General features: G+C 48.2%; 1 pseudogene; it reads right to left on the bottom strand.

Annotated features, from left to right (window-relative positions):
• Positions 1 to 40,866: 40,866 nt before the first annotated feature.
• Positions 40,867 to 128,433, bottom strand: LOC138498072 (zinc finger protein 850-like; annotated as a pseudogene).
• Positions 128,434 to 144,179: the final 15,746 nt, after the last annotated feature.

Below are 144,179 nucleotides of genomic sequence, written 5' to 3'. Positions count from 1 at the left end.
CGCTGTTTGGCTGTTTGCGGCTTGCACGCAGCCGCCGTGTCTACTCTTATAATTTTCTTATTTTGCTGCCCAAGTGTAAGTCACTTGCTTGCGCCTCGATTTTCCTTGTGTAGACTTAGTCTGTGCTCCCATTTGTAATTACTAATTGATCTATTGCTTTTACTATCCAATTGTATAATTATATCATCTGCTCACTGTCATTTTATTCTGTGATAACTTTGTTGAGGGTGTTATGTATACACTAAAAAGTGCAATGCCTAATGGGCTGACACCGTGTCGTGCCCATGGAGAATCTAATAAGCGGAAACAAATGCGTAGCATGCCACGGAGACGCAACTCTGCTCGTATTGCGAACAGCGCCTTTTGCTCTGATGATATAAAACGCTTTTTTTTAATGAATTTAAACCACTATGCTGTGATTTCACCGGTAAAACAGCAGTCCCCTGTTTTAAATTCAACACGGTTGTACCAGATCCCGTGGAAAAAACTTTTGGGGAGTTTCAGATAACACTCTTATCAAAGAAGGTGAAATTCCTCCTTCCAAAGATTTTCAGCCAATGCCTGCAGTTTGTGAAGCTGTGTGCTCTCCAAGGCCTAGTTTGAATCTAAATGCTAACTTGGAATCTCAACCACCTGGCTGGGATTTTGCTGTGCCAGTGGATGCCGGGGGGGGCCCCATTACCCCAAGCTTCTCATGCTCCCCACGATGCTCCCTCTGAGGCCTCCCCGCATGAGGATTGCCATGACCCCCCCGATCCACGCACCGCTGTAATTGAGAGGAAGGGGAGGAGAAACAGGACTCATTGGAATTACCCAAAGTCTCCTTTATTTACTCTGATGCAGCAAACAGTATGGTTTCGTCGTTCGCTGACCCTACTCCCCGTCGTGCCCCCGTGGTGTCCACATCGCCCCGCTGTGGCAATTCGGTAAGCCCCTCTCATGATCCAATTCCATCTTTAGCCGTTGCTCCTACAATCTTGATAGAGACTACGTTACATGTCATGAATTTGGCCATCTCCTCCCTTTTCAAGTTATTTGAAACATTGGACCGAAAACTACAGGCACATGATAAAAAGATTGAGAAATTATTACAATGGCAAACTTCTCTCTCACATAGTATGGAAATGAATAGGCAAAAAAAGCAAAAACAAAGGCCTGTTAGCCCGCTAATCTCTGACACTATATCTCTTTGCCCAGCTATACATGCACAATCCACAAAATTTAAACTAATACCTGACTTTCCGAATGTAATCTATGATGGGTTTTCGTTTCCCCAAAAGATGGAAAAACCCAACGAAAAGGCCCCGACTGATCCTGTAGCCTGTTGTGCATCTAAGGAAAACCTTAGTGACCCAATTCAAGCATTTAATATCTTCTCGTTTAATGGTCCTAAGCAACTAGAAATGGCAATCAAATCAAAAAAGCCTCAGCCGCAGAAAAAAACGAAAAACTGTAAGGCCCCTGCCAAGATGGCAAAATCAGCGACCAAGGCCTTTATTAAAGCTCTTTCATTGCCCAAGAAGAATATTACCTTGGCTGCAGAAGCAGTACAAAAAAAATATAGTGATTTGGCCATTGCGAAGAAAGTTACCAACTCCCTTTGCACACCTTAAATCGCTGCTTATGCGCCATTAGATGCCCTGATGAAGGAGGCTGAACAGAATAATGAGTAGAATTTCCAACCCACGCCCCCCTCTTTACCCAAGGACTCGGATAATGCGCTAATTCAGTCTAAGGTGGGAGACACTCGCTCAGTGTTGACTCCCTTCTCTGTTGATGTGGTCTTAGACAAGAACATTGAAGCCAGACGTAATGAAATTAGAAAAGAGATTGATCACTATATGTCTATGCATAGAACTACGAAAGCCCCTGCTGTGATTCCTTCTGGTGCTAACTTACAGGATAAAAGCCAACTAATAACACAAATGGACACGGATCGAGAGGTACAGATACCACCTATGCCCAAGGTCCCTGAGTTGCCCTCTGTGAAAGAAATTACTGAACCTGTAAAGACTGGCTACATCTCTCATAACATACCTGTCACCCAGCAACATATTTTCAATACAATTGATTCCCCCCAATGGAACAATCAATAAAAATTGTGGTGGAACAATATATGGCTACCCTGAATAAAAATGCATTATTACATAATAAGCCTGAGGCTGAGGCGCCTGTTATTCAACTACAAACAGATGATCAGCAGAGTTATCCTCTGGGACCCGTACTAAGGGGTAACACGCAAACACAATACCAAAACAATTCGCTGGGAATAACTTTGCAGCGCCCTAATATGTCGCTGCCAGTAAAAGGCTTGAAAATGACATCCAAACAATCCCTTTATTCGCTAATAATTAGATGTAGAGACAGACCATTTCTGAAGTGTGATGTAAATCGTACTAGCATTCTTGCAATTCCTTCGTTAGATGACCTCCAATCTTCGGATATAGATTTGGTTGCATTAATTCTGGATAGAGACCTATCCATTGCACGGGTTTGGATATCTTCTCGAGTTGCCAAAAGAGAAATACACAAATTAGGCTCTGAGTTACTTATTGATGAGTCATGCCAAGTAACAGCCCCTGCCCCTCAAAGCCATCCAACATGAACATATGTTTCATATCAGAGGCAGCTTCATTTTGATCAGCCAATCACGCAAAATTACAACTCCATGTCCCGAGGTCCTCTACAGCAGCCGTAACTAACCCCTCCACACCTATTACCTTCTATGTTGCTGATAAGATGGAACACTCGTGGCCACGCCCATTTGTTGAGGAATTACACTAATGAGTTGACTCAGCATGATGTCATCTTATTTCAAGAGACTTGGCTTACGGAGCGTCCGGTGTGGGATAACTTTGATATTGTTTTCAATCCTGCAATACAATCTGTGAAAGGTTGCCCTATGTCAGGGCTATTGATGGCCATAAAAAAGAGTTCAGAAATTGTTATAGAACATCAGTCTTCTCCTAATCAATGTATCCAATTGATTATAATTAAAATAGGACAACACGGATATGCGATAATAAATATATATTGGAATCCAGTTGCAATGTCCACGAACGCATTTCTTAAGGATTTGGAAGATACATGGACAGAGATAATTAAACTCCCCATGTAACCTCACGTTATACTGGCGGGAGATATACATTTGCACTGCTTGGACTCTCTTTCTAAATGTATTGATAGCAGACTGACCTCTTGGAACTCTTTCATTGACTCAAAAAATGTGATTATGTTAAATGGCTCTTGTCCAGGTGATATACCACCGCAGAACACTTGGAAAAGAGGTCGCCTTGGTGCCATTATTGATTTCATCTATGTGAATCGGGAACTATTCTTGGATGTTAAACTGTTCTGTGTGATCCCTTCCAAGGATAGCGACCACAACATTTTGAATTTGAAACGGCAAATCATGGCCCAATCGAAAAAAATGGAGACATACAATACTTTTCAGCCCTTGTCTTTAAACAATGGAATGAATAGATTACATTGGACTGAAGATAATCTAGTGAAATTCGCCAGAGTATTTGAAAGGTCAACTGTGTATGAGTTGAATTTAGGCAACAATAATATACTAGAATATAGTGAACTATTACATACATTTGGTACTACAAACAAGGTGAAGGCAATCCACTCTCCATTACATACTTTTGATCCTGAAGTACAGAGACAAAAGTCCTGGTCCAGACGTGAAAAGAAAGTTGTCTTGGCTCTTCCTAGTCAAGAGAAATGGCAAGCTCTTAAGTCACTGAAAACAAGACATAAAAATTGGATGAAGGCCCACCGAGCTAGTCTCTACCAAAGGGACGGTGAATGTATGCTCCAAAAAATGGGAACCAAAAATTCGGCTCAAATATGGGCCCTAATCAATAAGACTAATGCTAAATCTCAGATTTCTTTACAAATTAACGATGTATCAGAGGCCCAATGGATCGAGCATTACACAAAATTATATGCTTGCTCAGAGGATTCAAGTCCCCTGTATAGCCAGTCTTATCAAGGAGTTTTTAGTTTACAGCTTACAGTAACAGACATTTTATATTATATTAACAAATCTAGTCGTTTGTGTGCCCCTGGCCATGACGGGATCTCCAATCACATGATGAAGCAAGCCCTGGAAGTATGGGCAAAGATTTTATATCAACTTTACACCCTAATTATACATACACAGAAACTACCCACATCCTGGTCTCTCTCTATTATTATCCCGGTGTTCAAGAAGGGTAATAGACAAAACCCTTCAAATTATAGACCAATTGCCCTTCTTGATACACTGGGCAAGATTTTTGCTTGTCTATTCCTGCGAGACTTGCGAGCCTGGATTGAAACTTCTGGTAATGCCGATGTTTTTCAAACTGGCTTTGTTGCAGGCAAAGGAACGGCTATAAACATTACTGCAATCAATTCCATAAAAGCCTTGTGTGAATATCAAAACCAACCCCTGTTTTTAGCATTCGTTGATTTTAGAGAGGCTTTTGACTCAATTGATAGACAACTTTTAATTAACAAACTGATTAAAATGGACTGCCCTAGCTCACTACTTAGATTGATTTCACTTTTACATTCAGACACTGCAATCCAGATCAGAATCTCTTTAGCTGGGCAATTAACCTCGAAAATATTGACAGCACGGGGTCTCAAACAAGGCTGTATTCTGGCGGCCACTATTTTTAACTTGTTTATCTTAGATATGGGCACAAACTTTATCGACATCAACTCAGATGCTCCGAAACTAGTGCCACATCAAATTGCATGGATTTTATATGCGGATGATCTCATTTTAATTTCCGAAACCCAGTCTGGTCTACAACGGTTAATAAAAGGACTTTTGTATTACGCTCAAGAAAATCACATGTCAATTAACCTAACCAAAACTCAGATTATGCAATGTGGTAATAGAAAATATCGCCCGCTGAAATCGTCCATCTGGACCTTTCTGGAAGAGCTCATTTGTATCACCCCACAATATAAATACTTAGGAGTGATTATTAACAATTTGAGGCTTGACCTTCCCTATGTTCTGGACATAAAACAAAAATTGCATACGCTAACTTGCCAAGCTAAAGTCCTCTTATACAAATATGGCAAATTCACATGCTCCCCGGTCTTCTTATATTATGCACAAAAAGTTTTACCAATTCTCACGTATGGTTCTGAAACAAAACATCCAAGGGAACGTGTGTTTTGGGATCGATTAGAGGGCAAATTATGGCGTGAAGTGTTCAAGCTGCCAAATTCAACTCCTGGGCCCTTGATACGCTACGAGTTAGGAGCACTTTCTATGTTTGTGTTTTATGCTTGGAAATTATGTTCGCTAATGAGGACATTTTTGTTGTTTATATATTGTATTGATTTATCTCACATATTGGCCATTTATATGTTGAAATCTACCCATCCTTTTCCAACTAAGTGGAGAAGTTTTGTTACTAATCTGTTAGTAGATGCTGATATAACAATCGACTTGCTAATAACAAATCCTAATCGTGCTCAGAAGAAATTATATCACCACAATTGGATTTTTACCTTCGATCAATGCTCAATTTGCAAAGACTATAGCAGCCAACTTTTTGGATTGCAAAAAATGAGAACTACAGCATCTTACTTACTTACATTTCCATCATCTCACTTTAGAAATCATTACCTCAGGTTTAGACTCAACCTATGGCCCACTAAAGAAATCTTATGTAGAAGAGGACAACTAAAGAAACAGCAGAATATTTGCCGGTTTTGTCAACTGCCAGATTGTGAGGAAAATCTAAAACATTTAATAGTTATTTGCTCCTCATTGAAGGAGCTACGCTGTAAATACTTTAAAATAGTATATGAGAATTATAACCTGCTAACTATAGATGTACTCTGGTATAGAATATTTTCTTCTCCTCTGCAAGCTGTCCATATAGCTATTGTGCAACTTCTCTTAGAATTAAATCTAGAGACAACTGAACCCACATACTAACGTGGTCTAAATCGATCCAATAATTTGTTCAATGATAAAAATTCTGAGCTAACTTGTTCTCCAGCATACGTTCCAAATTGTGGGTTTTGCGAGTGCGGAAACTCTGTAAGAATTTAGAGACAGAAATTGCATAGGACCTGTATATATATATATACGAATTTTTATGACTTCTATGACGTTTGAGACTCTAAAATGTAAAAATGTAAAAGTTGCTTTCATTTGTGTAATTTGATGTATTGAAACAATGAAATGTCTGATGTAATATTTATAACATGTTTTTTTCTATTTGTTGTTGATTATGTGTGATATTGAAAGGTTGATTTATCAACCAAACAATTAATAATAAAAAATAAAAACATAAGATAGTTTCTTGTTAAGTTCAAGTTGCCCGAGATGTTTTTACTCAAGCAGTGGGTTTTCAAAAAGGATCTTTTTTGTACTGGGGGGTCCCACTCCACTGCCCATATGCTCCTTTTTATTAGCATTGGATTTGTAGCCAAAATGTATTTGGATGAGCCGTAATCGGTGAACACGGTTTCACATGCCATCGTCCAGCTTACTGGCTGAGGAACCCATGAAAGTCTCAGCCAGTGTTTATTTAGAACAACAGAATTTAGATGTGTATAACTCTATTCCAGACAATACTAAAGAGTATTACAAATACAGTGTTCTTGTGAATGGTCAGGAGACCCCTGCCATCAGAGACAATGGGGCCAGTATAACTGTAGTTGATGAAATATTTTTCAAGGAAGAGGATGTTGCTAAGGCACCCACATTCCTAACTAAGCTTGCTGGAGGCCCTGTCCAAATGCTTCCACAGTTACCAGCTCTCATCCAGTGTAATGATATGACTATCAAAATACCTGTAAGTGTGCAGAGTGAAGTACTTGGGAGAGTCCTGTTGGGGAATGACTTAAAAACTCTTGGAGTTTTATCAAGCGCCCCCAGGCCTCCCAGCAAAAGGAAACAGGAGCAGACTAGGAAGGCCAGAGAGAGTACCTTAAGGGGCTCTCCAGAGGAGATTACAGAGGAAACTATAACTCCCAGTCCACAGGACTTACTGACTGCAATTTCAAAGAAGGAGGAAAGGGGGCAACCTAAAACCTCCAGGAAGAAAACAGCCAGCACTCCTGTGCTACCAACAAGGACATCCCGAGAGGACCGTCCAAGATCACACCTGTGATCCCTCCACCAGCTAAGGCTGAGAGTTTGGAAAACCTTGTGTGGTTGATTCAGCTGCTGAGGAATCAGAACTGGAATAGGACCTTGATCCTGTTGGAGATCTGGATCCTAAAGACCACCCTGAGCTGCAGTCTTTACTGGTAGAAGGTGAACCCTGTAGGCCAGACTACAGCAGAGGTCAAAGAGAGTGTCCTACTCTTGAAGGTCTTCGCCAACAGGCAGCTTCCCAGCTGAATGGGCAAGAGCCTGGGAAGCATAGGTTGTTCTGGGAAGATGGCCTCTTGTACAGTGAACCGACTGAGTCTATTCCAGGGGACTACAGAAGATGTGCAGTGCCTCTTGAAAGTAGACTCCATTTCCTGCAGTTAGCCCATGAGATACCTTTGGCTGGTCACTTGAGTTTCAAAAAGACCAAGGAAAGGCTCTCCTTATACTTCTACTGGCCTATGTTAGGGGCTGATATAGATAAGTACTGTAGGAGCTGTCACACTTGCCAAACCTCTGGCAAGAGTGGAGCCAAGAATGTGGCACCCTTGGTGCCTCTCCCAGTGGTGGGAGTCCCCTTTGAGAGCGTAGGAATCGACATTGTTGGTCCCTTAGACCCTCCAACATCTTCAGGAAAGAGGTTTATCCTGGTTGTTGTAGACCATGCTACTAGGTATCCGAAATCAATACCTATGAGAACTGTTACAGCTCAGGCTGTGGTTAAGGCCCTACTTGGTATTTTTTACCAGGGTAGGTTTTCCTAAGGAGGTTATCTCTGACAAGGGATCCAATTTTATGTCCCACTACATGCAGGGCATGTGGAAAAACTGTGGAGTAACATACGAGTTCTCAACTGCCTACCATCCTCAGACAAATGGATTGGTAGAGAGGTTTAACCGTACAATGAAGAGCATGATAGGTGCTTTAGAAGAACCCCTTAGAAGAAAGTGGGACCTTCTACTGCCATGCCATCTCATATAGAGAAGTCCTTCAGGAAGGAGTAGGATTTAGTCCCTTTGAACTTCTTTATGGCCATCCAGTTAGAGGCGCCCTTGGCCCTAATTAAGGAGGGGTTGGAGAGTGCTCCTTCCCCGAAGCCAGTGAGACTCCCATTGACTTTGGCCCAGGCCTATTGAGAAGAATTTCTGGTTGTATTTAATTAAAACTCTTTGTCCTGCCTATGAATGTATTTGGGCTGTCTATTCTTATAACCTTCTCTATTCCCTCCTTTATTAAGTATCTGAAGTTCCATTTTGCTCCCACTTCATCTTGGAGCTAAACTTGCTCATTTACTTACCGGTTGGATTTTTGTGGTGCATTAGTGTGTGATATTGAGATGCTAGTGTAACATTTTCTAACTGACTGAGTAAATAAATGTATATTTTTTTACCAAGAAACCTTGAGTAAGTGTTTGCTTGAATAAATGTATTAGTGGTCCTTTGTGTAACTTGTTCTACTGCTCACTTAAACTCTTGAGATAAGTCTGGCTGCTCAGCCATCACTACCACTTTACTGTGTAGTACAGGCTTGTACCAAAGGTGATATTGTGCTTACACTTGTAGTCCTAATTGCCTGTAGTGTTCCCTAAGGGTACAGCAGGTGATTCTGCCTAACAGTGTGCTCTTGAAAAGAATTCCACAAATTCTACTGTCCGACAATACTTGGGGTTAGCCGGATTTGCTGATTTTCCCTTGGCGCCTGGGTAGCTGCACCCACACATATGAGGTACCGTTTTCATCAGGACACCTGTGGGAACGCGATAAGGTAGGCCATGTGTTGTTGGCAGCGTGTTTCGGTGGGTGAGCTGAGTGAAATGAGCGGAAATTGTTTTTTTTTCCGCCACATTTCGGATTTTGCCAGGGTTAATGTGTAATACATTCTGGGCCGATTTGCGCAAGTCAACCTCTGCAGATTCCCACGGGTGTCCTCTTTTCGGAAATGTATGAGGTTCCCTGTTTTCCTTGGTGGCTTGCACACCCTACGACCCATATCTGTATGGTGTGCGTTTGCACAGAATTCCACAAATTCTGCTGTCTGAAAAGACTTGGGGTTAGCCGTGTTTTATGCTTTTCCCTTGGCACCCAGGTAGCTGTACCCACACATGCGAGGTACCATTTATGTCGGGACACCTGTGGGAATGCGGGAAGGTAGGCCGTGTGTTGTTGGCGGCGTGTTTCGGTGGGTGAGCCGAGCGAAATGTGCGGAAATTGGCTTTTTGTCGCAATATTTCGGACTTTGCCGGGGTTCCTGGGTAATAAATTCTTTGCTGATTTGTGCAAGTCAAGCCTTTTCAGATTCCCACGGGTGTCTTCTTTTTGGAGATGCATGGAGTTTCCTGTTTTCCTTGGTGGCTTAGACACCCTAGGCCCATATCTTTATGGTGTGCGCTTAAACAGAATTCGACAAATTCTGCTGTCCGAAAAGATTTGGGGTTAGCTGCATTTTCGGCTTTCCCCTTGGCGGCCAGGTAGCTGGATCCACACACATGTGAGGTACTGTTTTCATCGGGACACCTGTGGGAACGCAGGAAGGTAGGCCATGTGTTGTGAGCCAAGTGAAATGTGTAGAAATTGTGTTTATTTTGCCACATTTCGGACTTTGGCAGCGTTTCTGGGTAATACATTCTGGGCTGATTTGCACAAGTTTTGACCTCTGCGGATTCCCACAGGTGTCAGAAATGCATGGGGTCCCTGTTTTCCTCGGCGGCTTGGACACCCTAGGACCATATCTGTATAGTGTGCGGTTGTACAGAATTCCTCAAATTCTGCTGTCCGAATAGACTTAAGGTTAGCCGCGTTTTCGGCTTTACCCTTGGCGCCCAGGTAGCTGCACCCACACATGTGCATTTTTGTCGGGACACCTGTGGGAATGCGGGAAGGTAGACCGTGTGTTGCTGGCGACGTGTTTCGGTGGGTGAGCTGAGTGAAATGTGCGGAAATTGTTTTTTTTCGCCACATTTCAGACTTTGCCAGGATTTCAGGGTAATACATTCTGGGCCAATTTGTGCAAGTCAGACCTCTGCCGATTCCCATGGGGGTCCTCTTTTCAGAAATGCATGGGGTTCCCTGGTTTCCTTGGTGGCTTGGACACCCTAGGCACATATCTGTATGGTGTGCGCTTGAACAGAATTCCATAAATTCTGCTGTCCGAAAAGACTTGGGGTTAGCCGCGTTTTCAGCTTTCAAATTGGCGCCCAGGTAGCTGCACCCACGCATGTGAGGTACCGTTTTTGTTGGGACACCTGTGGGAACGTGGGAAGGTATGACATTTGTTGTTTTTGCATGGTTTTCATAACGTTTCAACCCATTTGCTGGTGTCCTTTGTCACACAACTCTTTAATTTCCCAAATGTGCCCTACATTTAGTCGCTGCTTTAGGCACCATACACTTTTGTAACCTGCACAAGTCACCTACCCTTGAAAAGGTCTGCCTGTGCTCTTTCGAAAAATGTATGCTTGCTGTTCCTCACCACATTGGTTTTCCTGATTAACACATGCTAAGTACGTCTGTTCAGGCCGTAAGCATAACATTCCTGTGTACCATGGCTCTGTTTTTGGCTTGTGGCATTGCTTGTTTTGTGAAACACTACAAAAAATGTGTGATTTCCTAACTGCAAGAGTCGGGGAAATGTAGCAGATCATTGTTTTTCTCAAAATTCATTGAAACTATTGCCGTACCAGGCCAACCATGTCAACCACATACCTTTTTTTGAGTCATTTTCCTGCTTTTCCCCCAAACTATGGAATTTTCCCCTACCTAGTTGTTGTCTGACCTGCATAAATCACCCCTTCCTAAACTTGGAATTTTGTCTACTTTTCAGAAATAGTTGCCTTTCTGTCCTTCAATTCGGCTTTCCTACCCTTTACTTCCATTTTGTCCACGCATGTCCAATTGGCAAAAATTGCCAAAATTGCCTACCTCTCACAAAACAGTTGATAACCACATCAAAATAATTTATTTTCGTTTCCACTCAACCTGTTCTTGAAAGCCAGGAAATTTGGGAATTCAGCACAGCAAAGCATTTGTTCCTAGCTCTTACAAGGAAAAAACCACAGGCTTCTTTGTACATCATTTTATTGGCATTTATTGAAAAAACCCAAAATGTCGCCCTTTTTGCTTATTTTCTCTCACCCCACTACAGCAACCTAGGATTCCTGGGTGGCGTTATGACCGCCAACATGTGGGAAAAAAAGGGGCCTCATTTGGCCGAGATATCTCATGTAAAAAAAAAGTTACAAGGCATTGAATGGCGACATACCAAAATCACCAAAAAAGGACTTGGCACTGGGGGGGGAACCCATTGCAGTTAAAAGGTTAAGGGCCTTACTCATTTGTTCATGTTGCTGCATCTGTAATGTTTTTGTCTTGATAAGGAATCATTCATTTGTACAGAAGGAAGTGTTTGTGGAGAAGCGAAGCATCATTACAGATAATAACTTCTGGAATTTCGGTTGACTGGAACACACCTCTCAAGGTCGACTAATATCTCGTCTCCACATTCTTTTTTATGAATTAATTTCTTCTTTCGTCTAGGGGCCATGTGCTACCACGTCTTTGAACTAGGAGGTAAGCATGAATATCTTCATTCATAGCCACAGATATTTGAGCTTTGCCCCCTCCCTTATTAGACCCATGTCTTACATTGTCAACACTTGTGTCGGGGTTGAGTACAACACTGGACTCCCTACAATTACTCATTTGGGATTTCCCATAGCCCACCTTTCCCTTGATGTTACCAGTGCATTCAGTAAGACAATCTACAGTGTCGACATTATCGCCCTCGTCTTCAGAAAAGGAAATGTTGGTCAATATCTCACTTCTTGATTGTACGGCCACTGCCTTCCCTGTTGTACGGGGTGTGTCTATCAGGGTACTGGGCTCATCATGCAATAAGACCCTTTCCATTGAAGTTACTGTGCTTCCATGGGAATGATCCACTTGATTACGTTCATTTGCCTTAGTATTAGTAGACATGATAAGCTGACTAGTTACCTTTGCTTTTTTCCCATCAATTTGCAATTGTTTGAATTCTTCGCATTTACCGTCCACTAGGTGCTGTGTCCACAGCATTAGTTAGGGTACCAATAATAGGGGTCACCTCTTCCTACTTTTCCAGTAGAGTGGGCAAGGCATTTGGTATCTATAGATTCACAATGCCGTCCTATCCTCTTAAGCATTATCCAGAGCTAGAGTGTCAGTGGTGGAATGAGCATACTTTTCCAGTAGAGTGGGCAAGGCATTTAGTATCTATAGATTCACAATGCCGCCCTATTCCCTTAAGCATTAACCAGAGTTAGATTGTCAGTGGTGGAATGAGAATACTTTTCCAGTAGAGTGGGCAAGGCATTTAGTATCTATAGACTCATAATTCCGTCCTATCCCCTTAAGCATTATCCAGAGCTAGAGTGTGAGTGGTGGAATGTGCATACTTTTCCAGTAGAGTGGGCAAGGCATTTAGAATCTATAGCTTCACAATGGAGTCCTATCCCCTTAAGCATTATCCAGAGCTAGAGTGTGAGTGGTAGAATGAGCATACTTTTCCAGTAGAGTGGGCAAGGCATTTAGTATCTATAGCTTCACAATGGAGTCCTATCCCCTTAAGCATTAACCAGAGCTAGAGTGTGAGTGGTGGAATGAGAATACTTTTCCAGTAGAGTGGGCAAGGCATTTAGTATCTATAGCTTCACAATGGAGTCCTATCCCTTTAAGCATTAACCAGGGCAGTTTTGTGCGCTTTATAAATGCAAATAAATAAACCAGAGCTAGAGTGTCAGTGGTGGAATGAGAATACTTTTCCAGTAGAGTGGGCAAGGCATTTAGTATCTATAGACTCACAATTCTGTCCTATTCCCTTAAGCATTAACCAGAGCTAGAGTGTGAGTGGTGGAATGAGAATACTTTTCCAGTAGAGTGGGCAAGGCATTTAGTATCTATAGCTTCACAATGGAGTCCTATCCCCCTAAGCATTAACCAGAGCTAGAGTGTGAGTGGTGGAATGAGAATACTTTTCCAGTAGAGTGGGCAAGGCATTTAGTATCTATAGCTTCACAATGGAGTCCTATTCCCTTAAGCATTAACCAGAGCTAGATTGTCAGTGGTGGAATGAGCATACTTTTCCAGTAGAGTGGACAAGGCATTCAGTATCTATAGACTCACAATGCCGTCCTATTCCCTTAAGCATTATCCAGAGCTGGAGTGCCAGTGGTGGAAAGAGCATACTTTTCCAGTAGAGTGGGCAAGGCATTCAGTATCTATAGACTCACAATTCCGTCCTATCCCCTTAAGCATTAACCAGAGCTAGAGTTTCAGTGGTGGAATGAGCATACTTTTCCAGTACAGTGGGCAAGGCATTCAGTATCTATAGATTCATAATGGCGTCCTAATCCCTTAAGTATTAACCAGAGCTTGAGTGTCAGTGGTGGAATGAGCATACTTTTCCAGTAGAGTGGACAAGACATTCACGGGCCGATTCATGGAATTAATGTGCGCCGAAAGAATCGGCGCAAGCGGCCAAAAACGTGCGATTCGCAGTGGAAGAGCGAAAATCGCAGTGTAAGTGCGAAATTCGCACGAAAAGCAGCGCACGTCGATTCATGGAAGGCTGTGCGCGAGAAAACCATCGGATGTGCGCCAAAAAAGTGCGCGGTGCACGTTGGCGCACAGGCCATCTAACGGCGTGCGCAAGGTCACAGCGAAAATCGCACAGGCCACAGTGAAAATCGCACATAGCCTGGCGCACACAACAAAAGTAGGCGGAACACGGGGCGTAACACTCGGAATGGGGAACAACTTGACAAAATGTAGGCGTCACGGGGGAAGTACAGGGTGCAAGAGCGCGGAACGCCCACACGCTCGCCCACAACACGTATTCAAGGAATCGAATAGGGCAAAACAGCGCACGGTCAAACCAGTGCACAGGTACAAACACGACCGCAAAAAGAAAGCAGGCGGTAGCGTCCCTGCGCCTGTAATAAATGTGCGCCAAAAGGTGCGGCAACAAATAGCACCTATATACAGCTATGTTGAATGTCCTATACTGTGGACCTCCAGGATAAATGACGTGCAAAGGGGTACCCACAAACACGGACACCCGCTGACTGAAAAATAACGTGTGCGTGTATTTCGGGGGGCATGGGATGTTCCACATGTGATTTGGCTGGGTACGTGGATTTCAGGGGACACGCGATTTGGCTGTGCACGTGGATTCCAGGGGTGCGCGGGAAGTTCCACACGCGATTTGGCTGGGTACTTGGATTTCAGGGGTGCGCGAAGTCCCACACGCGATTTGGCCGGGTACGTGGATTTCAGGGGTGCGCGGGAAGTCCCACATGCGATTTGGCCGGGTACGTGGATTTCAAGGGTGCGCGGGAAGTTCCACACGCGATTTGGCTGGGTATGTGGATTTCAGGAGTGCGCAGGAAGTTCCACATGGGATTTGGCTGGGTACGTGGATTTCAGGGGTGCGCGAAGTCCCACACGCGATTTGGCCGGGTACGTGGATTTCAGGGGTGCGCAGGAAGTTCCACACGCGATTTGGCCGTGTACGTGCGCGCAAATTTCCACACGCGATTTGGCTGGGTACGTGGATTTCTGGGGTGCGTGGGAATTTCCACACGCAATTTGGCTGGGTGCTCCCAGGTATTCCCTGTACACCCTCCATGGACCCTGCAGGCAGCCGACACCACAGGGGACTACCCTGCACACCTGCTCATGTCACCCACAACCCCCACCCCCCAGCACTGTGGGGCACCCTCCACCAGGCCCCCACTGATGTCTCCCACCCACCCCCACCCCCCAGCACTGAGGGGCACCCTCCACCAGGCCCCCACTCATGTCTCCCACCCCCCAGCACTGTGGGGCACCCTCCACCAGGCCCCCACTCATGTCTCCCACCCACCCCCACCCCACAGCACTGAGGGGCACCCTCCACCAGGCCCCCACTCATGTCTCCCACCCACCCCCACCCCCCAGCACTGAGGGGCACCCTCCACCACGCCCCCACTCATGTCTCCCACCCCCCAGCACTGAGGGGCACCCTGCACCAGGCCCCCACTCATGTCTCCCAGCACTGAGAGGCACCCTCCACCAGGCCCCCACTCATGTCTCCCACTGCCCAGCGCTGAGGGGGACCCTACACCAGGCCCCCACTCATGTCCCCCAGCACTGAGGGGCACCCTCCACCAGGCCCCCACTCATGTCCCCCAGCACTGAGGGGCACCCTCCACCAGGCCCCCACTCATGTCTCCCACCCCCCAGCACTGAGGGGCACCCTCCACCAGGCCCCCACTCATGTCTCCCACCCACCCCCACCCCACAGCACTGAAGGGCACCCTCCACCAGGCCCCCACTCATGTCTCCCACCCACCCCCACCCCCCAGCACTGAGGGGCACCCTCCACCAGGCCCCCACTCATGTCCCCCAGCACTGAGAGGCACCCTCCACCAGGCCCCCACTCATGTCTCCCACCCACCCCCACCCCCCACTCATGTCCCCCAGCACTGAGGGGCACCCTCCACCAGGCCCCCACTCATGTCTCCCAGCATTGAGGGGCACACTCCACCAGGCCCCCACTCATGTCTCCCACCCACCCCCACCCCCCAGCACTGAGGGGCACCCTCCACCAGGCCCCCACTCATGTCTCCCAGCACTGAGGGGCACCCTCCACCAGGCCCCCACTCATGTCTCCCACCCACCCCCACCCCCCAGCACTGAGGGGCACCCTCCACCAGGCCCCACTCATGTCTCCCACCCCCCAGCACTGAGGGGCACCCTCTACCAGGCCCCCACTCATGTCTCCCACCTCCCAGCACTGAGGGGCACCCTCCACCAGGCCCCCACTCATTTCCCCCAGCACTGAGGGGCACCCTCCACCAGGCCCCCACTCATGTCTCCCACCCCCCAGCACTGAGGGGCACCCTCCACCAGGCCCCCATTCATGTCCCCCAGCACTAAGGGGCACCCTCCACCAGGCCCCCACTCATGTCTCCCACCCCCCAGCACTGAGGGGCACCCTCCACCAGGCCCCCACTCATGTATCCCACCCACCCCCACCCCACAGCACTGAAGGGCACCCTCCACCAGGCCCCCACTCATGTCTCCCACCCACCCCCACCCCCCAGCACTGAGGGGCACCCTCCACCAGGCCCCCACTCATGTCCCCCAGCACTGAGAGGCACCCTCCACCAGGCCCCCACTCATGTCTCCCACCCACCCCCACCCCCCACTCATGTCCCCCAGCACTGAGGGGCACCCTCCACCAGGCCCCCACTCATGTCTCCCAGCACTGAGGGGCACACTCCACCAGGCCCCCACTCATGTCTCCCACCCACCCCCACCCCCCAGCACTGAGGGGCACCCTCCACCAGGCCCCCACTCATGTCTCCCAGCACTGAGGGGCACCCTCCACCAGGCCCCCACTCATGTCTCCCACCCACCCCCACCCCCCAGCACTGAGGGGCACCCTCCACCAGGCCCCACTCATGTCTCCCACCCCCCAGCACTGAGGGGCACCCTCTACCAGGCCCCCACTCATGTCTCCCACCCCCCAGCACTGAGGGGCACCCTCCACCAGGCCCCCACTCATTTCCCCCAGCACTGAGGGGCACCCTCCACCAGGCCCCCACTCATGTCTCCCACCCCCCAGCACTGAGGGGCACCCTCTACCAGGCCCCCACTCATGTCTCCCACCCCCCAGCACTGAGGGGCACCCTCCACCAGTCCCCCACTCATGTCTCTCACCCACCGTCACCCCCAGCACTGAGGGGCACCCTCCACCAAGCCCCCACTCATGTCCCCCAGCATCCAGGTCCTCACAATCACCAATCATGTGTGTTATGGTCAGCCTCCACAGCCAAAAGGCCCTACCAAGTAACCCATTCACCCACATGGAAAAGGAAATTACATGTTACACCCCCAATATCCATAAAGCAAATGAACCCATGCCCGTCACACACAATGGTTGCAATGGAATGGGAAAACACCAAACATGACATGCATGAAAACAATGAGATGATACCACACAGTGAAGTATGAAAACAAAAGTGTATTAAAAAAAGATTGAATGCAAATGAAATGAAACAAACTACAATGTCAATAAAAAAAAGATAAGCTGCATGTCCAAAAAAATATTAAATAAAAATACAAATCACAAATCCAAAAAATGTTGTCCAATGTCACATTCAAAATAAAATCAATCCAGGAGAGGGGAAAATAAATGCAAAAACCATTGCTTCATGGTGAATAGATAAAAAAAAAAAAGAAAAAACAATCCAATGAAGAACTATGTACAAATCATCCAAGGGTCCATGAGCCCAACTGAACAAAGGAAACCTACAAAAAAAAACGAACTAAAATGCAACTATATACAAAAAGTGGAGCAGTGTCCGTCGACTCCAAATCATAAGAAAAAACAAAGGAAACCTGAAACTAAATAACTATATACAAAGGCGGCGGGCAAGTCCAGCGGCTCACTCTGTGGTGTTCCGGGCCAGGGCATCATCGAACTCCTCTTCGATGTCCCGGAGGCGGTCCTGTTCTATGGCCCCGAGGGTCCGCAGGGACGACGCCATCTCCTCCTCCAACCCCCTGCGGATTGCCTCGAGGCACTCGGCCTGCCTCAGGGCCCTCCGCATGGAGTTCTCCGCCCTGACCATCGTGAGCCGCGCCTCTTCGGCCCGCCGCCGCTCCGCACCTATCTGCTGGCCCAACCGCAGCCACACGGAAGACACTTCCCGTCCTGGGTCCTCATGCCCTCCGGCCGATGCCTGCCCCTCCGATGTTGATGGCCCCGAGCCATGATGCCTCCCACGTTGACTCTGCTGCTGCCTCAGGCGCAACCGCCTCTGCCAGCACGACGGCATCCAGGCTGATGGAATCCACCGATGCCGTCGTGCACGTGCCCTGCCTGATGATGCCGGCACATCCTCCATCTGCAGGGGTACAGTTGTTGTGGTGTCCACCCCTGCTGGACCTCCGACTCCCGACTGTGGCAGGGATGGGATCCCCACCGAGCTGGCTGCATTGGTCAGGGCAGGTCCACAGGGGGCTCTGGTGGCATCTGGGCCGGAAGACGGCAAGGAGAACTACCGGCGTATAGCCTCCACAGAGGAGGAGAGGGCCGCCAGATTGGCCGACACATGCAGGAAACCCCCGAGAATGGAAGATCCCAATTGGGCCACGTGGGCACGGTGCTCTTCGTGATGACGTGCGTGCTCCTCCCGGGAAGCACGCACGTCATCACGAATCGCACCCGCGCGCATCGCACCCCAATCAGGACCTTCTCCATGCGGCCACGGGTCCCCTCGTCCGCAGGTGGAGGGGAGTCAGGTGACATGGACATCCCCTCTACCTGCGGACGGGCCTGGGACGGGGCATCCCTGCTGGTGCATGGTGGTGCACTCACAGGGTCAGGGACAGCGACATGCACAGGCCCCTCCACGGTGACCTGTGCTGCCTCCTGCCCCTGGCCCTGGACTGCACCACTTGCACCAGCAGGGATGCCCCCACCAGGCCCCATGTGCGCCTCAGTGGCGGCCTCCTCCTCCTCTGTGGAAACCACCAACATGGATGGCTCCTCACCGTCTTCCGCCGTAGCAGGCCCCTGTGGGGGCTCACCCACCCCTTCCGCTACAGCCGTGGGGGTATCCCCGCCGCCTTGCTCCACAGCGCCGTCTCTGCCCTCTTCTTCACTAGCCGCTGCGTAGAGGGAGACATAGAACACAAGCATCAGGGTACTGCACAATGGTCCCCTAGACAGGAAGCAATAGCAGATGAGTACCAGTATCAAAGTACACTTCCATCATGTCCCTCCACAACACATGGGTCAGTCCAGGCAAAACACACACAGTAACAGGCATGGTGCATGCCATGGACATTTCCATACATGTCAAATGGACTCTTGAAACATACAATGATATGGAACTCACATTTATCATGGGTCATGCCTATTACATGCACACACTTCACCTCAGTCACATGCATCTGGCCTCATACACCCCAAACACAGCGGATACAAGGGTAAGTTGGGTGCGTCACTGAATCTGTGCATTGTCACACACATGTGTCATGCATCAATGGCATTCACAAGTCACAGACACGCAGGTCAGGCAGACAGACATGGCTACCATATATGTACCTGGCATCAGCACCCATCCCTCACCCCCACCCATGTCCAGGGACAGAGACTGGCATGCTCTCATGTGTACAATCTGCATAGGGCACCCCATGTCGCATTTAAACACATACAACAACCATGTGGTTCACACATCATTGGTCGCACATGCATTACCATGATGTCCCTGCACACATACATGCAAACATGGCCTATGTCACACATACAGGAAAGTATCAGACAACCAGCACACCGCAACATGCCCTGTCTCACAAAGCAATGCTTGGCCACTTACCGCTCAACTTCAGACGGGTCTCCCTCTCAAGGATCTGGGCATGGAGCGCTGGACGTACGCGTTCCAGGACCCTCAGCTGGATGGAACTCATGCGGCCCCGGCCCCCCTCCACGAGGCGCCGGCCCTTCACGAGGGTCCTGGACCTCAAGTCCTCCCAGCGCTTCTTGATCTTCTGGACGTTGCGGGTTGCCACCCCCTCCGCATTGATGGCAACCACACAGTGGGCCCAGATCCTCTCCCGTCCTTCCTTGCTGGCGCGGGACGATCCGAAGAGGGCATCATACTGCCCCAGGACATGCTCCACCAGGACACCAACTTCGGTGGTAGTGAAGCTGGTGCCCCTCTGCCCCTCTGGCCTGGGGTTGCCACTGGTGCCAGATGTCGAAGTGCCCGACATGGCAACCCCAGAGGCAGGAGTGGGTGGGCAACTGGGTCCTGGGGCTGGGCTGTGGAGCGATGTTATCCCAGTCGGGAGTCTTCTGTTCCAGCAGCGGTGGACACAGCAACTGGACCCCTGCAGATGGCTGATGTGCAGGCACCAAATGGCAGGGCACGGTGGCAGCAGGCAGGCAGGCAGGCAGCAGCAGATGGCACGTGGGAGGCTGCTCGGGGCACTGGGGGGCAGTAATTCGGCCTTCTGTGCAGGAGCGTGGTCTTCCGTGTGTTTTCAGGTGGCCAGCTTGATACAGAGTGATTTGGCACGTGAAAATCCTGCACGTCAGCGTGAAATTCGAGGAAAAGCCCTTAGAGCGTCAGCACGCATACGCGATTCCATTGGACCAAAGGCTCACAGCGCGTAAGCGTGTCTGTGACGTGACCCGCACGGGTGTTTCCCTCATAGCACGTGATGACGGAGCGCACGTGGAAAGACTGGACGTCAGAGTGTCATCGTGTGTAATTGGACAAAAGTGCGCGTACACGCGATTGGCCTATGTACATGTATTTCAGGGGTGCGCGGGCACTGACAAACGCGAGTACATCAGCGCACGTGTATTCCGGTGTGCGCGGGAATTTCAACATGCTATTGGCCTGGGTACGTGGATTTCAGGGGTGCTCGCGAAGTTTCACACGCTCGCCTACAACACGCGCAAAAAATGACGTCCTAATCCGGAAACACGTACGCAAGAAGGAAGCAGGCATACGTCGACCCGCGACGCATGGAATTGCGCGCAAAAAACTAACGAGCTCAGACGCCATGATGAATATACCGTTTCTAGCAGCAGTGGCCGTGGGCTACCAAAGGAGGAGGAGGAGGATAGTCAGGGCCAGAATTTTCACACCCAGAACCAGCCTTTTTGGGATGCCTGATGACCAGGTGTATGGGAGGTACAGGTTTCCACCACACATAATACTGGACCTCGTGAGTGAGTGGGAGGATGACCTCACATCACCCACCCTGTGCTCCCAAGCACTCAGCCCCCTGGAGAAGGTCCTCAATGTACTGCACTTCTTAGCCACTGGATCATTTCAGCGGACAAGTGCCATAGTGGGTGGGGTGTCACAGGCCACGCAGTCACGCTGCCTACACCAGGTCTTGAACATCATCACTGCACGCCCATCAGTCCGCAGGCACATATACCTGCCCAGAACACCTGCAGAAAGGCAGGCTGGCGCCCAGGATTTTTACGGTGTGGCACGATTCCCCAAAGTGCTAGGTGCCATCGACTGCACACATGTGGCTCTACATCCCCCAGGGCATCTGAGCACATCTATAGGAACCGCAAGCACTGGCATTCCATCAACGTGCAGATAGTATGTAATGCCAAGGGAATTATCACCTCAGTATATGCCAACTATCCCGGGTCCACCCACAACAGCTTCATTTACCTAATGTCCACCCTAAGCCGGAACCTCGAAGCTGGTCGGCATGGCGATACATGGCTGCTTGGTGAGTATGAATGCCACTGCACATGCATGCATGTCAGATACTGAGCAAGGTCACAACCCCACTAATGATACTCATCACCACCACCACAGGGGACAGTGCCTACCCTCTCAGCCCCCACATGATGACGCCAATTCGGAACCCCACCACGCCACCCGAGGTAAGATATAACACAGCCCACATAGCAACCCGGGGCATAGTGGAGCACACATTCAGAGTGCTTAAGTCACGCTTTCGCTCCCTTGACCGTTCTGGCGGGCAGCTGTTATACGCTCCCCCAGTAGTGTGCAGGATCATAGTGTCAGCATGTGTCCTGCACAACGTTGCAACACGCCGGGGCCTGGCCGTGGACATGGTGGTGCCCCCACATCCCCAACCACATGCACGCCCGCTGCACATGAGAGGGGAAAGGGCACGGGGGGAGGCAGCCCGTACACACCTAGTGGCTAATTACTTCACATAGAAATCACACCCCTGTGGAGTGCACAATGCCCTGGCACATACCATCTGACAATCAATGATGACTCAACCTGACAATGATCCTTAATGTCTGGAGATTCAACCGTCAGAACCATATCAGCCTGAGATTGTTCACCTGGAAGTGTTACAATGTGTGCATCCCTACCTACACAGACACCACCAATGCAGTTTCGTGAAAAGACACATTCATGCAGCTAAAATGAATATCCACTTGCAAAATGCTACATGAGGACAGTGCCATGTCACCCAACCCATCCCCAGCACCGCCCAGCACCGCCACATGACACACCATGCCATGTCATGCTATGTGAGGGCAAACAAGGTAATCCCCACAACATGACACAAGTGTCACAAAGTCCAGTGTCCCTAATTGAAACTCGCAATACCTGAAATGCCCACAGTAATGCAGGATCAAAAACAAACTTGAGCAGGTATTTAGCAATAACACTTATCAGCTGCTGACCCTCAAAACTACCATTAACATGACATTACGCATTTAAGAAATTAGTAGTCTCACCACCTGGAAATGCCTGCACTCCCACCACTTCCAACTGTACAGTGTTGCCGCCATGTAGAGTTGTAGGTGCACTGCTGCCAACATGACTCCATCTCCAAAGTACAGGGCCTTAGGTAGACATGAGGAAAGGACCTGCAAATTAGGAGGTACACATCTATGCAACATGCAGTGTACAACACAACAGCAATATGCACTAGGAATGCATACACAGTATTGACTAGACTACCCACACATGTAGTGGGAGTCCAACGTCACCATGTAAGTCAATGTCACTTGGGGACACCCTTTGCAAGCCCATTGAAACGGGAAGCAGGAGGGGTGTGTGTCTCACAAACCCAAGCTTCTAACCCAAAATCAGGACAAGCCTGCATGTGCCCAGCCACAATACAGCGGATGCCCACAGGAGCCACACAAGGCAACACACTGTAAAAAAAAAAATGGAAAGAAAATTAAAAAGGAAAAAAAAATAAAAATCAAAAATGGCCATGAATGGGCCAGGTGGGGTGGGGGAGGCCACCCAGGAGGTCCGAGGTCAGGATGCACACCAGAACCCACCTGTGTGGATTCTGGGAAAAAAAACACCTCCATGGGCTCGTGGCCGACACGGCTACCCTATTGTGAGAGAATCACTGTGGTCGCTCTCCTCAGACTCTGCAGCTGCATCAGGAGGCGGTGGCACTATGGGAGGCAGCCCACGCAAAGCCCTAGTCTGCTCCTCCATGGCAGCAAGCATGCGAGTGTGGAAGGTCTGGTTCTGGAGGATAATTGTGCGGAGGTCCCCATGCAACAACTCACGGGATGACCGGACCTCCGCCCGAGTTGCCTGCATCTCAGCTGAGAGCGTACATGTGAGACGCTCCAGCTGCTCTTCTGTCCTTCTGTGTGTTGAAGCCTCAAGCTCAACAAGGGTCGTCCTGATCTGACTGAGTTCCACCCTCAGGGCTTCCCTGTGGCCCTGGGACTCTATGGAAATGGCATCCTGCAGAGTCGCCAGTGCCGCCCGCCTGTCCCTGTTGGACGCCAACATGTCCTCCCTGTGTGACTGGCAGATGGAGTCTGTTGCCTGCTGCAGTCGCTCCATCAGCCTTTCTGGGGGGACAATGGAAGTGGCCACCCTATCCATGGCCTGAGCCATCATCTCTGATGATGCTGCCTGTTGGGTTGCCATACCGTATATGGATTGCTCCCATGCGGTATTGCCAGGTGGCGTACGGCCACCACGTCGGCGGACACCACACCTGTCTGGGGCAAGGCGAACTGCACCTTGCTGTGCCGGCACAGCCTGAGGCTGCAGGACTGCATTCCCCCTCTGATCTGCTGGCCCAGGAACAGGATCAGATGTTGCGGAGTGTGACCCTGCATCCCTAACCACCAAAGGCAGACCTGCCAACACTGACATCCCCATTGAGGGTACTACCCCTGGTGCAGGTGGGTCGGACAGAAGAGAATCCCTCCCAGGAACACTCACCTGCGACGCCACATAGGTCTCATCATCCGAATCGACACCAGAATACAGCTCGGGGGAGGTGCACCCAGAGACACCCCTTGAAAGCACAACCTGCAGCAGATGTGGGTTTTCACCCACCATCACACCACGTCCCTCACTGGTGGTCGGTCGGGCCTGGGACCCCTCCTGGGTCTGCACCATCTCCACAACCCCAGCTGTATCAAGTGTGTCATCCCCTGCAAAGACATGAAAGAAAAGAAATGGAAACAGCCATTAGCACTATGGCACACAATTAGGGCTGAGAAGCAACAGAACCAGCAATTGATTGACACATGTCCCACATGACTTAAACCCTCCCATGCAGGCACCCTCACTGCGTATGAAGGGGAGGCAAATGGCACACATTGATGACACCAAGATGGAAGATCAACACATTTGCTGCATGCTGCCTAGCAGTGGCATCAGACATTGGCCTGTGATTGCCAGGTGAAATACACATGCCATCACACCAATGGCATGTACCATTGCTATTGAGTGAAGATGGAGAGGGGGGCAGCACTTATTCATTCAGTCCAGTTCCCTCATGTAATAGCTTTTCTTATTCAAACAGGACTGATTTTTCGCCTGGAGCTGGCAGTCCAAAATGGTCATATTGCACAGGGACATGTCTGAACAAATGATATCCAGGGAACAAAGTCACTCCACTTTACCATAGCCATGTCAGACATGTGACTATAGGACAGAGAAATGCCTAGTAATAGTGGTGGAATGCAAACTATCAGCCTGAATGAACAGAGAAAAATAAGCAACAATGTTGTGGCAAGGTGACACTTCAAGGGCAACTGGCGTGTTGTTGGGCTAGATGTCTACTGTTGGCAGAAGGGATACTGCTGTGGCCAAATGCTGCTGCGCTGAATGTATTGGATGAATCACATGGGTGACCCAAACAACTCAGGCACACACACCCTCACCTGGCACACAAACTGAAGCCCTCACACACACACCATGCACATGGATGACACACACATGCATGTGCACTCACCGGACAATGCCTCATAATCTGGCAGATCTCCCACGCCTTGGATCTGTTCCTCCGTGACATAGGTCCCAGCGACTGACTTATGTGGAGTGAGTTCCATGTCTTCTACTGGAGACCCACCTCCAGTCACTAGAGTTGTGGCATGACTTGAGGCCAGCTTCTTCTTTGCCCTGCGCTTTAGGTCATTCCAGCGCTTATAGCAATCATTGGCTGTGCGCCTCACGATTCCAAGGGCACTTACGATGTCCGCAACGGTCTGCCAGTGTGCCTGGCGTTGTGCAAGTGTGGTCTTGGATCCTGCTACAATGACCATTTCGTTATCATGTGCGGGCACATACTCGACAAGTGCATTCAGTTCGGCATCCGTGAAGCTGGGCTTCCTCGACGGGCCTGACTGTGTAGCCGTGTCTGGGGCATCAGCCTGTGCCGGACGAGCACTCTTCCTCTTCCGCTTGGAAGGTGGTGGGAATCCTGAGTGTCCTACGCCGCTCTGGACACTAGGGGCAGGAGCCCTGGTGGACTCTGTATCAGGAGTGTGGGATTGCACACTCAGCATGGGAGTTGGTGTAGGCATTGGCTCAAGTGTAATGGTGTCAGGGGGAATGTCAGCAGGATGGACTAGGACCGACACTGTCCTGGCTGGGTGTGTGAGAGCTGGGGTGGATGGAGCCGCAGCTGCCCCTGCAGCCTCTCCACCCTGCCTACTTGGGGCAGCTGATGACCTTGCTGCCCCTGATCCACGTGGCCTGATGACATCAACGTGCACCAGCGCACATGTCATAGGCCTGCTGACCTGGAAGTCAGCCATGGAGTCAGCCAGGTCTGGTGCCACAATGGGCTGGTCCAACAAGGGCTGAGCATGGATGGTGTCAGCCACATCACCCTCAACCAGGGGGGACGGGGGGGGTGATTATGGATGCCCTTGACTGGTCCTCCACACATGGGGGGACAGGGTCACCCTGGAAGTAACGACCACGTCCCCTACCGGATCCACCATGGCCACCACTTGTGGCTCGTCCACCTTTGCCACCCTTACGGATTCCTCGCCTCCCAACCATGCCACTGATGTTAATGTGCGTATGGGAGTGGCTGTAGACTATTTTCCTGGGCAATTTCGGGGTAAAAGGGGTTGGGTACCAGATGGTAATCGTACCCTAGTGCTCTGGCAAGGCTGGATTTGACCCCTGGGGAAGGATGACGGGTCACGCAACGCACAGGAAGCCCAAAAAAGGGAGATAACGTGTACGCAACCCCTCCTAGACCACGTGTGTGGAAAAATGAACCTGCACTATGCTGTGGCATCCAGTAACACAAGAATGAACGTATGCGTGTCACACGCAGCCTAGACTGACCTCTGAAGGGGTAGGCTACACACGGGCCAAGCACAGATGTTAGATACGTGCATGACTCACCGTCTGCCAGGAAAAAGAGCGTGAAAAAGAAGCGCGTGTGCGCATTGGCAACACCCCCGCCAAAAGAAGAAATGTACGCTGTCTGAGGAGACAGGACAACAGTAGAAGGGAACGCTGTTTGAGGGAACAGGCCCAGGAAAACCAGAAAAAGAGAAAAAAGAGAAAAAGCTGTCAGAGGTAACAGTGAGTACGAACTTGAAATGCTGTGAAGTAAATCGCGTGTGAAACGACAAGAAGTGCAGATTTCACCCACTCGCTCTCCACGAAAAGCACGTACAAGGAAATGGTGTTCTACACGTACATTTTATGCAGGCCCACACGTCCAGTGTCACTTCCACGTGTACGCGCTAGGGCCATTTCCACCAATTAGACGCTTTGTCACTTCCGCGTGTTCGCGCTAGGGCCATTTCCACCAATTACACGCTTTGTCACTTCCGCGTGTATGCGCTAGGGCCATTTCCACATATTACACGCTTTGTCACTTCCACGTGTTTGCGCTAGGGCCATTTCCACCAATTACACACTTTGTCACTACCGCGTGTACGCGCTAGGGCCATTTCCACATATTACACGCTTTGACACTCGGACGTGTCTCATTTTTTTAACACGCAACATTTCAAACGTGCGCCATATTCAACGTGCACATGACTTCATAGACGCGCATACGCTGGTGGCCTTTGGGCCAATGAATGTACAGACGTGTGCTGACGCGCTCACGCGCTAAGGGCCTTTCCTCGAATTACACGCAGACGTGCAGGATTTTCACGTGCCAAATCACTCCGTATCAAGCTGGCCACGCGTTCAAACACGGAAGACCACACTCCTGCCCAGAAGGCCGAATTACTGCCCCCCAGAGCCCTGAGCACGCTCCCACCTGCCATCTGCTGCTGCCTGACTGCCTGCTGCCCACGTGATCTGCCATTTGCTGCCTGCATATCAGCCAGGGGTGCTGTTGCTGTGACCACCCCTGCTGGAACAGAAGACTCCCGACTGCTTTTCCGTTGCTCCACAGCCCAGCCCCAGGACCCAGTTGCCCACCCACTCCTGCCTCTGGGGTTGCCATGTCGGGCACTGCAACATCTGGCACCAGTGGCAACCCCCGGCCAAGGAGGCAGAGGGGCACCAGCTTCACTGCCACCGAAGTTGGTGTCCTGGTGGAGCATGTCCTGGGGCAGTATGATGCCCTCTTTGGAAGGTTGCGCGCCGACAAGGAAGGACGGACTCGGATCTGGATGGACATCGTGACTGCCAGCAACGCGGAGGAGGTGGCAGTCCGCGACTACGAACGTGTCAGGAAGCGCTGGGAGGATTTCAGGTCCAGGACCCTCAACAAGGCCCGGCGCCTCCTGAAGGCAGCGGATGCTAAGGGGCACTGGGGCCACTTGTCGGAAGATCAGATGAGGGTCCTGGAACGCATATCCCCAGCGCTCCACGTCCAGGTCCTTGAGATGCAGACCCGTCTGGAGTCGAGCGGTAAGTGTACATGCATACTGATTGTAAGCTGTGCGTGTGGTGGTGTGCCAGGAGTGTGCAGGTTGAACATGTATTTTTATGTGGCCAAGTAGGGGGGGGGTGTACAGGGCTGTGAGGGTGACTCATGCGAGGGGTCTCATGTGTGACACATGGATGGTGCTTGTGTGTGTGGGCTTGCATGGCACATGATGTGGAGGACTGATTGTCAGCTGTGACATGGATGGCGATCTGAACACTGCTACAGTTGGCGGAGGTGTACACATGCATGCAAGTTTGGTGGTGTGTGTGCATGTGTAGTGCACTCCCTGTGTTGCATGTGATGTGTGGATGACCTTTGGCTGCTCATGCTGTTGTATGTGAATGGATGGTGCTGGCTGTTGCAATATGGCTGTGGTATGGCTCATGTGTGCAAGTTGAAATGACATGTGTGTTGGGGATTGTGATGCCATGTGTGAGGTTTACCAATGCCACTCATGTATAACTGTCATGTGTGTATGAGTCCATTGTACAGTGCCCTGATGCCTGTGTTTTCTTTCTCCCTGTCTGTAGCGTCAACTGATGAAGAGGGCGGAGAAGGTGCTGTGGAGCACAGCAGCAGGGGTCGCACCACCAGCCAGAGACGCAAGGCCCGGCTCCCCTCCCTGGTTCTGATCTCATTGGGGAGTGAGGAGTCCGGTGCCGTATCCCAGGCCGCAGCTGCCGAGGGGAGGTCCAAGAGGCGGAGGTTGGAGTTGGACTCCTCGGCAGCAGAAGGGGCAGCTGGGACCCCACAGGGCCCAACAGAGGAAGATGGCACGGAGTCATCCAGGTTGGTGGGGGGTTTGGTGGAGGAGGAGGCCATGCAAGCGACAGAGGCGGGGTCTGGAGGTGGGGGATTCCACTGGTGCTAGTGGTGCAGTGCAGGATCAGGGACAGGAGGCAGCACAGGCCGCCGCGGAGGTGCCTGTGTGCAATCCTGTCCCTGCTCCTGTCACTGCATCATCTTGCACCAACGGGGATGCCTACCTCCAGACCCGTTCTCAGGGAGGGGATTGGCTTACAACACCTGGCCTTCCTCTCCCTGCGGATGTGGCTATCCTGCACCAGGTTGAGCCTGTCCAGGGTGGGGTGGCGTTGCATCAACGGGCCATGCGAGCTGACCTGCAGTCTTTTCATGATGAGTCTGCACGTCTTCTCGCATGGCTCGCTGACCGCGTTGACCCACTGGGACAGCTCACCAGGGCTGGATTCCTCCGTTTCCTGGACATTGTTCCGACCCCCTCCTACACAGAACCCCCTATGCCCCAATCGTCCTCCATGCCATCTTCCCACCCATGTGTCACCTGGGTGCCCTGTGGAGCTGCCTCTGACCGTGCGGCCAGGCTGGTGGACAACAGATCCCTGCCACAGTCGGGAGTCGGAGGTCCAACAGGGGTGGCCACATCAACAACTGCACCCCAGCTGGAGGAGGATGTGCAGGCACCATCGGACAGGGCACAAGGACAGCATCAGCTGCAGCAGCAGGAGGCTGTAGGTGGGAGCCGCGGTAGCTCGGGGCCTTCAACATCGGAGGGGCAGGCATTGGCCGGAGGGCAGGAGGACCCTGGATGGGAAGTGTCTTCCGTGTGGCAGCGGTTGGGCCACGCCATAGATGCGGAGTGGCGGCAGGCGGAAGAGGCGCGGCTCACGATGGTCAGGGCGGAGAACTCCATGCGGAGGGCCCTGAGCCGGGCCGAGTGCCTCGAGGCAATCCGCAGGGAGTTGGAGGTGAACATGTCGGCGTCCCTGTGGACGCTCGGGGCCATAGAACAGGACCGCCTCCGGGACATAGACGAGGAGTTCGATGATGCCCTGGCCCGGAACACCACTGAGTGAGCCGCTGGACTGGCCCGCCGCCATTGTATATAGTTATTTAGTGATAGGTTTCCTTTATTGTTTGTTTTTATTTGGAGTCGACGGACACTGCTCCACCTTTTGTATATAGTTCCATTTTTTTTTTTAGGTTTCATTTCTTCTGTTGGGATGATGGACCCTGAATACTTTGTACATAGTTGGACTTTGATTTTGGATTGTTTTCTTACTATGAATATTTTTTGCCATGGAGCAATGGTTTTCAAATTTTTTTTTACCTTCATTTTCTTTTTATGGACTGGAACTTGGGAAGACATTTTTTTGTATTATCATTTATTGATTTTAAGTAGAAAAGGGACAGCCAGCTTTATTATCTTTTATTTTTACGTGTGTTTTTGGTTTAATTTTTATTGCCATGAATGTTGTTTTTAATAAATTATTTTGTTATTTTAATTCTTCATTGTGTGATTTCATCTCATTGTTTTCATGCATGTCATGATATGGGTTTTCAGGTTCACTTGCAACCATTGTGTGTGTGTGAGACACATGTGTCCATTTACATTGTTTCAATTGGAGTAGTATCATGGGCACATGTAAAACTTGGTTGTGTCTTTGAGGATTGTCAGGGACTGTGGGCAGGGGTACATGTGTGTGGGCCTGGTGGAGGGTGCCCCTCAGTGCTGGGGGGTGGGAGACATGAGTGGGGGCCTGGTAGAGGGTGTCCCTCAGTGCTGGGGGACATGAGTGGGGGCCTGGTGGAGGGTGCCCCTCAGTGCTGGGGGTGGGGGTGGGTGGGAGACATGAGTGGGGGCCTGGTGGAGGGTGCCCCTCAGTGCTGGGGGACATGAGTGGGGGCCTGGTGGAGGGTGCCCCTCAGTGCTGGGGGGTGGGGGGGTGGGAGACATGAGTGGAGGCCTGGTGGAGGGTGCCCCTCAGTGCTGGGGGACATGAGTGGGGGCCTGGTGGAGGGTGCCCCTCAGTGCTGGGGGGTGGGAGACATGCGTGGGGGCCTGGTGGAGGGTGCCCCTCAGTGCTGGGGGACATGAGTGGGGGCCTGGTGGAGGGTGGCCCTCACTGCTGGGGGACATGTGTGGGGGCCTGGTGGAGTGTGCCCCTCAGTGCTGGGGGGTGGGACACATGAGTGGGGGCCTGGTGGAGGGTGCCCCTCAGTGCTGGGGGACATGAGTGGGGGCCTGGTGGAGGGTGCCCCTCAGTGCTGGGGGACATGAGTGGGGGCCTGGTGGAGGGTGCCCCTCAGTGCTGGGGGTGGGGGTGGGTGGGAGACATGAGTGGGGGCCTGGTGGAGGGTGCCCCTCAGTGCTGTGGGACATGAGTTGGGGCCTGGTGGAGGGTGCCCCTCAGTGCTGGGGGTGGGTGGGAGACATGAGTGGGGGCCTGGTGGAGGGTGCCCCTTAGTGCTGGGGGGACATGAGTGGGGCCTGGTGGAGGGTGCCCCTCAGTGCTGGGGGACATGAGTGGGGGCCTGGTGGAGGGTGCCCCTCAGTGCTGGGGGGTGGGAGACATGAGTGGGGGCCTGGTGGAGGGTGCCCCTCAGTGCTGGGGGACATGAGTGGGTTCTGGTTGAGGGTGCCCCTCAGTGCTGGGGGACATGAGTGGGGGCCTGGTGGAGGGTGCCCCTCAGTGCTGGGGGGTGGGGGGAGACATGAGTGGGGGCCTGGTGGAGGGTGCCCCTCAGTGCTGGGGGGTGGGAGACATGAGTGGGGGCCTGGTGGAGGGTGCCCCTCAGTGCTGGGAAACATGAGTGGGGGCCTGGTGCAGGGTGCCCCTCAGTGCTGGGGGACATGAGTGGGGGCCTGGTGGAGGGTGCCCCTCAGTGCTGTGGGGTGTGGGTGGGTGGGAGACATGAGTGGGGGCCTGGTGGAGGGTGCCCCTCAGTTCTGGGGGGTGGGGTGAGTGGGAGACATGAGTGGGGGCCTGGTGGAGGGTGCCCCTCAGTGCTGGGGGGTGGGGGGGTGGGAGACATGAGTGGGGGCCTGGTGGAGGGTGCCCCTCAGTGCTGGGAGACATGAGTGGGAGCCTGGTGGAGGGTGCCCCTCAGTGCTGGGGGACATGAGTGGGGGCCTGGTGGAGGGTGCCCCTCAGTGCTGGGGGGTGGGAGACATGAGTGGGGGCCTGGTGGAGGGTGCCCCTCGGTGCTGGGGGTCATAAGTGGGGGCCTGGTGGAGGGTGCTCCTCAGTGCAGGGGGACATGAGTGGGGGCCTGGTGGAGGGTGCCCCTCAGTGCTGGGGGGTGGGGGTGGCTGGGACACATGAGTGGGGGCCTGGTGGAGGGTGCCCCTCGGTGCTGGGGGACATAAGTGGGGGCCTGGTGGAGGGTGCCCCTCAGTGCTGGGGGACATGAGTGGGGGCCTGGTGGAGGGTGCTCCTCAGTGCTGGGGGACATGAGTGGGGGCCTGGTGGAGGGTGCCCCTCAGTGCTGGGGGGTGGGAGACATGAGTGGGGGCCTGGTGGAGGGTGCCCCTCAGTGCTGGGGGACATGAGTGGGGGCCTGGTGGAGGGTGCCCCTCAGTGCTGGGGGGTGGGAGACATGAGTGGGGGCCTGGTGGAGGGTGCCCCTCAGTGCTGGGAGACATGAGTGGGGGCCTGGTGGAGGGTGCCCCTCAGTGCTGGGGGACATGAGTGGGGGCCTGGTGGAGGGTGCCCCTCAGTGCTGGGGGACATGAGTGGGGGCCTGGTGGAGGGTGCCCCTCAGTGCTGGGGGGTGGGAGACATGAGTGGGGGCCTGGTGGAGGGTGCCCCTCAGTGCTGGGGGGCATGAGTGGGGGCCTGGTGGAGGGTGTCCCTGCACTGCTGGGGGACATGTGTGGGGGCCTGGTGGAGGGTGCCGATGACTGCTGGGGGGTGGGGGTGCTGGGGGACATGAGCAGGTGTGCAGGGTAAACCCCTGTTTTGTGGGCTGCCTGCAGGGGCCGTGGAGGGTGTACAGGGAACACCTGTGAGGACCCACCCAGCCTAATTGCGTGTGATAATTCCCGCGCACCCCTGTAATACACGTACCCAGACAAATCGCGTGTGATAATTCCCAAGTACCCCTGTAATACACGTACCCGTATAAAACTTCACGCGTACCCCTGTAATACACGTACCCTGGCTAATCGCGTGTGAAACTTCACGCGTACCCCTGTAATACACGTACCCTGGCTAATCGCGTGTAAAACTTCCCGCGTACCACTGTAATACATGTACCCTGGCTAATTGCGTGTAAAACTTCCCGCGTACCCCTGATATGAACGTTACACGCTTTGCGTTCCTTGTTTGGCAGCCCTGTTAACTGGTCCAGGGTTAGCGCAGCCCTTTGCGATGATTTTGCGATTTTGAAGTCTTTTCCTTGCGCGAGGGCGTTCTTGGGGGCGTTACTGGCGCTGCTGCAGGGTCGCTGTGATACTCTGCGCCACGGCTGGTTTGGGAGCCTGAAATCCATGAATACGCTGTGCGCGAATATCGATTTTAGCGCACGCGGCTGGCGCAGACATTCGCACGCGCACACTGTGCGCCAGCCGCGTGCGCCACTTTTGTGTGAAATTCTATGAATTACCCTGTCAGTATCCATAGATTCACAATGCCGTCGTATCCCCTTAAGCATTAACCAGAGCTAGAGTGTCAGTAGTGCCAGAAGAGTGGGTCAGTGCATTAATGTTCTCCAGGTAGATAGCCATATCATCTAGACTCAGACTAATCCAGCTAAAAATATTACACAGGATATATTACACAAGGGTGGCACTATTCAAATGGGGCAAGAGTACTGACCCAAAAGGTCTGCGCTGTAAAACGGAGGAGGGATCCTTCTTCCATATCCTGTGGGTCTGCACTCACATCCAGCAGTACTGGCAGGGGTGCTGCAATGAGTTGTCAAAGGTCATGAATAGGACGATCCTTAGAGACCCGAAACTACTATTGTTGGGGATAGAAGAGGAGGGTGATCTATCATGTTATGAGAAACTGTTTCTATCCACCACTGTTGCTCTGAACAAAAGGAACATAGCGCAACTATGGGGCTCCCCCGCAACACCAGATTACGAACAATGGACAACTGATGTAGATATCTGCGTTGCAATGGAGCGCAGAGTGTACAAGGCAAGGGGGTGTCCGGAGAAGGCGAATAAGATCTGGCAAAAATGGGAAGACGCCCACTGATGCGTGCCTGTGGTGTGGGTAGAGTTTAACTGACAATGTCATTTTACGAGTCTGTGAGCCATCTGAGACTGCTATGCAAATTGTAACCAATTAAGACCAAAAGACCCAGCTACCTTATCTAAGGTGCCTTTCTTTGTTTTTTGTTTGTATGTTATGTTTTGACCAAAACCAATTAAATGTTTTATCAACAAAAATAAATAGAGTGTCAGTAGTGGAATGACCATACTTTTCCAATAGGGTCGACAAGGCATTTAGTATCTATAGATTCACAATGCCGCCCTATCCCCTTAAGCATTATCCAGAGCTAGCGTGTCAGTGGTGGAATGAGCATACTTTTCCAGTAGCATGGACAAGGCATTTAGTATCTATAGACTCACAATTCTGTCCTATCCCCTTAAGGATTAACCAGAGCTAGAGTGTCAGTGGTGGAATGAGCATACTTTTCCAGTAGAGTGGACAAGGCATTTAGTATCTATAGATTCACAATGCCGTCCTTATCCCCTTAAGAATGATTTAGAGCTAGAGTGTCAGTGGTGGAATAAGCATACTTTTCCAGTAGAGTGGGCAAGGCATTCAGTATCTATAGACTCACAATGCCATCCTATCCCCTTAAGCATTAACCAGAGCTAGAGTGACAGTGGTGGAAAGAGCATACTTTTCCAGTAGAGTGGGCAAGGCATTTAGTATCTATAGACTCACAATGCCGTCCTATTCCCTTAAGCATTAACCAGAGCTAGAGTGCCAGTGGTGGAATGAGCATACTTTTCCAGTAGCGTGGACAAGGCATTTAGTATCTATAGACTCACAATTCTGTCATATCCCCTTAAGGATTAACCAGAGTTAGAGTGTCAGTTGTGGAATGAGCATACTTTTCCAGTAGCGTGGACAAGGCATTTAGTATCTATAGACTCACAATTCTGTCCTATCCCCTTAAGGATTAACCAGAGCTAGCGTGTCAGTTGTGGAATGAGCATACTTTTCCAGTAGAGTGGGCAAGGCATTTAGTATCTATAGATTCACAATGCCACTCTATCCCCTTAAGCATTAACCAGAGCTAGAGTGTCAGTTGTGGAATGAGCATATTTTTCCAGTAGAGTGGGCAAGGCATTCAGTATCTATAGACTCACAATGCCGTCCTATCCCCTTAAGCATTAACCAGAGCTAGAGTGCCAGTGGTGGAAAGAGCATACTTTTCCAGTAGAGTGCACAAGGCATTTAGTATCTATAGATTCATAATGCCGCCCTATACCCTTAAACATTATCCAGAGCTAGAGTGTCAGTGGTGGAATGAGCATACTTTTCCAGCAGTGTGGGCAAGGCATTCAGTATCTATAGATTCACAATGCCGCCCTATCCCCTTAAGCATTATTTAGAGCTAGAGTGTCAGTGGTGGAATGAGCAGACTTTTCCAGTAGAGTGGACAAGGCATTCAGTATCTATAGACTCACAATGCCATCCTATCCCTTTAAACATTAACCAGAGCTAGAGTGTAAGTGGTGGAATGAGCAGAATTTCCAGTAGAGTGGGCAAGGCATTCAGTATCTATAGACTCACAATTCCGTCCTATCCCCTTAAGGATTAACCAGAGCTAGAGTGTCAGTGGTGCAATGAGCATACTTTTTCAGTAGAGTGGACAAGGCATTTAGTATCTATAGATTCACAATGCCGTCATATCCACTTAAGCATTAACCAGAGCTAGAGTGCCAGTGGTCGAAAGAGCATACTTTTCCAATAGAGTGGGCAAGGCATTTAGTATTTAAAGATTCACAATGTGGTCCTATCCCCTTAAGCATTAACCAGAGCTAGAGTGTCAGTGGTGGAAAGAGCATACTTTTCCAATAGAGTGGGCAAGGCATTTAGTATTTAAAGATTCACAATGCGGTCCTATCCCCTTAAGCATTAACCAGAGCTAGAGTGACAGGGGTGGAAAGAGCATACTTTTCCAGTAGAGTGGGCAAGGCATTTAGTATCTATAGACTCACAATGCCGTCCTATTCCCTTAAGCATTAACCAGAGCTAGAGTGCCAGTGGTGGAATGAGCATACTTTTCCAGTAGCGTGGACAAGGCATTTAGTATCTATACACTCACAATTCTGTCATATCCCCTTAAGGATTAACCAGAGTTAGAGTGTCAGTTGTGGAATGAGCATACTTTTCCAGTAGCGTGGACAAGGCATTTAGTATCTATAGACTCACAATTCTGTCCTATCCCCTTAAGGATTAACCAGAGCTAGCGTGTCAGTTGTGGAATGAGCATACTTTTCCAGTAGAGTTGGCAAGGCATTTAGTATCTATAGATTCACAATGCCGTCCTATCCCCTTAAGGATTAACCAGAGCTAGAGTGTCAGTTGTGGAATGAGCATACTTTTCCAGTAGAGTGGGCAAGGCATTTAGTATCTATAGATTCCCAATGCCACTCTATCCCCTTAAGCATTATCCAGAGCTAGAGTGTAAGTGGTGGAATGAGCATACTTTTCCAGTAGAGTGGGCAAGGCATTCAGTATCTATAGACTCACAATGCCGTCCTATCCCCTTAAGCATTAACCAGAGCTAGAGTGCCAGTGGTGGAAAGAGCATACTTTTCCAGTAGAGTGGACAAGGCATTTAGTATCTATAGACTCACAATTCTGTCATATCCCCTTAAGGATTAACCAGAGCTAGAGTGCCAGTGCTGGAATGAGCATACTTTTCCAGTAGTGTGGGCAAGGCATTCAGTATCTATAGATTCACAATGCCGCCCTATCCCCTTAAGCATTATTTAGAGCTAGAGTGTCAGTGGTGGAATGAGCAGACTTTCCCAGTAGAGTGGACAAGGCATTCAGTATCTATAGACTCACAATGCCGTCCTATCCCTTTAAACATTAACCAGAGCTAGAGTGTAAGTGGTGGAATGAGCATCATTTCCAGTAGAGTGGGCAAGGCATTCAGTATCTATAGACTCACAATTCCGTCCTATCCCCTTAAGGATTAACCAGAGCTAGAGTGTCAGTGGTGCAATGAGCATACTTTTTCAGTAGAGTGGACAATGCATTTAGTATCTATAGATTCACAATGCCGTCATATCCACTTAAGCATTAACCAGAGCTAGAGTGCCAGTGGTGGAAAGAGCATACTTTTCCAATAGAGTGGGCAAGGAATTTAGTATTTAAAGATTCACAATGCGGTCCTATCCCCTTAAGCATTAACCAGAGCTAGAGTGTCAGTGGTGGAAAGAGCATACTTTTCCAATAGAGTGGGCAAGGCATTTAGTATTTAAAGATTCACAATGCCGCCCTATTCCCTTAAGCTTTTCTTCTTGCAAGGCTAGTTTCTCTGTCAGGTAATCACTTTTTGTCACCAGTGGTCTGTACATTTTCAAACACACCAAACATGTCTGCAGAAGTCCAACTTCCATGAATTGTTAGGATAGAGTGGCTAATATCAAATAAACCCCCTTCCTCCTCCTCCTCCTGCACCGCAACATGTCCCGCAGACTCATCGTCATTGCTAGTAGGTTCTGTACTGCTGTCGATGACATCAGGTGATGAGGATAGGGGTAATAGTAAGTGAGGGGAGTCATATAGATCAATAGAAGGCACAACAATCCTTTTGGGTGTCCCACAATGGGGACGACTCAGTGTGAGATTGTTAGGGAGAATTCTCTCTGTAGGCTGAATTTCCTAACCTAGTGAGTCCCCCAGCAGCTTTGCTGGATTTCTGGAGTTTGTTTTTTTCTCCTGCCAAGAGTGAGACTCTTTTTCTCCCACTCTTGGACATGATGTATGGTGTTCCTTTGACTTTTTATGTGTTTTATGGGCTATGGCGTCCTTTACTCCATAGGGTCTCATGTGTTTTTACTATGTGTGTTACACAGCACCCTCCGTGCAGTAACACAGGGGTGTCATAGAGACACCCCACCATAGACTCCATACCCTGGGACTGACTACTGTCTCCCAGGGCATGTAAAGTCACCATTGGCTTTACTAGTCCCAAATTATTAACAGAAACCAGTACAAATCATCATATTGTGGACGTACTGGTCGAGGCAACTCGATTGCCCCGGGGTCTGTTAGTCTCCGTCCCCCCTGATCGAGTTTTGGCTGGTGGCAGTGGATACTACTTTTTATATACAACCGCGAATATATTCCTATGGGATTTTCCCATTGTTCGAGGCTACCAACTTTAATTATTTAATTCTCATAGCCTCGAACATACCGCCGGTTTATTTAATTAATATTAATTCGCCGGTTGGTATTTTTTGCCAGGACTCAATTCTAAAATGGCGTTTGTGTTCTCTTTTGTGACTCCAACCCAAGTCGAGTCCTTTGTTCCACTTTTTGGCGGGCTTCTCCACGGAAGCCTCCAAAAGTGGTGCCACTCTGTCTGGGTACCACAGGGGGTGTGGGAGGGGGTTTAGGCACGAATGATTAGAGTGCCATCTGCGTTAAGCGCTCACCGCTGTCTGAAAATAAGTGGGGCTTTACTTAAGACTTGTCTCATATTCTTTTAAGGGAGTGTATATCTTTTAGTGACCGTGTTTTTGAATTGCTTACTATTAGTGCCTGTGTGTTTTTCTAGATGTGGTTTTAAATAAATAATGATATCTCTTTTACACCAAGCCCATGTCAGTGTTTACTTGTTCTATTGTGTTCTCTTGACCTATTGTGAAAACTCTGTATACTGCCTAACTCTTCTTGAGGGAAGTCTGACTGCTCAGCCACAGCTACCAAGTGAATCTGTGTGGTACAGACTGCTACCAAGTGGGTTTACTGCCAAACACCTGTAGTCCTAAATCTTTTGCAGTGGTCCCAGAGGGAAATGCACAGGTTTCTGCCTAACAGAGATACACCATGGTACTGTCAGCTAATGCATAGGAGGTGGATTGAATCAGAATAACCAAAAGCTGAGTCCAATACAAGACATTCTTCAATATTCATCGATATTGATATTTTATTTCTATCGCGCTCGTACACAAGTGTTTCAGATCGTGACAAGGCAAGGGTGGGGAACAGGGGAGAACAAAACAGCGATCTTACTAGGCCCAGTGACATTGAGAACGCGCAAGTGCATGGAGGAGGGGGAGGGGAATAGTGCAGGGAAGGGAGGAGAAGTGGAATGTGCGAAGCAGAGGAGAAACAGATAAATAACAATAAATAAATAATAAAGGCAACAAACAGTTTTAGTGCAGCCAGCAATTTGCAAGTGCTAGGTTTAAGGCAGCAGACAGGGTAGGTCTGATAAGTGCAGGAAGAAAAAAGAGGGGGCTGTATGGGTACAGATACAGACATCACTGCAAGGGGTGGCCCGGAGGCAGTGCGGTAGGGTGGCAGGGTGAGCAGGTACCTGGGTCCAGAGGACAGAGGGTGGTCAGGTGCACGGTGCCGAGAGAGAACAGATCAGCTGGGGAGAGGGGGAGCGAATGCAGAAGAAAAGAGGAAGGTCTTGAAGTGCTTCTGGAACCGGAGATGGTTCTCCTCAAGTTTTAGAGTGGCAGGGAGGCTGTTTCAGAGGGAGGCCCCAGCCAAAGACAGATATCTATCCCCAGCTCGTTTCTTTGAAGAACGACTGGCCTTTAGATGTTTCTCCTCAATCCGAGCCACCACAATGTCCGCAGCCCCAACGGGACTGGGCATTACTGCCCGTAGAGGATGTAGTTTCGGATGTTGCCCGGTGGAGCAGTAGAATGGACTCAGGCCGGTGGTTGAATGTATGGCATCATTGGATGCGACTTCTGCCATATCCATTACAAGTACCAATTGTCTTGGGTGGTGTTTGCATAGCATCGCAGATACTGCTCCAGGGTCTGGTTGGTGCGCTCAGTCTACCCGTTGGTTTGGGGATGATAGCCAGAGCTTAATGCCCACTGCATACCTAGTTGTTTGCACAATTGAATCCAGAAGTTGGAAAGAAACTGAGAGCTACGGCCAGACAGTATCTTCTTGTGCATGCAGACAATAGACTTTGTGTAAAAACACCTGTGCTGTCTGGGTTGCAGTAGGAACAGACACCAGCGGTATGAAGTGTGTGGTCTTTGTAAAGCAGTTTACCACCACCATGATAGTGTGGCCGTCGGATGCAGGAAGTTCAATGATGTAATTCATGGCAAAAGTGTGCCAGGGAAACAGTGGAATTTTGTTGGGTTATAGTTATCAAAATGGACGTTTCGGCTGGTCTTATTCTGCTCATAAACCGGACAAGTACTCACATAGGCGTGTACTTGGCCTGCCCATCCTGGCCCGCAACACTGTTGTGCTATTAATTCTTGTGTGGCCTTCACCCCACAGTGTCCACTCATCTTGGCATCATAGAAACTGTGTTATACCAGAGAACGAAGAGCCGTCATCGGTATGTAAAGCCGACCCCGAAAGAACAGCAATCCATTCCTTTCGGTAACATCAGACATTTGTAGAAGATCAGGCTTCCATGGGTCTGTTGCTGTTTCTTGTAGGAAGGTCTGCAGGTATGGTTGTACCTGACACATGAAGTGTTTTGGGGAGAGAACCAACGTTTCGTTCTCTTGTATCACTAGTACGGACTCCAAAGAATGTGACAGGGCATCAGCTTTCTGATTCCATTTACAAGGGATGTAAATCACTTTGAGGTCAAATTGGGAAAAAGAAGAAAGCCCAACAGGCTTGTCTGGACTTTCGGCAATGCAATAACCGTAAATGCTGCAGGATCTTATTGTCGGGCATTTTACATGTGGACACAACCAAAAAAGGGCTCCACAGGTACACTGGCAGACGGAGGAGGCAGGCTAGTAATGAAACGATGGTTCTCTGTTGGAACTGTTGCGGAAAACCCACCATTGCAGATACAAGCACCAGGATGGGACCCTGCGAGCCCCCAGTCAACACACGGGACCACTGGTAAGTGGCATGACTCTCTCTTTATCTCTTAAAGATAAGAAGTACTTTTAGAATAGGATAATTAATGTTGCTTTTTAGAGGATTTACAATTATACAGGCATGAAATCGAGATGTGGGACTTTATGTTATCCTAAACCCTTTAAACAAACAACAAATAATGATGAGATTTTTAAAGTTGGCCTTTCTGTACTGGAGAAAGGTATTTCACACTTAACATTGAGATTTCTATGCAGAATGAGGCTGGGCTATCAGCTGTAATTTGCAACTCAATTTAATGACATGAGCAAAGATTCTTCATGACACGATGAAGCAATATATGAATGCTTTACCTGTACACATAAATATATGGTTTAACACATACACTGCAGCAACCAAGATCCATGTCAGGGGCGTGCTGCTCATCCAGTCCAGGTTTCTATTGTATTACAATCTTTCAGGCTATCTGTACATGTTCTCCTCAATGCTTTCCCCATGATCCACCTGGGACCTCTGTCTTTAACAAGTCAGGTATTGATCACCCCTGAATGGATCTTCTGATGACGGCCCATATCCCACCTCATAGCTCAGAGTTTCTCACTTGAATGGATCATCTGACAGTGCACAAAGCAGACTTCTGAGCAAAGCTTTTCTTGTGCACTGGTTCAGTTTCCCGCCATCATAGACCATTTGAGGTCTGTGCATGTCAGAGCCCAGAGTGAATCTTTGCATGCATTTTGTGCACGATTACAGTTCCTGCCCAGTTTGCTGCATCTGACGACTGGAGAGAGAACTAGTACTGAAGCTTTTCCCACACTACGTACACTGGCATGGTTTCTCTTCTGTATGCAACATCTGATGTCTGTACAGATGTGAGATCTGATTGAAGCTCTTCTCGCACTCCGTGCACTGGTGTGGCTTCACTCCAGTATGGATCCTCTGATGTGATGCCAGATGACAGCTCTGAGTGAAGCTTTCCTCGCACTCTGTGCACTGGTATGGTCCCGTCCCCCCAGTATGCAGCATCTCATGTGATAACAGACGAGAGCTCTGAGGGAAGATTTTCAAACACTCTGGTCTGTCCACTGGTATGGTTTCTTCCCAGTTTGTATCCTCTGATATGATAACAAACTCCCCCCTCTGTATGAATCTTTCCTCAGACTCTGTGCACTGGTATGGCTTCTCTCGTTTATGCCACAACTGATGCCTGTACAGATGAGAGCTCTGATTGAAGCTTTTCTCACACTCCATGCACTGGTATGGTTTCTCTACTGTATGCAACATCTGATGCCTGGAAAGAGAAGAGCTATGACTGAAGCTTTTCATGCACTCCGTGCACTGGTATGGCTTCCCTCTAGTATGGATCTTCTGATGTGATAACAGATGAGAGCTCTGATTGAAGCTCTTCTTGCATGCCGTGCACTGGTACGGTTTCTCGCCTGTATGCAGCCTCTGATGGATGGAAAGAGAAAAGTTATGCATGAAGCTTTTCTTGCACTCCGTGCACTGGTACGGTTTCTCTCCTGTATGCAGCCTCTGGTGCCTGGCCAGATTACAGCTATGCCTGAAGCTTTTCTTACACTCCGTGCACTGGTATGGTTTCTCTCCGGTATGCAACATCTGATGCCTGGACAGATGAGAGCTCTGATTGAAGCTCTTCTCGCACTCCGTGCACTGGTATGGCTTCACTCCTGTATGTATCCTCTGATGTGATAACAGCTGAGAGCTCCGATGGAAGCTCTTCTCGCACTCCGTGCACTGGTATGGCTTCACTCCAATATGGATCCTCTGATGTGATAACAGATTAGAACTCAGAGTGAAGCTTTTCTCACACTCTGTGCACTGGTACGGTTTCTCTCCTGTATGCAGCATCTGATGCCTTGTCAGATGAGAGCTCTGATTGAAGCTCTTCTTGCACTCTGTGCACTGGTACGGTTTCTCTCCTGTATGCAACATCTGATGGATAGAAAGAGAAAAGCAATGCCCAAAGCTTTCCTTGCACTCTGTGCACTGGTACGGTTTCTCTCCTGTATGCAGCCTCTGGTGCCTGGACAGATTACAGCTATGCCTGAAGCTTTTCTTGCACTCTGTGCACTGGTATGGTTTCACTCCTGTATGCAACATCTGATGCCTGGACAGATGACAGCTATGCCTGAAGCTTTTCTTGCACTCCGTGCACTGGTATGGTTTCACCCCAGTATGCAACATCTGATGACTGGACAGATGAGAGCTCTGATTGAAGGTTTTTTGGCACACCGTGCACTGATATGGTTTCTCTCCAGTATGGATCCTCTGATGTGATAATAGTTGAGAGCTCCGATTGAAGCTCTTATCGCACTCCGTGCACTGGTACGGTTTCTCTCCTGTATGCAGCCTCTGATGTGATAACAGATTAGAACTCAGACTGAAGCTTTTCTCACACTCTGTGCACTGGTATGGTTTCTCTCCTGTATGCAGCCTCTGATGCCTGGAAAGAGAAGAGCAATGCCTGAAGGTTTTCTTGCACTCCGTGCACTGGTATGTTTTGCCCCCAGTATGAATCCTCTGATGTGATAACAGATTAGAACTCAGAGTGAAGCTTTTCCCACACTCCGTGCACTGGTATGGCTTTACTCCAGTATGGATCCTCTGATGTGATAACAGATGAGAGCTCCGAATGAAGCTTTTATTGCACTCCGTGCACTGTTATGGTTTCTCTCCTGTATGTAACCTCTGATGCCTGGAAAGGGAAGAGCAATGCCTGAAGCTTGTATTGCACTCCGTGCACTGGTACGGTTTCCTCCCAGTATGGATTCCCTGATGTGCTAACAGATGAGAGCTTAGAGTGAAGCTTTTTTCACACTCACTACCCTGGTGTGGTTTCTTCCCCATCTGCAACATCTGCTTCCTGGACAGATGGGAGCCATGACTGAAGCTTTTCTCACGCCCAATACACTGTGCCATTTTGCCAGCAGGATGCTGTGATATCTGTACAAGTGTGAGCTTTGGGTGATGCCTTCTTGAACTCAGCACACTTGTATTAGTCTGTTCTCAGTACAGCTCATCTGATGTGAGCAGGGATGCAGGTGCAGAGCAAAGATGCAGTGCAGAATGGGTGCTCCGATGCATCGAGCTTAGCTTGATGTCTGATCACTCTCCCTCTGGCGACTCGTAGTGCTGTACTTCTTCTGCAAGGGCTGTTGCAGTTATCACTGCTGCGCACCTGTAAACGAGAAATAATGGCCTGTGAGTGCAAGAGTTAAGAAGGGGGAGGGGGGCTTTCAGACTGTTAGCCAAATCTTACAGTAGGTGAAATATAATAGCTAACATTGCTATCACATTATATATAGCGCTTCATTCCGGGTTCCAAACGCTGTAATAACAGATGCTATTTCCCAATGTAAAGGTACTCCATGGAAAGAAACCGGGAAGGGTTAAATGCTGAGTCAGCACCAATGGGATTTGAACCTGGGTCACGCAAGGTGAATACAGTTGCCGGGGGCGAGCAACTACCTTGCTGACTTATAGGGTGAGGGGTACCCCTAAAGAGGAGGTCAAGGCATGTGGTGCTATTGGCTAGAATGCAGGGGAAGTATTTTTCTTGTTTGGCAAATTCTGTTTGGGGCTAAGTGACTGAATACACCATGTTGATTGCACTCAATGTCAGTCGTCCAATGTGTTCCTCAGGTTGTTTCAGATATTGGGGGCACTGCCTGCCTATTACTCACCACCCTTTGGGGTGCAAGAGGAAAGTGTGGAGTGCATCATTGCATGCAGAGTTATACTGTTTCTCTGGTTCATCTGGTGCTAATGCAGAGATCACAAGTGCTGGTGTGGGGTATAAACAGTGCAGTAGTGTGCATCAGAGGGCAGGTCACACTGCTTGCTCTGGTTCATCTGGTGCTAATGCAGAGATCACAAGTGCTGGGGTGTCCCTGCATCAGCCCCCTGTGGGGTATAAACAGTGCAGTAGTGTGCATCAGAGGGCAGGTCACACTGCTTGCTCTGGTCCATCTGGTGCTAATGCAGAGATCACAAGTGCTGGGGTGTCCCTGCTTCAGCCCCTGTGGGGTATAAACAGTGCAGTAGTGTGCATCAGAGGGCAGGTCACACTGCTTTCTCTGGTTCATCTGGTGCTAATGCAGAGATCACAAGTGCTGGGGTGTCCCTGCATCAGCCCCCTGTGGGGTATAAACAGTGCAGTAGTGTGCATCAGAGGGCAGGTCACACTGCCTGCTCTGGTTCATCCGGTGCTCCTGCAGAGATCAGAAGTGCTGGGGTGTCCCTGCATCAGCCCCCTGTGGGGTATAAACAGTGCAGCAGTGTGCATCAGAGAGCAGGTCACACTGCTTGCTCTGGTTCATCTGGTGCTAATTCAGAGATCACAAGTGTTGGGGTGTCCCTGCATCAGGCCCTGTGGGGTATAAACAGTGCAGCAGTGTGCATCAGAGGGCAGGTCACACTGCTTGCTCTGGTTCCTCTGGTGCTAATGCAGAGATCACAAGTGCTGGGGTGTCCTTGCATCAGCCCCCTGTGGGGTATAAACAGTGCAGCAGTGTGCATCTGAGGGCAGGTCACACTGCTTGCTCTGGTTCATCTGGTGCTAATGCAGAGATCACAAGTGCTGGGGTGTCCCTGCATCAGCCCCCTGTGGGTATAAACAGTGCAGCAGTGTGCATCAGAGGGCAGGTCACAGCAGTGAGGTGCTGCTGACCTGCTCTTGTGCACAGCCATCAAAAGCTAAGTTAGACAGCTCCCCAGCTCATCTACTGGATGAGTGCTTCTGCTGGTGTGCTCATCATTACTTTTGGCACAGACGTATATAGGGTGAAGTGCCTAATGGGCAGGAAAGATGTGGATGGCCCCTGGAGGACGAGGCTCACCTGCTGCTGGAGGTGGTTCTGCAGAGTTCACCGGTGCTGCTGCTGTTCTGCTCATCATCTCTTTTAGCACAGGAGCCTCAAAGGGAAAGTGGCTAGAGGCAGGAATGAGGTGATGGCCCTTGGATGGCCCCTGAAGGGCCCCTGGATGGCCCCTGGGGGAAGAAGCTCACCTGCTGCTCCTGCTGGTATGTTCATCATCTCTTTTAGCATAGGGGTATGTAAGGCAGGATATCGTTTGATGGTTCTTGGGGAGGGAGGGGATAGTTAATAGCCTTCCCTTAAGTTACCATTCGGCTTATTTGTTAAATAATAGTGGGGCTGTTACCAGGTGATAAGGCTTCTGTCCTGCTCCACACTCCTGAGCCTCAGTGTCCCAGATCCTTCCCTACAATACCTACAACATTAGGGAGATCTGTCACCACTACCCTTATTGGCCAGGTGCCATTCCTTACTTCATTAGGGTGGCATAAGGTGGTGATAGAGTGCACCAAACGCACACTACATTTTTTTAAAAGAGCTTTAAACTGGAGGCCCTGCTGAGGTAGAGACACTTGCATTTGAAGCATGGGAATGGACCATAACAGCTGAATGGATGGTTAGTGAAAGGACACTCATCTCTGTCCCGCTACACTGACATCACCCAGTCCGGCTGGTACGCCATCCTGGCCTCTGAACGAATAACTAGTGGACCCGTACAAGATAGCAGCTGCATAGCAACGTTTCGTTGAGAAGGGCTGGACTCTGCTGGTGCGCCATCCTAGCCTCTGAACCATTGGATAGTGGACTTGCAAAAGAAGCAGCTGATGGGCTGCTCAATGTTGAGAAGAGCTGGAACCCTGCTGGTAAGCCACCGTAGCCTCTGAATGAATGGCTAGTCGGATTGTCCCAGATAGCAGATGCATGGCAGTGTATTAGTGAGATTAGCTTGAACCCAGCTGGTATGCCATCCTAGCCTCTGAATGAATAGCTAGTCGGATTGTCCCAGATAGCAGATGCATGGCAGTGTATTAGTGAGATTAGCTGGAACCCAGCTGATGCCATCCTAGCCTCGAAACGAATGGCTCGTGGACTTGTGGATGATAGCTGCTGCATGGTTGCTCAATATTGCGAAGGACTGGAATCTGTCATGTTTGCCAGAGGTGCCAGTCAAGGCTGTGACTGCACAGGACATTCACATCAAGCACCTGAGCTGGGCTGATACTGAAGGTCTGACCCTGAACCTTGCAATGGAGGCATTACCACAGCAAGAGTCACATCAGTCTGTTTTCAGACTCACTCTAAAGATCCTCGACAAGACCACCAGCTCTCTAGACACGTCTACAAAAGACTCTGGAATAGATTAATCTGGCAAACCTTGCGAGAGCCAAACGTATGCCCGGCTGAGAAGAACAGCTTGAGATGTAGATTGATAGGACCGTTCCTGTGGAAAAGGAAGGGACCTGCAAGTCTAGGGCAAAAAGGGGGAGAATCATTGAGGTCTTACAAGGAGAAGCAGCTGAGACCAGCCACTTTGAGCGCCCCAGGGCCAGATGTATCTGTGTGGAAAGTGCTCACTACGCGGCAGCATTAGAACATTCAGAATCTGGGACTGAGGTTCCCCTATGGTATTTGAACAGCAGAGGTGAGAAACTCCCAGTCTATGTGACTCACATGGAGTCACGTTTATAACCGGCTCATGTCACACAGATGCTGCCACACATAAAAACTGGATGTCGCCCTTGTGGAGCAAGTACCCACTGGGACCAGAGAAGAGCAGATAATGCAACGCAGAAGGAATATTCACCAACCTTTATGGTCATCTATCCAGAAGGCAACACATATCAAGACCACAAATCAAAGTGGAATGTCATGACTCATGCCGTGAAGCAGTCAACCACCACAGGATGTGACCACAAAGAAATGCAGAAGGGAGAGGAAGACCTGCAGCAGACGATGGATGCTCCTGCAGTGGGAGTACCTCTGGCCAAGCATCTCAGAGCAGAGAAAAGGGGCTATGGATATGAACTGAATAGAGGGGTACCCAAGTGACCATGTGTCAAGAGTATCCTGACATGGAAGCCCCCTGAATAGAGGGGTACCCAACTCACCATGAGTCAAGAGTATCCTGACATGGAAGCCCCCTGAATAGAGGGGTACCCAACTGACCATGAGTCAAGAGTATCCTGACATGGAAGCCCCCTGAATAGAGGGGTACCCAACTGACCATGAGTCAAGAGTATCCTGACATGGAAGCCCCTGAAGAGGGGTACTCAAGTGACCATGAGTCAAGAGTATCCTGACATGGAAGTCCCCTGAATAGAGGGGTACCCAAGGGACCAAGCTTCAAGAGTTCCTGACATGGAAGCCCCCTGAATAGAGGGGTACCCACGTGACCAAGCTTCAAGAGTATCCTGACATGGAAACCCCCGGAATAGAGTGGTAACCAAGGGACCATGAGTCAAGAGTATCCTGACATGGATGCCCACTGAATAGAGTGGTACCCAAGTGACCATGAGTCAAGAGTATCCTGACATGGAGGCCCTCTGAATAGAGGGGTAACCAAGTGACCAAGCTTCAAGAGTATCCTGACATGTAAACCCCTGAAGAGGGGTACACAAGTGACCAAGCTTCAAGAGTATCCCGACATGGAAGCCTCCGGAATAGAGTGGTACCCAAGTGACCAAGCTTCAAGAGTATCCTGAAATGGAAGCCCCGGGAATAGAGGTGTACCCAAGTGACCAAGCTTCAAGAGTATCCTGACACGGAAGCCCCCTGAATAGAGGGGTACCCAAGTGACCATGAGTCAAGAGTATCCTGACATGGAAGCCCTCTGAATAGAGGGGTACCCAAGTGACCAAGCTTCAAGAGTATCCTGACATGGAAGCCCTGGGAATAGAGGGTACCCAAGTGACCAAGCTTCAAGAGTACCCTGACATGTAAGCCCCCTGAATAGATACCCAAGTGACAATGAGTCAAGAGTATCCTGACAGGGATGCCCTCTGAATAGAGGGGTACACAAGTGACCAAGCTTCAAAAGTATCCCGACATGGATGCCCCCTGAATAGAGGAGAACCCAAATGACCATGAGTCAAGAGTATCCTGAGATGGAATCCTCCTGAATAGAGGGGTACCCATGTAACCAAGCTTCAAAAGTATCCTGACATGGAAGCCCCCTGAATAGAGGGGTACCCAAGTGACCAAACTTCAAGAGTATCCGGACATGAAAGCCCCCTGAATAGAGTGGTACCCAAGTGACCAAACTTCAAGAGTATCCTGACATGCAAGCCCCCTGAATAGAGGGGTACCCAAGTTACCAAGCTTCAAAAGTATGCTGACATGGATGCCCCCTGAATAGATAACCAAGCGACCATGAGTCAAGAGTATCCTGACACAGAAGCCCCCTGAATAGAGGGGTACCCAAGTGACCAATCTTCAAGAGTATCCTGACATGCAAGCCCCCTAAATAGAGGGCTACCCAAGTGACCAAGTTTCAAGAGTATCCTGACATGGAAGCCCTCTGAATAGAGGGGTACCCAAGTGACCAAGCTTCAAGAGTATCCTGACATGGAAGCCCCCTGAATAGATACCCAAGTGACCATGAGTCAAGAGTATCCTGACATGGCTGCCCCCTGAATAGAGGGGTACGCAAGTGACCAAGCTTCAAAAGTATCCCGCATGGATGCCCCTAAATAGAGGGCTATCCAAGTGACCAAGTTTCAAGAGTATCCTGACATGGAAGCCCTGGGAATAGAGGGTACCCAAGTGACCAAGCTTCAAGAGTATCCTGACATGGAAGCCCCCTGAATAGATACCCAAGTGATAATGAGTCAAGAGTATCCTGACAGGGATGCCCTCTGAATAGAGGGGTACCCAAGTGACCAAGCTTCAAAAGTATACCAACATGGATGCCCCCTGAATAGAGGAGAACCCAAGTGACCATGAGTCAAGAGTATCCTGAGATGGAATCCCCCTGAATAGAGGGGTACCCATGTGACCAAGCTTCAAAAGTATCCTGACATGGAAGCCCCCTGAATAGAGGGATACCCAAGTGACCAAACTTCAAAAGTATCCTGACATGAAAGCCCCCTGAATAGAGTGGTACCCAAGTGATCAAACTTCAAGAGTATCCTGACATGCAAGCCCCCTGGATAGAGGGGTACCCAAGTTACCAAGCTTCAAAAGTATGTTGACATGGATGCCCCCTGAATAGATACCCTAGCGACCATGAGTCAAGAGTATCCTGACACAGAAGCCCCCTGAATAGAGGGGTACCCAAGTGACCAAACTTCAAGAGTATCCTGACATGCAAGCCCCCTAAATAGAGGGCAGGCAACCCAGTGACCAAGTTTCAAGAGTATCCTGACATGGAAGCCCTCTGAATAGAGGGGTACCCAAGTGACCAAGCTCCAAGAGTATCCTGACATGGAAGCCCCCTGAATAGAGGGGTACCCAAGTGACCAAGCTTCAAAAGTATCCCGACATGGATGCCCCTAAATAAAGGGGTACCCAAGTGACCATGAGTCAAGAGTATCCTGACACGGAAGCCCCCTGAATAGAGGGGTACCCAAGTGACCAAGCTTCAAGAGTATCCTGACATGGATGCCCCCTGAATAGATACCCAAGTGACCATGAGTCAAAAGTATCCTGACATGGATGCCCCCTGAATAGAGGGGTACCCAAGTGACCAAGCTTCAAAAGTATCCCGACATGGATGCCCCTAAATAAAGGGGTACCCAAGTGACCAAACTTCAAGAGTATCCTGACATGCAAACCCCCTGAATAGAGGGCTACCCAAGTGACCAAGCTTCAAGAGTATCTTGACATGGAAGCCCCCTGAATAGAGTGGTACACAAGTGACCAAACTTCAAGAGTATCCCAACATGGATGCCCCCTGAATAGAGTGGTACCCAAGTGACCATGAGTCAAGAGTATCCTGACATGGAAGCCCTCTGAATAGAGGGGTACCCAAGTGACCAAGCTTCAAGAGTATCCTGACATGGAAACCCCTGAAGAGGGGTACCCAAGTGACCAAGCTTCAAGAGTATCCATGCATGGAAGCCCCCAGAATAGAGGGGTACCCAAGTAACCATGAGTCAAGAGTATCCCGACATGGAAGCCCCCTGACTAGAGGGGTACCCAAGTGACCACGAGTCAAGAGTATCCGGACATGGAAGCCCTCTGAACAGAGGGGTACCCAAGTGACCAAGCTTCAAGAGTATCCCAACATGGAAGCCCCCTGAATAGAGGGTTACCCAAGTGACCAAGCTTCAAGAGTATCACGGCATGGAAGCCCCACTGACTTTCTTCTACAGGTGTGGCAGGGGTGGTCATTTGGGGCCAGATGTAGATATCTTGTGACTCCCTGGTAAATGGGAGAGTGATTGTAGATTTACTGTACCTCTGGACTTCAGGGAAATGACCAAATCAGGAGAGGAGTGATGTGAGCTAGGAAATCCAACCTCTGCAACCAGCTTAGGTGCTGAAGAACGCTGATGAGGGAAGACGTCCCAAAGCCCCAGTGGCAGCAACAAAATCCTTTGAGTTCTGGCTAAACCCATGGACCTTGTCCTCTTAGTGAAGCAATGAACTGCTCGCCATCCTCATCCCTGAAAATGGCTGAAGAGAAAATTGCCTGCCTCAATCAAAATTCACCTTTGTGGTTTGGCAAGCTTGCAGACCCATGCAGGGAGCCTGTTGACCAGATTATATCAGCAACATTCTCTTGCAGGCCCCGCCAGTTGCCCACCTGCACTGCCTCCCTAGCAACCCCTGCACCTGGGGACTGTTTTCTGTATCCCTACAGTCCCCCTACCAGCACTTATGTCTGCACTTACCTTTCACTTGCCACCAGTGGCCGTTTTTATTTATCTTATTTATTCTACTATCCCATGTACTGCACTTTCCGCTGTCCTTTCCCCTTGCACTTTTCCCTTTCCCCCTCCCCTTGCACTTGCACGATCTGAGTGACACCTGGCGTAGTAGGATCGTTTGTTCTGTCTTCCCTCTGTTCCCCCTCCCTTGCCTCGTCGCGCCTTGAAACACTTGTGTATAGGCGTGTTATAAATGCCATTTCATATCATATCACTCGCTGCCATTCTGGTGGTCCTGGTGGAGGCCCCCAGCATGGACACACTAGCACGAGGCATCCTATGGAAAGTACTGCTGATGAGAGTGGGGGACATGACTGAAGCCACCATTCCCAAAGGACAGTCTGTCACCAGCCCCGAGGGAAGCGGCTTGATGATGGAAGGAGCTGCCACTCGCTGCCTCTCTGGTGGTCCTGGTGGAGGCCCCCAGCATGGACATATTAGCAGGAGGCATCCTACGGAAGGTACAGATGGTGACAATGGGGCACATGACTGAAGCCACCATTCCCAAAGGACAGTCTGTCACCACCCCTGCAGGAAGCAGCTACATGGTGGAAGGAGCTGCCACTCTGGTGGCCCTGGTGGAGGCCCCAGGTATGGACACACTAGTACGAGGCATCCTATGGAAGGCACTGCTGATGAGAGTGGGGGACATGACTCTAGCTACCATTTCCAAAGGACACACTGTCACCATCCCTGCAGGAAGCAGCTTCATGGTGGAAGGAGCTGCCACTCTGGTGGTCCTGTTGGAGGCCCCCAGCATGGACACTCTAGCAGGAGGCATCCTACGGAAGGTACTGCTGAGTGGGGGACATGAATTAAGCCACCATTCCCAAAGGACAGTCTGTCACCATCCCTGCGGGAAGTGACTTCATGGTGGAAGGAGCTGCCACTCGCTGCCACTCTGGTGGTCCTGGTAGAAGCCCCAGCATGGACACACTAGCACGAGCCATCCTACGGAAGGTAATGCTGATGAGAGTGGGGGACATGACTGAAGCCACCATTCCCAAAGGACAGTCTGTCACCATCCCTGCGGGAAGTGACTTCATGGTGGAAGGAGCTGCCACTCGCTGCCACTCTGGTGGTCCTGGTAGAAGCCCCAGCATGGACACACTAGCACGAGCCATCCTACGGAAGGTAATGCTGATGAGAGTGGGGGACATGACTGAAGTCACCATTCCCAAAGGACAGTCTGTCACCATCCCTGCGGGAAGTGGCTTCATGGTGGAAGGAGCTGCTACTCTGGTGGTCCTGCTGGAGGCCCCCAGCATGGACACACTAGCAGGAGGCATCCTATGGAAGGAACAGATGATGACAATGGGAGACATGACGGAAGCCACCATTCCCAAAGGACAGTCTGTCACCACCCCTGCGGTAAGCTGCTTCATGGTGGAAGCGGTTGCAACTCTGGTGGTCCTGGTGGAGGCACCCAGCATGGACACCCTAGCAGGAGGCATCTTAGGGAAGGTACTGCTGATGAGAGTGGGGGACATGACTGAAGCCACCATTCCCAAAGGACCGTCTGTCACCACCCCTGCATGAAGCAGCTTCATGGTGGAAGGAGCTGCCACTCTATTGGTCCTGGTGGAGGGCGCTAGCATGGACACACTAGCAGGAGGCATCCTACGGAAGGTACTGCTGATGAGAGTGGGGGACATGACTGTAGCTACCATTCCCAAATGACAGTATGTCACCATCCCTACGGGAAGCGGCTTCATGGTGGAAGGAGCTGCCAATCACTGCCACTCTGGTGGTACTGGTGGAGGCCCCCAGCATGGACACACTAGCACACGGCATCCTACGGAAAGTACTGCTGCTGAGAGTGGGAGACATGACTGAAGCCACCATTCCCAAAAGACAGTGCCACCATCCCTGCGGGAAGAGGCTTCATGGTGGAAGGAGTTGCTACTCTGGTGGTCCTGGTGGAGGCACACAGCATGGACACACTAGCACGAGGCATCTATGGAAGGTACTGCTGATGAGAGTGGGGGACAAGACTAAATGTACCATTCCCAAAGGACAGTCTGTCACCACCCAGCGGGAAGCGGCTTGATTCTGAAAGTAGATACCACTCTTGTGGTCCTGGTGGAAGCCCCATCATGGACACACTAGCATGAGGCATCCTACGGAAGGTACTGCTGAGTGGGGGACATGACTGAATCCACCATTCCCAAAGGACAGTCTGTCACCATCCCTGCAGGAAGCAGCTTCATGGTGGAAGGAGCTGCCACTCTGGTGGTCCTGGTGGAGGCCCCCAACATGGACACTCTAGCAGGAGGCATCCTACGGAAGGTACTGCTGAGTGGGGGACATGAATGAAGCCGCCATTCCCAAAGGACAGTCCGCACCATCCCTGCGGGAAGTGACTTCATGATGGAAGGAGCTGCCACTCTGGTGGTCCTGGTGGAGGCCCCCAGCATGGACACACTAGCACTAGGCATCCTACAGAAGGTACTGCTGATGACAATGGGAGACATGACTGAAGCCACCATTCCCAAAGGACAGTGTCACCACCCCTGCGGTAAGCGGATTCATGGTGGAAGCGGTTGCAACTCTGGTGGTCCTGGTGAAGGCACCCCGCATGGACACACTAGCAGGAGGCATCCTACAGAAGGTACTGCTGATGAGAGTGGGGGACATGACTGAAGTCACCATTCCCAAAGGACAGTCTGTCACCATCCCTGCGGGATGCGGCTTCATGATGGAAGGAGCTGCCACTCTGGTGGTCCCAGTGGAGACCCCCAGCATGGACACACTAGCAGGAGGCATCCTACGGAAGGTACTGCTGATGACAGTGGGGGACATGACTCAAGCCACCAACCCAAAGGACAGTCTGTCACCATCCCTGCGGGAAGTGGCTTCATGGTAAAAGGAGCTGCCACTCGCTGCCATTCTGGTGGTCCTGGTTGAAGCCCCCAGCAGGAACACACTAGCAGGAGGCATCCTAGAGAAGACACTGCTGATGAGTGAGGGTCATGACTAAAGCCACTATTCCCAAAGGACAGTCTGTCACCACCTCTGCGGGAAGCGGCTTCATGGTGGAAAAAGCAGACACTCGCAACCACTCTGGTGGTCATGGTGGAGGCCCAAAGCATGGACACACTAGCAGGAGGCATCCTACGGTAGGTACAGATGACAATGGGGGACATGACTGAAGCCACCATTCCCAAAGGACATTCTGTCACCACCCCTGCAGGAAGCGGCTTCATGGTGGAAAGAGCTGCCACTCTGGTGGCCCTGGTGGAGGCCCCAGGTATGGACACACTAGTTCGAGGCATCCTACGGAAGGCACTGCTGATGAGAGTGGGGGACCTGACGGAAGCTACCATTCCCAAAGGACAGTCTGTCACCATCCCTGCAGGAAGCAGCTTCATGGTGGACGGAGCTGCCACTCTGGTGGTCCTGGTGGAGGCCCCCAGCATGGACACTCTAGCAGGAGGCATCCTACGGAAGGTACTGCTGAGTGGGGGACATGAATGAAGCCACCATTCCCAAAGGACAGTTTGTCACCATCCCTGCGGGAAGTGGCTTCATGGTGGAAGGAGCTGCCACTCGCTGCCACTCTGGTGGTCCTGGTAGAAGCCCCAGCATGGACACACTAGCACGAGCCATCCTACGGAAGGTACTGCTGATGAGAGTGGGGGACATGACTGAAGCCACCATTCCCAAAGGACAGTCTGTCACCACCCCTGCGGTAAGCGGCTTCATGGTGGAAGCGGTTGCAACTCTGGTGGTCCTGGTGGAGGCACCCAGCATGGACACACTAGCAGGAGGCATCTTAGGGAAGGTACTGCTGATGAGAGTGGGGGACATGACTAAAGCCACCATTCCCAAAGGACAGTCTGTCACCATCCCTGCGGGTTGCGGCTTCATGGTGGAAGGAGCTGCCACTCTGGTGGTCCCAGTGGAGGCCCTCAGCATGGACACACTAGCAGGAGGCATCCTATGGAAGGAACAGATGATGACAATGGGAGACATGATGGAAGCCACCATTCCCAAAGGACAGTCTGTCACCACCCCTGCGGTAAGCGGCTTCATGGTGGAAGCGGTTGCAACTCTGGTGGTCCTGGTGGAGGCACCCAGCATGGACACACTAGCAGGAGGCATCTTAGGGAAAGTACTGCTGATGAGAGTGGGGGACATGACTAAAGCCACCATTCCCAAAGGGCAGTCTGTCACCATCCCTGCGGGTTGCGGCTTCATGGTGGAAGGAGCTGCCACTCTGGTGGTCCCAGTGGAGGCCCTCAGCATGGACACACTAGCAGGAGGCATCCTACGGAAGGTACTGCTGATGACAGTGGGGGACATGACTCAAGCCACCAATCCCAAAGGACAGTCTGTCACCATCCCTGCGGGAAGTGGCTTCAGGTAAAAGGAGCTGCCATTCGCTGCCATTCTGGTGGTCCTGGTGGAGGCCCCCAGCATGGACACACTAGCAGGAGGCATCCTAGAGAAGATACTGCTGATGAGGGAGGGACATGACTAAAGGCACTATTCCCAAAGGACAGTCTGTCACCACCCCTGCGGGTAGCGGCTTCATGGTGAAAGGAGCTGCCACTCGCTGCCATTCTGGTGGTCCTGGTGGAGGCCCCCAGCATGGACACATTAGGAAGGCACAGATGATGACAATGGGGGACATGACTGAAGCCACCATTCCCAAAGGACCGTCTGTCACCACCCCTGCACGAAGCAGCTTCATGGTGGAAGGAGCTGCCACTCTGTTGGTCCTGGTGGAGGGCGCTAGCATGGACACACTAGCAGGAGGCATCCGACGGAAGGTACTGCTGATGAGAGTGGGGGACATGACTAAATCCATCATTCCCAAAGGACAGTCTGTCACCACCCCTGCCGGAAGCGGCTTCATGATGGAAGGAGCTGCCAGTCTGGTGGTCCTGGTGGAGGCCCCCAGCATGGACACACTAGCACACGGCATCCTACGGAAAGTACTGCTGCTGAGAGTGGGAGACATGACTGAAGCCACCATTCCCAAAAGACAGTGTCACCATCCCTGCGGGAAGAGGCTTCATGGTGGAAGGAGTTGCTACTCTGGTGGTCCTGGTGGAGGCACACAGCATGGACACACTAGCACGAGGCATCTATGGAAGGTACTGCTGATGAGAGTGGGGGACAAGACTAAATGTACCATTCCCAAAGGACAGTCTGTCACCACCCAGCGGGAAGCGGCTTGATTCTGAAAGTAGATACCACTCTTGTGGTCCTGGTGGAGGCCCCATCATGGACACACTAGCATGAGGCATCCTACGGAAGGTACTGCTGAGTGGGGGACATGACTGAATCCACCATTCCCAAAGGACAGTCTGTCACCATCCCTGCAGGAAGCAGCTTCATGGTGGAAGGAGCTGCCACTCTGGTGGTCCTGGTGGAGGCCCCCAACATGGACACTCTAGCAGGAGGCATCCTACGGAAGGTACTGCTGAGTGGGGGACATGAATGAAGCCGCCATTCCCAAAGGACAGTCCGCACCATCCCTGCGGGAAGTGACTTCATGATGGAAGGAGCTGCCACTCTGGTGGTCCTGGTGGAGGCCCCCAGCATGGACACACTAGCACTAGGCATCCTACGGAAGGTACTGCTGATGACAATGGGAGACATGACTGAAGCCACCATTCCCAAAGGACAGTGTCACCACCCCTGCGGTAAGCGGATTCATGGTGGAAGCCGTTGCAACTCTGGTGGTCCTGGTGAAGGCACCCCGCATGGACACACTAGCAGGAGGCATCCTACAGAAGGTACTGCTGATGAGAGTGGGGGACATGACTGAAGTCACCATTCCCAAAGGACAGTCTGTCACCATCCCTGCGGGATGCGGCTTCATGATGGAAGGAGCTGCCACTCTGGTGGTCCCAGTGGAGGCCCCCAGCATGGACACACTAGCAGGAGGCATCCTACGGAAGGTACTGCTGATGACAGTGGGGGACATGACTCAAGCCACCAACCCAAAGGACAGTCTGTCACCATCCCTGCGGGAAGTGGCTTCATGGTAAAAGGAGCTGCCACTCGCTGCCATTCTGGTGGTCCTGGTTGAAGCCCCCAGCAGGAACACACTAGCAGGAGGCATCCTAGAGAAGACACTGCTGATGAGTGAGGGTCATGACTGAATCCACCATTCCCAAAGGACAGTCTGTCACCATCCCTGCAGGAAGCAGCTTCATGGTGGAAGGAGCTGCCACTCTGGTGGTCCTGGTGGAGGCCCCCAACATGGACACTCTACCAGGAGGCATCCTACGGAAGGTACTGCTGAGTGGGGGACATGACTAAATCCATAATTCCCAAAGGACAGTCTGTCACCACCCCTGCCGGAAGCGGCTTCATGATGGAAGGAGCTGCCAGTCTGGTGGTCCTGGTGGAGGCCACCAGCATGGACACACTAGCAGAATGCATCCTAGAGAAGATACTGCTGATGAGTAAGGGATATAACTAAAGCCACTATTCCCAAAGGACAGTCTGTCACCACCCCTGTGGGTAGCAGCTTCGTGGTGGAAGGAGCTGCCACTCGCTGCCATTCTGGTGGTCCTGGTGGAGGCCGCCATCATGGACACACTAGCAGGAGGCATCTTACGGAATGTACTGCTGATGACAGTGGGGGTCATGACTGAAGCCACCATTCCCAAAGGACAGTCTGTCACCATCCCTGCGAGAAGTGTCTTCATGGTGGAAGGAGCTGCCATTCTGGTGGTCCTGGTGGAGGCCCCCAGCATGGACACACTAGCAGGGGGCATCCTACGGAAGGTACTGCTGATGACAATGGGGGACATGACTGAAGCCACCATTCCCAAAGGACAGTCTGTCACCATCCCTGCGGGAAGCAGCTCGATGGTGGAAGGAGCTGCCACTCTGGTGGTCCTGGTGGAGGCCCGCAGAATGGACACACTAGCAGGAGGCATCCTTTGGAAGGTAAACATCACCAAGCACTACATGGCACCTGCCCAGTGAGACGTGACTGTGTGTAACCAACTCTGCAAGTCCCTGTATTCCCACACGGGACAGGGAGACTTGTAGAAACCACATAGAATAGCTGTATGGCTGGAAGGGAGGATTCTAGTGAGCAATGATTATCATGAGGTTGCAAAGAACTGCTACTACCTACCCTTGCTGGCCTATATGGGCCCTGCCTGGACAATGCATGAGTTTCCCCGAGGAGAAAAGGACTAAGATGGATTTGCGTCACTTTATTCTCATCAAAGTGCAATGTGCAATCATCAATCACCTGGTGAATGCCAGACATAGTCAAGAGTAATCAGACACATACTCACCCCTGGAACTGTGCCGTTATGACCAACATTCATGACAATAAGGAGACACACATCACACTAACAATACATGACAAATTCAGAGCTTACATTTCCACAATCACAAAAGCACATGTGTGCTCGGACACTGTAATGGCCCCTGTGGGGCGAATGTTACCCATTGTGTGAACCTGCATTGCTCGTGATTTTATAGCTTATTGCACGGTCCTAAGAGTACTAGGACGTTGGTTCTGTACAATGTACAGCTGCAGGTGCTAGGCCTGGTGCGGACCATTCCTGGGGCCCTTGAGTAAAGTGCTGGGGGCCTGTGGGAAAGTGCAAAGTGCCTACGAGTTAAACCTGTGGACACTTGGCTATCTACACTCAGATCAAATGACAATTTCAATAGTGGCCGCTGGCTAGTATCGACAAAAGGTTGTCTTCTTCAGGGCTGGTCTTCCTCTGTGCTGCAATTAAAAGAACATACATTACCGTTATATATATATATATAAGCTCATAGCTGTATACTCCATGTCGACACATGCTGCTATGCGGCTCTACTAATGCTGCAAGAAAGTACCTGGTGTTTTGGGGTTACCCTTGTGGGTCTGGGTGGAGACATTTAATCACGAACTGTAGAGATCCTGTAGAAAGTCACTACACATTGATACAAAATCCAAACCGGGTATCCAAAAAATATGTCTTGAAGCAGACTGGATAAACACTCTGGAAGTTGCAAATAACTACTCGTTCACAGCCAACTTACCCAATACGCCGATAAAACTAGACGAGGTGCGTGGATACCTCCGCAAGTTTCCAGACAAACGGCTAAGAAGTACCTTTTTAAGGTTCAGACTGAATCAATTAAAAACACATGAAATTCTGTTAATTAGAAATCAATCCACCTGAAATAATTGTCACTTTTGTGGAGTACTGGACACGGTAGAAACTACCAAACATTTGATCCTTGAATGCTCCGGCCTAACAGCAAATAGACACCGTTTCTTGGCTGACCCATTGAAGAACTATTGCACCCTAGACCTAGAAAGTCTATGGGTTCTATTGGCCATCAGAGTTTCTGTTTTCTTGAAGAGGCTGAACCTGTACAAGTAGCCCTCCAGTTGAAAAAAAATCTTCCAGTCTTAACCTAGAAAGAACAAATGAACTATCATTTTGGTCGGATTTATTTATTTTGTAAACATTGTAATGCAATTAAATCAAATAAAACATTTTTAAAAAAGAAAGTAACTGTCTTTCCTGCGGTCTACAAGCTGATGATTGGACCGACGGTCAACCCTGTAAAGAGAACAATCTTATTGGTAATGTAAGTGAACCCTGATGGCAGTGCGTTAAGTGGGCCAGGGCTAGCCGGGGCCGAGCCCCAGCAGGCTCAGAAACCTCATAAATGGGCCGATGGGGTAAATGCATTGTATATTTCAATGAATGTACCGATTATGCATTGTCTTTGCTGCTTATGCTGGGCCTGTGATAGTCTTTACCTGTTCATGCCCCCCTGCAGATCCTACCTGGGTGCTGTCAGAGTGATGGGGGGTCCTGTGCGCTGTCACTGAGAGCTGGAAGCTGCATCTGGCGAGAAGGAGCACACTTTAAATCTTAAAAGCGTGTGCTCTTGAATGTCCCCTGTGCTTAGGGACCCCCTGCTCGCCTGAGTAGTGCCCTTCGCGATTCACTCTGCCGTGCTGGCGCTGCCCCACGAGTCTATTATACTGCAGACTCGTGGGTGGTCTAGTCGGCTCTCTCTGGCCACCTATAACATGCTCTCCACTGCTTTCTGCCCCGGGGCTAATGCAATAGTGCGTGGAAATAACAGCCCTGCTGGTCATGGGGCCACATGCGTGTTTGCCAAGTATTGAATGCTCCATTTACAATAGTGAACAGTGCCTGGAGCCTGCCATTGTGCGCCTCAAGGCGCATTAGTCATGTTCCCCGAGTGAAAGGGAGGGTCCTGCGGCAGTGGAAGCTTATCGAGCCTCTTACATTACGGATGCCCCTTACTCATTCTCCTCAAGGATTCTTCCTCATGCTCCTCGAGGCACTCCGGAAAGGACCTCAAAGAGTGTATCCAAAAGGGCCCGCTTTTGGCCAGCGCTGCGGCAATGGCTGTGTTGGAATTAGAACACACCCTGGCAGACTGTCTGCTGAATGGCATTTTTCTGTAAAATGCTGTACCAACGTAAGCTGGCATTGCGCCTTTCCCAAGTTCCTGAGGGTGTTCATTCATTCCGGAGGATGTTCATTAATTGTGTAGTGTTCGCTGGCATTGCGCCTTCCCCAAGTTCCATGAGGGCGTTCAATCATTCTGTAGTGTACGCTGGCATTGCGCCTTCAAGAGTTCCTGAGGATGTTCATTTGTTCTGTAGTGTACGCTGGCATTGCGCCTTCCCGAGTTCCTGAGGGTGTTCATTCATTCTGTAGTATATGCTGGCATTACGCCTTTCCGAGTTCCTGAGGGTGTTCATTCATTCTGTAGTGTACGCTGGCATTACGCCTTCCCGAGTTCCTGAGGGTGTTCATTCATTCTGTAGTGTGTGCTGGCATTACGCCTTCTCGAGTTCCTGAGGGTGTTCATTCGTTCGGTAGTGTCCTGGGCGCTGGCACTGCCCCTTTCCGAGTTCCTGAGGTTGTTCATTCATTCTGTAGTGTACGCTGGCATTACGCCTTCCTTAGTTCCTGAGGGTGTTCATTCATTCTGTAGTGTACGCTGGCATTACGCCTTCCTGAGTTCCTGAGGGTGCTCATTTGTTCTGTAGTGTACGCTGGCAATGCGCCTTCCCGAGTTCCAGAAGGTGTTCATTCACTCTGTAGTGTATGCTGGCCTTTGGCCTTTCCCAGTTCCTGAGGGTGTTCATTCATTCTGTAGTGTCCTGGGCACTGGCACTGCGCCTTTCCGAGTTCCTGAGGGTGTTCATTCATTCTGTAGTGTACGCTGGCATTGTGCCTTCCCGAGTACCTAAGGGTGTTACTTCATTCTGTAGTATATGCTGGCATCGCACCTTTCCGAGTTCCTGAGGGTGTTCATTCATTCTGTAGTGTATGCTGGCATCGTGCCTTTCCGAGTTCCTGAGGGTGTTCATTCTGTAGTGTAAGCTGGCATTGAGCCATTCATAGTTCCTGAGGGTGTTCATTCATTCTGTAGTGTACGCTGGCATTGCACCTTTCTGAGTTCCTGAGGGTGTTCATTCATTTTTTAGTGCACGCTGGCATTGCTCCTTTCCCAGTTCGTAAGGGTGTTCATTCATTCTGTAGTGTACGCTGGCATTGTGCCTTCCTGCGTTCTTGAGGGTGTTCATTCGTTCTGTAGTGTACGCTGGCTTTGCGCCTTTCTTAGTTCCTGAGGGTGTTCATTCATTCTGTAGTGTATGCTGGCATTGTGCCTTCCTGAGTTCTTGAGGGTGTTAATTCGTTCTGTAGTGTACGCTGGCATTGCGCCATTCATAGTTCCTGAGGGTGTTCATTCATTCTGTAGTGTACGCTGGCATTGTGCCTTTCTGAGTTCCTGAGGGTGTTCATTCATTCTGTAGTGTACGCTGGCATTGTGCCTTCCTGAGTTCTTTAGGGTGTTCATTCGTTCTGTAGTGTATGCTGGCATTATGCCATTCATAGTTCCTGAGGGTGTTCATTCATTCATTCTGTAGTGTACACTGGAATCATGCCTTCCCGAGTTCCTGAGGGTGTTCATTCGTTCTGTAGTGCACCCTGGCATTGCACCTTCCCGAGTTCCCGAGGGTGTTCATTTATTCTGTAGTGTACTCTGGCATTACACCTTCCCACGTTCCTGAGGGTGTTCATTAATTCTGTAGTGTACACTGGCATTACGCATTTCCAAGTTCCTGAGGGTGTTCATTCGTTCTGTAGTGTACCCTGGCATTGCGCCTTCCCGAGTTCCTGAGGGTGTTAATTAGTTCTGAAGCGTACACTGGAATCACGCCTTCCCGAGTTCCTGAGGGTGTTCATTCGTTCTGTAGTGTACCCTGACATTGCGCCTTCCCGGGTTCCCGAGGGTGTTCATTAATTCTGTAGTGTATGCTGGAATCGCGCCTTCCCGAGTTCCTGAGGGTGTTCATTTATTCTGTAGTGTACTCTGGCATTACACCTTCCCACGTTCCTGAGGGTGTTCATTAATTCTGTAGTGTACACTGGCATTACGCCTTTTCCAAGTTCCTGAGGGTGTTCATTCGTTCTGTAGTGTACCCTGGCATTGCGCCTTCCCAAGTTCCCAAGGGTGTTCATTCATTCTGTAGTGTACGCTGGCATTGCGCCTTCCCGAGTTCCCGAGGGTGTTCATTTATTCTGTAGTGTACTCTGGCATTACACCTTCCCACGTTCCTGAGGGTGTTCATTAATTCTGTAGTGTACACTGGCATTACGCCTTTCCAAGTTCCTGAGGGTGTTCATTCGTTCTGTAGTGTACCATGGCATTGCGCCATTCATAGTTCCTGAGGGTGTTCATTCATTCTGTAGTGTACGCTGGCATTGTGCCTTTCTGAGTTTCTGAGGGTGTTCATTCGTTCTGTAGTGCACCCTGGCATTGCACCTTCCCGAGTTCCCGAGGGTGTTCATTTATTCTGTAGTGTACTCTGGCATTACACCTTCCCACGTTCCTGAGGGTGTTCATTAATTCTGTAGTGTACACTGGCATTACGCCTTTCCAAGTTACTGAGGGTGTTCATTCGTTCTGTAGTGTACCATGGCATTGCGCCTTCTCGAGTTCCTGAGGGTGTTCAATTGTTCTGTAGTGTACCCAGGCATTGCGCCTTCCCGAGTTCCTGAGGGTGTTAATTAGTTCTGTAGCGTACACTGGAATTGCGCCTTCCCGAGTTCCTGAGGGTGTTCATTCGTTCTGTAGTGTACCCTGGCATTGCGCCATTCATAGTTCCTGAGGGTGTTCATTCATTCTGTAGTGTACGCTGGCATTGCGCCTTACCGAGTTCCTGAGGGTGTTCATTCGTTCTGTAGTGTACCCTGGCATTACGCCTTTCCAAGTTCCTGAGGGTGTTCATTCGTTCTGTAGTGTACCATGGCATTGCGCCTTCTCGAGTTCCTGAGGGTGTTCAATTGTTCTGTAGTGTACCCAGGCATTGCGCCTTCCCGAGTTCCTGAGGGTGTTAATTAGTTCTGTAGCGTACACTGGAATTGCGCCTTCCCGAGTTCCTGAGGGTGTTCATTCGTTCTGTAGTGTACCCTGGCATTGCGCCATTCATAGTTCCTGAGGGTGTTCATTCATTCTGTAGTGTACACTGGCATTGTGCCTTTCTGAGTTCCTGAGGGTGTTCATTCGTTCTGTAGTGTACCCTGGCATTGCGCCTTCTCAAGTTCCCAAGGGTGTTCATTCATTCTGTAGTGTACGCTGGCATTGCACCTTCCCGAGTTGTGTACTGGGCGCTGGGTGTTGCCACAGGCATTGTATAATGTACCCCACGTTGCCATGTGTGCACTTGGTATGTGCTTGAAGCGTCCCTTCTTGCTGGCATTCTTAATCTTCATGCGGCTGCCACATGGGTGAGTGGCTCCGCAGGTCTCCGGGTTTGCTTTCTCCTTCTCCGACTGCGGGTACTAGGGATGGCCTCAAGTGTTCGCCTTTTTTTAAATTTGAATATGGGTTTTACTAACTGCGGGTCATATAGGTGCACAGTCTTCCAATTGTTAAGTGTCAAGTTTCGCTTTTTGGGCCTAAAAGTAATAGCACAGGTGACAGGGTCATTCTATTAATGACTGTTTTGCCCTGTTGTAAAATCGAGCCCTTTTGAGAGAGAGTTTCAGTAGCTGTCTCGAGTACCCGTCAGGGGTCAGATATGCGAGGCGGGAAACTGCTGCTTCATTTTTCAAACGTTGCCATTATATTAAAGAAAGATTTTTGCCGGATGCCTAACTCTCCCTAATGAAACGTGGATCTCCTGCCTACACAAGCGATTCAAAAAGCCCTTTAAGCGAAGATATCTCTGGCCTCCACACTTAAGCAACAGAACACAAATAAATATATGACAATCAACAGTTATAGTCAAAAATACATCTCTGGCAAATTTTGAAGTCTTTCTTCGTACCCTGGATGAACTCCCCTTCCAAAGGTTTTAAGCCAGGTAAGTCTTTCTTCGTAACCTGAATGAACTCCCCTTACCCAGGTTTTTACGTCAGGTAAGTCTTTCTTCATTCCATGGATGAACTCCCCTTCCCCAGGTTTTAAGTCAGGTAAGTCTTTCTTCGTAACCTGGATGAACATCCCTTCCCCAGGTATTAAGCCAGGTAAGTCTTTCTTCGTAACCTGAATGAACTCCCCTTACCCAGGTTTTAAGTCAGGTAAGTCTTTCTTCATTCCATGGATGAACTCCCCTTCCCCAGGTTTTAAGTCAGGTAAGTCTTTCTTCATTCCATGGATGAACTCCCCTTCCCCAGGTTTTAAGTCAGGTAAGTCTTTCTTCGTAACCTGAATGAACTCCCCTTACCCAGGTTTTAAGTCAGGTAAGTCTTTCTTCATTCCATGGATGAACTCCCCTTCCCCAGGTTTTAAGTCAGGTAAGTCTTTCTTCGTAACCTGGATGAACATCCCTTCCCCAGGTATTAAGCCAGGTAAGTCTTTCTTCGTACCCTGGATGAACATCCCTTCCCCAGGTATTAAGCCAGGTAAGTCTTTCTTCGTAACCTGAATGAACTCCCCTTACCCAGGTTTTTACGTCAGGTAAGTCTTTCTTCATTCCATGGATGAACTCCCCTTCCCCAGGTTTTAAGTCAGGTAAGTCTTTCTTCGTAACCTGGATGAACATCCCTTCCCCAGGTATTAAGCCAGGTAAGTCTTTCTTCGTACCCTGGATGAACATCCCTTCCCCAGGTATTAAGCCAGGTAAGTCTTTATTCGTACCCTGGATGAACATCCCTTCCCCAGGTATTAAGCCAGGTAAATCTTTCTTCGTAATCTGGATGAACATCCCTCATCCAGGTAAATCTTATCCCTCATCCAGGTAAATCTTTCTTTGTAACCTGGATGAACTCCCCTTCCCCAGATTTTAAGCCAGGTAAGTCTCTTTTTGTAACTTGGATGAACTCTCCTTTGCCAGGTATTAAGCCAGGTATGTTTTTCTTCGTAATCTGGATGAACTCCCAATCGCCAGGTTTTAAGACAGTTAAATCTTTCTTCATGCCATGGACGAACTCCCCTTCGCCAGGTATTAAGCCAGGTAAGTCTTTCTTCGTAACCAGGATGAACTCACCTTCCCCAGGTTTTAAGCCAGGTAAGTCTTTCTTCATACCCTGGATGAACTGCCCAGGTTTTAAGACAGGTAAATCTTTCTTCATACCCTAGGATGAACTCCCCTTGCCCAGGTTCTAAGCCAGCTAAATCTTTCTTCGTAGCCTGGATGAACTCCCCTTCGCCAGCTATTAAGCCAGGTAAGTCTTTCTTCGGAACCTGGATGAACCCCCTTCCAAAGGTTTTAAGCCAGGTAAGTCTTTCTTCGTACCCTGGATGAACCTTCTTCCAAAGGTTTTAAGCCAGGTAAGTCTTTCTTCGTAACCTAGATTAACTCCCCTTCCCCAGGTTTTAAGCCAGGTAAGTCTTTCTTTGTACCCTGGATGAATTCCCCTTCTCCATGTTTTATACCATGTAAGTCTTTCTTCGTACCCGGGATTAACTCCCTTTCCCGAGTTTTTAAGCCAGGTAAGTCTTTCTTCGTACCTTGGATGACTCCTTATCCCCAGGTTTTAAACCAGGTAAGTATTTCTTCGTACCCTGGATGAACTCACTTTCCCCAGGTTTTAAGCCAGGTAAGTCTTTCTTCATAACCTGGATGAATTCCCCTTCCACAGGTTTTAAGCCAGGTTTTAGTCCAATGTCCAACAGAAAAAAACAAGGAAATTCAATTCCCAAAACAAAGTCAGTTTGTAGATCTTTGCAAGCGTCACAATATAGTTCACTTTCCACAGTTTGGTGTAAAGTTCAATGTCCTCAACTTTACACAAAATACAATACTGTGGCTTCTCAATGAGGTTCTTTAACATAGATTTTCAATCGGTCAGGATGACTTCATAACATTACTACTTCTGCTGCAACCACTCCACTTCTACTCCAAGAAACCACAAAGACATTCTTCTTGCTCTTGTAACACTTCACTCCACTTATTCAATGTTTGAAGTCTTGCATCTACTAACAACCAGATTTACTACTACAGCATCAATACTTTGTAAGTTAAAATAGGTTATGGCTCTGACAAGATTCACTTCAAGGTATGTCAACACCTTGGAGTAGGTAAGGCATTCTTCCTCTGAATATCTTTCTTCAAAAGGGGGGCAGCCTCAATGCCCTTCTTGTCTATCTGCCACAATACCAATCTAGATTTACCTTTGTGACTCTCTTCTCTCCCAGTCTTTGGCAATATAGGTTGTGTCAGCTTCAACAATCTTTAAGAGCAGCAAATTCCTCTTTCCCAACTTTGCCTTCACTTTCTCAGCCACACAATTATGCAAAAGCCTCAGTGGCACGCTCTTAACTCAGATAATACTTGAACTTTGATATCTTTAGCAAGGCTGAACTTTCCTTGGCCTCATAAGATTCATAACAAGGCGTTCTGACTCTGAAAAAGCTGGATTCAACATAAATATGGAAAGACTCTTGGCTTGGGCAATGCTTGCTCTCTTTGATCGTGTATGTAAAGATACACTGTTAAACACTTGACTTCTCACAAGAGTTGTAATTACTCTTGGGAATAAAGAATAAGAATATTACTTCAGAAATCAAAATTAGGCACACGCGACCACTTTGGAATGACATTTATGGATTTAAGTTTAACAATGGTCTTAGTAAGGTTGGCTCTTCACGCGAGTGAAATGTTGGTTACTTAGTTCCCACGCAAGTGCTACTTTCCATTGTCCCTTTGTTAAAAGAATTCAATGAGTCGACGGAGAAGATGGCCACCGGTACGAGAGCACTGTAACTAGTGCACTTGTTCCTCCCGAAACCAAAATATAAATGATGAAACTATAATTAAGCATATACCCCCCCCATCCTGACAGAGTCTTAAGGCAGAGAAGGCCCAATGGAGAGGGGAAAGAGAGAACCACAGTGGTGGGGTGCCAGCCTAGGGTTACGCTTGAGCAGCGGAGAAATGGCGGAGAAGAACCCGTGTGTGGTCGTCATGCTGAGTCTGCCGGAGGAGGCATGGGGAGCGGAGCGAGATACCCGTCCCAGTGGACTGAAGCAGGCCGACCCAGAGACAGATGGAACCCCAGTCGGACATTGGAGGGAGGGCGGCTGATCCCAGGAGACAGAGAAGAAACAGCCCGAGTGGCTGATCCCGGGGCGGATGTCATCCGGACCCGGAGTGAGGAGCAACTGGTGGCAGATCTCCCGCCCTTCCTTTCCTTCGCTTTGCAGCTAACGTAGTGTAGTGAGCACTATCGGGGAGAAAGCGAGCAGGAACATCACCTGTGGAGCTGCATCGGCCCACCACAGAGAGGGATAACAGCCCTGAATGGCTCCAGAGGTCAGACAGCAAATTGCAGCAATGTGAAGCGGGCGTGCGGCTGTGGTGTGAAGTCCCGGCTGCTCGGCCCTCGGTGCCCTGGACCACGAAGGGCACAACCACGGTGCACAGCAGCTGCCTAACAATCAAGCCATACAGAACCTCTTGGCAGAGAGGGGTCATATAGCCACAGGATAGTTGAAGAGGAGTGCACACTGTACAGCTCAGCGGGGGATGCACCAAACTGACAGCTGAAGTGTCCGGCAGGAAACAATGATAACTACGGGGTAAGTTATAACGTGGTTTAATTTATACAACAAGTATAAGTGAACATTAGGGAGGAGGGAGATTGCACGTCTTTCAGTACGGCTGGCATCAGTTTATCTTCAACTCGTCCTCTTCATTCTATCTCCTTCCGTCATCTCGATGACACGCTCCCAGCTTGTGCTGCTGCTTCTCGTGCTCCTCATTCTTATCGTGCTAACTATACCGTAGTAAGAATATTACACATCTCCCTTCCTTTATATACAAAATATAAAACACCAAGAGTGTTGACACTAGCTTATATATATCTTATATACAACTTCACACAAAGTCCTCCATCCTTCTGGGCTTCCGAATTGTTCTCCCACTTCTGGATTTGCATGACATCTCACTGATTCGACTGGGCAAGGAAATTACTTCATTTTTGTTTGATCTCACCACTCGCACATTCTTCATCCCACATACAACATTCTGATTTTTTTCATTTCTTACTTCTCTTTGATCCACTTTCTTTCTCTCCTTTTGCTTCATCATTATACTACCACTACCACCATCAGAACATTTGTTGTCACCACATATCCATACTCTTTCCACGTTCCAGATCCTGCCATCCTCAGTTCTGACAGAATGTTTGCCTGCTTCAAGCACTCTGATGGGCTTGGACCACTTACAGGGACCCTCTCTGAGTACAGGGGGTAAATTAATTCTTACCATTTTCCCTACCACGGTATTTTTTTCATACTTGCCCGTAGGTCTTTTCTCATCATAAACTCTTTTGTTTCTCAATTGTGTATTTCTTATATTTTCACACACCAACCCAAAATCCTTGTTAACTCTATTGTTCTCATTGCTTAACCATATAGGTGCTAATTTTGTGTGCGCCTTTCTACCCCTACTTAACTCAAACGGGGAAAGACCTGTAGTCGAATGAGGAGTGAATCGATGTGCAACAATTCTCTCCTTAACTGCTTTTTCCCAATCCATGCCATTAGACCATGCCAATCTAATGGTCTGTTTCAACACTTTGTTAAAGCGCTCCACAGTGCCATTTGTCTGAGGATGATAAATGGCACTTTTTTTATGTAGTATAGAATATTTTTCGCAAAATTCTTTCATCTCTTTAGACCTAAATTGAGTACCATTATCTGTTAAAATGCTATTCGGGTAACCTTCCCTTTCGCATATTTCAGATAAAAATTTGATCACTGTATTACTTGTGATTTTTGGTGCAATAAGTACTTCAACCCACCTAGTGAGAAGATCAATTAGCACTAGACAATACTTTTGTACACCAGCACTGCATACTGGGCCTAACACATCCATTCCCACATCCTTCCATGCCTTATCTGGTATTTCAGTCACCACCATAGTTTGTTTTATTCCCACACAACCTTTATCATTATTGTTGCAAAGGATACAATCCCTAATGTGTCTCTCAATTTGCAAGTCACATCCTGGCCACCAGTAGTCATTTCTTATTCGTTGTTTGGTTTTCACAATTCCTTGGTGTCCTTCATGACCTAATTCCATTACTCTTCTTCTCAGGCTGGTAGGCGGGATTATCTTGTCTCCTCTCATGACTATGTCTCTGTGCGTATGTAATTCCTCAGCAATTGGCCAATATTCTGACAGATTGGCTTTCTCAAACAACGCTTTGTTCCATGGAGTTTGACTGCATATCAAACCTTTAAGATTGTTCATATCACTGTCACCATTTATGGCATCGCTCCATTCCATCCTTGAAATAGAAGTGGACTCAATATTAAGAACATTTTCAGTATCGTCATCCTCATCTGTGGTTTCTGATGTATTAGTCAAACGTGACAAGCAATCAGCTGTAATGTTTTTCGTACCTGGTATATATCTCACAATACCATTATATTCCTGAAGTAATATCACCCATCTTCTAATCCTGTTGGATACTTTGTCCAATCCTTTGGACATAATAACATGAACCAACGGTTTGTGGTCAGTCCGAAATTCCACTTCACGTCCCCAAATAAAGCTTCTGAACTTTTCTGCCGACCACTTAATTGCCAAAGCTTCCTTTTCTATTGCTGCATACGATTTTTCAGCACCCCTCAGAATTCTTGAAGCAAATGCAATTACCATCTCACGTCCTTCATGTTCCTGAGTAACAACAGCTCCTAATCCAACATTGCTGGCATCTGTGGTGATTATGACTTTCTTATCGCTACTGAAATTTTTTAACACTGGAGCCTTATCAATTGCATTTTTGATAAATTCAAATTCTTCCTCACATTCATTATTCCAATCAAAATTCTTCTTCTTATTGACTTCACGTAAAGGAACAGTATGTACAGCAAAATCACGAACAAACTTAGAGTAGTATTCCGCCATACCTAAAAATGTACGTACTCCATCTTTGTTACTTGGTCTGGGCATTTTCTTGATTGCATTGACCAGTTGTTCTTTCGGAGATATTCCTTCTGCTGATATCTTATGCCCTAAATATTCAATCTCAGCACGGTCAATTCTGCATTTTTCTTTACTTAATGTCATTCCTGCTGCACTCAATTTACCATACACAAAATTCAACCTTTCATCATGAAGTTCTTTATTATTAGCATAAATTAAAATATCATCTTGGAAACATACTACTCCTGGCACTCTTTCAAATAGCTTATGCATAATCTTCTGAAAGACAGATGCTGCTGACACAAGACCGAACGGCATCCTCCTAAATTGATATAATCCATCTGGTGTTATAAATGCTGTAAGATGCTTCGACTTCTCATGTAACTTGACTTGATGATAAGCTGACGTAAGATCAAGAGTGGAGAAATGACTTGCAGGTCCAATGGTAGATATAAGCTCTTGAATATTAGGCAGGGGATGCCTATCTGGTATGATACATTTATTGAGCTCTCTCAGATCAATACAGATTCGTAATTTTCCCGATTTCTTCCTGAGAACTACTAATGGTGACACCCATTCACTAGCGTTTATGCTTTCAATTATGCCTTGACTTTCCATGAGCTTAATCTCTTTCCTGACTTCATCTCTCATGGAAATAGGAATGTTCCTTAACTTCTGTACGACAGGCGTATAATTGGATTTAATTTTTATCTCATGCACATATCCCTGAAGACATCCTATCCCTTCACGAAACACTTTTGTCATGACGTCTTGTGAATTATACTTATTCATTACAGTACTATTTGTCCGCTTGTTCAATTCATCATGAACAACAAATACAGATTCTTCAGCAATAGAATCAATTTTCACCTTTAATTTGCTTTGATGTGTCCAGCTTAATAAGGGAGTTTGACCTGCGTCAGTGATGTATATCTTCCCATTGGCTCTTCTTCCTTTAAATTTCAAATTTCCCCAAAACCATCCTATGGTATCAATTTTTACACCTCCATATGCCCTGGGTTTAATATCTGTTTCATGTAGATATTCATGTTTCTTTTTATCCCATAGTTGTTTTGGTACTAATGTATACTTCGCTCCTGTATCAATCATCATGTAAATTTCAACACCATCAATATTAACCTTGGCCTTAGGACTGTCTAATACTTTTTCATCTTCATCGTCCATGACCACCAAGACTCATTCTTCCCCTTCATCTTGATCACTGCGGTCACTATTTGAATTACCACCAATCCAGTTGGTAGACACGTTGCGAAATCTGCAACACTTGGAATAATGTCCCTTTCCTTTACAACTACTGCATATGATCTTCAATGCTGGGCATTCAGGATCATCTGCCCAATGATTTGCACTGTCGCATCTGTAACATCTGCCATAACTCTTTTTTTTTGAGTTAATATTGAAATTTTCTTTCCCGCTGTAGTTGCTTGGATTCTTTTTCTGATTACATTTGTACTTCCCTTTGTCCAATGATGATTGATGCGACTTATTGTGCTCTCTCTTTTTCATCCTGGAGTTGGTCACCATAGCTATGGATTCCTTTTCATCAACATTCTCATATGTTATTTTAGCATGTTTCAGACCAATTGCTTCTAATTTGACGGATTTCATTTTGTTCTCAAGTTCTTTCACACATTCCTCAGTGTGTTCTACTTCTTTTGCTACCCTAATCACAATATCTAATGAAGGATCATTTTCCGACCATAGCTTCTCTCTTACTTTAGTACTTCTGCATTCCAACATGAATTGGTCTCTTAGCCTTTCATCTAATTGTTCATTGAAGTTACATGTTTTGGCAAGTTTACGTAAAGCAGTCACATATTTTTCAACACTTTCTCCCTCCTCCTGTGTTCTTTTACCAAACTTGTACCTCTCTAGAATAATACTCACTTTTTTTTCATAGTGTTTATTTATTTTCTTTACTGTGCGTTCATACTCATTAATATTTACCTCTTCCTCAGCAGTAAGTTCTGGCAAAGATTCATATTTTTCCTGGCCAGCAGGTCCTAAACAATGCAATAATAGTGACTTTCTCTTATCAGCACTGCAATTTGGTCCACACACTACACCTGCATAGTGTTCAAAAGATCGTATCCATCTTTTCCACGGAATAATAGGTTCATCTGTATCAGGCATAAACAATGCTGGAGGAGGCACACTGCTAAATGCCATAACTATACTGTTTATGGCGATTAATCCACTTACAATTGATGTGGTTGATATATATATGTTCAACTGAGAACTCCTCAGTACATATGACTAGTACTTGCTTTGAAACGTGTTTTGTTTCCTTACATTACATATCCACTGAGTAAGATGATTACTTCACTAATGACAAGTCCAACGACCTGCAGCAATTTCCCCTTTTTTTTTTTGTTTGGTTTATGCAGGCAAAATTGATGTGTATGTCCCTTTAAGGCTAACTCATTCACACGCATGCGTGTGGACATCCAGGAAGTAATTGGGCATAACCGAGCTGTAATTCACAGAGAGGAAACGAAGCAACGGCAGCCCACAAACATGAATGTACTCCGTGTAAATACCATCAATCACGTTACCGTTTGACAATTCGGGCCGCTGCAACACTCGGGCATAAGCGGAGCGGCCTATGATGTCAGATGATTAGTGATCCTCGTCGCCATCTGAAGTGTCCGGCAGGAAACAATGATAACTACGGGGTAAGTTATAACGTGGTTTAATTTATACAACAAGTATAAGTGAACATTAGGGAGGAGGGAGATTGCACGTCTTTCAGTACGGCTGGCATCAGTTTATCTTCAACTCGTCCTCTTCATTCTATCTCCTTCCGTCATCTCGATGACACGCTCCCAGCTTGTGCTGCTGCTTCTCGTGCTCCTCATTCTTATCGTGCTAACTATACCGTAGTAAGAATATTACAACAGCGAGTCACCCTTCTAGAGGCACATACACCATACAACACACGGCCCACTGCTGGATACAGTCCTCCAGGAGAGGAGAGTGGAGAGGCATCAGAGTCAGGATCTGCAGGGCAGAAGAGCCAGCACAGGAAGGTGGGGTCACTCAGAACACACAGTTTTTCACACAAAGAGAAGGGAGCAAGTAGCAGGGCCGGGGATCCTTGACTGGTGAGACTTGGCCAGGGGCTCGTGGGAGTCTACCACGGTGGGGCACTACTGGACGGACGGCTACAGCAATGGATATGTAGGGAGGAAAGAGGCGGCGAGTGAAGCGGCTCTAACAGAGCAACTAACTGGGGAATGGGAGGAGTCCTCTCCCCTCCCTCTGATATACCCCAATGTCAAGAAACTAATTAAAGGAAATGCAACCCACCACTAAAGCCTGGAAAATGGGTCCCGGAGGCCACCTACAGAACCTGTTGAGGAAGGAGAATGTGCTCCAAGAATTGACCGAGGACAATAGGAAGAAGGACATCCTGGTCGAAAAGCTTGCGAGAGTAACACAAAACTTGGACTTGCAAAACGAAGACTTTGAGAAACGTTTGCGATGGACCAACGTAAGAATAAAAGGCCTATGAGAAGGGGTGTTGGACAAGAACCTGCAAGAGGCTACCTAGCAGATCTTCATAGATCTGCTGGAATCGGACATTTGGGCTGACATTTAGCTGGATCGTGTGCACATAGTAGGCCCCCCGGAGCGGAGAACCGGGTGCCAGGGCACGCGACATGGTGGCCGTGCAGCAATATGGGCAAAAGGAGCGTAAACTACTAGCCGCCAGGAGGGCAACCTGATCAAGATGAATGGATCGGAGATCCAATTATATTAAGACTTGGCACAATCAACCTTGGTGAAGAAGAGGTTGATGGGCCCGGTAGTAAGGGCCCAGGTGAAAGCCCAGGTAAAATATAAATGGACCTTCCCCTTTGGCCTGCTGTTTTCATGGGAAGGGAGACAACATTGGGTTACCACCTGTGTGGAAGGCATGAAGATCCCGAAAATAGAGGAGGGGTTGACTCAACATCAGGAAAGGAGGTCGGAGAGGGAACCCGCCAAAAAGAAACTGTGGCAGTGGACGCTGGTACAGGAGAAGGGGGAAAGAATAAGAGGGCTCTGAGTTGTCAGCAAAAGTTATCTGGCAAAAGAGGCACACCTGAAGTGGCAGCTGCATAGGGAGTGGGGCCTCCCCATGAGGTCGGAGCCCGGGAAGCAATAAGCTCCAACCTGGAGGCTAGTTGGGGTCGGGGGGGTTGAGGGGCAGTCAGGAGAGATGCAGAGGAGAGATCGAACATCTTGAAGTTGTTTTCATGGGTCTTATTGTACCTGCACTGTTTACCTCGGGAGGGTTCCTCAGGCTCAATACCCATGGCCGAGTGTCTGGGGTATGTCTAGGATGGTTGAGCCTCCCCTGGGACTGTTGGGGGAGGGTATTGGGAGAGGAGGTGATGGGCAGGAGAGACGGCTGATCATGTCTTGTGCCCCAAATGGGGAGAGGAGCAACAGTACGCTAAAATTCAAGGAAGTAGCTCTTAACATCTGGGGACTTAATTTCCCAGTCAAAAGAAGGAAGGTAGAGCACTTCCTGGGAAGGGAGAGGCCAGACTGGGCATCAGTGCAGGAGACACACATCCAAAAGGCGGACAGACATAAGCTTAAAATCAAAAGGTTACCCCCAGATAGTTCAGGTCAATGGTAAAGGTAAAAAAGGCAGGGTGCTGTTGGCTTTCCGTGCACAACCGGGTTTGCTTGTCACAGACACATTAGGGGACCCAGAGGGTAGGTACATAATGGCAAATATTAGATGGGAAGGCGAGGTACACACAGTGGTGTCAGTTTATGTGCCCAACACAGGGCAGGACGGGTTCCTGAGTTCCGTCCTGGTAGAACAATTTGTTCAGGGGATTATCATTCTAAGAGGGGATTTTCATCTAGCATGGACACCGACATCGAAAGGAGCAGAAGGATCTACCATAATCAGGTGGTCTCTTCCAAAAGAACAAAGGAGTGCATGACATAATTAGCCCTAATGGACGCCTGCAGGGAAACACACTATACATTCTACTCCCGTGTCCACAGGGATTTTTCGAGGATTGATTATTTTGGGGTATCGCAAACTCTCCTGGGATAAGGGAGGGAGGTCAACCTGGGGGCGATAACAGTGTCAGACCATGCACCCATCAGTCTTACAGTGTACCGAAAGGGGGGACTCCAGGGCTATGGAAATGGAGGTTCCCAGAACACCTCCTAAAAGATCAGGTGATCTGCAAAAAGCTGAGGGATAGAACTAGGGAGTTCTTTGCAATTAGCAGTACACAAGAGGTGGGGGCGCATAATGTATGGGGCGCATTTCAGGCTACCATGAAAAAAGCGCAGAGATAAGCAGCCTAATCAATTGCAAGTGCAGCTCAAGGATCAGCTCAAACAGGTAATGGCCAAAATGTAAAGGGACATGGGCAGTGCAGTCAGGAGGAAATACAGGCTGGTCAAAGGTCAACTAGCGGCACTCCAAACCAAGAGGGCCGAGCATTCCCTCCTATAGCTGCAACATAAATATTATATTAAGGTAAACAAGGCAGATGGATAGGGGAGACTTCCTTAAATGGGGTAATTATTGGCACCTTTACAGAATTTTACTCAGACCTACACAAATCCGACTCACCTGAGGAGATGGCCCAGGGGGAATATCTGGCAAAATGCCCCTACAAAAAGATTACTTTGGGGGAAAAGGAAGACTTGGAGAGGGATATCACCCCTGAGGTGATGAGGGCAGCAATCATGGCACTCCTGAGTGGTAAGGCCCCAGGCCCAAGGCGTACGTTGGGAATTTCTAGAAGGTGTTCAGGGAGTTGTTGATCCCAGTGTTGGTACGGCTTTTCAACTCCTTTGGGAGGACTGGATGCATCGCTCCATCAATGGAGGAGGCTAAAGTGGTGCTGCTTCCTAAACCCAACAAGGACGTCACGTTGTGTGGGTCATATCGCCCCATCGCTCTAATTAACATAGACAACAAAATATACACTAAGATTCAGGCATCTCGCCTGGGCAAGTTACTCTCTGGGCTGATTGGACCGGATCAGTCTGGGTTTATCAGGCATAGGCAGATGTTTGGCAATACACATAGGGTATGCCAACAGATTGAGAAAGTCAATTTTACCAATACTCCAACAGCGATCCTGGCTTTGGACACAGAGAAAGGCACCGTGTTGAATGGTCCTTCCTATTCCGGACCCTGGAGATCATGAGAGCTAACTATCAGGCCCCAAGCTTCCACTTGATGATCAATGACGGGTTCTCACAGTGGATCAAGGTCTCTCGGGCTACAAAACAGGGGCACCCTTTCTCTCCACTTCTGAGCACGATCCACGTAGAACCACTACTTGCTAGAGTAAGAGACTCCCCTGATGTTAACGGGATTAGCTTTGGGGGAGAGGAGCATAACGTGTTCGCTTCTGCAGACAACATTTTGCTAGCGATCACAACTCCAGAGACAACACTGCCAGCAATTGCTTGGGAGCTGGAGGAGTTGGGCACGGTGGCGGGCCTAAAGATCAATGATCACAAAACGGAATTGCTCAACCTGACCTTACCGGGAGAGCGAGTTGAGGGCTTGAGGGAGGTATAGGTATGTCCTTATGATTGGGTGGAAGGAAGTATTAGGTGCTTGGGAATACAGTTTACGGGGTCCCTAGGGGCACTGTATGGGGCCAATTCCAATCTCCTGGATAGAGTGAGGCGGCCGCTTCTAGATTGGGGGCCCATGTCAACATCGTGGCTGGGGAGGAGAAACACCCTGAAGATGATGATCCTCCCAAAGATCCTCTGCTATTTTCAGGCTCTCCCGGTGCTTTAAGGCTCTTCAAAAACAAATGGGTAACTTTATTTGGAGCAACCAAAAAACATAGACCTCCATGAAGCTGCTAATGGCACCCACCCGCAGGGGAAGTCTGGGGTTACTGAACTTTCATCTCTATTATTTGGCAGCCCAGATCTGGGTGGTTTTTGAGTGGTTTAAATATGATCAGGGCAAGATATGGAGGCAGATGGATAGAGCAGTGGTGGGGAAGTCCCTAGACAAGTGCTTTGGTGCCTTAGGGCAGACAGGCCTAAGAATATGTATAGGAGTAGGATCACAGCGCTGGTGGGGGAGGTGTGGGATTCCCTGGTTTAGCTGATAGCCCTGGTGGAGGGTTAAGATATCAAGAATTACCTACAGTGCAAACAAAACTTTGAATTGGGGGAGGGGGAGAGATTTAGGTACACTCAATCACGGGATTGGCTTATTAATCCGGTGGTCATGAAGGCTGCGACCAGAGATCTCATCCCCTTTGAGAAATATGTAACGACTAACAGTGGTAGCAGCACTCTATAAGATATTCTCCAATCCACTAGTGGTGGCGAAGTGGCCGTATATGCAACAGTGGGAAGCCACCCTGGGACACGCATTAGAAGGGGACCAATGGGATCGATTGTGGGGGAATATACTGAAGTTGACTAGGGCGGTGCTGATCAGGGAAATGTGGATTAAGTTCATGGTGTAGTGGCACTTCACCCCCGAAAGACTGCACAAATGCTATCCGGTGATCCATTATGGGTGCTGGAGAGGGTGTGATGAGCTTGGATCCTGGGATCATATATTGTGGTCATGTGGGAAATTACAGCCCATCTGGGATCCTTTAAAGAGTGCAATATCAGGGATTTATGGGATGCAGGCTCACAGGGATCTGGGGAGACCATGCTGGGGATGGGGGGGAGCCATGGAGAGAATGCTGACTAAGGCTCAGAGGAAGGCTTACATTATCCTCAGTATAGCGGCATTGCTGCCAGTGGTACAGAAATGAAAAAACAAGGCTATACCCACGGAACAAGAGGGAAAAGATAAAATTTGGAAAATTGTTGCCGTGGAACGAGGGACATACTCTGTGCAGGGGAATTCGCAAATGTTTGGCCAGGACTCGGATGTAGTCTTATCCTTTCTTCGCAAAGACTCTCGAAAGGCACTTTGCCCACAAAGACTGTGGATGCAGGAACTGGCTTGAAGACGCATGGGGGGAACTTTTGGTGAGGGGTCAGCTGTCCATTTGTTCAAGAGGAGGGTTGTTGTGGCAGGGGAATGAAAGGGGGATGTTCCATATTTATTGAAAATGCAAAAAAAAACATTAAAGAAAAAGATTTGAACTCACGCCTAAGCTCGCTTTACCTTATGCACGAGTGAATGTTTGAACCGGATACTGTTGCAGGCAGTGCTGGCGCAGGAGATCAGAACGCCCGGTTTGACTAACCGGCTTCTGATATGAACTTCTGCTAATTGCCTCAATTCTACAACTTCGGGCACAACTTCCACTACTTCTATCTCTTCCAGGACCCACACCCTTCCACACTGAAGGCTGCCTCGGTCCAGCCACTTAGTTTTGGAGCCCCTCTCACTCCTCAGACATGCGACTCAAACACAGCAATCATGGGAATCAGGCTCACATGGGGAATGACAACCTCCCAGCACGTCTTTTGGGAGAACAAGACCCTCTCAGGACAGGCAGTTGAAATCTGCTTGTTTCAAGTCCCGGCATCTCTTTGGTTTTCCCGGATTTCCCACTTCTGCTTAAATTGCCAGCACCCTGCCTTCTGCTTTCTGCACGAACACCAGCCACAGTTCCAGTTCTGTCTACTATTCCGACCACCACCACAGTTACAGTTCCTTCGTCCAAGCTGCACCTGCTGGGAGCTTTTAAGTCTCTCAGCCTTCCTGAGGTGTGGGGCATTCAGCCCGAATGACTAACCTTGGTTTCAACACTGCTCTGCAGCACTCTTCTTCGTCCCAGTACTTTTGGTATTATGGGATTCGTAGTTCCAAACAATAAAGTTAGGCTTTCCTACTCTGTCTACATGGCAGTACCCCATCAATAATGTGGGATTACAGGGAACATTGAACAAGGGGGTTTCCCATTTGGCCTGACATGTTTCCCTCCCCATGTGATCCTCCTGTAGAATACCACCCCCAGGGTCGGGATCAGAACGCGTCTGCCCTTCCCTGCCCTTTCCTGGCCCCAGGCCAGGTTTCTGGAAGGAATCATTATCGATTAATCACATAGCCCCTTCCTTGCATGCGCTGTGTGATAATCTCTGCTTCTTTGTGAAAATTGGAGAGACTGCTGCAATTATGTCTCACTCTGAGAAACTGACTAAATGGGATTTTAGTTTTCAAACTTTGAGGATGTTGGCTGTGGTGATGTAGGATGGTGTTCCTATCAGTGGGCTTGCAGTATAAATTGACCGCTAGTTGTCCCCGGTCTGCTTTAATGAGCAGGTCTAGGTAAGAAATGGAGAATTGACTCTTAGTTTGTGTAAACCTTAAGTTAGTGTCCAGGGTGTTCATACACCGGCCAAATTCTGCAAGTTGGATCTGGTTACCCGTCCAGATAAGGACATCAGCGATGTATCTTTAATACAGTTTGATATGTACCAGATATTGGGTTATTAGGAGACCAAATGTGCCTAGCCTCAAAGACACTGACAAACAAATTGGCCACGCTTGGGGCAAATATCGCCAACATAGATGTTTCTTTGGTTTGCTGCAAAAACTTGTTTCTGAAGATGAAGTAATTACGTTTGAGGCCAACTTCTGCTAGATTGAAGAGGACATCAGTTGGCACCTGCTGTGGTCTGGCTCTAGTGTCTAGATACTTCCTTAGTACATAGAGTAGAGTCCTTGGTCTTGGGGAAAGTTAGTATATACCGACTCTATGTCTGATGTAACTTACCAGTCTGTGTCCAAACCAAAAGTAAATCCCTCTATGAGTTGAATATCTTCTTTTGTATCTTTGAGATATAAAGCACCCTCTGCTGACAAAGGTTTGGCAAAGAAATCTATATATTTTGACACTTGTTTCAGTACTGTCCTGCAAGCAGAGACAATAGGTCTTCCTGGTGGTGACTCCAAGGAGTTATGGATTTTGAGCACCAGATAAAAAGCTGGTACTTTTGGATTATATTCATTTAGGTATGTAAATACTTCGGAACTAAGATGACCTTCAACATATGCTGGCTCGGTTAATTTAAGAGTGGTTTTCTGAAGCTTTTTGGTAAGCTTCCTTATGTACTGTTCTACATCCTATATCACAATCCCTCCTCCCTTGTCGGCTGGCTTTATAATGACTGACTTCTATTGTTCTAAAGATCGGAGTGCCAAGTACTGGTCATTTGTGAGATTGAATTTGGCATGTTTTTTGTCTGCCAAGATGTCATCCAACCCTTTGAGGCTAATGGATTCAAAGGTGAGTACTTCTTTGGGCATTACTTTAGTAGCTGGTAAAAAGGATGAATTACTCTGCAGTCCTGTGACTGAAAGGTGACCTGTTTTTTCTGTGTCGTTGTCAAAGAACGCGTGTAATCTAATCTTTCTCATGAATTGTCAAATCTCTTTTTCAATCATAAACTTGGGGGGAAACAGTGTGAGGACAAAAGAGAGTCATTTATTAAGAACTTGGACATATGCTTCAGATAACTGCAATCTTGACACTGGGGCATGACTGGCAAAACTCTGTGTTCCAGCAATAGTAGCTTAAACCACATCTACTGCTGTATTTCCTAAAAAGTGTTCTGAGTTATGAAATGAGAAGAACGGGTCGTGCTTCGAAAAATGTTAATACCATGCAAATTTGCTCTGAACACCGCCTGCTATTTTCTGCTGGTTTTTCTCCTGCGGCAGCCGGATGGTTCGAGTCATTTCTATGTGACCTCTCGGCTAGGGCTTTCTTGGGGGACTTTGGGCCCACGATTTCTTGGTGACTCCTGCTTGTCACCTACATTTTTTAATATCTTCACTCTGCCACACTTTCTTGATCTGCTTGATTCTAATGAGGTACTTTATACTAATTTTATTTTTTTATTTTTTTATTATTTGCCTTTATCAAATCAATGATTTTGCAAAGTTCTTTGATGTCGTGTTTCGTTTCTTGTTTCTTATGTCTTGTTGCCTTGTTCCGTTGAGATTTACTTTTTTCACAGTTTCTAGATGACCGGGCCCAGGCCGAGTTAATCAATAGTTTGTTTGGTACATTCGTCAAGAGCAGCCCTTAAAATGTTTGCAGTTGCTAGGGGCCAGGATGTCTTTGTACCACTCAAAAGTCAACTCCATCATACTTCTTCTTCATAAAGGATGCTGGATTCAATTAGGGGTCCAAGATAAGCTCTTCTCCATTTGATGGTCGATGGACAGCTCATCAGGAGGTGTTTCACCGATTCGGTTTCAGATTCGTTTTTGCATAGGCAGCAATGATTTGTTGTCGATAGGCCCCTTACAGTCTGAATTTCGTTTGTAGGGAGTACGTTTAGACGTGACTTTAGAAAAGTGAGTCTCAGAGCTTTATTCGGGAACCTTTTAAGGATTTGGGCAGTGAAGTGCAATTTTTGAGTCTGAAAAGGTAAATGGGTCAATAGCTTGTTTTTCTCAGCTAAGGCTTGTGTTTCGATCCAATCTACCTGGTCCATTTTACATTTTACTTTTGTTGCATTCTGAATCCGAACCTCTTCAGAGCATGCAATGTCGGTCAAAAGACTTCTCTGTTTGGTGGCCCATGTTGTTAACGCCTTGCAGCTTCCGACCTTCATTTCCATTTTTATCATGTTGTACAGTGGGGGAGATTCAGACATTATCACTTTTCTGAACAAAGCCATTTCTCCAGCTTCGTTTGCTGCTTTCAGAGAGAGTAAACCAAATTCTCTTTGAATTGCCGAGATGGACGTTGAATTGGGAAATTGAAGGAACTTGCGCCAAAAATAACCCTCCAGTTTTCGCCATATTGTCGAGGGGATCGTTGGCATTGCTTCACTGCCATACACCAGACTCGGCACAACTTTCCCCTTGTAGAACTTTAGTACTGGTAACAGCGAAAAACGGCCATATTTCCTGTCTATTATACAGGCCTGCGTGGTAAGTTTTTGTGTCTTTTCCCACAGGTGTTTTTGCATCGTTATCTCACCTTTTGAGCTGTCCACTATCACGCCCAAGTATTTAAAGTCTTTAACTACTTCGATGTTCAAGTTTTCGATGTGCCAGCCTAGGTTCTTTGCCTTCTTTTTCGATGGTTTGTCTAGAATCAAGATTTTCGTTTTCTCTTTGTTTATCTCCAAGTTGTTTTTTTATATATATTTGGCCAAGTTGTCCAGTTGTCTTTGGAGGCCAATTGCAGTCTGATCAAGAAGAATAATGTCGTCTACGTACAGTAGGCGGGCCACTGCTGTCGGACCAATTTTGGGCGGGAAGGATCTTATGACGCTGTCGCCCTCTTTGTAGTTGCCCAAAAATGAAATAAACAGGGCCGGGGCAAGCGGGCAGCCCTGCTTTACCCCTCTGTGCATTGGAATTTCCTCAGATAACAGACCTTCTTGATTTAGCTTGACTCATGGTGGTTACGGTTTGCAAGGCCTTGATTGGCTCAAGTTTTTCTCTCGGACAGCTCCAGTGGTCCAGTTTAGACCATAGCATCTCTCAGTCTATTTGGTCAAATGCCTGAGGGAGATCTATGAACGCCAAGAACACCTTTCCTGTCCCTGTCATGAGTTTGTTTTTTATGATACTGAGAATCATTATGTTGACTGTCGTTCCGGAGTTTTTCATAAATCCCGCTTGGAAAGGGTCATTGCATGGAGTGGTTTTTGCCCATTTTTGGAAACTCCTTAAGAGAAATGAGCCATAGATCTTTCCGATCGTGTCCAGCAGCGCAATGGGGCGGTAGTTGCCAGGCACCGCCCTATCTCCTTTTTTGTAAATTGGAGCGACCACGGAGGAGGTCCAGGACCTTGGAATCGATCTTGAAAGGCAGCAGTTTTTAAAGAATTGGCTGATGAACGTGGCCCATTCTGCCGGATGATTTTTCAGATCTATATTGGTGATTACGTCAGGGCCTGGAGCTCTGGAGGATTTTAATCTCCTTATGGCCATCTCAATGTCGTCTGTATTTGAGAAATCTTCCCAATTGATTACTTCAGGATCCTCTTGAGTGGTGATCAACTTTGGCAGGAGGGGCTGAAATATGCTGATGAAATGGGATTTCCAGCTTTCCTCCGAGACACTGTTTAACACTGTGAGAGTCGGTGCACTGCCAATCTTTTTGATCAATTGCCAAAATGCTCCGGAGTTTTTGTCTGCTAGCTTTCTCAACATTTCCTTGGAGTCTTGCTGATATAGAGAACATCGATGGAATCTTAACCAGGATTTATACCTTTTTGTTAATCTAAATAAGCTTTCTTTAGACAATCAGAATTGGTGTTTGCAGCCTGTCTCTTCAATTTCCTCAGGTTTCGCCGTTTCATCACCAGCTCCTTATCGTACTCGTGAAGGGGTTGTTGATTTCCCCTTGGTTTTTTCTGTGAATTTGAATAGTACGTTATTAATAGAGGTTGGTAGTCAGTTGGGGATGTAAATCCTCTCTCCTTCCTGGAGAGTTAAGTGGCGTAGTTTTTTTAAAGTTCTTTCCGCTGTTAATCTAAGGAGATTTCCTTGCGCGGTTGTTTCAATTTCTTCGGGCATATGGAGTCTCAGACTGCTCTCAGTGTGCCACCCAATTTTAAGGATGTTGTGGTCGCTGGCCTCGGTCCGTATGACCTTGAAGGATGTGATCAGGCTGAGCATTGATTCTGATGTGAAAATATAATCAATTCTCCCTTTTTGGGAGCATCTTTCCCATGTCTGAATATGGCACGAGCGATTGTCCATGAGCGATTGCCATAATTGTACGTGAGATTCTACCTGGAGTTTATGGCGTGGTGGATCGGTGCTTGAAACTCCCCTCTGACATTTAGCGTTCAAGTCTCCACTTATTATTATTAGAGGTTCGTCCAGGTCTGCAATAATTCTGTCAATCTCTGTTTCAATGATGTTTAAGAATTTCTTGTCCGAAATGGCCTGAGGATTCCAATAGGTTGTTATTATAGCGAGCCAGGAGATCTTCGTGGTTTGGGTGCGAGCGACAGGTCTCTCCCCCTTCACTAGTACTGCTAAATGGCTCTGATTGGACTGCCACTAAGAGTCCAGCCGAAGGGCGGCCCAGTTGTCCTTTAATTGCTGGAGAGACCACTACAGAAAAGCCATCTATTACTGGGGTGTGTTAGGCAGAAACCTGTGCAGTTCCCCTAGGGACCACTGCAAAAGGCTTAGGACTACAGGTGGTTGGCAGTAAACCCAATTGGTAGCAGTCTGTACCACTCAGATTTACCTGGTAGCTGCGGCTGAGCAGTCAGACTTCTCTCAAGAAGAGTTAGGCAGTATACAGAGCATACATAATAGGTACAGAGATACAGTAACACAAGCAAACACTGACCAGAGCTTTGGTATAAAAGTATATAATTATTTATTTAAAGACACACTTGTAAAATACTCTAGCACTAATATGGCAAGCAAGTTCAAAACACAGTCACTATTAATATATATACACCCTGATTACTTATAGGACAAGTCTTAGCTAAAACACCACTTATTTGCAGACAGAGGTGAGCGCTTAACCAAAGATGGCTCTCCAATAAGTTATTAAAAAAAGGGAGGGAAAAGCAGAATTAAGAGAGCACACAAGATCAACACTTTTTAAAAGATCCACAGTAAGGCAGGAAGGCAGAGTCTGCTGAGGAGCAAGGAAGTTCATAGGCCAGGCCAACTCTGGGAGAGAGCCAGGCGAAATGTGCCCAAGATCACACAGTGGAGTTATGCTTAAGAGTCTTTGCAAATGGTTCAAAAAGAGTTGGATCAGTTCTTAGAAAGTTAGTTAACAGGCACCAGGCCAACCCAGGTTAGAGAGTCGAGGATTTACCGGTCACCCCGAACAGTCTGTTGCAAGGGAGACCAGGCGGGACACAGTACCTGAAATGGTGAGAACGCTCCAGCGGGGACAGTTGTTCCTGACAGCGGGTGCAAGTCAGTGTTTCGTCCAGAGGAAGAGGAGGTCTCGACATGGAGGAAAGTTGATGGTCGTTGCACTGCCAGGGAAGAAACCAGCCGCGGAGTTCTCCGGTTAAAGGTACTACCCTTTGATTCGCGGTAGTGGTCAAACGTGGCTATCCGGCCGCCGGGGTGGTTGGCACAAGCGATTTGACCACGGGATGATGCAGGAAGGCGAAAAGAGGGCAAACTGGTTATCCCCACCAGTCAAAGGAAGAAGACTCTCCGGAATGAAGATCTTCTCTGTCGTCGGGAAGTGGTGAGGCGATTCAGCAGGACTCCACCGGTGGTGTCGTCGTGGCAGGTCGGCTCAGCTTCTCTCTCTTCGGATTCTTTAGGTCCTGTGGCGACTTCTGAAGTTCCAGTCCCCAAAGCCCTGCTTTTATGCAGAAAACCCCCATTCATCAGTCCTAGCTGTCACTCAAACATGCTAAGTGGTGAGCTGGGCGGCTCACCACTGGGCCAATCACACAAGAGTGTGACTTGAGTTGCCGAGGCAACTCAGTCCAGGGTGCCTAATCCCCCTCCCACACCCCCTGTGGTACCCAGACAGAGTGGCACCACTTTGGAGGGCTTCTGTGTAGAAGCCTGCCAAAAGTGGAACAAAGGGCTCAACTTTGGGTTGGAGTCACAGGAGCGAACACAAACGCCATTTTAGAACCGAGTTCTGGCAAAAAATACCAACCAGTGAATTAATATTAAATAAATAAACCGGCGGTATGTTTGAGGCTATGTTAAAAAGTATTAGTCTCGAACAATGGGAAAAAACCATAGGAATATATTTGTGGTTGAATATAAGAAGTAGTTTCCTCTGCCAAACTCGATCAGGGGGGACTGGACAGTGCCCCCTCGAACAACAGACCCAGGGGCAATCGAATTGCCCCTACCAGTAGGTCCACAATATGATGGTTTGTACTGGTTCTGTTCCCAATTTGGGACTAGTAAAGCCAATGGTGACTTTACATGCCCTGGGAGACAGTAGTCAGTCCCAGGGTATGGAGTCTATGTTGGGGAGTCTCTAGGACACCCCTGTGTTACTGCACGGAAGGTGCTGTGTAACACACTTATCAAAAACACATGAAGCCCTATGGGGTAAAAGACCCCATAGTCCATTAAACACATACCAAGTCAAAGGAACACCTCAAACCATGTCTAAGAGTGGGAGTAAAAGAGTCTCACTCTTAGCAGGAGAAAAAAATAAACCCCAAAAATCCAGCAAAGCTGCTGGGGGACTCACTAGGTTTGGGAAATTAGCCTTTACAGAGAATTCTCCCTGACAGGGTGTCGAGGAGCCATGTTTCTTGTGGTGGTATAATTTCGAAGTCTCCCAGGTTGACATCTCCTGCTCTTGTTAGGTGAGTGTGTCCTCTGGTATTCAAGGACATCATTTTGAGATCCACAGTTTGAATCTAATCCATGTAAAATCCATTTAGTTTTGTAGGGTCTGCGATTTTCCTCGTAGTTTTACTAGGTGATGTTAGTTGCTATTTGCTCTTTAGATTCGCCGGGGCTTTCGGAAGCCACGCCAAAAGTTGTTTGATTGGTGCAAATGTTGACGAGTTATTGCGAGAAGATACGGGTTCCAAATGCGCGGGAGCTTGATGGTCCTTATCAGTAGGACTCTGGCCTCTCGTTGCGGCGGCCCGGTACAAACTGGGACTGGCGTTGTTCTTTTGAACGTCTTTGCTTACTCTTGGCAAACTCAAAGGATTATGGGTGGCTTTCCTGTTTGCGAACTCGGTCTGGCATTGATTATCAGTGGTAGCCTGTGTTTGGTGAATGCCTGGTTTGTGGGCGTGAGATAAATTCCACTTGTTGGCCTCTGTTTTTGACCTGTAATGGGGCTTCTGGGCCGAAGGATGTCTGTCCCGAATTCGGGTTGTTTGCTCACCTGTTGTTCTTGTCATCTCTGTGACATAGTAGCCCCTTCTGAGGAGGTCTGCCTCGCTTTCTTTGGTCCTCCTGCCTAGGACGTTCGCTCTGACATGTAAGTAGGCCTTCGCCTTTTGGTCTTTGTGGTATGGCTCGACTAAGATTAGGTCGTCCGTCATCAGGTCTTTAAAATCTCTGGCCTGTTTCAGGACTTTTAGGACTGTTCCCCTATTCAGAGTTATTGCCTCACAATTTTGCGGGATCTGTTCTAACTTGAAAATGTTTGTCAGTGTTAGGCGACGCTGACATGATTTTTTGTGTGGTAGCCTTTGCCCTGTGGGGGCTACTCTGCTTCTGTGGCTGAGTTTCTCTCGTCCGCCTGTCCGGAGTGAGTCTTTCTCTGCGCTCTTCTTTGTCTCTGTTGGATAGATCCGTGCCTTTGTAATGCCTTTTTGGCGTTGAAGGGCAGGTTCTAAGAGATTCTGGGCCTCTCGGATAGCTAGAATTATTTTCACGAATCTCGACTTGTCTGTTATCCCTGTGCCTCCTGCGCTTTTTAGAGACTGTAGAATCTGCGCGATTGGATTTGGTGGTTGGAGTTTTTCTCCCGTTTTCCCAGTTCTGGTGCTGAAGAGTAATGTTCATGAAGTTTTCGTCTCTCATAAAATCCCCTGCGGTAATTGTCGTGCAGAGGACTGTGAGGGGTTCCTGGCGAGGCGGGAACACTGCGTCGGAGACCTGGGTGAGCCACAGTTCTCAGTGGCTTTTTTTGAGAGGTCCATCTTTCCAAAAGATGGAACGGCCCCATTTCCTGCTGTTAGGTCAATTTGTTCTGCTGCTTTCACTATTCGTAAAACGTTTTTTGGGTTCTCAGCTATCTTGGCGTTAGGTGATAAATCCGCCTGAGTAGAGCCCTGGTTTGGGTTTATCAGGATTTGCGGGGGACCAGCTTTTGTCCCCTTTTGTTGTGAGCAGGATTTGATGGCACCCTACGAACGTAAATAGGTGAATTGGGTCGGTCTTTTCCTTATTTTGCCGTTTTTTTGGTTGTTTTTTTATGCAGGTCAAAAATATTTCCACTAGGGTTCGATTTTTCAGCCACTTGTTATTGGGGCATCAGCCGGTTTTCTTTGGAAAATCTAAAGTCTGTTTGTATGGCAAGGTCTGTTGAGTCTTTGATGACAATTGCTCGAAGCAAGGGAGCCCCTGTTGGAGGGCCGATCCATGAGGGAGCAGCCAGGATTTCATTTTACAGTTCGCTGTCTACTTTTTCTTTGGCTATAATGTACCCCTCCAAGTAGGTCAATTTGGTGTGGGTCATTGCAATTAGCGTGGTTTGGTCCTTCAACGTATCGTTTATGGCCTCGTACAGTTTTCCGAAGGGGCAAGTGCAATTATTATAGCAGACATCAATGTTGTTAAATCGAGTTTTTTTGTCAGAGTGTCTTTCTGAGCGTCGTCGACTTGTTCTCCGGCTCTGCTTTTTCTTCGAGGTGTAGCTTGCAGAGAGACCTGTAGGTGGGGCACTTGTGCTGGGTTCTTCAGAGGCCGCTGGTCCTTGGCCGTTGAAGAAGTAGAAGGCCCTGGGACGGGTGGATTTTTGATGGTGTCAAATGCAGTGGGGCGTTCTCCTCCTGGGCTGGTAAGTCTGTTGATTCCAACATTGTGGAGTTTTTTTGGTGGTCTCTCGGGACTGTTTTTTTGACGGGGAATGGGTGCCCCGTGTGCTCAGGGTCAATTGGGTTTGCTGCAGAAAAGACGGCAGGGCAATAGGAGAGGCTTTAGCTGGAGATTTACTGGGTCTCAGTGGGACTTCTAAAGAATCGACAGAAGTGGCTTTCTGGGTCGGAGGAGGGCTGGCAATGTGGGGTCTTGGGGGATGGTTTCCTGGCAGCAGGGGCGTTTCCATGAAAGATCCTGTTTCTATTGAGGGCCCCTTATTTAGCATAAAAGGGTTTTTTCAAGCTTTAGGGCCAACTGGGGGGTCTGTGGTGGCGTCCAACATTTCTGCATCTGTTAGTTCTGCTAACACGTTGTATTTTCTTTTGCCTTGACTGGCAAAGTATTCTTTCAAGGAGTTACATATTGATGATTTTGACAGGACCTTCACGGAAGGTCCCTTTTGTTTTTGGACTGGTGGACGTGCTGGTCTTTTATTTTTTTGTTGTATTTTTTGGGTGCTTCTTCCCCCGTTTCTGGTTTTATTTTTCTTCTGGGGTGGTGTTGACGAAATCGAGGTAGATGCCGGGGGATAAGCACGTATTTCTTCCAGGACTGATACTTCCTAGTTAGTGTTTTCTGGACGGGATCCAAGCCCCGCTCTTCATCCAACCGGTAGCAAGGACCCGCCTCCAGAGAGCTCCTCGCCACCGCCCCCATGCGGAAGCCGAGCCTCGCTCTCGGCCGCGTGGATCAGAGTCCGCACTTCCCTCTACTCTGATGATGTGGCGGGCCCGGAGGGGGTTCCCACCCGCTCTCCTGGAGCCGTGGGGCGGACGGCACGAGCATGCCTGCTCCCCCACAGCCGCAGGGGGATCCAGCCTGGTCAGACAGACCTGGGGACCGGATCTCGCTCTTTGTCGCCTGCGCCGCAATGATCGAGGTAGGTGGCAAAATGTTAGATGAATAACGTTGGCTTTCATTTTGCGAGGCTCTAGTGTCCGCGTCCCTAGAACCCCCAGGCATGTCCCTCGCAGTCCACCCTTCGGTGGGCTGCACTGGGTGCCTGCCGGGAATGGGATGCTCCGGCGCTGGCTCACACACTCGCATGGCATCTGTTTCTGGGTTCTTCTACGAAGTGTTATGATTTAAGGTTGAGTCCTCCCAGGATGTCACAGCTTCCTCTGATTGGGGGAATTTCTGAGGAAGTTCAGATGAACGCTCCCCTGATGACTCAGCTGTTTAGGCGATTTGGAATGTGTGCAGTTTCTGCTGAAGTGCAAAGTCTTTACAAGGCCCCTGCACCGGTAAAAAGCGTGTTCTTGAGGAGGAGCAGGCCGAGGGGGCGTATGCAGGGTCGAGTCTGGGATGGCCCTGTCTGGAACTTCTCATCCAGCGCCTCTCCTCGTCGTCCCTGCCCTGAGGCGATATGAGAGGTTCTTCAAGGCTCCCAGCCGCCATTGGGAGGGGATCTGCCAGTCCTGTCCACGGACTGCCACAGACTGCGCTAACTCAGCAGCTAACATGGCGGCCGCGCTGCGGAATCTGGCAGATTTTATGGGTCCTCCCACAAAAAGAACAGGAACAGTAGAGAGACTCAGGTCTCAGCAGCGTAGATTGGAGTGGACTGCCACAGCTACTTTATACTAATTAAGGAGATGATAGTCAGTGTCTTATACCATTGACTGGCGATTACATCAAAGACACCAAAGACACCGAAGTCATCAACTCGGTTTTCTCACTCAACAACATCAAAACCGAGCTGATGATTACAGGTACGAGTGCCCAACTTGGAAAGCTTGGTTCAGAGTTTGGTGAATTTAAACTGTTTGGTTGTATGATTGCTTCACTTCCTAGGGATAAAACAATGGGTGCAATCTTGTATCAGGAGCTTCATTTGAGGGCGCATGTGAGCAGTCCTGTCTCATCGTCCTCATATTGTCTCAAACTACTAGCACAGCTGTCACCGTTCTTGAGTCACGATAATCGAACTACTATTGCAAGGGATATAGTGGGAGCTAAATTAGATTATTGTTCTCGTCTCCTGCATGGCCACGGTAAAGGGGAAATTGCCCAACTGTAGACAGTGCAGTATAATGCGGTGCAAGATGTTCAGGGCCTTCATAGGAGGGATCACATCTCTGAGGCAAGGAAAGCCTTGCATTGGCTTCCGGTAGCCTCAAGAATTACCTTTCGCCTACTTTCTATAACACACAGGTGCTTATATGGCACAAGTCCAGCGTATCTGTCTGACAGCCTTTTCACTTAACAACTCTTCACTTCTGTCTGTGCACAAAGTTAGATTTACTATGGTCTCTCAGAGGTCCTTTCCTAATGCTGCACAAAACTCTGGCAATATGACTGGATGTGTTTGCCTTTTCTGTTTTTAGCTCTCCCATGCCTGCGGGCCTATCATGAGCGCTGTATAAATAAATAAATAAATATAAAGTTAGGGCATCATTTTTGTGGCTAGTTTCATTCTACTGCATCACTCCTTACCTTCTTTTAGTTGTCTGAGCTGTTGTATCCATTCCGACAAACCTAAAGGTGACTGTATATACGTCTGATAATTGAGTAATGTGATATTACTAGAAGCCGGGAAGGCCCAGCTGAGAGAAGGACAAACCGCTGAACCCCAAGCATGCCAAGAAGCCGCTACTGGAGTCACACAGACAGCCTGCCGGCCAGCTCTGCCCGATGTGGAGCAGCAGGAACACGTTGCACAAGAGGAATCATGGAGACAGAACTCCCCAATTCTCCCGAGGAGCACTGCCACATAAGTAAAGGTATGCGGTTGGTCCGGGAGAACTGGGAGAGGGGAGGTTGAATCAGACCCCAAGACGGGGTAAGCAAACACAGACTCCAAGGCAGGGTGAGATGAGGATGACCCCCAAAGTGAGGCGAGAGAATCCAGACTCCAAGGCAGGGTGAGCGAGACAAGACCACAAGATAGGGTGAGAGAATAACAAGCCTACGGTGGGGTGAGCGAGACAAGATCCCAAGGTGGGGTGACAGAATTTAGCCATAAGGTAGGGTGAGAGAAGGACAGCTCCAAGGCGGGGTGAGTGAAATCCCAAAGCAGGATAAGAGGTGAAGATCCCAACTTGAGTGAGAGAGACAGAACCTCAAAGCAGAAGAGAGACACCAGACTCTAAGGGCGGGTGCAAGAAAACAAAACCCAAGACAGGGTACCATTTAAAAACTATATTGGGGCGAGAACGGTCAGAACCATCCTAGTAGACGATACCCAGAACTCTCTCCAAGAGTGGTGGAAAAAGGACTAGAACCAGATGAAAGCACTCATGGAACCTGACTGAGCTGTGCTGGAGAGAGAGCACTTGAAAATACATCCTGAGCACTGCATTAACTGCATTACAGGATGCAGTGATCCCTACTAAGGACCACATGCCTGAGTGGGAATCAGAAACCAACCACCATTCACGTGCAACGGGTGAGGCCCTGAGTGTGTCTTTGGTTGAGTTATATGTTTTGTTGTAAGTGGTAGAGACAGAATCTAATTTAACATAGGCTTTCAGACAAAGGACTTCATTGCTTGCAACAACCTCACTGACGAGCACCATTGGACAGTTTCTTTTGTAGAATAGGGCCAAGATTCGAGGACTAGGGATGGAAGAGGTTTTTAGATGGTAATAAAATACATTTAGGGACTCAGTACGAGTGTGGCTGTCTGGAAACAAGGGTGCCGGTAATCTTACCGGCACCCTTGTTTACGGACCACCACACTACAAGTCTGCCTGCAGGGGCCGTAGTGCCCGGCAGGTCTGACCCTGCCAGGCACAACAGCTCCTGCAGGCAGACTTGTCACAGAAGCACCGGCACCGTAATCAACGGTGCCAGTGTTTCAATGTCCCCTATCAGACTCCACGGGAATGGGGACTTACAAAATGGGGTGCCCGACTTCCTGCACTGCCGGTACTTGTAATGTCCCAGTGGCACCGGGAGTCGGGCACCGGATTCAGTGTTATGGGGTTACTGCAACCTCATAATGAGGTCCTTAGTCACAATGCCACCTTGCCCACCCCCCCATTGGGGAGAGGTGAGAAACTCCCTGGATTTGTCACAGATCTCTTTTGTCAGTTTAAGAATTGCAACTCCCAGAATGCACCTGGGCACAACCAAAAAGAAACAGACTGGAATGAGCCGAGTGGAATCAAAACCATACATAGAATGATGAACTAGGATTTTTCATGCCAAAAAGGGCTGAAAACACCCAACACCCAGCCCAACAACCCAATACAGAGCCCAGGGGGAATGGTGGGGCAAGGAAAAATGAACTGAGAGGAAGAAAGGATTGCAGGGGAGCAGAGGAGACACAGAAATTCACCCAAAACCCAACTGAAAACAAACCTCACCAGAATATGAAGAAAGCCACAAGGAAAAAGAGAAGCCTGAGCACATTGCTGCCACCCCACAATAGAGATTGAAAAGGGGCAGGTCTAAATGACTTCTTAAAGCCGTCCCAGTATAGATTTGCCAGAAACTGGCCAAGGAGAGCATGTGACAAGAGAGAAAACTCAGAGCCGGGAGAAGTCTACATTCACTTCCCTTGGTAGAGGATAGGCTAGGCTATAATAGCGTACCCAGCACAGAGGAGATTGAAAGGAGTTTGGTTGAGGGCATATCTTCTTATTTGGTCCCTCCAGTTGTGTCTGCTGTGTGAGAAACCACAGGGTGTCTCACCCACTAGTTCCCGGGGATCTCTCTCTCAGGTAGCCAGGGCACAGCCATCGCCTTTGGATCCAGACCCTGGGGGTGGACCAGTGTGTGAGGATCACCTGGGTGAGAGGTCTTTGGGAAGGAGGGGTGCGGCAGCCGATGGTGAGATGCAGTATTCCACCCTTTTTTGTACATCCAACCCTTCCAGTTTTTCAGGATCCGATGTCCCAGCTCCCCCGCCCCTCCTGCACAATCACTAGGCCGAGGAAGAGGGTGACAGAGTAACAAAACCAACTCTGGACATGTCCCACTAATCGGATCAGGCAAATCAGGCACTTGACTTCAAATACATACACCTGATTCCAATTAGCTCTCCTTACAAGGATAAAAGGTGGAACCCAGAGACATACTTTGAGCAAGGTGGAACACAAGTACGAGCAGAACTTCTGGGGCGAAAGCAGACCTACTGGAGCAGAACAACGGAGCAAGGGACTAGAGCAGCAGGTCCAAAACCCCAAGATTTCCCTACATTAGGTTGTTGCCTCCACAGGGCCGCAAAAGACACGTGGAGAAAGCCAGATCCCAATATCGAAGACTGCAGAGTGTTTCAAAGACACCAGCGACCCTCCTGGGTCAATGACAGAGTTGGGGAGGAGAGGCCAAACCTTTGGTACTAACCTTGACTCGTGAATTGGATATCGGAAAAGCAATAAAGAACCGCACACAGCCATGAGTTGGCAAGCGACCTGAGAGACCTCTGTGTGCTAAGAAAGAGTGACGTTTGCAACAATATATCACACGTGAAGGCTGCACGTGTGGTGGTTGAGACGCAAGGAAAGGCAGACCTGCGAATGAACTTTAAAGTAAAGATAACTGTGGAATTAACAATACTGAGTTTCGGAGTGTTAGGAACACCCCCACCTTGGGTCTGAAATCACTGCAGTGGCCCAGACAGAATGTGACAAAGGCCCACCTGTGCCTGGCTCCTAACTCCCGGTTTGGGGAGACATCATGGTTGTCCTGGAGAGCGGATGGTGAACTCTTCCCCGAAGGGGCACAGACACAAAGCAACTGCAGCATGCTAAGACCTGGCGCCTGTACCCAAGATGGCAGAAATGGGGACAGCGCCAGATTCACAGTTCTCCCATGCCAAAGCCCCGCTCATGACCCAGAAGACCCTGAAGTACTTCCGGGTCGCAATTATAAAGATCGGACGCACAAGAAAAAAGGGTGTCCAATCAACTTCTCAAGTCGACTCCTTACCTTGCGGTCCTCACTGAGTACCTTTCTTCATGATCTATGCCAGATCCAGATCCCACTCTCAATCCTGGGTTATTCAAGTAACACTAGATAGGGACAGTTCGGAGAACTTTGCCTAGTTCTCAGAGAGACATTTCTTTTCTTCATACCTAATAGAGTTACCTTGTTGTTACCTTCCTATGCCATACTCCCCCCTCCAAGTGATTCATGCCTATGATTCCTTTTTCGTCCAATCTTCCTAAGCTAGATCCACAAACTAATACAGTAAGTATATTACTTAAGGGCTAGTTGAGGAAGGGGAGGATAAGATGGCACAACGTCCTTTCGTCGCGGGAAGTTTTTTCACTGGGCTTTTTACCACAAATTTCTATTAGAAAAAACGCATCAAATTTTTTTGAAAATGGGGGGGGGGGGACCCAGCGAAAAAACATCCCGCGATGAAATGACATGGGACCGGATAAGATATAGAACAGAGTTCTAAATCTAACCTTTCTGTTATGGGTCAACCTATCCAAGCCAGATACCTATGGGTAAGCTGCTCACTGTTGACTGCTGTGGATCGCACCTCAGACTGGGGACACGATAGTGTTCTAACAGAACCTTTGGGTTCTAGACTCTGGTTCAGTTTCCAGTACTTTCACCCTATCCCGGCCTGGAGAAACCAGTGGAAACCAACATCAGGTACTAACACAGAGTGGTCTGGCAAAAAGGAGTGGCCCATTTGAAAGTCTCAGTGAAAGGTGCACTGTCTGAGGTGATAAAAGTGAACGAACTGTAAAAGTGAAAGTGAATGAACAGAACCCAGAGAGAAGGGGAGAGGAAAAGCTGGACATTGAATTCTAAGTCAAAGTGGTCCTGCGGTGGCCTTAAAGGTAAGCCCTACACATTCAAAAGTCTTCGACGTCCGAAAAGTGGTTTGAGTCTGACTGAGGGAGACCCAAAGGCTAAAAGACTTGGGGAAGGGAGCCCCAGCAAAGTATTGTTAAACTGTGAAAGGTCTGAGCACAGCGTAGGGGGACCAACGTTGATGTGTGTTTTCTTTGAAGATGTCTGAGCCCGACAGAGGGGGGCCGGTGTAAATGTTTTGTTTTGTTGGGAAGACAAGAAGCAGAGCCTTTGACGTGGAAGGCCAGGCGGGCCTCGATTCACGTTCCAAACTGTTTCAGTGTTACAGCCCGAGCCAGAGTGTGTCATCCTGCCTATAGAGACTGCCTTATTCCGTGCTGTCTAAACGTGGGGATGAGAGCTGATTCAGACACATTTATTCTTTGTCAAACACTGACTTTCCTTTAATACACACAGGCAGTGCTCCAGATAAGATTTTGAGGTGGGAGTGTTTTACTCCCTATTTTTAAACTTTGAGAGTAAATGTGATTTTAAGAGAGTAAAGATGACTTTTCTCCTTTGCAAGAGAGTAAAATGTTTGTGACATCCAGTCGACGTGTGCAAAAACTGTATGGAAATCCCTACTATGCAGCAGTTTTCTGCAAGGTCTGGCCATTTGATCTCTCCTGTATATATTTAAATGTTGAAAACACAAACACCTAGCCAATTACATACTAAAGCAAGCATGAATTGTGTTGTGTGTTTTGAGGTTTGATAGCAGAATTGTCTTTTGATGTTTAATGAAATCCTTGTTTCCTGAAACTATTACTACCTAATGGTATGCCAATGTTAAGATACAACAGTGCAGAGAGGCAAGGACTCAATGCTAAATTCTATATCTAATCTCATGGTTAAATGGTAATTCATATAGCACTTTTGGCAAATCGATGTACATAGAACATATTTATCACAATTATCACCAAACCGAAGTCGGTAATCGTTTATCGACCTTGAAAGGATGAAAAGCTGAGTTGGCCTTGTCGGAATTCGAACCTGCAACCTACAGATCATGCACAGATCGCAGCAACGACTGCTCAACCGGCTGAGCTATCTTATTTGCTAACATTCTTCAGAGGTCGGTTAACTAAGTATCGACTGGTGTTTGATAATCACAGTGCCTAGATGTTGGAAGAACCATAACGTTAAATACCTATCTGGATTATCACAGGGACAGGTTTTGCTGAGTTTCTATTTGAATTACAAATGTAACTTTCATTTGGTAACTTTCATTTGTTTGTTTTTGCACAGCGCTTGCACTTCCTGGAGAGTCAGGTTTTGGATGTTTTAATTGTAGTCTTGAAGATTTGAGAGGCTAGAACACCTGTGAATGGTGTAATGCCAATCACTTACCTTTGAACAAAGACTCTGCTGCCACTGACCATTTATAGTAATATACCCCATTGACTGCAAGGTTAAATGGATGTAAACTAGACTGTACACATCGTACTGGACATGTCCCGCTAATTGGGTCAGGCAAAGTCAGGCACTTGACTTCAAATACATACACCTGATTCCAATTAGCTCTACTGACACGGATAAAAGGCAGAACCTAGAGAGCTACTCTGAGCAAGGTGGAACACCGGTAAGAGCAGAACTTCTGGGGGAAAGGCAAACCTACTGGGGCAGACTGACGGACCTAGGGACGAGAGTAGCGGATCAGGAACCTCAAGACTTCCCTTCAGGAAGTCGTTGCCTCCTCAGGGCGGTGAAGGACATGTGGAGAAAGCCATATCCCAATATCGAAGACTGCAGAGTGTTTCAAGGATGCCAGCGACCCTCCCGGGTGACCAACAGAGCTGGGGAAGAGAGGCCAAGCCTGTGGTACGAACCTTGAGTTGTGAATTGGATATCGAAAAAGCAATAAAGAACCGCACACAGACGGTCAGTTGGCAAGCAACCTGAGAGACATGTGTGTACCAAGAAAGAATGAAGTTTGTAACAGTATATCACAAGTGAATGCTGAATGCATGTGGTTGAGACGCTAGGAAAGGCAGACCTGCGAATGAACTTTAAAGTAAAGATAGCTGTGGAATTAATGATACTGAGTAACTGAGTGGTCTGGTGATAAGGAGTAGCCCATTTGAAAGTCTCAGTGAAAGGTGCATTGTCTGATGTGATAAAAGTAAATGAACAGTAAATGGAAAAGTGAATGAAGTGAACCCCGATAGAAGAGGAGAGGGAAAGCTGAACATTGAATTCTAAGTCAAAGTGGTCTTGTGGTGGTCTGTAAAGGAAGCCCTGCACATTTGAAAACCTTTGACACCCGAAAAGCAGTCTGAGCCCAACTGAGGGTGACCTGAACTGTAAAAAGCATGGGGAAGTGAACGAACAGAACCCAGAGAGAAGGGGAGAGGAAAAGCTGGACATTGAATTCTAAGTGGAAGTGGTCCTGCGGTGGCCTTAAAGGTAAGCCCTGCACATTCCAAAGTCTTCAACATCCGAAAAGTGGTTTGAGTCTGACTGAGGGAGACCCAAAAGGTAAAAGATTTGGGGAAGGGAACCCCAGCAAAGTATTGTTAAACTGTGAAAGGTCTGACCCCAGCAGAGGGGACCATCGTTGAACTGTTTTCTTTGAAGAGGTCCGAGCCTGGAAGAGGGGGACCAACGTTGAACTTTTGTTTTCCTTGAGGGACCGGTGTGAACATGGGAAGACTGGAATCAGATCCTTTGATGTGGAAGGCCAGGTGGCCTCGATCCATGTTCCAAACTGTTTCAGAGTTACAGCCCAAGCCAGAGTGTGTCATCCTGCGTATGGAGACTGCCTTATTCTGTGCTTTCTAATCGTGAAAGGCAAGCAAATTCACATGCATTTATACTTTGTCAAACATAGATTTTCCTTTCATACACATATATCCTTTACACATTGTTTTGTACATGAGATAGGTTAGGCATTAGGTTTTGTTAGCATAGGCCTTTTTGATTTGACAGACACGACTTTGTTCTTCATTATTTGATGGTTGAGATGACTCCCGTTGTAATTATAGGGCAAAGTAGGAGTTTTTCCAAACCCCACAAAGTTAATAAAGGTTTTACAAATGTTATATTTTGTGTCAGTGTCCTACTTGTGATACCATGTCTCCCCTACAGCTGTAAGGGTTCAGAAGCACGAGCCTAACACAGTGGTGGCATATTTGTTGGCAAATACTTTTATTCAAGTAACAAAAGGAAAAGAAAATCCTATCATGCCCTATCACTAAGAGGGGTTTCCGTACATCAACTAATACACTAATGACTCAGTCAGGATGTCAGTCCAAAGTAAAACGGTTCACCCTCCTGTGCCAAAATCTATGTCCTTCCCGTACACTCTAAACTGAACTAAAGAAAAGGTAGGTCTTCCAAAAATTCAATGTGTTTAGGAAAGGTCTCCCTTCCCACAAATAGCCTTCTTTCTCACTCGAAAAAAAAGCAGTTCCAAATAATTTCTCAGAACACAGTTCACTGATGCTTCAGTGTTTCTTGTCCACCTTAGTTGCCCCACTAGGGCGGTCCGACAGACTTCAAATTTTCTTTGGTCAACCAGGAGATGACTCCCTCCCCTCTGGTCATCGGTTCACACTATTAGGAGGATGCTACCCTACCCCCTATCCTTTTCCCCGGTTTCTCTTCAAACTTCAAACTGCTCAGACATTATTGTACCTTTCACAGGCCTTAGGATTGTAGGGTCAAGTCTGGTGCACTATCCAACTGGCTTGGCTGGATAACTCAGAATTCCAGGAAATGTCTCTTCCTTTGGAAATGGGATCTCCACCCCTGATTTCCGTCTCTTGCACTTTTCTTTCTCTTTCACCTGGTTTCCAGATTCCTCTGGGTTGTCTCCAATTCACTCTGGGTCTAGGCCCCTGGACTAGATGTTCCCTTGCTCTTCTAGGGGTCCCTGACACATATGCCTGGCTGTTGTGAGCCTTGCCCAACTTCATATGGGTCCCCGACCCTGGTGTATTGCCTTCACAGGTTCTCTTGCTTCAGCTAAGGTCCACCTGAACAGATCTTGTATACTCTGCTGCCAACGGTTATGGTTTCTCCCACCAAATATAGTTTTGACTTACTTCCCTTTGGACAATCTCGGGGTCCGTGTCCCCCTTATATAGATTTTGCCTCTGTGATTCACTTGGGTCCCAGACCCCTTTCTATTGGTCTTCCAGGATGCTTGGTTCACTCTCCTGCCAAATGTCTATGGATGTGGTGGAGGGCTCTGTCCTTATATTTCTATTAGTGTCCTTGAGCCATGTTTTACCAGCTTCAGTTTGTATCAAGTCCATGACCCTTCTTATGTCTCCCTCATTTGGTTCCCAGCCCCTCCCAAGGACCCAAGCAGCACCCGTACCTTGTTTCTTGGTTCCCGCTCCATGGCAACCTCTCGATCTTACTCACTCCGCTCCCGCTGCTGTTCACGTCTCTACATTGGCTTCAGCGAGTCAGGCTGCACGGTTCTCCTTCGGGAGGCGTTCTGAGGCTTCCGCGTACTTGCCATCCCTTTGACTTCTCATGGTCTGCTGGTTCTTGGCAGCACCCTCCGGGACGGCGTTTCTGTTTCACAGCCATCCCGGTCTGCAGCTTCCCTGCATCTCTCTCTGTCTGCAGCATTCAACCTTTGCTCTCCCTTCCTCCGGGACAGGTTTGAGCAATAATCTAGTCCTTCTAATTTGTATGATGAGTTTCCAATAGGCAGTTTCCGGCCACTAGTCTGCATATTATGGTTCCCACAGGCATTCCGTATTGCTCCGTCCTTCCTCCTTGTCACAGTACTGAACTGATAATAATTATTGAGTCCAGTAGCACTCTATCTCATCTCAGCATGTTCCTGGGACTTGGTTTCCTCAACTCTACACAAATAGACGTGTGGGGGACCACAGGGTCCTGAGTGGGGGGAAAAGAAGGAGGGGACATAAACAAAGGAGGGGAATAATGCATTCTCCCAAGGTGATAGTCCCTGGCCCATGAAGGGTTTCATCCCCCATGCGATCCGCCTGCTGAGTATTACCCTAGGGGGACTGTCGGGTAGCAGCCTCACCTCCCCGGCCTCATGGGAAGGGGCTTCCCCCATGGAAGCAGTGACAATACACTCAGATTCCTTGCATACCCTTCCCCTCGTGCAGCTGGCTTCTCCATCGGGTAAAGGAAATAAGGACAAGAAATCCACATTGCCCTGTTCCTTACCTTTGCAATGTTTCACGCTAAATCAAAAAGGTTGCAAATCGAAAATCCTGCGCATGATCCAAGGATTCTTATGTGTCCTCAAATTAAGCCACGTAAAGGGCGATTGATCTGTGATTAAGGTAAACTTCCTGCCAGTGAGGTAATGTTTTAGATGTCCCATTGCCCACTTTATCACCAGGGCCTCTAGCTGAATGGGTCCATAGTTTTGTTCCCTAGGAAACAATGTTCTACTAATTTACATCACTGAATGCTCTATTCCCTCCTAGGTCTGTGAAGGCACTGCTCCCAGGCCCACCTGGGAGGAGTCAGTTTGGAGTATAACATCTTTACGAGGCATAATTTAGTTTTCATAAATTGATTAGCAGAATTTGCTCATCAAATTTATCTTGATTAGCAAACACACCCATTTGATTATCAATTTTGTACTAATGTTTTTAATGCCACCAGAAGATACTTGTACCCAAGATATAAAATAACAATACAGCAGTTTTGTTTTGTATACCGCTGAAGTAAGACATTAGTGAGATAAGTCAGGCCTTGCAAATTCTTTCTGTAAAATGGTGCATGCCACCACAAACCCACTTTAGTTTGGCACACTGCTGCCACCCATGCACAGTGAAACTTTTATTTGACATTTACTGCAAACTAAGTAAAGTTTAAATAAAAGTTTCCAACATCCCCTAAAAAGGGTACTGGCCCTTCTTAAAATCTACCAGACTATGCGAGTGGGCGAAAATACTTTGCGAGCCCTGGATGAGTGTCTGTAAAAAGGTTAGCTCCATGAATGGACAAAAATAAATAGATATGCTAAAAAGACTCTTAAGAACAGTTTGGCCAACTCTCTCTACTGCAGGTGCAACTATATAATGCAATCATAATCATAGAGCAAACTGAGCTCCGGAGGCCAACTACAGTGTACAGTTTTGCAGTGGGTCTGTAGATGTACAGACTGGATGAAACTATTGATCGCTACTTTAAGTAAATATCAAGTTAGCTTTGTGTATTCATTATGTAAAAAACTAAGAGTGAATGACATAGCAGGCAGAGAACTGGGCGAACTAGGCAGAATATTGTAGTTTGCAGCCATCTCACTTTCAGGGTAGCGGGTATAAACTAACACGGTAAGATAGAATTTCAAGGAGAATGGGATCAGCTCATGGGTTGAGCACCAGTTGCAAGATGTATGTAACCAGCAGGCCACAGGACTAGGTTTGCCATCAAAGCATGTGGCTGCGTGGTCATGTACATTTTCAAAAGTGTCCACTTGTCAATATGATGCATCTTCCCCAACAAAATGAAATCTAGTTGACACTGAGATGTAGGTACACTTCACTGTAAAGCATGGAGCCAATGCAGTGTTTTACAGTAGCAATATCGTAATTATGCATTATGCAACCCATTACATTTTTAGAAAAGGAATTGAAAGCCTTTAAAAAAACAATTTTTAAAAAAAACACAAACTGGTCTTTGCCAGACAGGATACAGTTAGCTTAATGACAGTATTATCCCGATTATTTCTGGTTTGCAATTATTTGAAAACTAAAATGTGCGTAGCACTCCCACACAGGCCTTTTGGCACATGAGTGAAGGGGGTGATTACTGCTGCACTCTCTCTTCATTAGCCCCTTTGAACTTGCAGTGAACAGAGAAAATAGGGTGGAGAGAGCTCTGAAGGCAAGAAAGGAATGCAGGGTGAGCTGTGCTTTCATTGAACAGGGTAACTTAAATAGCTACCTTTGCTACACAAGTGCTAATTTAATTAGCAAACCTACAAAATTGCATAGCAAATTGCTCTGCGACACTGCTTATTTTATGCCTTGCTTTAATAGAGTTAGGGACCTTAACAGCGGGCTCACGACATAGTATGGTTTTAAGACTATCAAAACAGCCTTGTTCTTCCTTACCCCACTTTATCTTCTCAGGTTCCGCATTTCTCAATGTATTGGGAATAAAGCGTATCCTACCAGCCCAAAGAAAGCCCTTAAAGAACCCATTGCCCACAAAGAAGCCCAGATACTTCTCGGTGGATTGGGCTAAGTGACACTTCTTTGGGCTGGCAGCCAAACCAGCCCATTGGGGCTTTGTTGATTTTATACAGGTGTGTCATATGCTCCTCCTAGGTTTAAGTGGGGATGATGATATCATCTATATATGCCCCACAGAAACTAGAATATGGTCTTAGTACACAATCCGTTAGCCTTTGGAAGGGTGCTGGTGCACCATGAAGGCTATACGGAAGTACCTTATATTTAAATAATCACCCAGAGGTGGAGAATGCAGTCTTTTCCTTGTCTTCAGGGCTCAGAGGAGATCAGTCGTGGAAATATAAACGGCTGTGCCCTGTCAATGAATCAGGTCATCTATCCTGGGCATGGGATAGTTATCGAACTGGGACACAGCGTTTAGTTTTTGAAAATCAATACAAAATCTCCATGATTGATCAGGCTTAGCTACCAAGACTATTGGCGAGGATCACAGACTCTGAGAGGGCTCTATAATGTTGGCTGCTAGCATCTTCTCCACTTCCTTCAGGATTACTTCTTTTCTAGTTTCTGGGATCCTGTATGGTTTTAGATTCACCACTTTTCCTATAAGGTCTTATGGGGTCAACATTTGAGGCGGGCAACATTAGATGATTTATCAATAAATGCCATTTTATTAAATTATAAATGTCAATAAACACCTCACTATTCCTACCCTGACGAGGATTTCCCTGCCTGAAATAAACTAAAGGAAACATTCAAACAAGGGATATCTGGCCCTCACACTTGCACATAAAATACACAAGAAAATATATGGCAATTCACAACAACAACAATTGTATTTGTAACGTAATCACAGCCTCTCTTTATAACATGGGTGAATTCCCCTTCCCCAGGCTTTCCGTTGGATTCAGTTCACTGTTCAACAAAAAGGAACAAGGACATCTGGGTTTGTAACAAAGTTCCAACACAGTTCTTTGCACCTTCAAGTTGTCAAAAGAAAGTTCCACTAATCCAATGTTCAACAACGTAAAGATTCCTCTTCTCCCTCGAATAGATATTTTCAGTCCATCAAATCGCATCAATTGATATTCTTGGTCAGGATGATTTGCCACAACATATAAGATTCAAAGAAACACAGTTTCTTAATATCAGCTACTCATAGCTCTCCTTTTAACACCACAAATCACAGTTTGTATATCTGTCAAGATAACTTCATAGTACTTCAACGTAAACTTGGTTTACTCTCACACCAGGTCTACTTCTACAAAGATCCCCTGAATGAGTTTACTCCGTTCCCCGACTGTTTTACACAACCAACAGTGCTTCTGAAGTTCTAGATCTACAGCTCCAGCAGTTTTTAGTTTTATGACTTTCAACAATTTTTCAGAAAAGACAAGTTTTACATTATTGCTCTTCAACACGTCAATGCAAGCAAGGAAATCTTCTTCTGAACATTCACCTTCCAGAAGGGCAGTATCTTTGCCATGCTTGTATTCCTGCAACACCAGTAACCAAGTCCCATTAAAGATATGACTTTGACTTTCCTCCTTCTGGCTTTCGCAATGTGAGATTTTATAATAACTTTAAATGTCATGAAACATTCATAAGTCAGCAAACTTCACCTTTGGAAACATTACATTTTCCCCTTTTCTTCCTATTGGTTATACTCATTTAATGATATGCCTTGATGTTAGTCTCTTGGCTTTGGGCAATGCTTGTATCACTAATGGCTTTGGGCAATACGTGTATGTTCAATGAAACTCACAACCTTAAAGTTTGGTCAGTTGGGCTTAACTGATTCAACATTTCTGCTGCTTCTAAAGGATTCTGCTTTCACTTTAGAATCACTTTTAGGTATGCACGATTAGTATTTAGGTTATTTTCTTCAGTTCGATATTCCAATAACATGAGCAAAGCAGTTTCACTCATACGCGAGTGTTACCTTTGTTGCACTCCATTGTCCAACAATCAACAGTAAGGTTAACAGCAATTTCACTCGCACCGAGTGATTCTCTCTTGTTACTTTTGCCTGCCCTTATTACGCAAAAGGGACTGGAGCGCTCAGTAACACTCCCCGGCTTCTTCCTTCTCAATTCATCCTTTTGCATGCTGCAGGACTTCCACTGCTCTGGCTTCTCAAGAATGGACACTTCCTCATTGATGTTGCCTTCGTTCCCGTCACGCAGACACAGAGCTCGGCTTGCACCTGAGTACCCCTGGTGCACACCAGCCCCCAGCAACGGTCTCCTGCACACTTCCTACTGTGCAGTCTCTGCAATTTGGTTCAGATGAGGAAAAGCCTAATTCCTGCACACTTTCTGTGTCGCCACCTCTGCACTTCAGATTTAGGGAGAAAAGGACCCTCTCAGGACCAGCAGCTGAACTCTGTCCTGCAATGGTCTCAGCACCCTCTCTTTACTGCAACCTCTGCTGTGACTGCCAACAACGTACCTCCTTCAGATTCCTTCTGATACTGCTGTTCCTCCTCCCAATGCTTGTGCACCTGAAGGGGCCTTTTAAGCCCCTCTGCCTCCCTCAGGTGTGGGTTGTTTGCCTTAACAAGCTTTCCACTTTAGAACTTAAGTTCATTTCTATTAAGTGTATTTAAGGAAACATCACAAGAATGTACTTGTTAAGTGCAAGGCAGTTCATTTAAGCCATTATTTACAGATTTCCTTTCACTGTACCTCTGGAGTTAGGATGATTTTTTAACATTATCCGTCCCAGCCTGGCTTTCATTTCTTAAGGTGTTTAGGGATTTCACATTAGCTTTACCCACATTAAGATGTTTAATTTGTGGATCAGACAAATGACAACAACATTAAGCCATTACATGCCTTGGTATTTGTAAAAGGTTCTTCCCATTGGGAGACAAATACTGTGTCTCATCCCATGGAATGGCCTCACCACCCTGAGCCTCGTCTCCTTCCAGGTGATCCTCCCGCAGAGCACCACCGTCAAGGCCAGGATCAGGAAGCATCTGTCTTTCCCTGGCCACCTGGGAGGAGACTTTAGGCAGGGGGTTAGTGAGGGGTCCATAGGATTAATCACAGGAGGTACGGATGCAGGGAAAGAAAACCTTAACCCTTCCTGGTTCCTCATTGGAAACATCTAGGAATTGGTTCAAGAGGTTGTGGATGTTATTTTCTTTTGTTTTAGTTTTTTTATTGGTTTATTCAAACCTTTAAAAGATCCCAAGCCAAAGCCAAAAAAAGGTGAATGAATACAACATAAAACACATTTTATAACATTTCCAATTTCACTAAAGAATAAGATCTTCCCCAGCATTTAGCTGCGCTCTGGAGGCATTTGCTCCGCACTTAAACGTTCTTTTAGAGCACGCAGAAAAGTTGTTAAAGCAAATAACACTGATTTGTTTGACCCGTCAAACATAGCTTTCCACCAGTCTTCCGCACTCAGTGATTGATGTTTGTTGATCACAGGATCGAAGATAGTTGTTCTTTGGGGCAGGAGTGCGGGACAGGAAAGCGTTAAATGTTTTAGCGTCTCCTTAGTTGCTCCAAAAAGACGACATGTAAGATCTATGTCGGCAAACTGAGTCCAGGAACTTAGACGTTCCTTGGTTGCCAACGCGTTGAGCCTAAATTGCATGCATAATAATCTCGGTTGTTGATCTGGAAAGCGATTTAAATAGGCTTGGAGCTGGCCATATGCTCTTGCTTCGCCAGGGACCCCATTCATTAGTTTTGATTTGGATCTTAGGTTACATGTATTAATCCAGTCTGTTCTTCAAAGCTTCCTCTTGGCCAGATCTGGATTTTCTATCAAAGTTTGTAAAGTAATTTCGTAAACTTTCATCACTTCAAGACATTGGGCGTTCCATTTAAAGGGGATAGTATACTCCTTTGCCGTATCTAACTTGTGCAGTATTTGAAATTGTGGCACTGGAACCTGTAACGCTGTTCTTCTGAACAGGTTTAACAGGTTCCAGCATACTCTTGCTTGAATTGAGATGAGGCCCAGTTCGTAACGTTTGCAAACCACTGATATTCCCTTAGGCAGATAAAGCACTCGAGTCCAAAATATGTTTTTGAGTGTGTTCCACAACTCGTAAGAACAACCAAAAGCATTCTCTGCACTGTAAATCAGTGCCAGCACCACCTTTTGTTTGAAAAAAGTGACAGTTGGCTTCAATGAGAATTTACCAAAAATGTTATATTGATCATATCAGCCATATCAACCCAAGGGGCATCATTTTTACTAGCGCCGATCCTCATACCGCAATAGGTGGCGTTGTTTACAATCTTAAGAGCATCTTTGTCAAGGAGCCAGTTGAATTTTCTCCTTTTTCCACTATTCCCTGTCAGTTTCTCCAGCACCAATATTTCACATTTTTGTTTGTTGATGCAGAGACCATTAGATGTTATATAGGTTTCAAGAATAGCGAGTTTTTGCTGAAGCCCTATAGGGGTCAGATCTAAAAGAATAGGTTGTCTGCATAAACAAGATAGTCAACGTGGGAATCATGCATTTTTGGTAGAAAAATGGCAGCTCTGTTGAATACACCATTGACGTCGGATATAAACAAGTTGAAAGTAATGGCTGCCAAAGGGCATCCCTGTTTGACGCCTTTGTGTGTACTAATTGGAGTGTATAACGTGCCTTTGGAGTCTAGTCTGATCCTTATTGAGGTGTCTGCGTGTAGCTCCCTGATTGCGTCCAACAAGCTGGGGGGACAGTTCCACTTGCTCAGTTTTTCCCACATCAGGTCTCGATTAATACTGTCAAAAGCCTGAGAAAGGTCAATTAGAGCCAAATAGACCTTGGTGTCAGTTCTTAACGCTTCCATCTTTAGCAAGTTCAACAGTAGCAGGTTGAGTCCACACCCAACTCCCTTTACAAACCTCTGTGGAGAGTGGTGTAAACCTTTCCTAACACGTGCTATAGGTCTGTAGTTTTCTGGATTGGTTCTGTCGCCCTTTTTAAAAATCGGGACCACCACAGCACTCTTCCACTATTTTGGAGTGGCACAGCTTTTAACAATTCTATCGAATAAGATTACACAAAAGTCTGCCCACAAGTCTGTGTTACGTTTGATGGTGTAGTTTGTGAGGCCGTCTGGGCCAGGTGCTCTTGAGTCACGCACGTTTAATTGCGTGTAGAATGTCTTCTCTCTGGAACACCAAGTCCCAGTGGTTCAGAGCCGGGGCGTTCAAAACATTGCTCCCTACATCCTTACAGAAAAGGTTTGTGTACAACAGCACCCACTCAGCTTCTGGGACTGAATTGGCCTGTAAAGCATGTTGGGGAGCCAAGTTGTTATTTATTTATCAGTCTCCAGTAGTCAGAGGAGTTTTTATTTTCCATTTTTGACAGCATCAGTTCAGAATTGTTCTGTAACATATCGGCCTTATGTGCTTTGATCCAGTTCTTATATTTCTGCTTGATCACTCTTTTGCAGACATAAAAGGTGGTGTTATCGAGGCCTGCTAGCTTTCTTAGGTCGAGCCTCGTTGTTCTTTTTCGCTGCAAAATCTGTAAGTCAAATTTATGTTTTGGAACAAACTCTTTGTTTTTGTTCATCAAATTGAATCAGAAGGTGTTGATATTCAGGTGTATCTGGCTCTTGTTGAAAATCAGATGTAATATGAGTTACCTCAGCATCTCAAAGGTTTAGACGAATCCTGCTAGCTCCAGTGTTCACCACGTATGGCCAAGAAGCTTGTTCACGTGGCATAACGTGGTTGAATCTAAATTTAACCATATCATGGTCACTATGGCTCATTTTGGTGACCTCTATGTTAATTGTCTTCATGTGAATAGTTTTGGATACAAATATATAGTCGAGCACCGAGCTTTGGACTAATATTCTCCAAGTAGGCTGAGCGGGAATGTCTCCCGCTGTATTTCCATTTGACATCGCTAGCCTACGAAGATCCATTTCTAGACACCATTTGCGGGCAGTCAAATCATGTGATCTCATAAAGTTCTTCTTGCTGCTAAATGGCTCTTTATTTGTAGTACATTTGATATTTAAGTCACCACATGAAATTATGTCTGCAGAGTTTTCCTTTTCGAGTAGATCATCAATGATGGTTGTAATTTGGCCGAGTGGTTGCATTATAAATTGATGATGTAAATAGGTGACACTTGAGTCTTTACAGTTTGCAGTGCAATGACAGTAGTTACCTGAATAAATGGCGAAATGTTATAGGATTTCTCAATCATGAAGCCAGAGGCTTTTTTAACCGCCAAGAGGAGGCCTGCCATTGGTCTACCTTTTGACTGCTTTATTGCTGGATTTAGTGCTATTTCGTATCCTTCTAAAGATGGACTTTCAGTTATCCAGGTTTCTTGCAAGCACACAAGATCGAGATCTTCAGCCCAGGCTGTTGAAAAAAGATGCATAAACCCCCTTGTGTTCCAGGAGCCAAGAGTACAAGTAGATGGTCCATTCGGAGCCTGGCACTACTTGTCATGTACAGTATTTAAGGTGTCAGCAAGCCAAGACCAGTCGTTTACTCTGTCTACCAAATTCCCCTTTGGCTCAATGTCATCTGGTTTGAATGTTAAACTTTTGGAGTCTTTAATTGTTATCCTTATGAGATCACCCTCCGACATTTGGTTAGAGATTCAGATTTTAACGGGCTTATCGTCGGCGTGGCTGATGAATGCAAAGGATCGATTCGATTTTTCGACACATCAACTTGCTTCAATTTCGCTCCTGAATTTGATGTTCTGAGAGCATCATTACCGTCGAGCCCAAGCAAGGTATTGTCAACAACCTTAGTAATGTCGAATCCAAGGGACAACAGCACGGGCCCAGCTTCCAACAGGACATCAGTTATCAGCTTGGACTGTAGATGGAGGATCACTGCGTCATTTTTCTTTTCATCGAAAAATGAGACAATTTTAAAGTCCTCTGATTTGATGGCTCCGAGACTTGGAAAAAGGTGACATAGCCATAACACATTGTGTCGATTTAAGATTAGGTTGTCTGACGACTCTAAACGTTCCAATAGCAGACGATGTCTGGTTTGTATTTTTGATGTTGAAAAGTTGTTCCTTTTGCCAATTGTTGTTTGGAGTGAGTTTTTAGTGGTTCTGTCGCATTTGAGCAAGTATTTACAAAGTTGCCTGTAGCCAAGTCTGACTTAGCCGTTGGCTTGTGATCATTTGGCAAGCCAATATGGGCGTTTCGAGAGGGGCTATGTACGAAGTGGATCGATTGGCAAGTAGAAGGTCTAGATGTCGTGTCTTTCTCACTTGTGAAGACACTTGAGCGTTGGTAATTGGCAGATGACATTGCTCGTTTTTCATCCAGAGTCATGAAAGAGACCCCTACATGTGCTTTTTCGTTTTGAGCCGTAACTGCCGATTCAGTCAGTTGGCATAATCTTAACGCCTGGTTTTGACGAGTCAGGGCAGTCACTTCTGCTGAAGCCACCTCACAGGGCTCAACATTGGGCTCCTTACAGACTGCCTGTGTGAATGCAGCTGACTTTGCTCATTTTTCATCCAGGGTCGTAAAAAACGACCCCTACTTGAACTTTTTCGTTTTGAGCTTTAACAGCTGATTGAATCAATTGGCATGATCTTGACTCATTATTTCAACGAGTCGGGTCAAGCACTTCTCCTGAAGCCACCTCATGAGGCTCGGCATTGGGCTCCTCACATTCTTCCTTTGTAGGTGCGACAAGCACACTTACTTCAGGGCCGTCCTCATCTTCATATGTTGACATGTTCAACATGTCAGAGGATATGTCACTGATATAGATCTGGTCTGCCGTTGCTTCGACTCAAGATGGCATGGAAATGACCGGATTAGATTTTGTTTCTTGAATTTTGTCTTTGACAATAGTTCTATTAACTGTTACGTTTACTGTTTTTATGTTCCATAGAAACTTCTGTGAGTCGTTGCCCCGTCTCACTTTCTTTGTCGGTTGATTTTTAGATTTTCTCAGAGAATTACTCGACAGCTGTGGTTTAGAAGGTTTCGGTCCTTGACTGTTGGATGGGCCTTTAAATATGTCAAATAAGTCGGGATGAATAACTTTCTTCACATACTCTGAAGAGAGGTTGTCAGGAATCTTAGGCTGTTGATGGGTGATTCCGTCGGATGTTGATGCCTTTTGGGGGTTTTGAAGTGCCAAGTTTCCTGTAGATTGGCTCTCTTAGTATATCTGTGAACAGACTGGTTGGCAAATTGTCTTGGAGGGGTGTGTCGTTTGTTGGAGGGAATGTACTGGCTCGAGCTTCCTTGTCTATGTTCGTGTCACCAGGCACATTTTCTGGCTGAATCAGCGCTACGGTCGGTGATGATGACTGTTCGCCAGTCACCACACCCGGAGACAAGGCGCCTTGCTGCGCCAGATCATGCTCGATTTCTATGCAGATTGCAGCATTCTCCTTGGGTGCAACAAACGCACCCAGATCTACATTAATTGAGTCAAGCAGCATGGAATTGCTGTGAGGCTGATTTCTGTTAGGGCGTGAAGAGTATTGATGTTTTGCTCGGTTGTTTCTTACAACTGAGTCACTTAACTCATTTTTCTGTTTGAAGAGGTTCAGGGCTTCTTTAGCAACTTCTGGCAAAAGCTTTTTGTCCAAATTGGCATTTTTGGAGTGCTCAGCCAAAGAGTCCATTGCCCAATCCATCTTCTTATTCAGCCCATGGAGCACCTCCTTGTAGTGGATGTGTTCATTTTCAAGTGCCACTAATTTAGTGTTTTTTACCAAGACCAGGGTAGAAGGGTCTCTAATGTGGTCATTGAGGTGCTCATACATCTTAATAAAAGGGGCAATTGTTATTGCCATGAAGGACATTATAGTCGCTTGTAAGTCTTTCACGTGAAGTATGTTTTCCGAGCCAACCTCATCCTTTTCGACCTGCCGAGTGCCACTCCTTACGCGATTGAGTGGTCTCCTGATCTTTGGGAATGGTTGTTCCATTAACAAGGAATCTGAAGAGGATAGCTCTGATGAAGAATCTGCGGTAGGTGAGCAGCTGTTTGTAGCACATTGCCCTTTAGTGATTGAACATTTGAAGAATTTGAGGAGCTTTTTGAAGTAGTGTTCATCATTTTAGCTTTTTTTTTTCTGTGTACAGCAGATGCTGGGTGAGGGGCTAGGGTCTGGTCTTCTGCGTTTGCAGAGACTCTTTTCCCAAGAAGCCATTTGCCGTTGTTGCTTCGATACTAAAGGGCTTACGGCAGCAGCCGACTCAGTAACTGGCGCTAAAGGTGCAGATGTGGAAATCAATGTGCTTTTGGAAGTTCTTTCTTTATTGAGCCGAGTAAGGTCAGTTAACAGTTTGTTGACAACTTCCAGCGAGTTCCTTCTATTCTCATTCTTCTGTGAGTCTTTAGGATCTTTTGCATCAAGGGACTTGGGTTTGTGAGTTAACCTGGTATGAGTCCGTTTTTCATGCCGCCCAGTCGTGTGGAAGGCAGAACCCACTGTCTTCTTTAACAGTATCATAGACAGCTGAGGCACTGGGCGGTAACATAGCGCCTAGGTGATCAAAGGCACTATAGAAGCACGTGCAGGAGGACCTCGGATTTGTACTTTCACTTTCTTCGAAACGTGGGTTGGGGCGGCTGGATACGAGCAGGTGGCTATTTTCCCCAGATATAGTTACAGATGGAGCCTCCTCATGGCTGCTAGATGACAGTATTTTGCCTCGAGCGGCAAGGGAGCACCGCACCAGTGCTTACAGAGAAAGAACCTCACAGGAGAGGAGCACTGGATGTGTGATGTGACTTGTTAGATTAGCGGTGTCCTTATTGGATGAAAGAGCCCCATTCACATCAGAGTTCATGTTAGAGTTTGTGTTAGACCTCTGCGCGGTGAGGCTCCTGTCTCTCACAGGTGCATATGCATTAGCAAGTGTAACTTCAGGTATGTGATTATCACTTTTGTTAGTGTTTACGGTGAAAACTTCAAGTGTTTGGAACGCGCATGCTACATTGTCACTTACTTGTAGAAAAGGCAGAGGTGAAGAGACGGGCGATACCACAGCAGATGCCTCGTCAAGCTTGGCAGCAGCCGATTCCAGCCTTCGTTGTGCACAAGTCTTTAACAGCAAAGCATGTTTCAGAACGTCACGCATATTCGGAGCGGAGGCTTCTTGGCGAAAATCGGGGCAAAGGCACAGGCCACAGGACACACTGGAACAGGGGAGGTGAGTGCAGAGGAGGCAGTCTGAGGAAGATCACAACACAGTCCACACTCCATGGACCTCCTAGGCTCCTCAGACTCTGTCAGACTCTGCGCCCGCTCCGCGGGGAAGACAATGTTTTAAAGATAGACACGCCCAGTAGAATGAACACAATAGCGTTCAGGCAGCACGTCGGGGAGAACAGACTCGGCTCCTTAGCTCCTCAGACTCTGCCAGACTCTGCGCCCGCTCCGCGGGGAAGACAATGTTTTAAAGATAGACACGCCCAGTATAATGAACACAATAGAGTTCAGGCAGCACGTCGGGGAGAACAGACTCGGCTCCTTAGCTTCTCAAACTCTGCCAGACCCTGCGCCCGCTCCGCAGGGAAGACGATGTTTTAAAGATAGACACGCCCAGTAGAATGAACACAATCGAGTTCAGGCAGCACAAGTTCAAATAACAACTTGGATACCAACATGCTTTAAAGGCCAATTCTGTCTCAGAAGCTGAGTGGGTGCTGGTCTACACAAACCTTTTCCGTAAGGATGTAGGGAGCAAGGATTGGAACGCCCCGGATATGAACCACTGGGACTTGGTGTTCCAGAGAGAAGACATTCTACACGCAATTAAAAACGTGCGTGACTCAAGAGCACCTGGCCCAGACGGCCTCACAAACAACACGATCAAACGTAACCCAGACTTGTGGGCAGACTTTTGTGTAATCTTATTCGATAGAATTGTTAAAAGCTGTGCCACTCCAAAATCGTGGAAGAGTGCCGTGGTGGTCCCAATTTTTAAAAAGGGCGACAGAACCAATCCAAAAAACTACAGACCTATAGCACTTCTCGAAGTGATAGGAAAGGTTTACACACTCTCCTACAAAAGAAACTCCTAAAATGGTCTATGGAAACCAATCACGTAGACCCAAGACAAGCGGGGTTTGTAAAGGGAGTTGGGTGTGGACTCAACCTGCTACTGTTGAAGTTGCTAAAGATGGAAGCATTAAGAACTGACACCAAGGTCTATTTGGCTCTAATTGACCTTTCTCAGGCTTTTGACAGTATTAATCGAGACCTGATGTGGGAAAAACTGAGCAAGTGGAACTGTCCCCCCAGCTTGTTGGACGCAATCAGGGAGCTACACGCAGACACCTCAATAAGGATCAGACTAGACTCCAAAGGCAAGTTACCCACGCCAATTAGTACACACAAAGGCGTCAAACAGGGATGCCCTTTGGCAGCCATTACTTTCAACTTGTTTATATCCGACGTCAATGGTGTATTCAACGGAGCTGCCACTTTTCCACTGAAAATTCGCGATTCCCACATTGACTATCTAGTTTATGCAGATGACCTTATTCTTTTAGATCTGACCCCTATAGGGCTTCAGCGAAAAACTCGCTATTCTTGAAACCTATATAACATCTAATGGTCTCTGCATCAACAAATAAAAATGTGAAATATTGGTGATGGAGAAACTGACAGGGAACAGTGGAAAAAGGAGAAAATTCAACTGGCACCTTGACAAAGATGCTCTTAAGATTGTAAACAACGCCACCTATTGCGGTATGAGGATCAGGGCTAGTAGAAAGATGCCCCTTGGATTGAGAGCACGAAGAGCAAATGTCGACAGCTGGCATGCCAAGCCGCAATGATCAATAAAAAATATGGTAACTTCTCATTGAAGCCAACTGTCACTTTTTTTCAAACAAAAGGTGGTGCTGGCACTGATTTACGGTGCAGAGAATGCTTTTGGTTGTTCTTACGAGTTGTGGAACACACTCAAAAACATATTTTGGACTCGGTGCTTTATCTGCCTAAGGGAATATTAACGGTTTGCATATGTTACGAACGGGCCTCATCTCAATTCAAGCAAGAGTATGCTGGAACCTGTTAAACCTGTTCAGAAAAACAGCTTTACCGGTTCCAGTGCCACAATTTCAAATACTGCACAAGTTAGATACGGCAAAGGAGTATACTATCCCTTTTAAATGGAACGCCCAATGTCTTGATGTGATGAAAGTTTACGAAATTACTTTACAAACTTTGATAGAAAATCCAGATCTGGCCAAGAGGAAGCTTTGGAGAACAGACTGGATTAATACATGTAACCTAAGATCCAAATCAAAACTAATGAATGAGGTCCCTGGCAAAGCAAGAGCATATGGCCAGCTCCAAGCCTATTTAAATCGCTTTCCAGATCAACAAGCAAGATTATTATACATGCAATTTAAGCTCATCTCATTGGCAACCAAGGAACGTCTAAGTTCCTGGACTCAGTTTGCCGACATAGATCTTACATGTCGTCTTTGTGGAGCAACTAAGGAGACGTTAAAACACGTAACGCTTTCGTGTCCTGCACTCCAGCCCCAATGAACAACTATCTTCGGTCCTGTGATCAACAAACATCAATCACTGAGTGCGGAAGACTGGTGGAAGGCTATGTTTGACGGGTCAAACAAATCTGTGTTATTTGCTTTAACAACTTTTCTGCGTGCTCTAAAAGAACGTTTAAGTGCGGAGCAAATGCCTCCAGAGCACAGCTAAATGCTGGGGAAGATCTTATTCTTTAGTGAAATTGGAAACGTTACACATTTTAATGATGATTCAATGATGATTTAAGTGTTATGATTTGATGACGAGAAAGTGTGGGATGGATGTTATGCTGTTGGGCTACAGGACGGTCAGATGGTATTAGATTATGTTTCTCCCCTTCCTCAGTTAACAGACTGGCCATCACTACCAAAGAAGTCTCTACCGGATCTTCCTTCCATTCTTTTGAGATGTTAATATGTTAGATTGAATAGAGGCCAATACAGGGGGCGAAGAGGACGCCAAAATTGGCAATTTCAACAATATCCTCAGATGCTCATGTATGTCCCTCAGGGCCCATATTCTGGGTTCCCTCCATCTAATCTTCCTTTTCCTCCAACCGATCTAGGGCCTCTGCCCATAGAAAATGTATTCCAAACCAGGAGGAAGGCTTACCGGCGGTGAACACTCCTAACAATAATTTTTCAGCCGTCTATAACATTTCCAAACGCATACTTTCTACACAGGAAACTGACATCTTAGAAAAGGGCTTTTCATTCATTCCTATGAAGAATCCTAGTCACATGGACCTAGAAATAGAACTCCGGAACTTTTTCCGGAAGGTCCGCCTAAAAGACTACTTCGGTACAAGTAATTATGAGATGCTAGAAGAGAACAACACTCCATTCCATTTGAAGTCCACATTTACACCGACTTCCCAAATGGTTTCTCCTGAAACTGTTATTTTTGAACAGTCAGTACTCCGGGATTTCCACTCTATCTTTTCCATTCCTACTGATGCCAAACACAACAGGTCATACAATTTCTCTAAGAGGGAATGGGAATGTCTTAAAAAACTCAAAGAAGATTCTTCTATCATTATTAAGCAGGCTGACAAAGGGGGAGGGGTGGTTGTCTGTGACTCTACGTACTATGACTCTGAGGTGATGAGACAACTTAACAATACCTCTTTCTATCTGAAACTCAGAGGAGACCCGACAGATAGCATACAGGATGAGATCCTTGCCCTGGCTACACCGGCACGTGATATCAACATTTTGAGCCCTAAGGAATTTCAATAACTTACCATTAAAGGCACTAGAGCTCTGCTCTTCTATATCCTTCCTAAAATCCACAAGGATAGATTGAATCCACCAGGAATTGCAGCTCTATTTTAGAGCCTTTGGGCAAGTATCTCGATTTCTTTCTCAAACCTCTTGCTGCCGATACTCCCACCTACCTGGCAGATACAACGGATGCCATTGTACATTTAGAGGGCCTACCTTTCAACATTGCCACCAATTTATTCATCACTTTAGACGTGGAGTCGTTATAGTCCAACATTCCACAGTCAGAATCTCTTCCCATCATAACATTCTTTTTGGACATGAGAAGCGACCAACAGCAGGTCCCTAGTGAATTCCTCATTGACCTCTTCGAAATTGCACTTACAAAGAACTACTTTCGGTTCAAGCAGGATTTCTTTTTACAAATCAAGGGGACCGCTATTGGGAACCTCATTTGCTCCAAACTATGCCACTCTATTTATGTGGGCTTTTGAGAAGGTTTCCATCTTGGATGAATCCAACCCTTACCTTCAATCTATTATATTCTACCGAAGATACATAGATGACATTATAATAATCTGGGACAAAACTTTGGGTAATCATGAAACTTTTCTTACATGGATGAATTCATTGAACGATCATCTTTGCTTCACCATGACTGTTGACAATATGTCAATACCCTTTTTGGACCTTTTGTTGAAAGTTAAGAATGGGGCAATTGCAGTAGATCTATATCGTAAGCCCACGGACAGAAATACCATCCTTCACTTTGAAAGCTTCCACCCCCAATCTTTAAGAGTCAGCATTCCCTATGGCCAATTTTTAAGGGCAAGGCATAATTGTACCGACAAAAAAGACTTTTCCAAACAGGCCGACATTATCGAAAGCAGACTTGTCGATTGAGGATATCCACATCATGTATTGCGTCAATCCCGCAAGAGGGCACGCCACCAGCATTGCGAGATTCTCTTAGCTAAGAATACTCGTGACAAATCAAATCAGTCAAGAATGGTTTGTGCAATGACTTATAACACCCATCATTCGGCCATTAAGAAAGCAATTCGCAAGCATTGGCATCTTTTGCAGTTGAACCATTCAGATTTGACTCCTCCCATGTTTGCTTTAAGAAAAGGTAAAAATCTCAAGAGCTGGCTTTCTAAGGCTGATAGGTCCTCATTTCCAACAGGACCCAAAACCATCACTGAAATGTGGGGTATGAACAAAGTCCATGGTCATTTTCCATGTGGGTATTGTTGCCACTGCGGGTCAACTACAGCTACCACCACTGTGAATATTAACAACAGGGTATGGAACCTTAGGGACCATACAACATGTAACTCCAAGAATGTTATATATGTGATTACATGTCCCTGCGATAAGACCTATATTGGCAAGACGTCTAGACCTGTGAAACTCAGAATTTCTGAACACAAGTCTAGGATTCGCACAGGCAACCTTACATCTCCCCTTGCACTCCACTTCTTAGAACATCATCACGGCTGTGATGATTTACGTTGGTGGGCTGTGGAACAAGTAAGAGTCTTTGATCCTCACACCTCGGCTAATAGACTGTCCACTCGTGAAAACTGGTGGATCTATAATACAAAGTCATAAAGTGGGCCTGAACTCACAGGAAGAGTGGGCTGCCACTGCCTCTACATTTGCTTAAATTTAGAAGAATTTCTTCCGCAGCTAGACTACTTTGTTTCTAGTTTTTTCTATTAGAAATCTATTGTCGTTCTTATTTATATTCACATTTACTGAATTTCTTGTTCTGCTCCACCTTTTTGGTTGCACTATTCGTCTAGTCTAGACACACTGTAGTTCTGGATGGGTTCACTCTTCCAGTAGTTTGTAAATACAACATATTTTTACATTGCTATTTTATTTTCATTCAATTTCAGTTGCTTTTTCATTTTCTCTTTAGCTTTGAGTTGTCAGCATTTACAGACACACTGCAATACTGTAGGTTCGGGCGCTCAATATCCATTCATAATTTGCGATTGCACTTAACTCATGTGTCGGGTCCAATTTCTTATAGTTTATGGCCCTGTTCTTGCGCCCTGAGTTGGTGACGCAATTATTATTTTTTCACCTAATCTGGCTTGTGGCTCAAGACTATGTAGTATTGGATAGGGCACTCTTTCCCAATAAAAGTTGGCGACTTCCTGCGCCCGGTATCGGCCCGTCTCGCGTCAGCAAACAAGCAAACCCGCAACCCTGCAAAAACATATGACGCAGGACATCAGGACCCGCCCATTTGCTCATTTAAATGTTTCCATCCGATGTCTCGCGGGAGATCCGTTCAGGCCCCAGTGCAGAGTTTGCATGCAGGACTACGGGCGAATATACTTACGGTGAGTCTGGATGTCAGGGGTGTTCCTCTAGTGCTTGCAAGGTGCTAAGTTATATGATGAGAACCGGGGCACTGGGGGCGTTTGTTCAAGCATTGGACAGGCGCTCAGCTTTACGCTGAGTCTCAGGCGCGGCTGCAGTGGCTTTTGCAACTTGCGCCTGCCGGCAGCCGCTTTTGGTTTAGACCAACATGGGCCGCAGCGACCTCGGCTACATGCTGGGACGCTTGATACCATTTTACAGGCTACGCTTTAGTGGTACTCTATGCTTTCTCAATAATCGTGAAACCGTTGCTGCTTCTTTTTAGTGCGTTTCTTAAATGCCGCAATTCTCGTAGTTGCTGCAGTGGTCTCACTGCTTTAACTAATTTTTGCAACATTGGGGAATATAACTTAATTACAATTGGGCTGGTCGATAACCCTAAACATCGGTTGCTTACACTGTTTATTTATACTATTACAGCTATTAGCGTGTTAAATTACACAATGTTGAACATTACTATGCCCTGGTAGGATACACCTTTCCAGACGCCTAACTGCTAATTGTCGATCGCGACACAACATTGAGACTGAATTCCATTGCTTTCTGTCCACTTTTACTCAGGTGAGCACTATTTCTTGATTTAACTGTCATATTGGGAAGGACTGGTGTACCCCTGTCTTTTGGAGTGGTTATTAGTTATTCACTACCCCTCCTTTATTATAACGTGTTCCTGTTTTCGTTTTCTGCAGTTCTACTTGGTAGAGAACTTGCTGTGTTGGTCCTCATCCATTTCACAGGATCTACATTCGTGAAAAAGCGACCAGCCTTAAGGTTGAGATGATGGTAAATTCGATAATTTTATTGTCAAACCTTCTTTCTCCCTTTCTCAAGTATGGAGGGTGTTTTCCGGACAATTCCAGAGGGAGGCGGGCATCCTGTTCGTTATTCACAGATCATTTTTATTATAATTTATTTTTTGGTCATTGATTCAGTTTTTTAGTCTGTTATATAATAATTTACGGGTTTGTTTGACTGTGTTTTTTTGTCTTTTTTCTTGTCTCCTTTTTTTGCGATGTTTTAGGCAAAACTATGGACTTAGCTTGCACAAACCTTTATAGCCGAATGCATTATTGCCCTATATATATATTATATATATTTAAATTTCTAGTGGCAAATATTCTGATGGGAGTGCGCCGTCCTGAAGAAGATGGGCATCGACTGTGAAACAGCTTAGATGCTCTGCACCATCGAAACTACTTCCTGTTTACATGTCAGACCTAGTGCATATAGTAGGTCATGACAGTTTAGTAGTCGACGTACGGCACTCCTGTTTAGTTTTTGCATTAGAAGGAACCATTGTTGCCTTGTCTAAGTAATTGTGGTTTTTCCTATATTGTCAAACGTGGCCGCAGCCTCCGACCATCAGTTGGATGATGCCTTCAACCGGTTTGATGTCCAGACAGCTCGGTAACATGAAGCCAGCACTGACTGAATTATCAGTCTTGTTTTTATACAAGCACTTTGTTTGATTATGCACTTTATTCACCAACAAAATGCTGCTATTTAGATATGAGCTCGAAACAAGATTTAATATGTTATGTTTTAAACAAATGAAATTTAAATAAAATATTTATGTTTTCTAATTATTTTCTTTTTTGCGTGGTTTGATCTGTGATTCCGAATTTAGGAGCCCCTCTCACTGACTCTTTGCCGGTTTCCTCCTTAACTTGAGTTTTGATTCCGCTGACACACCTCGTGCTTACTATAAATATGGTAGATTGAGTCTTCTATCTGGCTGAGATGCCCTACAATTACATGGGCCAGTCTGTTCTAAGACCTTGTATGGACCATGCCGCAGGACAGCATTTTATTTTCAGTTTTGTAGGGAGCAACACTAATACTTTCTGTCCTATGGAAAGGGAGCGAGTAGCTGTTTTCAGGTCATGCATGGCCTTTCGATATTCTTGGCAAAGTGGGAATGGACTTGATCTCGAACAATTTTCATATCTTCCTTTATGTTCTGTGCTGTCTGAGATAAAAGTAATGCGGCTTCCTCCCTCTCTTCCCAGGTCGCTCTAAGCATATCTAGTACGTCCCTTGGTTCACGTCCATATAGAAGTTCAAATAGCGAGAAACGTAGGGACTGGGAAGCTTTTCTTAATGCAAAGAGAGCCCAAGGTATTATTATATCGCAGTCCCTTTCATCGGCTTCCACAAACTTTCTGAGGACCGTTTTTGAGAGTCTTATTAAAATGCTCAACTAGTGCATCCATCTGGGGATGATATACTGGAGTAAAAATAAGGTTTAAGCCCCACCCACTTTTTTCACATGGAGCCACCATAGTTCGTCCATGACGGATCTGTGAGCTCAGGGTCCAAGTCTGCGTCAGGGGTTCAATGGCTGCCATTCTCGCTGGTAAATATAGCCTCTGGAAGATGTCAGGACCCTCTTTGATGTCCCGGGTAGTCTACGATTGAACACAACTCTCTGGTAGAGCACCCACTTCTAATTAGTGGATGCCCATGTGGTTCCAGAAATGTTGCTCTCTCTATCCCAGGCCTTTGCTGTCATATTTTCCTACCCTGTCCAATTTTCCTACCTCAGTATTTTTTTACATTTTCCAATAGGTTGGGTTTTCTGATAGGTAGGAGAAAATGGCCTAACCCTTGCTGTCAGATTTTCCTACCCTGTCAAATTTTCCAACCTCTGTATTTTTTACATTTTCCTGCAGGTGGGAATTTCTGATGGGTAGGAAAAAATGCAGAGACCTTTGCTGTCAGGTTTTCCTACACTGTCAAATTTTCCTACCTCTGTATTTTGTACATCTTCCTGCAGGTAGGAATTTCTGATAGGTCGGAGAAAATGACTTAAAAAAAAATGTATTGTGCACTAGTTAATTTTTTAGACTTTAAGCACATTTAAAAAGATCACCTATTCTCAAGTTATACAGTGAAACATCTACAATGCATCCACATTGCTTAAAAAAAACAAATACATTTACGATTACCGTAAAAACACGACAGCTAAAATTACAATATAACAGACATACACTCATTAAACACTCTAATAATAACCGAGAATCATAAGTACATTTCATCATCCTTAAAGATTCATGTAAAGTGTGACATGTGCTTATTCATCAATTTTTAGATTCAAAACCAATTTCCAGATGAAAAAGGCTGCAGAATGTATCACTACTGACTGCGCCCCCATCAATGTGGCTCAACATTGGTCTCCCCTAATGCTTTCCAATGAACTGACATATCTGCCATATCCCCTTTTCTAGTAGGGCATTAAAGCCGGACAGGAGGTCAATATGGGTCCAGAGGTCTCAGGCACCAAATTACAGCCCCTGCAAAGTTCATCCTGTGCTATAACACTTTGCCAGTGACTAACATATTCTTTAGTCTGCAAGATATTAAGACGGAGCTGCATTGTGAAACGCCTCACCTCTGGGCTAGAGCATTTGGTTAGGTAGCTACGTGGTACTGCGGCCTTAAGCCTTTGGAGCGAGTATTCCCTATATCTTTTCAATGTATGCCATTCATCCATGCTACCCGCCAAGTCCATTTGCTGTGCCTTGCTTTTAATAACCCTTTCGTAATCTGGGCGGGTTTGAAAGACCGCCAAACATAATACTAATTCTGACAAATATCTTTTGGTGAAGGTTAAACGTGGTTTTCACAGTCTCCTTGCCTCTTTTGACCCAGCAACTTCAGTAAGTCATTGGAGGACTGATCAACTGTGAACATATTCACATATTCACGTCTCTAAGCCTCAACTGGTACTCCTTTAGCAAGGTTTTGATTGATCGTAATAATTTGGCCTCAAGTTTTTCCAGCCAAATGACATGAGCCAGCGGTAGGGCTTCTAGAGCATACAATACTGAGGGAGCAATGCTCGGCCCGTAAATCTCTACAAATCCCTGTATATTACACCCCCCGCGATGCTCTATGTAATTTTTCATGTCCAGCCACGGTTTCCAAAGGACTCATAATATGATGCGGTAGGTCTAATCATTGTAGGAAAACCCAGGTAGAGGAACTCTTGGTCACTTTCTAAAAAGGTTGTCTCCATCTGCCATTTAAATCTCTCTACAGCTCTATGGGACCCCCCAAAGCTCATCGTCTTGGTCTTTATTTTGTTTATGACCATTTAATTTTCCCTGGCATAAATAGACAACGCATTCAGTGTACGCTGCAACCCAATTTGTGTTTGGTCGAAAATGATAATATCATCGGCGTAAAGCACACTGACTGCTTCTATGCCATTTATTCTCGGTGGGAAATTATGTACGGACTTCAAGGCTATTTGCATATCTGCTGGGTAAGCATTGTATAGAATTGGGCAGAGTGCACAGCCTTGCTTGCGGCCCAGATTTGTTGCTACAAATTCAGAATGTTGGCCCTCAGAGCTAAAACGAATAGCAATTGATATATTTGTATATAAAGATTGTATGAAATACAACAATTGAGGGTCGATACCCCATTCTTTCAATTTGGTCCATAATTTAGGTATTGAGACACAGTTGAAAGCATTGGAGAAGTCCACATAGCAACAATGGAGTCTGCCAACCCCTTTAGTGCTTTCATGGATAAGAAAATGTAGCGTGGCCATACTTGTAATAGTAGTATATCTCTTTCGGAAACCCGTCTGGTATATACTCAGGATATTCCTATCTTCCAACCAACTAGACACTTGCTCCAGTAGAATATTGGCAGACAGTTTCTGGCTGGAGTCCATCATGGCCAAAAGGCGGTATTTTCATGATTCTAATCTTCCGCCTTTTTTAAAAATCAGGACCATGATGGATCTCCGCCATCTGTACTATGTACTTAAACAAGACACCCAAAACCCTAGCCCACAGATTGTTGTCACTCTTAAAAACAAGGTTTGGCATTCCATCAGGGGCGGGGGCCCTAGATGCTTTGACTTTGTCAAGAAGGCAAACCAAATTCTCCTCCTTGATATCATCGCCCAGTATACTCCATTTCTTTTCCTCACTAAACGAGGACTCGAAATTGACGAAACAGCCGGTCTCAGCCGGTCTCACTGTGAGAGTTCTCCAAGGAGTAGTAAAGGCTTTGGATATATATCAACCATACCGCTTAGATATGGGGTTGATTTCAACCGGTGAGAGGGACGTACGGTAGTTATAGCAGCGCCAAAATGTGCCCGTATTATGCGTCTTTAAACACTGAAATACTTTCAGCCAGTTAGATCCTCTAATTGAAGATTTATGCAATTCAAGCCAATTTTGATACTTAGTGGGCAGATTTATTAATATTTTTGATCTGTGAAGAGGATAAACACTGACATTAGATCTAATCCCCTTACAATCTTGGCAATATTGTTTCCTTCTTTCCGAGATAATGTGATCACAGTGGTTTGGATTTTTTGCATTAACTTTCCTTTTACTTTCAAACTTTGCATTTCTGGGCAATTGCATCGCGGCAATAACCATATTTCCCAAATCCCATCCGAGTGCAATCAATATCTCCTCCATATCAGACGAACTTTGGTTTATAAACCCGTTCATAAATTTGATATTACTAGGTACCCACCAGAGTCTATTGCCCGCATGGTTAACCATAACCTTGGAGCATTTACCCACCGATGGGAAACTTGTTTTGACCCTCATAGTCCAACTTAGTACACCATGGTCACTTAACTTATTGTGATTGATAGAAACAGAACTAAGCTCAGGATCAGTCATCACGTGACAAAAAATGTTGCTATTCCATTCGACCAAGTATGTTGCAATTCGTAATCAGAATCCTGAGGCAGTTCCAAGAACTTTAGCTCAAAGAAATCTATGATTCTTGACCAAGAGTTTGGACTCCTAATTGAAGAATTTTTAAGTAAATGTAGATCTCTCTTATTAAAATCACCCACAAATAAGACATGACCATTAGGTGTTCGCTTAAACCAATTAGAGATAGCCTCTAACACAATATTCTGAATTCTGCAGGTTTGCACACCACCAGGAGGGTCATACATATTTATAATCAGGGTTTCTTCACGTGGCTTGAGGCTACTTCAGGACACCCACTCAAATAGTTGCAGATTTCATCACATTAGGAAGCAGGTCCATTTCAGATTTGATTTTACACCTATTGCTGAGGCCCCGCTAGCCTACCCTTCTTATAGGGAGTAGCATATGTAAATAATTGCTAGCCATAATTGCTAGCCATAGGTAGCAATTTGACAGCCATCGATTCAAAAAGGTTTAATGCACCAAGTTTCCTGAAGGATAAATATATCCACATCGTCCAATAATTTTTGCCCCTCTGGATACCCCAAAAATGATCGAAACCCCCGCGTATTTCAGGATAACCAGTGTAAACAAGATGTTAGTTCTAATGGTCAGTTTGCCCCATTAAATGGGCACAATGGTATCCAATATTCAGTCATGGGTGCTTTTTCACGTGCTTGGGAACTCTGAGATTGCAAGGCTCTCGGCACATCATGCTCCGTCAACTGCGTATTTACGTGGCTGCCCCCAGCGGAAAGTAGTTTTCATTCACGTTGATTAGGACCTCGCATTTTTCTACAGGCAATCAGGGTGTAACTGGAATACATCAGCTGCTCAGCATGTGTTTTCAGGAGAGCCACCGTTAGGGGGGACACAGACTCCACCAACGCCCAGTTTGTGGCACTATTCCATAGAGACAGTTCCATTTTTAAGATATTGCCTGATTGAATTACTTCCAGGTAAGGCAGTTGTTTAAAGATAGACAGAAGGGTAGACCTGTTTAGAAAGGTACTTTCAGTTGTTTGAGCATTCGCCACCAAAATAATCCAGGTGCCCTCATCTTTTAAAGCATTAGGGTGTATAATAGGCAGTGAAATCCTAATACCCATGGCTTCTGGGGTCATGTGATTTATTTGAGTTTGCACCCACTCTGTCATAGCAGACCAATCTTCAGTGAAAACTAATTCCGCAGCGGGGGCATCCTTCACCCTAGTTGTATGCCCTTCTTTAGAAATCTCTTTCTCTGGAAAGAAATTTCCAGAGGGTCTTGTCCCCCCAATTTTCAACGGGCCCTTCAAATATGTCTGACGTATGATACCGTCTGTGGCACGGTTTTAAATTAATGTCCCCTTATTGCAACAGCTACTCTTGGTAGCGTAGGTTTCGGTATGTTTTGACATTGTTGTTATACTCTCCAACTTTGATTGAATAAGTGGAGATTGTGTGGTTGGCACTTGTTCGTGAGGGCCGTTTTTAATTCCGTCGGCGGGGGAATATGTACCTCCTCAAAATCCCAGTCCACCGAATTTATTTTCTTACTCTTCTCGGGGATTAATGATCTTTTTGTATCGTTTTGACCTTTCTTGTCAGTCGGAATCTTTGTTGCGCGACATGGTGCGCTGCTTTTACCTCCCTGCGGGCTACCCATAGTTCTGCTTAAGTAATTGAAGCTCTGTATTTTTTATGGAGGAAGTGCATAAGATCGATTAATTTCAGCATATGTTTCTTACTATGGTGCTGTTCCTCCAATATAAGGGCCAGGGTATCAGATTGAGTGTCCATCTTGGTCGATAATAGGGCAATGGAAGCCTTAAGATCACTCTGTTCGCTCCGAGAGAGGTCACTCCGATACTATCGCAAACACTCACAGAGTCGTCTGTACTAGCCGATTCGGAATGTGATGCAAAAACCACCAGGTCAGGTGTGTCGAGAGATTAATATCAATGGCATCTTCAAGATTATTTGTCCCTGGCAACAATGGTTCACCACCCATTGACGCCCGTTTCAAATTAACCACCAGTTTCAACAAAGAGTTGTTATTATCTATTGCCTGTGTGAGGGAATGTTCTTGAACCTCATCCAGTGATATAGATGAGTGACGCAGTGATTAGGACGGTTTAGCTCCAAAAAAGGTCACCTCTGCTTGTGAGGGCAAATTGTGCTTAGTATTTTCTGCTAAGTCATGTTTAGTTTGATTTCCTGTAGAATGACGTTTATTGTGATTGATGGCACTACGAAGCGTTGCTTTACAACTGCAGATAAATTGGGAGCTCCACCTTACAGTGTGGTGCAGGGCTACACAGAGTGGGTAATGAGATGGAGGAGGGTGGTGGGACTATACCAGCACCCCTAACCCTTTGCCCACAGCACCAGTCACTAGAAGGCTCTACCCCCACTCGGCACGTTTTTAAATGCGTAGAAGAGTCCTTTCAACATAATGCCACTGGAGCACTGGTACTGGTTCACAATGTTCACAATGCAGCCAAAGTTTGTCTTTTAAAAAGAATGGCTACAGGCAACACCATATGCCATTAATGTCAATTGGCTTTGGTTTTGTATCTCTAGTACCTGGGGGGGCACACGGTTCCAACCACATAGTTCGCTGAAAGAGGGCCAGGGAGGTTCACAATGCAGCCAAACTTTTGTAACAAACAACGTTAATTTAAAAGGTGTCCATTCCCTTCGCAGACTTCACCGCCTTCGCAGACTGCACACTCCCACGCCACACTCCGTGTCCGCGCCGCGGTAGGGGGGGGAGGGGGGGGTAGACTTTAAAGCAGCCTTCTGCTTACTCCAAGGACGTTGCTCCGCCTCCAGAAAACAACAATGCAACCAGGAAATGAAGGGAGCACTGCAGTAGACTGCACACTCCCACGCCACACTCCGAGAAAATGACAAGACCTTTGCTGTCAGATTGCCCTACCCTGTCAAATGTTCCTAGGATAGGAATGTCTGTGATAAGTCACTATGATAATATATATGTAAATACAATATGCCTCCCACCTCCTGCCTCTAGGATTACCATTATTCTGCTCCCTTTCTTGGGAAAACGAACCTTGCCCCCTCAGGTACCCTCGCGTTGTGGAGGTAATTGACCCCCCTCCCCTCCAGATTGGGGGCTGGACGAACAAATACAGATTAATATAGTTCCCAGCGTTTCCTAATGTGGCAAGTGTGCTATTCAATGGGGAGATCACACACCCGTGCCCTAGGTGTGTGATATTGGGATGAATTCCATGCACACTCATCATCTTCCAGTGAATACCCCAACATCCTCCCATCACGATAGCACAATCTGCACAGCCCATCACACAGCACACTCAGCACTACCCATCACGCAGCACACTCCTGCACAGCCCATGACACAGCACACATTGCACAGCCCATCACACAGCACAATCCTGCACAGCCCATCACACAGAACACCCTGTACAGCCCATCCCAAAGCACACCTTGCACAGCCCATCACTCACCTGATCAGGAGCTGATGTGCCTTTCCTCTCTCAGCTGGGATTTCCTGCAGCTGAAAGGAGTTTCTGGGGCTGTAACTGAGCAGAAGGCGGGTTGCAGACTCCAGACACGCACTGCTTCAAACAGGAGCTTATCCCAAATATGGGAGCCTTGTAGCTGCAATCATGTCCAAGGTACTGCGCAAGCCCCGAGCATGATACACTGCTCCCCAGGACATGTACAGGGGCAGCCCCACAGCCTCAGAGACCCATTATTGTGATGTTTAGTCCTCCCGCCGCTAAAGCGGGCGGCGGAGGTAGCGTGATCGTGGCCCCCTGCCAGGGAGCTCTGGTGCGCGGGGCGAGGTGACGCGCTGCGCGCAGAAGAAAGACACGCGACTCGTTCGTGGCTTGCATAAACCCGGACTGGCGCGAAACCGCCAGTTCCGGTGATTCCTTTAATCTCCTCCCACTCCTCGTGTCACGTGACCGTTCCCTTCCGGCACGTGACACCACATTCCTCCCCAAATTGGAGGTAAATTCACACTTGTTACAAAATACATTTTTTTTTTTTTTTTTTTACGCTGGATCATTGTCTCTTCGGTTAGCCCTTTTACAATATACCCCATTTATGACATACCCTTTGAGGCGGGATGATGGTTTGGGCTTCTCTCTCAGGTTGTAGCGGGCGTTCCGTTCTTTGGGCGATGTGTCGGTGGTGGTTCCTTCTTCTGTCTCGACTTCTGCTTGACTCTTCTGGCGTATATTCGCGGGTTGGCGGTGTGAGTCCTTGGGGCGTCTCAACAGTTTTTTCCTTCGGGGACAGGGGGTGTTCTTCCCACATCTCCGTGGGAACTCGTTTGAAGTGGGATATGTTCCTGGTCACCGTCTCCCCTCCACGGGTGGCCGTGACCATGCTGTGGTTGGTGGTTTGAACTGTCCATGGACGGACCTCGAAGTTTAGTGACATCTTCCTTGGCTGTGCCCGGTTTTTGACGAGGACCGTGTCTCCGGGGTTTAGTTCCCGATGGTGGGCATGCCTAGCAACGCTCTCTTGTTCGTTGCGCTTCTTCCTCCTCACATCCATTTCCTGGATGTCTAGCTCGGGTGCGACCCAGTGTGGATGTATTGGGAGTTCTGCCTGTATTGGTACTCCAAACATGAGGGCTGCCGGGCTGATACCAGTGGCTGAGTGTGGGGTTTGCCGGTGTGTCCTCAGAAATCGGTAGACTGCGTTTAGCCAGGGGTGTTTTTGCTCTTTGGCAATTCTGATCACTTTGTTTAGTGATCCCATGAAGCGTTCTGCGTCTCCGTTGGCCTGAGGCCATCGTGGGGTAATACGCTGATGTTTCACGTTTACTTCTTTAAAGAACTCTCGCAGCTCTTGGCTGGTGAATGACGGTCCATTATCACTCTTTACTTTCCTTGGGATCCCATGCGTGGCGAATATTTTCTCCAGTGTGGTGATGGTGGTTTCTGCATTGGTGGATGGTACATGTTCAACTTCGGGGTATCTACTGAATTCATCTATCACTACCAGCAAGTATCCTTCACCTGCGATGGTGCAATGGTCCATGCTGACTGCGTCCCATCTTATGCAACTCCGTGGTGCGCTGGCGATTGGTTCTGGGTTCTCCGGCCTCCTGGACGCTTGGCAAACTGCGCAGGACTCAATTAGCTCTGTGATCCTCTGATGCATGTTCGGCATCCACATCCGGGACTTGAGGTATGCTGAGGACTTGACGATCCCTTGATGTCCTCCGTGTGCTAGTTTGAGCGCCCTCTCTTCGAGGGACTCCGGTAGAATGATACGATGGCCTTTCAGGAGCACTCCCTCTGGAGCTATCGACAGTTCGTGCCTGATCCCGAACAGGGCCCTGAGCTTGATTTGGGCTGACGTGGTGCGGTGAGATGCTGACATGAGATAGGTCTTCCAACTTCCCGTTTGGATGGCCGAGGTGGTGTGTTGCAGGATGACGTCTTCCCTCGTTTCCTGCACTATTTCTTGTAGCGTCAGGGCTCGTGGCCTGGCACACGCCACCACCTGACAGACGTGCTCGTCTGTTTCTTTTGCATGATGTCGTTCGCTGTCGGTGGCGGGTCGCGGATGGCGGGATAAGTAGTCTGCCGGGTTGTCTGAGCCTGGCCGATATTCTACCTCAATGTTATACGGCTGCAGTTGCAGCATCCACTTTTCTATGCGGGCTGGGGGGTGTGGAGCAGAGCCTCTGAAGATTGGTATCAAGGGTTTGTGGTCTGAGAAGACTTTCGCTTGCTTTCCTAATAGGTACACCTTGAAGTGGCGACACCCCCACAGTATCGCTAAAGCCTCCTTTTCGATGTGGGCGTAGTTTTGTTCTGGCTTGGTGAGGGCCCTGCTGACGAATGCGATGGGGAACACTCTACCTTCGCTGTCTGTTTGTGTCAGTACGGCCCCTAGGCCTACGGGGCTGGCATCTACGAGGAGTTCAGTCTGTCGGTCTACGTTGAAGAACGCCATGGTTGTGGTAGCCGACAGGGCGTCCTTGATCTGTTGGAATGCTCGCTGGTGGACTTCGGTCCACTCCCATCTTTGGTCTTTCTTGGTCAGTTCTCTAAGGGGACTCGCGATGCTCGCGAGGTCCGGGATGAAACGTGCGCAGTATGTTGCCATCCCCATGAAGCTTCGCACTTCCGATGCAGACTGGGGGGGTTTGAAGTCTTTGATGTCTTGTACCTTGGATGGATCTGGGGATACGCCTGCGGCACTGAAGATGTATCCGAAGAAGCATAGCTCATCTTTGTCAAATTCGCATTTTTCTGCATTGAGCGTTAACCCTGCTCCCTCGAGTCTTTCCAGGACTGCTGCTAGTCTCCGGTGATGCTCGTCCTTGTCCGCAGCGTATACCAAGATATCATCACTGATGTTGGTGGCACCAGCTAGTCCCGTGATGACTTTACGGATCTCGTGCTGAAAGACTTCTGCGGCGGATGAGATGCCAAAGTTCAGCCGCTTATACCTCATGAGGCCGAGGTGGGACGAAAACGTTGTAATGTACCGCGATTCTTTGGACAGTCTCAGCTGGTGGTATCCTGATCGGAGGTCGAGTTTGCTGAACACCTTTGCCCCGGTGAGGTCTACAATGAGCTCGTCAATGGTGGGAGTTACGTGGCGCTCTCGGCCGATGGCTACGTTGGGGAGCCTCATGTCGATGCATATTCTCACCGCGTTCGGTTGTTTCGGTTCCTGGGCTACCACCATAGGTGAGACCCACGGGGTCGGGCCTGATGTTTTTTCGATGATTCCCGCCTCCTCGAGTTTGGATAGTTCTTCTTCTACAGCTGTTCGCAGATGAAACGGGATTCGTCGGTGGCGCACTGCTTTGGGTTCGACGGTGGGGTCTATGTGTAGCTTGATAGACCTCCCCTTCAGGCATCCGATGCCTTGAAATAGTTTCTTATGACGGCCTAGGATGTTGCTGAGCTCGTCGTGTTGAACGCTGAATGCGAAGTGTATCAGCTTTAGTTTCTCTGCCGTTCTACAGCTTAGTAGGGTTTCGCAACCAGCATCTACGACGTATATCCTTGCGCGGCAGTTTGTGTTGTTGTGCGCAAAATTGGATTTGAACGATCCTCGCACTGGTAGGGGCTTCTTGGACCCATAGGCGTATAGCCTGACTTTCTTCCGTTGGAGTGTTGGTTTCGGGCTAAGCCTGTCGAAAGCCGTCACAGGCATGACGTTGACTGTCGCGCCAGTGTCAATTATCACTTTGAGTGGGTCTCCGTTGGATAGGACTGTGCACGACGGTCTCTTCTTTTGGCGCACTCGGCCTGATTTGACTGCCGATATTAGGTGTACGCGGTGTACCAGTTTTCTCCCTTTCTTCTTCTTCCCTTTTGACTGTCTGTCGGGGGACGAGCTGCTGTCGCTCTCATCGCTGTCACTTGAGCTTGGGGATCTTTGGGACTCGTCAACTGCTCTCGCTTTGCCTCTCCTCGTTTGTTGGCGGGAGTGTTCTCTCGGTGCAAATCTCCTCCGTTGTTCTTGTGTCGTGCGGGAGCTTGAGTCTTTGTCATGTTTATTTGGTGGATTCAGGCAGACCGCTGCGTAGTGGTTGAGGCGGTTGCATTTTCTGCACGTGGACCCCCAGGCGGGGCAGGAGTCACCTTTATGCCAAGGGCCTCCGCACCATTTGCACGCTTGGTCTCGTCCTTGAGGTTGGTGTGGCTTCTGATACTGTTTCGGGCGAGTAGATTGTTGTTTGGAGATGGCTGCCACGTCTTCTGCGGGTCCGGGGCAGTCAAGCGGTAGTCTCTGGATGGCGGCTTCCATCACCGCTACTTGGTCCTCTGTCTGTTCACGGAGGCATGCGGTTTCGAGGATGCGTGATAGTCGCATGTTCTTCTCTGACAGGATTGCTCTTCTTAGTTTTTCCGACGAGATTCCATTGATGATCTGGAGGCGAATGGCGAATTCTTCGTCCGGGAACTCACAGCCGACGGCCATTTCGCGAAGGCGGGCGTGGAACTTGTCTACAGTTTCCTTCTCGCGTTGGCGTACCATGCAGAAATGGAACCGCTCGTAGTCCGGATTGAGGTCGGGCTTAAACATGTTGGTGAGCGCGGTTCTCGCCGCTGCGTAGTCAGTGTCGTTCCCGCGGTGTGGTAGGGCGTTGAAAAGGCGCAGGGCTGCCGACCCTACATTGAGCAAAAGGAAGGTGCGCATCTTTTTGGGTGTGGCGATGTCTCGTGCCTCTAGATGCATCTCAAATTGTTGCAGCCATATTTGCCACCGGATTGCTGCTCCACTGGTGAACGGGTCGAATGGCGGCATGAACGTTGTCAGTGAGGGGTCGCTGCGCTCCTCGGTGATGCTCCTCCTTGATGATGAGGACCCAGTGCTGATCCTTGTTGGGCTTGTGCTTGGGCTCGACATGTTGTTCTGTGTGATGGTTCCTGGGGCTGAGCGTAGCTGGTGAGGTTATCCTTGCTGCCTGGTGTGGCGGCACGTGGCGTCGTGTGGAGCGCTGCGGTTCCGGGCCGTGGTGGGCTGCGCACCGGTTATCTTGCGTGTCCAGAGATTTCTTCCCCCTTATTGTCCGGTATGGGAGTGCGATGGATGGAAGAAAAGGAGAGAAGAAAAACATTTTTTTTTTTTTTTTTTTTTCTTCGCGTGGGCGGAGCCGGGGCTGAAGCTTACCTTGCTCCGCGGAGTTGTCGTGGGTCTGTGGACGCCGCGGCTCCTTCTGGTGCTGGGAGGCGTGCAGTGATGTTTAGTCCTCCCGCCGCTAAAGCGGGCGGCGGAGGTAGCGTGATCGTGGCCCCCTGCCAGGGAGCTCTGGTGCGCGGGGCGAGGTGACGCGCTGCGCGCAGAAGAAAGACACGCGACTAGTTCGTGGCTTGCATAAACCCGGACTGGCGCGAAACCGCCAGTTCCGGTGATTCCTTTAATCTCCTCCCACTCCTCGTGTCACGTGACCGTTCCCTTCCGGCACGTGACACCACAATTATATAATCTAATGCACAAGCCCAGACCCTGAGGCACCGCTCCGAGGACATCCACAGAGGCAGCACCACAGCCTCAGAGCCCCAATATATAATCTAATGCACAAGCCCAGACCCCGAGACACTGCTCCCCAGAGGCAGCCCCAGGCCTCAGAGACCCATTATATAATCTAATGCACAAGTCCAGACCATGAGACACTGCTCCCCAGAGGCAGCCCCACAGCCTCAGAGACCCATTATATAATCTAATGCACAAGCCCAGACCCTGAAACACTGCTCCCCAGAGGCAGCCCCAGGCCTCAGAGACCCATTATATAATCTAATGCACAAGTCCAGACCATGAGACACTTCTCCCCAGGACATGCACAGGGGCAGCACCACAGCCTCAGAGACCCATTATATAATCTAATGCATAAATCCAGACCCTGAGGCACTGCTCCCCAGAGGCAGCCCCAGGCCTCAGAGACCCATTATATAATCTAATGCACAAGCCCAGACCCTGAAACACTGCTCCCCAGAGGCAGCCCCAGGCCTCAGAGACCCATTATATAATCTAATGCACAAGTCCAGACCATGAGACACTTCTCCCCAGGACATGCACAGAGGCAGCACCACAGCCTCAGAGACCCATCATATAATCTAATGCACAAGTCCAGAGTTTAAGACACTGCTCTCCAGGACATGTACAGAAACAGCCCCACATCCTCTGTGTCCCAGCATTTAAGCCAGGAATGCACAACTGATTTTGACATGATGGCTGTAGTGGGCCGAAAAGTAAATGTGGGTTGGGTGATTCGCGTGGTGGGGCATGGCGTGGCGTGGTAGAAGGCTTTTTCAACCCCCAATTTTTATTAAACACATGGAAAAAGAATACGTTTTGAGGTGTAACGATTTTTATTTGTATTTCAAACTTACATTTTGTACTACACATTTTCCATTGTTATCATGTATTTCTATTTAGTTATTGCATATCGTCTGTTTAAATGATATATATATTTTATTGACCCTTGATTGGACATTCCGTTATTTTGGACTGCTATACTTTGCTGTTTGGGTTGCCCAAGAGGAGTATCATACATGCCAACATTCAGGCCCACCTAAGAGGGACTTTTGAGAGAGAAAATCGGGAGGCATAGTTTTTCTCATAGAAATGTATTGGCGCTGGAATTATCTTAGGCGGGAGAACGTGAGAAAAAGCACCCTGCCCTGTGCTGCAATTGCAAGATCAACTCCCTTGTCCCCGGTGGATGCGTGAACTTATACACGTTGCAAAGGGTAATATGATTAAGCTGGCATCTGTTTTGCTAGGAGCTGCTATCACATCTAATCAGGGTCTCCCTGTGTGCCTCCGTCAAGTCTCAGGCAACCCTTAGGCTGTGCTCGGCTTTATTATCAGTGAAACTTGATTGCATCCGTTTCAGGGTCTCCCTGTGTGGCACTCCGTATACTAAGCTGGCCCTGTACATCCGTGTTATTGCGTTACCTTTGGTCCGGATGGCCGCAACACGGAGCCTGCAGCCGTGGACACCATGCGTGACCCGAAAAGCTGCCCTGTCATAGGCCTGTCTAATGACCAAGTCTCCACTGCGGCTGCAAGCGAAACCGCCCATAATGCTTGGAGGGCTCACACGCCGTCAATTACGCCGGTGCCTCGTATGTGTTGCGCATGCACTGCCGAGTATTGCAGTGTATATTGTACTGTCACTTATTCATGGGTGAGCAGCCTTGTAGTCTATCACGCATACACGCGGACTGCTTGGGGTTCCAGTCCCGTTTAGTCGCGCACCGGGCATGCGCTTTTCAATCACAGCACTGTTCGTTTGCCGTTTTACTCCGACGTCGGGCTTCTCCCCCGGGTCCCGCACTGTGGCCACAGGGGGTCTTCACAGCTCCGCTCTACTCGCGGCCCCTTCTGGCAGACCCGATCTGAGCGCAGCTCTCTCTCCTACAACGGGCTGCTCGCGAGTCAGCTGTCCTCCACATCTCTTTGTTGTTGGCGGATCGCCATTTTAGATTCCTCACAAGCGCACCGCCACAAAATTCTTCCGGCTGATTTTGCTCGTATCACAGCGCTGATCCTCACCATCTCCAGCTCCAGCTGGGCAGTGTTAGTTCATGAACTCGGGCAAACGATGTATTCAGACCAGGATGGTTTCAATGTGTCACATTTTCTCGGATCATTTCAGGATCATCAGGAGCCTCCTTGGAAACACGCCCTCCTACATGGCTCTGTAGCCACGCCCCCAGCCACACAGAGAGTTCTTTTCTTTTCTTTGTGAGGGGCAGGGCACCCTGGAATGGGTTTGCCCCGAGAAAGGGGCCCGAGCTTTGCAAAGCGTCGCTGTTCCGGCGGCATCCGGTGAGCTCCCGCTGGTCCTTAAAAATCTGGGTGAGATTTTGTAAATCTCGCGCCAGGCCGTACCCATATCTGCAGCATGTCTCCAAGGCGGACAACCTCTGGCATGTCAGAACAATGTAGGTACGGGAAGTCAGCCTCTGGATGCGAGCCGGTCCCTTCCTGGGGATCACCCCAGCTGCAGTGTTCGCCAATCTTGTTCTTCCTCTGGGGGTTCAGGGCCGGCATTCTGCCTCGGCCGACACCTAGCAGCTGACTTGGAACTGGTGCGGACCAGGGGAATCTGACTGTTTAATTAAAACAAAGCATTGCGAAGGACTGTGGAGGGTGTTGACGCAATGTGATTTCTGCCAAGTGCTCCTAATGTCAAAGTGAAGAAATTCAATGAAGCGTGGGTAAACGGATGGGGTAACTATGACCTTTAAGGTAGCCACATGCCTCGTCATCTAATTAGTGATGTGCATGAATGGATGAATGAGATTCCCACTGTCCCTATCTACTATCTAGCAAAACCACAGCCAAGGGAACAAGCTTGGCAGAATCGTCGGGGAAAGAAGACCCGGTTGAGTTTGACTCTAGTCTGGCACTGTGAAGAGACATGAGGTAGGATAAGTGGGAGGCCCTCGGGCCGCTGGTGAAATACCACTACTCTTATTGTTTTTCCACTTACCCGGTGAGGCGGGGGGCGAGCCCCATGGGGCTCTTGCTTCTGGCTCCAAGCACCCGGCACCTGCCGGGCACGACCCGCTCCGGGGACAGTGGCAGGTGGGGAGTTTGACTGGGGTGGTACACCCTGTCAAAGGATAACGCAGGTGTCCTAAGGCGAACTCAAGGAGGACAGAAACCTCCCGCGGAGCAGACGGGCAAAAGCTAGCTTGATCTCGATTTTTCAGTATGAATATAGACCGTGAAAGCAGGGCTTCACGATCCTGCTGACTTTTTGGGTTTCAAGCAGGAGGTATCAGAAAAGTTACCACAGGGATAACTGGCTTGTGGCGGCCAAGCCTTCATAGCGACGTCTCTTTTTGATCCTTCGATGTCGACTCTTCCTATCATTGTGAAACAGATTTCACCAAGCATCGATTGTTTACTCACTAATAGGGAACGTGAGGTGGATTTAGACCGTTGTGAGACAGGTTAGTTTTACCCTACTGATGATGTGTTGTTGCAATAGTAATCCTGTTCAGTACGAAAGGAACCGCAGGTTCAGACATTTGGTGTGCATGCTTGGCTGAGGAGCCAATGGGGTGAAGCTACCATCTGTGGGATTATGAGTGAACGCCTCTACGTCCAAAATCCCCCCTCCACCCCAGACCGTGATACTGCAGCGCTGTCGAGCATCAGTTAGCTTAGGACAGCCGGCCTTGGGGCCGGTGTGTAGAGCCGCTTGCCTCAGGACTTGAGTGTGGACAGAATGGGTGCCACCTCTCTCACCCATAGTGCACCGCATGTTTGTGGGAATCTGGTGCTAAATCATTCGACAACCTGATTCTGGTTCAGGGTTTCGTAAGTAGCAGAGCAGCTACGTCGCTGCGATCTATTGGAAGTCATCCTCTGAGCCAAGCTTTTGTTGCAAGGCGGCAGCACCGCCAATGTTCTCCATCCTTCCTCCTGGGGCATGCGGGGTGCACAGGAAAATACCACCCACCATAGGGGCGCACCTGCGGGGGGGTGCGGGCTGTGCGGGGAGCACTCTTCTCACCTTTCCTGGTCAGTCTGGCAGACTAGATGGCCTTGGGCCCGGGCCTTCGAGGTGGTGCCTTAAGCCCCCGAACAGGGCAGGGGAAGAGAGGGTGCAACCACCCCAGGGCGCGGGGTTGTAGCTTAAGCCTGTGCCCCTGGAAAGTGGGGTTAGGGCAGGCCCGGCTGGCCACTGGACCACCTGGCCTGGTAGTAGGCCCAGATGGCCCAAGTTGTGGCTGGTGGACCAGATGCCCGAGTTGCGGCTGACTCCTGCATTTGTCTCCGGTCGGGTTCCGTAAGCTTAATAGTCGGCGTGGAAGTGTCTCCCCGGCCCGAGAGCGCTGAGTTGGTGCCTTAAACCCAGAGCGGGGAAGAGAGGCAGCAGCTTAAGCACCCACCCCAGAGCACGCGGGGTGGTACCTTAAGCCTGTGCCCCTGGGCGGTGGGGGCAGGTACGGCCGCTGGGCCATCTGGCCCGGGGAGTAGGCCCAGATGGCCCGAGTTGTGGTTGCCACAGCTGACTCCTGCATTTGTCTACGGTTGGCATGGAAGTGCCACCTTGCGGCCTTCAGGGCGGCCGTGGCGCAATTACCGGCTTTAGTTCAATGGCGTTTGTGGGTTGCTCCCGGTCCTCTGGCAAGTATCAACCAGTTGTGGTTAGGTCCAAGACAAGGTGCGTGTGTCAAGGGGCGCCCTGAGCGCGTCCCTTTCCTCCGCGTGGGGGTAAATGCTCTCGCAGTGGCCGGCCCTGAGTTCCACAGTGTTTGTGGGTTAGTCCTGGAGGGAAAGGCCCTAATGTTGTGGGAGCAGCTCAGGCCAGAGCTCCAGAGTGAAAGCCCCCGGACCCAGTGGTAGTCGCATCGCTCCCTGTGATGCTGGAAATGCATCGGAGGGACAGGGCCTCCGTATCCTTGTCCTTTATCTGTTCTTATCGTGTGTTCTGTCGTGTTTTCCGCGCAGAAGTCCATGCGGGACTCCTGGCGGTGCAGCTCTCTTTTTGGTTTGGTGAACAGACCCATGGGATACCCTTATGGCACCCGTGGGTGGGGGTACAACCTTGTGCCCCTAGTGTATGTTTTTGGGCACCCGTGGGTGGCCCGCAGATCAGGGTATGGGCTGGTGGCAGCTACATGCTGAATTCAACAGGTGCGCTGGGTATCCGCCATTTTGGGGTACCCCGGCCCTGCCATTGGAATCTGTTGATTCCTGATAGGAAACAAGATGGCCCCGGTGGCCTCTTGCTTTCTATCGCCTGATACCTTGTTTTCCCAAAGTCCTGGGAAGCCCTGACTCTGTCCCTTCCCCCTGACTGGCTGTTGGGTGGAAGTTCCGTATATGGTGTTGTTGTGAAGGCCCAGCTAGACTTGCTGGAGCCTTCCCGCTGACTGTATGTTGTGGGTACCTCCTGTGGGTGGGACCTGGGTGAATGGGGAGTATGACCAATATGCACTCCGTGTTGTGGCTGTCTGGTTTTTGCCATGAGAGACAAAGACTGAGACAGCCCTGCCCGAAACCGGACTGAATGCAGTGTGTAGAGCTGAATGGCTGAGTACTTGTCTCAATCCACATTCCGTGTTGTGAGTGTCTGAGCGGGAGAAGAGTGGCCTGAATGCCCTGCGTGCCTGATTGGCTGACCGACTGCATGAATGGCCTGCTGTACGATTGGCTGCTGAGTGTGTGCCAGCAGTGTGGATGAGAGACCGAATAGTATATCTGGGGACCTCTCACCACTGGAAATTGTTCAGAAGCTGAAGTCCACTACGACGAGTAACTGGAGTAACTGACGCTTGACCTTGAGGCCCTGCTGGAAGAGAAGGTTTGCCGTGGCTCTCCTTCACGATCTAAAGGCTGCCGTGTCTCCAAGGACTGACCCAGAGAGGACCTGGTAAGGCGCCCTCTTCCCGAGCTACGAGGGACCATCGTGCACAGCTGACCTTTGCCAACGCTCCCTGGTAGACAGACCTACGAAAGGCTGCCGACCCGATACGGGGACTGCTGAGGAATCCCAAAGTGAAGCGCCCGGACTGTTGTCCGCCACTGTCGACGACTGCTGTCGCCGACCGGAGCCGCCGTGCTCCCGTTGCCTAAGAACTTTCAATTGATCAACGGACGCTCTCGTCTGCATCGCCGTGTCATCTCCTGTGGGAGAAGGCCTGACCGTCGCCGCGCCGAGGAGTATCCACCGGTGGGTTTCCCGCCACCCAAAGACCGCAGAGACGCCGACGACTCGACGCCCTTGCTGGGCCACAGTTCTTCTTCATCTCTTTGCGGTCCAGAACTATCGTCACCGAGGTGCCCCGCACGCCTCATCCTTGCAGGACGCCAACGCTCTGTCGTCGACGAGCACCGCTCGGATCAAAGCCTGCTGCCTCATCGACGTAGTTCTACCCGGTTCACGGTCGGACGTTCGGCGCCCCGTGTCTCCCGCCTGAAAGGGGCGACATTCAAGAAGGGCCGCCGATTCCCCGACACCGAACCACGAGTCCGCGACGCCTCTCGACGATCCGTGGCTCCTGCCTTAAAGGGAGTCACTCCAGAAGGATCGGTCGACGCCTCGCCGACGAACTCTACTCCACCAGGTACATTGGGGGGGTAAAAACATTGTGGGAGAGAACGAGACTCTGGAACAATATAAGGACTGGGCTTGTTTTATATATCGTTATTTTACAGGTTGCCCAGGTGGGGGGATCTCCACTCAGATCCGTGTCCAGTGGTAGGGACCGGTATTCTGCCTATTGTTTCATCTGTCTGCTTTCTCTCTCTTCTCTATTGCTGGTCTCATTTCAATCGAATATTAGTGGTACCACTCTAGAACTGTAAATATTTATCATTGTTGATTCTCCGGAGCACAAAGTGCGTTATTGTGATAAGTGTACATAACCTTGAATATTAATTATATAAAGACTGTGTTTTCGTTAATACAGTGTGTGGACATTCCTTTGTGGGGGGCTTGGGGATACACTGTACTTAAGAACCAGCCTGCATCACCTCCTGAGAAGCTAGGCCTTGATTGCTCGTCCAACGTTACCAATTTGAGAATCTTGGCAGGGGTCTTCTGTGCCTTTCCTCTACCATATAGAGAGCGAAAGTACAGACCCCCCCACCTCGTCTTGACACTCCCCACAGGGAAAAGCTCTAAAGGGGCCCTGCTAAAGCTCCAGGGTGGCTGGCGGCGGGGGTGTCCTGGCCTTGGGTGCCTGTCTCACATCTGGGTTGACTGTCCGCAAGCCTGGTGGTGATCGTGGGGAGCCCTGTCCCTCTCTGGAGGGTAAAGCTCTAATGTGGCGGGCGAAGCTCTAAGTGGCCCGGGCCAGAGCTCCACGGTGGCTGGGGCTGCTGCCCCCACTGGCCTTGGGTGCCAGCCTTGTGCGTGTGGGTGGAGTCCCCAAGCCTTGCGGTAGTTGCGGGGAGCCCTGGAAGGGGAAGCTCTAAATGGGCCCTGCTAAAGCTCCAGGATGGCTGGGGGGGTGCTGGTCCCCCCAAGCACCCAGCCTTGGGTACCTGTCTCACATGTGGGGCGACTGTCCCTCCCCAGAGGGATAAGCTCCAGGGTGGATCAAAAACCTCTTATGTGGAGGGAGGGGGAGAAAAGCTCTAAGGTGGCCTTGCCAGAGCTCGAGGATGACGATTGGTGCTGGCCCATGCCTTTGGGCACCTGCCGGTGCCCTGTCCTTTGTCAGGTGGGGGGGGGCCAAAGGCCCTTCCCATCCAGGCCCATTGGAATGCTTTGACCTACCAGATGGCCGCTCTCCGAGCCCGGCCATCTGGTTATTGGCCAGAGGAATGTCTGCAAGGACCAGGCGGCTTGGCTGCTCTGGAAGTTCTGATGGGCGTCAGTTTAAAATGTTTCTCCAGTTGGGTCTCTAAGGAGCCCGAGGCTTTTGCCGAGAGGTCCCGCTCTGTCACTCTGGGTACACAGATGATGAAACTTGGTCTCCTTCCTGCGGATTACTATAGACTGGTTGAGAGGGACCTGTCTGCGCTCCTCTTGGTTCTCGTTGCCCAACCCGGGCTCTATGGTGAAAACCCGGGCCAGCCGGGGGGCGTGCCCCACGCAATGCCCCAGCAGAGACTGGCCTGCTGGGGGTGCTCTTCCGAGCACTCCATGGGATCGGTTTGGTGCACTTGGTCTGTCTAGGGTTGGACTGCTTGGCCATCCTCGGCTGTTTCAAGCAATTTGCTTCCACCCTTGTTTGGGCAGCTCTAGAGCGAAGGCTAAGCAGCCCGGCAGCTCCCCAGTGGTCAGATCAGACGGGTTCCCCTCGCAAGCCACGACGCGGCCCCTCCTCCACCAAGCACGTTTCTCCAGCAGTTCGGAACACACGTTGGCTGCTGACCCCCTCTGTCGCCATACCAGTGGCAGCGTGCTGGTAAACCCCACTACCGGTTCAAGTTGTACCTGGCCTCTGCCTCCCACCCACCCTGTGGCATGGCTGAGCAGGCCCGGCCGCCGGCGCCTGCGTGACCGACCTGTCCACCCGACATGCACACGTCTAGGGATGCTCTTTGGCGCTCAGGTCCTGCAGACAGCCCAAGAGGGTGCGCAGGTTGGCTCTGAGGCAGTCGCGCGGCTCCCCCCGTTGCCACCCTCCATCAGGTGCGGCTACCTCATTGATCCTGCCAGTAGCACATGCGTGTCTGAAAGATTAAGCCATGCACGTGTAAGTACAAACGACTCGTACAGTGAAACTGCAAATGGCTCATTAAATCAGTTATGGTTCCATTGATCGTCCATCTGTTACTTGGATAACTGGTAATTCTAGAGCTAATGCCGACGAGCGCGGACCTCCCGGGATGCATGCATTTATCAGACCAAGACCAATCCGGGCTCGCCCGGCCACTTTGGTGACTCTAAATAACCTCAGGCCCATCGCACATCTATGTGACCGTGACGATGCATTCAGATCAACTTTCGATGGTACTTTGGTGACCACGGGCAATGGGGAATCGGGGTTTGATTCTGGAGAGGGAGCCTGAGAAACAGCTACCACATCAAGGAATGCAGCAGGCGCTGAAATTACCCAATCTCAACTCCGGGAGTTAGTGACGAAAAATAACAGTACAGGACTCTTTCGAGGCACTGTAATTGGAATGAGTACAATGTTTAAATCCTTTAACGAGTACCCATTGGAGGGCAAGTCTGGTGCCAGCAGCCACGGTAACTCCAGCTCCAATAGCATATATTAAAGTTGCTGCAGTTAAAAAGCTTGTAGTTGGATTTTGGGATTGAGCTGGCGGTCTGCCGTGAGGCGAGCTACCACTGCCTGTCCCAGCCCCTGCCTAAGGGTCCTGAAGGGTCTGAAGCGTTTACTTTGAAAAAAGTACAGTGTTCAAAGCAGGCTGGTCACCTGAATACTTAAGCTAGGAATAATATAATAGGACACTGGTTCTATTTTGTTCTTCGGAACTGGGGCCGTGATTAAGAGGGACGGCCGGGGGCATTCGTATTGTACCGCTAGAGGTAACATTCTTGGACCAGCGCAAGACGAACCAAAGTGAAAGCATTAGCCAATAATGTTTTCATTAATCTACTGTTGGTTTGGTTGTTGGTCTTCAGGTCTGCCACTCTGCCAAATTCCCCTAGGAGTGCTGTTAACTTCCCGAGGGAAGTGTCCATGTCTGTTAGCACGACTTAGAGGTCGTCGGCAAAGGCCATTGCCTTATGGTCTTCCCCACCGAATGTAATCTCTTTTATTCCCCTCTCCTGTCTAATTCTAGCTAGGAAGGGTTCGAGAAAGTTTGCGTACAGGAATGGTGACATGGGCAGCCATGCTTAGTACCCCTAGTGATCCTTATCGCCTGGGAGACATGCGTATTGATAGCCAGCCTGATAAGTGGTGCTCCATAGTTGACTTTGACCAGGTGGACAAGTCCCGGGCCGAACCCCATAACCATCATCGTAGCAAACAAGAATGACCATTTGACTCGGCCAAATGCCTTCTCTGCATCTAGTGCTAACACTCCCTGCCCTCAGGACTGCCCTGTTTGACTTCTCTATCAGGTGGGATATTCGCCTAATGTTGACAAACGTTTGTCGCCCCTTGACAAAGCCTGCTTGATCCAGGTGGATCAGGTCAGTGATTACTTTATCCATTCTAGATGTTAGAATTTTTTGTAAAGATTTTGGCATCAAGGTTTATTAGGGCAGTAGGGCGGTAGGCTACAGAGGGTTTGTTTCTTGTTTGGCTTAGGGAAGAGGATTACCTTGGCCTCCTCCATGGACTGGGAGATGCGGCCCGTATCTGAGAAGGAGTTGAACAGGGATGCCATTAACGGGACTAATGTGGTATGGAATGCTTTATAGAATGTGGCTGGGTACCCGTCCGGGCCTAGGGCTTTATTTGGTTGTAGCGATTG

Source organism: Ambystoma mexicanum, chromosome 5q (assembly GCF_040938575.1).
Source record: "Ambystoma mexicanum isolate Mex_15411 chromosome 5q, UKY_AmexF1_1, whole genome shotgun sequence".
Classification (NCBI taxonomy): domain Eukaryota; kingdom Metazoa; phylum Chordata; class Amphibia; order Caudata; family Ambystomatidae; genus Ambystoma; species Ambystoma mexicanum.
This window is presented reverse-complemented; position numbering and strand designations above follow the sequence as displayed.